Source organism: Dermacentor variabilis, chromosome 1, assembly GCF_050947875.1.
Source record: "Dermacentor variabilis isolate Ectoservices chromosome 1, ASM5094787v1, whole genome shotgun sequence".
NCBI lineage: Eukaryota > Metazoa > Arthropoda > Arachnida > Ixodida > Ixodidae > Dermacentor > Dermacentor variabilis.
The window spans coordinates 133,688,817-133,832,995 of record NC_134568.1 but is presented as its reverse complement, the minus strand read 5'-3'; the positions used below and the strand labels follow the sequence as shown (position 1 = coordinate 133,832,995).

Sequence of the window (144,179 nt, the reverse complement as noted above, 5' to 3'; positions counted from 1 at the left end):
CATGAATAGGCGGACATTACTGGCACGGCAAATCGCTATGTCTATATTAAAAATTAAATAATTAAGTTTTAATTATTCCCTTTAAGGCACATGTTGTAATTGGGAAACTAAAGCTTCATGATACTGTAGATGTGTCTGCTAATTGAAATCCTAGGACTAGCACTACTTTAGAGGTATGTATTCCCAAAATTCGTTAAAGGCGCCATTTTCCCCGCTCAAGTTAAGATAATTCCTGATTGCCAGATGTACGCGTTTGGGAAAGCGTTAATTCAGATGCCAATGTACTTCACGTCACATTTCAAGGCAGGATATCTCGAAATTTTTGCTAGTGTTTAGGATATCTGCTGTGTGCATACGAGAAAACACAACTGCTCGACAGCCGCCGGGGTTGCTTAGTGGCGATGGGGCTCGGCTGCTAACCACGAGGTCGCGGCATCGAATCCCGGTGACAGCGGCCGCATTTCGATGGGGGCGAAATGCGAAAACACACGTGCACTTAGATAAGCAATCCATATTTCAATTGTAAACCTTGAACCAGCAATTACATGCATAGGTGGTTTATATTTCTATAGCTTCAACTTTCAACCCATCCTTCCGAAAAGAAGTCCAGTAAAAGCCAATCATTAAGTGGGACGCAAGAGGACTAAAGTCACGTTTTTTGGACTTTCGTCAGTTTTTATGTGCTAACATCTTCCTAATCAGTATGATCTATAAGCCTAACAGATCAGAACCAGTCAGATTATCAGGATACGAAGCTGTCATGTCCACAACAACTGATGCATGCAGCGATGTCATCGTTTTTATTCGCCGTGAGCTCACCTATGTTCGCCAGCCGAATCCCGCCTCACGATGACAGTAAATATGTTTACCTAACAGCTAAAAAAGAGACACTCATGTTTGCGCATTTAGACGTTCATATATCGCCTTCAAGTAACTTTGATTCCAGAATATTGCTACATATTTTGACGGTGTGTACTGCTTATTGGGCCATCAACGGAAATGTTAATGCACACCATAGGGTATGGGGAAGCACAAGGACAAAAGCAAGATGACAAAGACTAGCATCCTTCGCCTGGAACCACGGCCTTTTGCTCATGAATTATAGCAACCCAAAGTTCCTACGAGGTGTGAACTATTATGGCAGTCCTCATAACTATACTTTTTCTCTTTAACCAGATGTCTTAAATGGTTTTTATGTTTAATGTGTTAAATCGATAGCCACGTGAGGGATCATATCCTCATGTAACTTATAATCACCGGGATGTCGATGTCCTTTCCACGGAACACAATTTGATTAATTGACTGGGCAATTTTTCAATCTGACATGGAAGATGCTTGCGGAGAGGGCTTATCCTCTGGATTAGAGAAAACAAGCAAGCGTACAATTCAAGACAACACGCGCACTCTCAGGGCTTAGTTTAAGCACATATATTTTGATACAGGGTTGGAGCGACTTCATCCACTCCACAACCGTGCACAACAGAGATACCGGCGTAAAATATTAATTCATGACTTTAGAACAGCGAGACGAATACGAAAGAAAACCTAGCCTCGCGTGGATACATTAGCGCCTCAACGTTGCAAAACGTTTTGCCAGTCACCACACCCCCGGAAGCCACTTTCTCACATCTGGAGCACCGTATGTGGTCTCCGTTCGCTCCCTGAACAACGCTTCCTATTCAAAGTGCTGGCACTCTTCCGTAGGCGACCACTGGAATTGTTGCTGCAGAAGGATTTTGTGCAGGAATCGCTGGCCAAGGAACTGGTGCAGGCTCTCCAACCCCAGTGACACCCGAGTTTCGAATGACTGCCACAAGAATCACCGTTTCACATTGGAGGCACTTGAGACGGCTCCTGCTATGTGCAGGCGTTCTTCATCCCCGGAGTTAGGCGGAATATCCTACCGCGCCTTGTGCAACCTGAGTGAATACACGCGGAGAGAGCTGCTAGATCTCTACAACGTATCCGGGAAAAGATGGCATGGTTTTCGAGGAATGGAAGACGAGCCGCTTGGTACCACTCCTGTAGCATGGCAAGTCTCCACTTTAACTCACCTCATATATACGATGCAATAGCGCGGGCCAGCTGTGTAGAAAAAGTAATGGATAATATGATCCTTGCCCGCGTGGAGTCGTACCTAGAACACCGCAACAGGCATCCGAATTGTGCAGCTGGCTTCCGACGAGAGGTCTCGATCAACAAAAGACAGCGCTGCTTATCTCGATACGCATGTCCATCATCAGGCGCTGTTTCATACAACCATCGCAGCCCCATGGCGGCCCAGTGTGAGGATGCCCCACAAGTGGTTCTTACATTTAGCACTCAATTTGACGGTACCGAAAAAAAACTGGTAACAGCACCTGTATTCTGTACAGTGCGCATCGCTCGCCCCTTGTGCATGCGAAAACGCACGCCTTGTTCAAGGACGCCAAAGTCGATGGCTCCCTAAGGAGGAAAGTTCAATTACTTCGCGGCGGTCACCTGCGAATATTACTGATTCCACACTCGTCTTGATGTGGTTTCAGCTGCATGGTTCTTATCGTACTAAAACTCAGGGCCAAAAGATGCTCTTGGCCTTGGAGAAGCCTAGAAAAAGTAGTAACATCTGAGTACCTCCGGCATCGAAAATAGAAAGAAATGAGCGACTAGCATTTAGCCTTGCTTTATCAAGAGGCTGCCATGGAGCAAAGCTTATCAGTGAGAGCGCGAAAGTGAAGCACGAGGGGGGCACGTGACACCGCAAGCTCGATATTTGCCGCCATTGCTTTCGTTTCCCTTTCAACGTATTTGTAGAGTGAGCCTTTAGACTCGCTGGAGTGTTCGAAGTCACCATGGGCGAGAAGACATTGTCAGAGCAATGTGCGCGCCTGCATCTATCAACGCTTTCATCGTAAATGGTGCTCCCGAGAGCTCAAGTGTTTTCCCGGAAATAATTATAATCGACGTCATCAGAATTTTTATTCTTTAGATTGTACAGCTGATACTGCCGGTCGGTAGCATAGTCAAGCGCTGAGTGCAACGTTCGCAATTTATTATTGACAATGTTATTGTAAGTTTCAATCTCTCATAGAACTGCAAGGGATTCCTTACTCGAGGTGACCAGCACTTTAATTTTTGCATTTTGATAATTCGGACAAAAGTAGATGTAAGCATAAAATGGCAACCGGCAAAGCAGATTGGTTGGAGATTATACTAGCCATATTCTTAAAACGGTTGCAGTGCATGTTCGCAACGGCGTACCCCACCACACCACACAGCATCACGCCATACTGAGCACTGGTCCATAAGGACGTTGCCCAGCTAGAAGAACGAAGCCGGCTGAAGATGGCACGACAGGCAGCGAAAGACGCCAAGGAAACAGAGCGCATTGCCCAGCTAGATAAAAGCGCCTGAATGACGCGCGACGCAGCGTGGTGCCATCTCTCGAGGCGTCGCAAAACGTGCGCGGCGGTACTCAGGGACCCCTGGCGTTCTATAGAGCCCATGTAACCCTGTCTCAGCGCCAAAAGAGGACAATGAAGTGCATGGTGGGGGCGTTTCCAGCGCTCGTTCCGCTCGGACGTGTTTTAGAGCGCAGCTCTTTGGCGTCCGTTCCTGGGTTTCGCGTCGTCGTCGGCGTTGTCGTCGGCCTCGTAACCAGCTCCGCCCCCCTTTCATCCCCCCAGCGCTAGCAGCGACCGACTGATACCGCTGGATGCCGCTGACGCCGCTAGAGAGTCAAGATAACGTGACTGCATAGAACACCGTCGCCGCCATGCAGAAAGAGGAGGAAAGGGTCCCCCCCCCTGTTCTTGTGTGGCGGATAGGGTGCTCTTCAGTTGCCGACGCGCCGGTTATTTCACGTAGGCCCCGGCACGTCGACGAATACGTGACCACCTTCCCACGGCTAGACCTGGTTCTTAGCGCTGCGGAAGCGAGGGTATCATATTGTTTGTGTCGGCATCGGCGGCGTTGTCCCTGAAACCAACTCCGCAGCTGGGGTTGACTCACTATCGGCGTCAGCGGCATCAGTCAGTCGCTGCTATCTCTTCCCTCCTCCCTTTATCGTGTTGTCCGCTTGCTGCGCGCGCTTCTGCCCCCATCGTTTGCCGCTGGGTGTACACGCCGCCCCCCTCCCCCCTCTTCCTGCGAGTCTCCGGTTGTCAAAGCGCCGGCTCGAACTTAATTCCTTTCTTCGCTCCTCCTCCAATGCAACCCCTGTGCGGTGGCAATCAGAGAGCCAGATCGGTGGCGGCGGATCTGTATATGTGCACCGCCCGAGCCGAAATTGCCGCTGCCGTTCGCCCTGTGCGGTGGCAATCAGAGAGCCAGATCGGTGGCGGCTTGACATAAAGACAAACAGCAATTTCCTAACACTTATGCGGGAGAACATCCCGTTCCTCTCGTTCGTAACGCGTCCCACGGCTGTGACAACCTCGCGAGGCACTTGTATAGATCTCGTCTTTGAGAATCAAGCATTGGTGTACCAAGTCGAACATATATCAGTCTATTTCTCCGACCACAAAGCTTCCTTCATGACTGTCAAGAACTGTTAGTGGAGTCTTTGTTAAAGGAATACGTGTGAAAAATAAAAAAAAATTCTGTGATAGCGCATACATGTGTTGCTCGATTTCTTTGCCTCAATCTATCGAAAAGGTGAAACAGCTTATTTGCTGCGCTCAAATTTCGCATTAGGAAGTAACGTAATCGTCGGTAATTTTTTTTTCCGTAGCTCCGGATTTTCGCCCCATTTGCTGGTTTTTTCCCCCGCTACTGGAACTCTGTTTTTTATGGACCGCTTTGGCGGTTCGAGTGCCGCGTCGGCGCGGAGCATCCAAGCTGCTGTCCGCTGCTTCGAAAGAGCGGAACATTACCGATGCAACTGCCATCCAAGTCAGGAGCGTGTCCTTCGTGGGGACAAGTGCAACGTGCGAAGGCGGTACCCTGAGCATGGATACCACCAACATGGAGCAGAACAGCCCTGCTGTCGGGGCGCACACCTCGGCGAAGATAACGAAGGAAGCTACTGGCCTTCCATCGGATGAAAATGTAGCTCCAGCAGCCCCGAAAAGACCTCGCTCATCACAATCCCTGCCCGCACGACCGACACACACGTCTCCGGAGTCGCCAACGACATCGTGGTACAAAGTGGTTATCAAGCCTCGTGCTAGATATGACATGTCCACTCTGCACAACCGTATTATTCAAGCGGCCCTGGACGCCTTTCTCGAGACTTCCCGATTTCAAGGTTTTGCTCTACACAAACCCACTAAGGCGGTTTCAGTATGGGTGTCTGCTATGGCACTAGTTTATAAACTCGAAGAACTGCAACAAATACAAGTCACGGAAGAATGTGTGCTTCCACTCCAGGCGTACCTCGCCAGTGGTACCGATTTAAGACGCTATGTGGTTAATGGCGTTGACCTTGACGAAGAACCGGAGAGGCTCCTGCAGGAACTATCGTGTCCCACACATAAGGTCGTGGCTGCTCGCTACCTAGGCAGCGGTTGTACGTGTCTAATCACGCTTCAAGGTCCTATTTCCCCACCTGAACGTATCCTGTATTACGGCTGCGTACTGCGCCCGCGTCCGTTCAAGCCTTCCGTTGCGTACTGCTACTCTTGCTTTAGACAGGGACACATGAAGTCATCCTGCGCCTACCCACCCAAGGACGACACCATGGAGCCTGAACCGTCAGCATCGTTTAGATGCGACCGATGCCAAACAAACGATCATGACATCACTTCCACGACGTGTCCAACGAAGTCGAAAGCCACTAAGAAGGCTCGACAACGCCATTCTCGACAGCCAGCAAGGACCCCTCGAGATCCATCAATGAAACAAGTCCCTGTGTACAACCGTTACGCCGTTCTGGCCTCGGTGTAAGAGGACGCTAGCCAGGTGACAATAGCAAGTTTAGAGACAAGTGATGCTACCACTCATACCTATAGCGCAGCTGTTAGGTCGTCCACTTCACGACCGCAACGGGCATCACAATTGATAGAAGAAACGCCGCCTCCTTTGGCAGACGAAGAGTTCGAGATCGACGCTCGCATGGCCAACTTTGAAAAGGAAATCCAACGTCTCAAGGAACGCCGTACAGTGCTCCGGCGTCGTCATGACGGAGAGCAACCGTCGCATTCGCCGTCCCATTCGCCGTCGACGTCTAGTCCTGCTCATATGGCTAACCCGGCATCTGTGTCGAAACCTCTTTCACCCCAAGAACTCCTGCGCTTCGTTGCGCAACAGCTCCAGCATGTCACCTCGGTTCTACTGGCCAATCTTAAACTATGATGGCTGCTACGTCTTCAAGCGTGACAGAAGGCATCTTGCAGTGGAACTGTCGCGGCATCGCGGGGAGCGTCGGAGAGCTGCGTCAGCGTCTCAGATATGAGAACCTGCGTGTTCGTGCTCTACTGCTTCAAAAATCCAACGGCCTGCCACCCATTCCAGGATTTGTGGCATACTCATCGCCTTCAATGTTGGATCGTAGGAGTGCTACTCCCGATGTCCCTCCAGGAAAGGCTGCAGCTTATGTAAGATGCACTCTTCATCAGACTCGCGTTGATCTTTCACGGTGGTGCACATGTACTCTATGGCAAGAAGTCGTGGCCGTATTGGTTCGTCTCCAACGCACTGTCGTTATCATCGTTTCGTACTATGCCCGCCCCTACAGCGGTCGTGCGGCTCGGTTGTGTCTCGGCTGGCTGGCGCACCTACGACAGAAACATCCTGGTTGCGCCCCATTATGGTCGCAGGAGATTTTAACGCGCCCCACATCACATGGGGATACGCTATTTCCAGTGCGCGTGGTACATGTGTGCTGGACACATTTATGGACGGCCAATTCACTATGCTTAATAATGTGTAAGTGCCTACTCGTCCGCGTGAGCACCCTCGCGCGCCGCCACACTCACCGGACTTATGTTGGTGGCTAGAAAGGACGACCGTCTCGTGGTCATGTGAACCCGACTGCTGGGGTAGCGACCATCATCAGATTCACCTTGGCTTATCTTCGGGCGGAATAGGCCGCCTCCGCCGACTATGTCGAGTGGTGGACTGGGATCGATACAGGGCGGTATCAGAAAGCAATGTATCCAACTTCATGCTGGACTCGTCCCATTGTCTTAAGGCGGCATTAGTTGAGGCGACACGTATGTCGTGGGTTGATGAATCGCGAACCGCTCCTGATTTGCAACTTCTGCGTCTCTGGGCGTCGCGCCGCCAAGCAGAACTTGCATCAGAACGTGACCCTGCATCAAATACCCTTCGCTTAGAGGCGCAACGCCTTACTGCAGTAGCTCGACGCCATGAACACCGCTTAGAACGTGGCCGGTGGATGGACTGGTGCTCTTGTCTCGGACCTTCGTCGTCCAATGCCTCCATTTGGCGCACCTTCCGAGTAGTGGAACGTGGTCCGCGCCCTCCAGAGCCCGCAGCCTGCGCCCTGTTAGCATCGGGCCAGACACCAGCAGTATTCGCAGAAACTGTCGCCCACACCTTTTTTCCGGCTTTGGACACAGCACCGCCTCCCTTCGTTGTTCAAAACTGCCTTCCCGCGGAAGCGTGCACGCCGCCTACGCTCTCCGACATCGAGGGTATACAAGCTGTCTTCACTATGGGGAAATTTTTAGCGGCAATAGACCTGTCGAAGCCATGCAAGGCACCAGGACCTGATGGCATACCATATGAACTTTATAAAAACACGGAAGGCAAGGTTCTCGAAGTGCTGTTGGGGGCCACAAACGAAGCTTGGGCTACAGGAGTCATTCCCGATTCTTGGCGGCATGCAGAAATGGTCCCTATTCCCAAACCCGGAAAACCCCAAGATAATATCGCTCATATGCGCCTAATAGCAGTAACGTCAACGTTAGGCAAGCTGATGGAGCGTATGCTCGCGACACGTATTACATGGTGGCTCGAGTGGTACTCATGGTATCATCCTGGCCAAATCGGGTTCCGTGCTCATCTAGGCGCAGAGGATGGCCTTGCATACCTATCTTCTATGGTTCTCATCGGAGGCCGCTCCCTAAGAATTCGCACGACTCTAGCAATGGATATTCGTAAAGCGTACGACCATGTTAGTCACGAAGCAATTGTCGGAATTCTCCATTGGCTTCAGTTCCCTAGCCGTGTCTGCACTTTCGTCGAAGCCTTCCTGTGCGCTCGCACCTTCTCCATTTGCCTGGCTGGCCAAGCAGCAGGTCCGTTCGTCGCACATCGTGGTGTCCCACAAGGATGTGTGCTCGCACCAGTCCTTTTCAATATTGCTCTCCTTCCACTAGCTTCGAAGCTAGCTACGATACATAATGCACAGTACATAATGTACGCAGATGACATCACTGTCTGGTCAGTTGATCCTGAAATCTGCCACCTAGAACAAGCGCTCCAAGAGGCCCTAAACATGACGCACAACTGGTGTGCTCAGATAGGCCTTGACATTTCCAAGGACAAGACGACGTACATGTCAGTAGCGAACAAGTATGGGCGCCGTCTACTGGCACTCCGGCCTCTTCAGTTAACTCTGGATCAGCAACCATTACACGATGCTTCATCTGTCCGTGTACTCAGCCTTGAAATGGATTCCTCCGGATCTGCGGCACCATGGGTCAAGAATGCAAAGCAACATGCCGCAGAAACGATACAGTTGATACGTCACATTGCGAAAAAATCTGGGGGAGCGAGCACCAACATGGCTCGCCTTCTTGTCCGTTCTGTATTGCAACGACGACTCGTCTGCAGAGCCCAGTTTCATCATCTCACGAAGGCACAATGGGCTCGCCTTGAGGCCTATAATAACGAAGCCATGCGGGCCATAACGGGACTACCACGTCTCACTCCGTTGCCAACCTTACAGGCCGAGTCTCAACTCAACACTATTGACGAACTCGTACACCAACGTCGATGCGCGCGCGCCCTAAAGCCATCATATTTCTGCTCGGCTACTTCACTGGCCTAGCACATGGGACACGAAATAGACAATCCAGCATCTACGAGACCCGATGTATCTCCGTGGAAAAGGGTACAATTAAGTGACAATAAGCCTTTTGGTCGTCTGTATGGCTCGGTTTCTCGTCAGGCGAATGCCCATATTTCCCGCCTTCATCGCGCCGATGACAATCAAGACGATGTAACTCTTGTAGCATACACTGATGCCAGTGTTAATGGCACCATGGTTCACACAGCTCTCGTGTGTCCATTGATGCCAGAGGCAGGCCAGACGTGCTCGTATGTTGCCGATCCTGCACCACCGGCCTACCTTGCCGAGCTTGCTGCCATACGAGATGGCTTGGCCGCGTTGCTACCTACTCTTCAAGATACTCGATACTCCCAACTCATCATTCGCACAGACTCTACTCAAGCCATCCACGACATACGTAGGGTATCTCGGTCCACTCTATTCTCAGATAGCATTCACCGTCTTGCTGCCACTACGAATCTCCTCATACGCGTCCAGTGGGTGCCTCGAGCAGCCCTGCCGGGTCTCCTTGAAGCAGATATGGCAACCGTGCACCCACAGATTACAGCATACCCACTTCCACATTTTCCTGAAGACGCCTGTGGACGACTGATCCGGGAAAAGGAAAACCTCCGACGTACCACACGAGCTCTCATACCTCCGTGTGGGTCACACCTCCCTGGTGGGTTAATCCGCCGAGAGGAGGTTACGTTTAGGAGGCTACGTGTCGGGGTCGCGCTCATCCCGTCTGTGACCGCTCTCTGGCCACAACAGTACCACGGTTCTTACGGCTCATCGTGCCCATTTTGCAACACCGAAATCCAAAATGTGACAGTGACACACCTATTATGCACGTGCCCAGGACTTCATCTAAGCCGTCTCCGTCACCTCCGGGCAACAGGCCTTCGGCCTGGCCGCCCACCCGACATTGAACGTTGGATTCATGGACCACATCATCGTTCACTCCTGGATTTTTTGCACGAGTCAAATCTGTTCGTGTATTTTTAACACGTTTTGCATTATGCCTAAGGGCATGCTTCCGAATTAAAAAAAAGAGTGCATGGTGCCCTGTATCAGCCTTTTGAACGTCGCTATAGGAAATGAGAAATAAAATTTCGGCGTACTAGAAATTACAGCTTGAGTGATATCGTGAACAATCATTACGAAAAACTCGGAAGCAATATTTTTGTGACTTGTTTGGACAGTACCTAGCGTATGTAATGCGGTCCTGCACGAAGGGTTGGGGGCCAGAGACCGCATTTTCGTAAGTTTTGACTGGTTGCCCGGATGATCTCGTTTTGTTCTCCCTGCTTGCCCAGATAACGGCTCTGGCTGTTGGCTCAAGGTCACTTGAAGGTCACCGACTACGGGAGCTTAAAGCATTTCATGCTTAAGATGACATAAAACGTATCACCGCTATCGCCGGGAAACATGTTAGGGGTAATTTTTACAGCGAAGCTGTTTACCTGACAGGGCTATATGAATGCGCCATATGTGTGGTCTCGTAGGGGGGTTATCTGAGCTGGCTAACGTCGATAAGGTGAACAAAAAGATAACGAACGATAGTACGGCTCAGAAGAAAGAAAAGACGCGTGAGTTCACTACGCGCCGCACCTGCGCAATGGGGGAGTGAACCCGCGCTGGCCGCCATCGCTGCCTGCTGCGTCTACTGCCGTCGGCACTGAATACGATGGCGTGGCAATTGTGGCGGAAAAGCACGGAGACTTGCGCCGTGGTAGCTGCCGCGGTGTGTAAGAGACGGATTGTACATTGCAGAGGTAGATCACAGCAACAGCTGCAGCTCCAACAAAAATGGGAAAAGTGGCAACATGACGCATTGTGCGCACGGCCGTAGAACAAGCCGAGCACAAGGAGAGGCGTTGACAGCAGAGACACGACTACAACCAGCGACAGCATGCTCGTGTGAAAACAGAGAATGCGGCCAGTGACTTTGCCTCAGAAAAACGGCAGCGAGAGAAGATGCAAGAGTCTAATCGTCGGCGTCGAGCGCAAGCTATAGATGAAGATCGCGCGCTGGAGGCCGCTCGTAAGCGTGAAGCTAGGTTGTTCGAGTCTGCGTCCAAGTGGAAGAAGCATGAGTTGGGACCTCCTTTGAGTTTCATTGGGCGAATTCCAAATTCAAACAATGTTTCTGGCAGCAGAGTTTGGCCATAGTTTCTCGGTGTGCGATCCATAGCTTCGCTGGCCAATCCGCCACCATATGAATGGTTCGGTCCGAAATTTTTAGCTAAGGGTTTAAAATACCTGCTAGGTGAGGCGCTTTATATTCATGAGTACTTTGTTTCGAGCTAAACTTGCCGATATTCTAACAGTTATGGAAATAAAAATGTTATATACCTAGATATTACATACGGGTTATCGAGTGAAATATGCTGTACAGATGAACCTCCCATTAATATTCTGTTTGAAATGTCCAGCTTACCTGCATCCCTTTGCATGAATGACACATCAGAGTGAGGATCGAACACTAGTCCATGGTTGAAGACACCGCAGTTAAACGGGGTCGAAGAAAGAGAGGCGAGAAACGCATTTTTGTCGTCTCGCTTTCTTCGTCTCCGTTTCATGCGTTCCATCCAAGAATTTAAATATTGTTGCCTAATATGCGGCTCTTCTCAAGGAACGCTCATGCTTACTGGGCAACCAACGCTAGCCTTAAAACTGACGGAAGTCATAGCAAACATAGTATAGAGGCTAATTTTCTCCGCAACAACTGAGGCGTCTTAACCATCTGTTGTGCGGTGCTCAGAAAACCTTGGTCCAAATTCACAAAGCCTTTTCGTTCGTAAGTACTATCGGCCATTAGCAGGTCGCCTTCGCGAATTATATGTCCGACAGCATGACCGGCTGGCATGTGCTGTTTCTAAATGTTGTAGCATAATATATGTTTTGTGACCCTGCATTGTGAAAAGGTGCACGCAAGTACTATACAGGGTCTTCCGACTATCATGCACATAGAATAAAAAATGTGGAAATGCCACGTAGCTGGAGAGAACCGAGGTAACTTTGTTTGCCATCGCTTGGAGATACTAGGATATTTTTGGATTCCGCGAAATTTCTTAATTAGTCCTCATTAATTAATAAAGATCTCAAATACTATAAATAGATGAACAGTGTCAATTAGAAAATTGTACAGCAACATGAAAAGCTCCTTATATAGAGTTCTGTTGCCCAGTACGTGCTACATAAGAGTGCTTTTGCAAGCGTGAAAGAAGCCAACGAATACACGCAAGATTGCCGAGTGTCTGGCCGTTCGAGGCACTTCGCCTGTATTCGCGGGCTTCTTTCACGGTTATGTAATGCCTTGCGATCTGTAATGGAGACGATATCATCAGGAATATTGTTCCAAGGTGAAATGGCATGCGGAAACTCTGATAAGTTAAACGCTTGCGTTTTACCGAAGATACACCGGATGCTAACGTGATTCTGGAGCCGTCGAGACATGCGCATAGAGCTTTCTAAAGATAGTACAGGTGGCCTGGTAATGTTAATTTATCCACGAAGCAAACACAAAGGAGAATCGAAATGGTGAGTTTGAAAAGGGTGCAGCGAGTTTAAAGTTTCGTTTTCGTAGAGCTAGACTTGCGGTCATAATTTCCAGAAATGAACGGGCAGCCTGGTTTGTACGTGTTCCAACTTAGTGATTAAGCAATCTGGTGACCATATCGATGACATGAATTCCATGTGTGGGCAAATGAACCTTAGGTATGCTAGCATGCGAATGTTAGGTGGTGATTTAGGTGGTCCCAAGATTTAGGTTAGGTGGTCCCAAGCGTTTAGGACCTAATGGACACGGCGCATTTTCTCTTAATAAGCTTCTAGTAAAGCGCTTCCGGATTCCTGAGAAGGTCGCCGGAGAGTATCAAAGCAACTAGGGGAGTGAGCCCATAACAGTAAGCACTTTAAAAAAAATCACGTGCAGAATACCTTGTGCTTTTTATAGCACAGTAGAATCAATTGTTTAGAACTCCGTGGTTTTATGAACATACGCCAGATGTGCGTATGGGCACGTGTAATCACACTGCTTCGAGTTTTGATGACTGCGTCAGGTTAACGAAATGCCTATAAAAGAACACTGAATGCGAATAAGAAATGTAGACTTCGCCCTGGCATCTGCTACCCGCCTGGTTAGCTCCGATGGTAGAGCGGCTGCTCCGCAAAGACGGTGGTCCCGGGTTCGGGTTCGAGTTCCGGTCGCAGACGAATTTTCTTCGTCTGCAAGCCTTTTTTTTCGGGGAACCCGTATGGGTTTCCTTTGTAGCAATTGCTGCAATTGGTGGGGGGATATCTCATATTCCCTTTATTAAATGACTAAGTTTGAATGAATTTTTGTGTTATCTTTTTATACCTTTTCCTTTTTTCATTGCTTTGCATTTCTACATGAAAAGCCAATGAAAAGTGCCAACATCTCCTAACAGTATAAATAGGTGGGAAAACCCCACCTATATATACTGTGGCGAGGAAAGCATATGTCGCCTTGAAGAAAAAAGTGCACCTGTCGAAACGTTGGTTACTGCTTTAACCTTGCTCTCTTTGCTCATCGTCTTGAATTTCCATCTCCGGCCTTCCCCGTGTTTTCCCTGAACATATCCTAACTATTATATATTCGAAAGATGAAGCAACTCACATTGCAGTCCGTATAATAGTGCTCAGAAAGGCTATGTATAATGAGTCCTTATGTGATGCTATAATTATGCTAACTATAAAAAAATCACTTGGCATCCCGGCCTTGCGAAAGTCAATGTCCAGCGAAGGTGTTAAAAACCACCACTACAACTGCTGAAAAGGATATGCAGTGCTTTATTGATTTAGAGTAATGGTAATAATGGTAATGTAGAGTAATGGCAGTAATGTGAGTAACTGTAATGTTGACAGCACACCGCCCCCCATAGTGGTGCAGCAACAGCATTCAAATGAGTTGCTAGGCTGGTTCTCATACACACAAAAGGCCAGGGACGTCACTCCCCATGTCGCAAGCTGCCGTCGGCGCGGTAGCATGTACAGCAATAATCTTTACAGGGGAACCTATACGGGGGGTGGTACGCGCTTCACATTGTTATCAGTAGCGCCTTTTCAGCAATTAAGCAGTTTGAATGATTGCTTCGTGCTCGTTCACATTGAAACGTGTGTTGTTCTATATGTTGTATACATGATTGCAAAGAATCTATGCACTATTCGTTTTACTTTGCTCACTGCTTGAAGCCTCTGCCATATACGGGACACTGCTCCTGGCCCTGAACTGCAACCGGGATCGGCCAACGTTTTTGCTGAAGGACGTGGACAGGGAAAATGCCGACCAACTAGAGGCTAACAGCGTCGCTGTAAAATAGTAATTTGCAAGACAAGCGTACGTATACAGAGTGTACGTACAGTTCAATTGGCTTACTTCGAGAAGGATTCAAGCACTTTTCGACTCCTTCTAGTTCTACTATGCCGATGATTTCTTTTACATGCGCTAGCAAGTTATATTTAGCGTTTGCGTTCGTTTGTGAAGTCCCTTGTCTGTAGCCTTTGGATGTCGTACGTACGTACCTCGACGATGTCTGATCCCGCAATCTATTACTCTCGTTGTGATTGGCCTGGACCTCCACCTGTCGAGTGTGGGAAACATTCCAGCGTGGTTTCCCATGTCAAGATAATATAATCTAATAATTCCTTATCAAGATGATTGCCCTCGTCCCCAAAAAAGTGTCACCCCTGTACGCCCTCCGCAGACACAAAGGGGAGAACCTAAGGAGAAGACACGAAGCGGAAGAGGTCATCGACTACAAAACCTGACAAAGGCACTGCCACTTCCACAAGTTCCCCAAGTTTCCTAAGAAAACATTGACTACCGCAATACCGCGAGGGGGTATTTAAGGCCGCCCTGGCCCTCGTGTTAGGCAGAACCACTCGAGACTCGGATAGAGTCGCAACCATGTACCAATGACGTGGATCCATTCTTTCTATTTTTTCATCGTCACGATGCCCGCCTTCGTCGCCTTCTCCTATTTCTTGCGGTGAAGACCCACCTTACTCGGTCTAGAATGTATCACTTGAAATAAAAAATTATACTTTATGTTTGCACTGCTTCGTGCGAACTTTCCTAACCGTCTTGTGAGTAAGATGTAACCATCAAAAAGAAAACAAAGGACACTCAACGGTACGGACCAAAATCTCGCAGGCAATAATTCGCCAAGTGCGTGCCAAATGTTGCCCCGAGTAGCGCGCTGCAGCAAAGACAGAGCTTTACCGAGACTCAGAATACCTGAACCTTACTAGCGCAAGTTAGTCAACATGCATCTGAAGCAACGATTGATGTGCAAGAAAACTTACATGGGTGGTATCATATGTAAGAAAGACGTCAAATTGCTTTGACAAGTGCCATCAGTTGCAGTTTTAGGCAAATAGTGTTATGATTGACCAGTCAAGTCTGAGAGACATTCAGGCGCACGTTTCCTAGACAAGATGATTTGCTTCGTCCCAGAAAAGGCTGTTACGATAAGTCTGGACCTCGACCGTTCAAGTGTGAGAAGCTTTGAAGCGGCCTTACCCGTGTCAACATAATTGCCCTATTCTCCGAAACAGCGTCACCCCATTATTCCCCGAGCTGACACAGAGGGAAGGACGAAGGGAAGAAGGTCCGAAGGGCAGGAGCTCGTCAACGGCAGAACCTGACGAAAGCACTAATACTTCCACAGACTCCCCAAGAAGACGTCGACGAACACAAAACCGCAAGGGGTAATTAAGGCCGTCTTGGCCCCCGCATGATCGACCTGTCAAGTGTGTGAAACATTCAAGTGGGCGTCCCCATGTCGCAATAATTACCGTCCTCCCCGAAAAAGCATCGCACCTTTATTCCCCGAGCTGACACAAAGGGAAGGACGAAGGGAAGAAAATACGAAGGCCAGGAGCTCGTCGATGGCAGAACCTGACGAAACCACTAATAGTTACACGGGTTCCTCAAGAAGGCGTCGACGAACCCAAGACCGCAAGGGGTAATTAAGGCCATCTTGGCCCCCGCATGATCGAACTGTCAAGTGTGAGAAACATTCAAGCGGGCGTCCCATGTCGGCATAATTACCATCATCCCCGAAAAAGCATTACACCTTTATTTCCCGAGCTGACACAAAGGGAAGGACGCAGGGAAGAAAATCCGAAGCGCAGGAGCTCGTCGACGGCAGAACTTGACGAAAGCACTAATACTTACACAGGCTCCCCATGAAGACATCGACGAACACAAGACCGCAAGGGGTAATTAAGGCCGTCTTGGCCCCCGCATGATCGACCTGTCAAGCGTGAGAAACATTCAAGCGGGCATCCCCATGTCGGCATAGTTACCCTCACCCCCCAAAAGCGTCACACCTTTACTCCCCGAGCTGACACAAAGGGAAGCACGAAAGCAAGAATATCCGAAGGCCATGAGCTCGTTGATGGCAGAACCTGACGAAAACACTAATACTTACACAGGCTCCCCATGAAGACATCGACGAACACAAGACTGCGCGGGATAATTAGGGCCGTCTTGGCCCCCGCATGATCGACCTGTCAAGTGTGAGAAACATTCAAGCAGGCGTCCCCATGTCGCAATAATTACCGTCATCCCCGAAAAAGCATCGCACCTTTATTCCCCGAGCTGACACAAAGGGAAGGACGAAGGGAAGAAAATACGAAGGCCAGGAGCTCGTCGACGGCAGAACCTGACGAAAGCACTAATAATTACACAGGCTCCCCTGGAAGACATCGACGACCACAAGACGGCAAGGGGTTATTTAAGGTCGTCCTGGCCCCTGTGCTAGTCAGAACCACTCAAGATTCGGATAAGAGTCGCAACCATCTACCGATGAAGTGGATACAATCTTTTCTATTTTTTTCATCATCACAATGTCAGGCATTGTGTGCGATATCATTGGCCTTAGTGAGTTTAGAAGAACTGGCGACGCTTATACAGTGCTGAATAACGGCGACGTCTCTTCTATAGATGACTGTCAGACAAGAAGCAATACGAGGTAGGATTCCTAATCTATAAGGACATAGCGGGCAACATTGACGAATTCTGCAGCATTATAGAGAGGGTAGCAGTAGTCGTAATAAAGCTAAATAGGAGTACAGAATAAGGGTAGTACAAGCCTAGGCTCGAGCTTCCACTCACGATGATGTAAAAAACAGAACAGTTTTATGAAGATGTTGAAATAGCGATAAGAAAACTGCAAACTCAGTATCATGAACTCAGTATCATGGACGAATTCAATAGAAAAGTGGGCAAAAAGCAGGCTGGTGAACAAGTACTTGGCAACTACGGCATCAATTCTAGGAACACTAGAGATGAGATGTTGATAGAATTTGCGGAAAGGAATTAAGTTCAGAATAATAACTACCTTCAGGAAGCGTAGAGACAGAAAGTGGACCTGGAAAAGCCCCAATGATGAAACAAGAAATGAAATTGACTTCATACTTTCTCCTGATCCCAGCATAGTGCAGGATGTATAAGTTATAGGGAGGGTAAAGTGCAGTGATCATAGGTTAGTGAGGGCTAGTATTCACCTCAATTTGAAGAGAGAAAGAGCAAAATTGGTCAAGAAAAAACAGGTCAACCTAGAGGCAGTAAGGGTAAAAGGAGACAAATTCAGGCTGGCACTTGCAAACAAATATGCATCTTTAGAACAGAGAAATGAAGATAACATACTGGTAATGAATGAAACCCTAGCTAGACTGGCTTCGAAAGTAGCAACTGAAGTGGAAGGTAAGCCACCAAGGCAACCAGTAGGTAAACTGTTCCAAGCAACTAAGGACCTAAAATAGAAACGACAATGAATGAAAGAGTCCACCTCAACAGATCAGATCAAATTCGCGGAACTGTAAAAACTGGTCAACAAGGATAGTAAAGGATATTCGAAATTATAACATGAGAAAGATTGAGGAAGCAGTAGAAAATGGACGCAGCATGAAATCTGTGAAACTTGGTATAGGACAAGCCAATATCTATACATTGAAAGATAAGCAGGGCCATATCATGAGCAATTTCAAATATATAGTGAAGACAGCGGAAAAATTCCACACCCATTTGTACAGTACCCAGAGCAGCCACGATCCTTTCATTCGTAGTAATAATGAACAGGTTAAAGAGGCTCCTTCTATAACTAGCGATGGAGTTAAAAGGACCTTGCAAGATATGAAACGAGCGAAAACGGCAGGAGATGGAATAGCAGTTGATTTAATCGAAGATAGAGAAGATATCATGCTTGAAAAGCTTGCGGCCCTTTATACGAAATGTCTCACGACTTCAAATGTTCCAGAGAACTGGAAGACTGCCAACAGTATACTAAAGCACAAAAACGGAGAAATTAAAGAACTGCAAAATTATAGGGCCATTAGCTTACTTGCAGTATTGTATAAAATATTCACCAACATCATAGGCAATAGAATAACGGCAACACTTCAGTCAACCAAGAGAACACACTTGCTTCAGGGAGGGATCCTCTGCAATGCATCACATCCATGTCATTAATAAATTAATCGAGAAATATTCGGAGTAGAATCAACCTTCCTATATCGCTTTCATAGATTATCAAAAGGCATTTGATTCAGTAGAGATACCAGCAGTCATGGAGGCATTGCGCAATCAAGGAGTACAGCAGGCTTACGTCAATATCTTCGAAAATACCTACAAAGATTCCACAGTTACCTTGATTCTCGACAAGAAAAGTGGAACGATACCTTTAAATAAAGGGGTCACGCAAGGAGACACAATCTCTACAATGCTATTCACTGCAAGCTTCGAAGAAGTATTCAAGCTATTAAATTGGAAAGGCTTAGGATTGAGCATCGACAAGGAATATCTCAACAACCTTCGGTTTGCAGATGACAGTGTTCTGCTCAGCAACACTGCGGATGAGTTACAACAAATGATTGTGGACCTTAACATAGAAAGTGTAAAACTGGGGTTGAAGATGTATATGTAGAAGGCGAAGATAATGATCAATGGACTGGCAAGGGAACAGTTCGGGATCGCCAGTAAACCTTTAGCGACTGTGAAGAAGTACGTTTACCTCGGGCAATGACTAACAAGGGACGCTGATCATGAGAAGGAAATTTACAGAAGAATAAAAATCGGTTGGAGCGCACACGGCAGACATTGTCAGATTCTGACCGGAAGCTTGCCACTATCATTGAAAAAAAAAAAGGTTTACAATCAATGCCTTGCGCCAGGACTAACATGTGGGGCAGAAACTTATAGGTTGACAAGGAAGAATGGCCCGAAGAATGTTAGGAGTAACGTTAAGAGACAGGAAGAGAGCTGTGTGGATCAGAGAACAAACGTGGATAGGCGATATTCTAGTTAACAATAAGAGAAAAAAAAAGGGGGGGGGGTGCTGGGCAGGCCATGTAATGCGTAGGTTATATAGCCGATGGACCATTAGGGTTACAAAATGGGTGCCAAGAGAAGGTAAGCGCAGTCAAGGATGGCAGAAAATTAAGTGTGGTGATGAAATTTGGGAATTCGCAGGCGCAAGTTGGAATCAGTTGGCGCAGGACAGGAGTAATTGGAGACCGCAGGGAGAGACCTTCGTCCTGCAGTGAACATAAAATAGGCTGAATAATAATAATAATAATAATAATAATAATAATAATAATAATAATAATAATAATAATAATAATAATAATAATAATAATGTAGCCTGCCATTTATTTAAAATAAGAGCTTTTTATAGAAATAACGCAGCTAAGTGGCACTTCTAACCATGCATGTGGATCGAGACGAGATCGTGTGGAGCTACAAAGCGTTTTTGAAGAAGCCCATGCTTGTGAAGGAGGAACAGTCCGTCACCAGTTTTCGCAAGGGGTGCTCTCAGTTCTACAGCGCCAGCAGTCCCACATGGCAAGATATACGCGACCAGACCCTGGAATGGTGACCCGCACGTGCCCTGAGCGCCGTTGAGAAGCACTTGGCATTGTGGCGCTCATCACCGGCGTTGAAGTTAGCTCACAGTTTAATACTGGTTATGCCATGTGAGAGGCCAGTATGTGCGTGCGTGAGGTATTGTCACCTTTCTCTCTTGGCTTGCGGTCACTTTGAGTGCGGCATCATGTCGCCGCCGCATGTTTAGGAACTCTAGAATCTGTGAGCATTGCTTTATAAAATTGCAGCAGGAGCTAACCTGAATGGCAGCGCATGCTCTATAGAAGACGTTTTATTATTAGGCACATAGGAGTGGATTTCCATAAATGACGAAAAGTAAATAAAGCTGGTAATAACGTGTGGAAAGAGATCACACATGACGAAACCAATTCAGGCAGGGTAGATTATCATACAACCGAACCTTAAAAGTATCGTACAATCTGCTCAATGCGCTGGCGGGCTAGTTGGTGCGAATCCATAATTACTTTGTTCAGCGCAATACAACGTTGCTTTGCGCTAAACAAAGTAATCATACAATCTCTAGAAGGCGGTTTTAACTGTGGAAGTGTAGATTTCAATAAATGTCAAAAACAAATTAAAAATGCACACAGTTACAGTGCTCGTGTATCGTCGCTCTTCTTTGTCCGTGTTTGTTGTGCGTGCTGTAAGTAATAATGCTGTAACAAAGCAAAAACGTTAAAGGAACACTAACACCAAATTTCACTCTCAAGATGGCTGTGTTGTTCGATTCTCCTGCGTACATAAGTACAGCTGACTGAGTGTTGTAGGCGAACACTATCTCGAACATATCCTAACATGGTTTTCAGCTCTGCGGTAGCGGCTGATCTCAAACTGCAGCACCTCGCGACATCATTATCAAAATGATGCCTTTAGTGGCCGCTTGGGCTTTCTATGCCGTTTTGCCAGATCTGCGAGTATTGTCGACGTCATAGGTGGAAACACTTGCGTGGAGCACGCCGGGATAGGCGCTGCTTCCACGCTTCCGTGCCAAAGTGGTTTTCTGCTTGCGTCTGAAGACACGGCGTCATCCGTCGTCCAATCCGGTGTCCCGACATGTCCCGACTACCACACTCGACCAATTTCCAAGGGGTTCTCGCAATGACTTGCTGTCCGCACATTTCGCTGGCAGCTACCGTTCTCTTGTACAGGTAGCAAGGGCAATGGGTTGCGGTTCCTCACCTATTGTGCCCGTTGGCCTTCGAAGGTGATGACTACGGAGACAGTGTTGTTCAGCCTTCTGGCGTGTAGGACTCGCGGTTCGTTGCGCTCTAGGCTTTTAAGGATGATTTCGGGGAGTTATCGTAGTCCGGTACGTCGTGGATGATGCCTTTGCTGGTGCCATCCGGTGCGACGGTTTGGCATTTTATCTTGAGTTGTTGCAGTACGCTGTACACGTTTGCGTTTTCTTCGAGTGAAGTGTTTATGGCAATCAGGCTATTCGAGATGTTCACGCGGGCCGTGTGATGACTTGTATCTGTTACAGTGACATTAAGCGTACCAACTACAGAGTCGGCAGTGGTTGCGGTGTTCCACGTTTACTGTAAAAATACCTGTTAATTTGAAGAGAATTTACAAAAATTGTCGATACAGCAAAAGGAATTTCCTGTAATTGCGCTATGACAGAAACGTGTTAAACAAAAAAACTAATTTTCTGTTGTTCTTAAACTCCAGCCCATAAATCGAGTCAGAACTAAAATGTAACTGTTCTAAATAATTGTAACTGCATAAGAAACTATAAAGCAACATTTTAGAGTTTTTTTTTCTTTTCTTACGCGCCATTTTTTGAGTATACCACGCACGACGCGCTGTTTGTGTTACTGCTGTGGTGCCCCGTGCCATAATCAATATGGCTGCTCTCCGAGTCAACGTATGTCGGCACTGTTCGATTTCTTTCTAAAATCATAACAGGCGAGTGGTTTTCTTTTCAAGTGCATTACAAACACTGCACGACGTATTTTTTTACCCAATATTTTCCGCATGTTCATGACACAGAACAGGACTACAATGTAGCCCGCAAAAAAATTCAGGCGGACAGTGACAAAACTTAGCAACTACGTGTTCCGACATTTCAGCGCATGTTACGCTTTGTGAGGCAACGTGGGATTTGGGTATTAAATTTAGCTTTAGTTTGTTTTTGTTATAGCATACGTAAGCGCTAGCCATTGGCCTTGACAAATGTGTTATTGTATATTCTTGCCTTTTTGAAATGTACTTGTTTTTGCTGTGGCTGCGAGAAAGAAAAAAGAAAGCGTTGGTTCTCAACGAAGCTCACTCAGCGACGTTAGCTCTTAGCTACGATCAAGTGTCTCGTTTATTTAAGTCACCGGAAAGTCCCATTTTTTTTCTCTTGTGTAATACTTCATTTGCTTCGATTCTGGCGTATAAACCCATTGCATATGAGGGCACTTGGCTTCCAGTATTGATTTTGTTTCTTCGTTAGTTGCCATTCGAGTGTTTTAGTGCGTTACAGTCGAGAAATGACTTTGCCTGACCACTGACTACATCGTTTCATATCGAGAATAGTTAGCGTGAACACTGTAGTGCGGCGTTGGTTGGAAGATTTTAAAAGCACAGCGCAGAAGGTGCTAGTATCCGAGCCGCGAAGACATGCCGTGCGTCATCAGGCTCGCGCACCACAAAGAATTGCGGCATGCTATCTGCTAGCCTCACTTGCCGACTCTGACAAAGAATGAGTAAATGTATGAACGGTGGACTGCAAAAATGAGAAACAAATAGTCATAATGGGCATAAATTGAACTGTAGCAAAACACTTAGTAAAAAAATGTAAAAAGGTAGCATGTGTCATTGTTTCACATAACTAATACTAGGCAGTTAACGTAATGTGTCCACCGCTTTAAATTATCAGGACCATTTTCTACCTTGTGCCACTCTTTTGACATTGTTACAAACATAGCTGAGGTGTGATTTGTTTGCGACGTATACGTACAGCGCACTCGAAAGGTCGTGTCAGCGTTGTATATATGTATGGTATCAGTATTGTATATAAATGTATGGTACAGAAGTAAATTCAATTTTTTTTCGTTTCTGCTGTTCATCGTCACTCTAGACGAGACGTAGAGAAAACAACCCACGGGAGTTCGAATTACAAGGCGCTCACGATGAATATAGTTGTATTTCATGCGCCGTGCTCCTGCGCGGCATTTTCAGCGCTTATAGTAGAGGCGGTACAGAAAATTCGCTGATAACACAGGCGTGCTTAGAGAAAAAAATCTTGAGGTAGACTCTGTGGGCCCCTCCATCCAAAGAGTGAAGAAGTTAGCATGTTTACGAACACTCCAACAAGTGCCTACTTTGCGGGGTCACGCGCGCCCTATCTCCGTAGCCATCTGCAGACTGCTCATTCGTTTATGCGCGCTGTATGATCGCCGAGTTTGCGTCAAACCGTTAGATCGCACGAAGATCACTTCGCTCGCAGCTGTTGCTGCGGTTTCTCACACCAGCGTTTCGACAGCGAGTGTCCGCGCTCATCGAGTGTGATATGTTCATGTTTGCTTGTGCGCGCTGACACCAGGCCTGTTAATTCAATCAGTAAACAGATGTTTCCAAGTTTATACTGCCGATAAAATTACTAGTGTTATTTCGTATAGCTACTATCGCAATCGATGATTCACCTATCGGGCGAAACTGCGACATTTTTGTTTTATTTCGAAAAATGACATAAGCGCGCGGAGCACATATCGAAATTCCGCCTATTGATATGGTTTACAGGGAGAAGTGAACTTTACTTGAAAGACAGATTGCAAAGTTCAGGTTGCTAATTAAAATGATTCGCTGAATAACTTCGTAAGCATTCTATTTGGAGCATATGTACAAATTCCGAAATTGAGGCCAAAAAGTAATCAAGTCAGTGCATCACCTCTCCACTGATCAGTTTCAATTGGGCGATTTCAACATGAGCCCAAAAGTGAATAGTAAGATTAGTTTAGAGAAGGTATAAAATAAGAAGTCATGAGAGAATTTGCATATTCGTTTTTAATATCACCTTCAAACTGGCAGCATGGTTTAATATACATTTGAACCATAATTGCAAAGACGGTATGTTAATATTTCCATGAATTGGTGATACACATAAAAACAAAAGCAAAGAAAGAACTAAGATAGGGGGAGGGTCATAATTGCACTTGTAGGTGAGCCTATGGAGCCCAACCTGGGATCTTTTTCTTTCTTTGTCTTCATTGACTGTTGTTCCTTTAAAATGAAACAATAGTCATTATAAGTGTGGCTACTTTTGTAGGCTTAACTGTAGTTAAATAAGAAAACCACATACGCCTAAATTAACCCCGGTTTCAGACATCCGCTAGCTTAGAGCATAGTGGCAACAATAAAATGAAGTTTGTGAGTGCAATGTTCAGTATAGGCTTCTACATTTTTAAAAGAAACATCGACCACCGACATGAAGTTGCGTGTGTATTGTGTGTGTAATGTGTGTGTGTGTGTTTTGTGTACGTCTTTTATGCGTGTGTGTTTTGTACTCGTGTGCGTGTGTGCTGTGTGCGGGGGGGGGGGAGGGAGGCGTGTACATTTCGTGCCATGTGGGGTGCTGTTTGTTTCAAAGTGAAAAGTGTATACGGTGCCACTGAATGGCGACGTACTAATATTTTGCAGTTAACTGAAACAAAATAGTCGTCTGGCTGGTATAAGCATTGTTCGGAAATAGCCTCCCACACGGTGCTAAGATACGCACGCACTGCAGGGTTTTGTAGGCCATTCTTCTCCAAAAAAGTATTGTGCTAAGGTACTTCACTGAGTTGTGTACAATAATGCTACTGCGATATTTATATTAAAGGACCACTGTTGTTTGTCAGGTGTTGTTGGCAGCATGACACCCTGTGAAAGGAACCAAGTTTCAGCGCCCATGCAAGCAGCATGGCCTTGCACCAAAAGTTGTCTCCATAATCAGGTGTCTTCTTGATTGAATTTTGAAGCAAAAGTTTTCAACAACCTACTGCTGAGGGCACTTTCAGTTCTTTTCTTTTTGCACCGTAATGGTTTCATATACAAGCGGGTGCTCTTTCATTGTAGTAAGACCTTCGCAGTCTCTGTTTTGTTTTCATGTGGCTTATTTAGCCATCAGTTTTTCTTGCTTTAAGAGGAAACACTTTACCACTTTTGTACGAAACAAACTGCAGCCTGGCTCTTCCTTATAGCATCATTTACCACAGTGTTAGCGCTGCCACACACACAAACACACACACACACACACACACGCACACGCACACGCACACACACACACACACACACACACACACACACACGCACACGCACGCACGCACGCATGCACGTCGGTAGAGCTCCGTAAATTGGTCATCAGTGACACAAAGATGTGCGTATTTATTTACTTGGCTTGCCTTGCTTTGAAAGGGTATGTGCTTTTTCCTGTTCTTCCTTCTTTACGTACACGTGCGATCCATGGCAAGAGGAAGCTTATCTATAGGCTGAGAAATTGAATTTTAAGCTGTTGGAAAACCTGGAGGAAAACCGATGCTGCTTGTTTTCTAAACTTAGCGCGCGTAAGCAGTTCTGTTAATATTCCTGTTTTAATATTTATATATATTTAATATATAATTTTTCTGCTACCCCCCCCCAATGTCCTAAATTACAAATTATTCCTTACAGCCACTGAAAGAAAAAGTGTTGACCATATTTAAAAGTAGCGCAAGATAACTGACTAAAGTAGAAGCGAAGACACACACGAGCGCTACGAGTGGCCTTTGTCTTCTTACGCTGCAGTTGAACATTTTCACCTTTGTCCACACAGCCTAGTTTTCGTTTTTAGACAAGCTGCATATTTACATGATATTTGTCAGTTTATAATGATTATGTGACGTGCGATAGAAAACTCAGACATGCCAGGAGTTCACATGAAAATGAAGGCTAGAAGGGATGAACAGTTGTCGATCAAGGAATATAAGCCTCATGCAGTCAAGGTTTCGACAAATTCTTTTTGTGAGGGTGGCAACTGCCCTCACGAAGAGGAATGTCCGTTAAAAGCGTTGGCTTCAAAGACAGCCCCGTTTATTCACCCCTATTATTCCTGAAGATAGAAATTTGTCTTTACACATCAAATTTCTGTACAGTGGAACACAAAAAAATGTGACAGAAAAAGTTACAGAAAAATAAAACAGAACACACAACTTTTTCTGTGCCTCAAAATGTATACTTGTTTTACACATACATTTTCTGTAAAACAAAACAGAACATATTATTAAAATAACAGGAAAATTTCAAACAGAACCATTTCTTGAATTGAATACAGATAACTGTCTTTAAGCATAACATTTCTGTCACTGTAAAATAGAAATAACTTGTTAAATAACAGAAAAAGCAAGAACTGAAAAGAGAGCTTTACAGGAATTTTCTGCCAAGGTAGCTGCCAGAAAAATTTCTGTTTGTTTAAGGTAATATTTTTTACACTGCTAAGCTACGTTGCAGCCGCCTCGCAGACGCAGCACAGCCTTGATCTCTCATAGCGGCAGCTGCTTCCGTGGCTGTTTATCGTGGAATCTGGTAGCGGTGGCCTCCGGGGAGTTGTGTGGCTGGACCGTCTTGTTCGCGGGTGTTTTGAGGTTCCGGTGTGCATCTACCAATCCCGCTGCTGTAATTTCTTCTGGGGCTACATCCGTTTCTTCTACGGAGACCTCCATGGCCGGGCTGGTGTTTAGACGCGGGTATGGTTTGGCTTAGTAGGACGGCCGCCTTGCTTGCGCTTACCGGGGCTGTTTTGAGGCCTTGGACTGCTGGTGGGGGCTGTGGGACTCTCTACGGAGGTTGCTGGCAACTTTCGACAGGCCCTCTGCCGGAGTTTTCGTGGGTTGGTCGGGTGTGATCCGTCATCCGACCCGATCCCCGACTTGTACCGTCTCCCACACTCAACTGGTTTCCAACAAGTTCCGACAGAATGCGTCGTTGGAACCGGACGCTGGACAAACAACCAATTCGCGCATATTGCAATTCTCTGTAGCGGAGCCGGCGCCAATGGTGCGCGGGTGTCGCCGGTCCCATCACCCCGCTCGAGGTGTTCGCGTCTATCGCTGTTAACGACGGCTTGAAAATCGGCTATATTTTACTTCTGATGTAAAATAGTGGCTACTAGAATAAAGTTATGCCAAAGCGCGCCTGTTCTGCAAAGCTGCTCCCAGTACACCGGCGTAATTGAGAGCCGTTTTGCGGGGGCATTTCGTCTCGCAGGGCAGCGCACACCGACTGCCCATGATAGGCGTCTCACCTGGCTTCCACGTTTTCTCTTCGCAATCGTGACATGAAGAAAACAAGTTCTATTTGTTAAAGCACGACATAATTCTATAAATGATAATATTGTTGATGAGCTGCGGCCGGATCGCAAGTGCCATCAGTTGCGGCGACCAGCGAGCCTATACTGGATCGACTGGCGGCTGTAATTGGCGCCGTTGGTGCGTGGTGCATTGTTGTGAAGGGTTCGTCTTTGCGCTGACGTGGTTTCATCGACAATGTTCGTGTAAAACAAATATGCGTCGTGCAAAGATGTTTGTTTTGTATTTCCTGGCGAGTAAACGAAGTCTTCTGCGTGTACATGCAAATAACGCCGAATCTCAGTGGAGTCTATGTGCCGCTCTCTCGCTCTCACGACTGTCCGTTGTCTCCCAGTCATCGTATGCGGAAAGTCGGTTGGACGCGCGTCGTACATTGAATGGCACGCGAAATCACGCTGTGTGTTTCCTGCATAACAGCTAAGTTCTCTAATGCGCGCTAGTGGTAGTCTGAACGCACCATCATGACGACGCATCAGTCATGTCTGCAGAATCGTCTGTTGATGGTAAAAGGTGGCATCGCCGCAACCATGTCATTTTATTTGTTTGCTAACAAGCAGCCCAGACATCAGAGGGCCAACTGCGTTTGCAACAGCGGTCTGAATGAATAGACATCGTGGAAAAACAGACGAATTTGCTCGCTTCATTTTGCAGCGACAATAATTACTACTGGCAGCGCTGTAATTTCCGGACCGTTGCTCTGCGGGGTCGAACTCACGATGACTCGCTCCATTTCTACGGCGATTCCTACTTGTACAAAGTCATCGACCTCAATTAACGATAACGACGACCTCAACTATGACGGCGACACACATTTAGGACTAACAGACCAATTTTGCGACTAGCAATTATACATGTGCACTCCTCAATGTCAGTGCTTTTTTGGGCAACATGATCACGTATCCGCTGAGTGGCGATCACCGCGGCGCGACGCTTTGGTGTGCTGCGGTTGTTGCCAGCGTTTTGAAGTGAAACCAGCGATTATAACAATTGACAATATTATCATCAATTATTCGTCACGTCGGAGCATTTACGGTATAATTCCATATGAGACACAGACCTACTCATCACATCACAAAAGTAAAAGTAAAAATTTTTCTTTTAGTGGCCCTTTAAAGGGACAGACAACTGCTCAGAACATGAATCGAGGTAACCCTACTGGTGGAACTATTCCCTATTGTAGTAGCTAAAACGAGCCATATTTTTCTAACTAAACGTGTATTTATGTATTTAACTCATCACTGATGGTCGCGAAAAATAACCTTTGGCACCCCACGCGGCAAAAACATGAAGCTGCATAAGAGGTCCACGACGTGACCTTCTACTTGTATACGCGGTTACTGGCGTCATTATTAGTATTGATATACTGTAACCTTATTATCATTATAAGTTATCCTGATATACAATGTGCAGCTAAGCCTTCGTTTGTAGTCAGCAGAAAAGTGGTGCTGCCTTAGACTTCGTATTCGATGAGTTAGCTTGGCTCATCTATCGACAAAACAACGACGACGGTGGCCAGACAGCCATGACGCAGGCCCGCACAGATGGATGGATGGAAAAACTTTATTGAGGTTCATTAGGTCGCGCTAGGTTCCAAGCCCAAAGCGGGCCGCTCCCACGATGGACCGAAAGGCCAAGCCTTTCGGCTGCTTCGCGGGCCCGTTGGAGGGCACATAGCTGTTCTTCGAATCTGAAACAGCGTAGCGATGCGTCCCACCGCTTTTCAGTGTTGCCCTTGTCGGTGCGTAAAGCGGAGCAACGCCAGAGCATATGACTAAGATCTATGATGTTGTTACATTTATGGCATGTTGTAGGTGTAGAAAACTCCGGGCAGATTTTATTGAGTAGAAGCGAGTTCGGATAGGTTCTTGTTTGCAAGAGCCTTAGCGTAATGACCTGAGCTCTATTTAGATTACTGTGCGGACGGGGGAAGACCCTGCGCCCATGTAGAAGTGCTTGCTTAGCTAATTGTACGTGAGGAGGTGGTACCTGCAATCTGGAATCTCAGCATCTCCTTGCCTTGTGGCTGCACGGTTGGCACGTCCTCGTGCAGCATTGCGGGCAGATTGGTTGACGTTCGCGGGAGCACCGATGATTTCACCCATATGAGCAGGACACCAGATGATCGTGTAGGGTTTGACGACCTTTCCGTCGACAATTACTAGGGCGTGTCTAGAGATGACTCCTTTGGCAAATGCTCGGACGGCTGCCCTAGACCCGCTCAAAAATGACTGTTGATTAACCATTAATATATTGTTGGGCAATTGTTGAAACAGCCGGCTTCAACACATTTTCAAGAGCAATTGAGTTCACTCAACCCTTGCACAACAGTATCACCGTTGAGTGTTCTCAATAAACAATTTATTTGGTAATTTGTGTTGCTTTTCTAGTTGCTTTTTTCGTTGTGTAGCAGTTGAGTCCAGTATACAACAATTAGGACTCGCATATGAAGACATCCCAAAAATTTATTGCGAAGCGTTCCAACCTTATTCCTGTCACTTTGCGGCAGGTAGGTTCTTCTTTCGCCTCGCTTTCATTAAAAGAAAAAAAATGTGTGACCGATGGGGTAGAATCGAACGTCGGCACTCTAATCAATAAGCCACGAGCGCGCGCATACGCCTCTTATTCGAAAGCCAGTAAGCTCTGAAATGCTTGGCGCGTGCGCCGCGTGCCACTTCAAATCAAATCAAATCAAATCAAATGTTTTATTTCCAACAACTTGTTGGGAGTCCTCCAGGCGAAAAGCTGCGACATACAGCTTGAATGTGCCTGAAGGCCCTCACATGGCAGCAGGACAAATGCAATATACAATGCAATGGGTTACTTCCTGGTGCTGTCGCTACAGCTGGCGCTTTGAAGCGCCTTTCGCCGGGACCGCCCCACTTTCGTAGCCGTTTTCACTACGTAAAAACTGCAACGTTAGACTAGATTCATGACCGACCAAGTTCATAACGATTTATTTCTTCACCGGTGTACAAATTCCATCATCGTTTTAACATATACTAGATGACATAGCCATTGGTACGATCCAAAATGAGCACGTTTCGGGGAGCAGAACTATGCGAAACTCACTTGCAAACACGGTGACTACGCGCATGTGGAGTTCCTCAAAAGTTGACACGGCGGCAGCGCGGCCGGCGATAAGACAGGCGCCGACACGCGACGACGCTACCTTCGAGCATCCGACGCGCTGTGGGAGCCGTAGGATGCAAGCGCGCACACGCTACAAACGTACACGTGTGAGGTCTTCGAATTTCCTGCGACGTACTCTCTGTCCGTAAAGCAAATATAGATTTTTTATCCAATGTCCGTGGTAATAGAGATCAAAAAACGAGCACTATGAGATCGCAGCGAGCAGCCGCTATAACCATTGACTTCAAAGAGCTTCGGATTCAGCAACAGCCGCAACAGTATCCCAGCTAATCGCTGTAGCTGCGGCTGCTGCCAACTCTCGCCTTGCAAGAAGCACGCGATTTATTTGAGCCTCACCGAACTGTCGTCCTCTCATCTCCCAACCCTGCAGGTCTCGTATGTTCAGTTAAATAGAACAACACCAAAGGGAAATGAAAGAAATACAGCTAACGGACTCTTATCATGCCTTACTGGTCACCTCGTCATCTGCAAAGGCGCTACAAACCATTTTAAAAGCTTTGCTTTTGTAAAGATAGCAAACATAGTAGTAATTCTTATTTCTAGGTGGCGCAACAAACGTCAAGGTAACGTTCGGGGGTGTGTGTGTGTGTGTGTGTGTGCGTGCACGCGGTTGCAACCGTTGTGGCTTCGTTTTGCGCACACTTTGCAACAGTACACATGGTTACCGCTAGTTTCGTAGCCGCATTTTTTTGTCGTAGTGTTTATGATTTACGCTACAAATTAGGTTGTTCTTAAAAATTTATGAAAGTTAGTAGATGAAAAATTATTGCTAATTAATCAGCGGTTTTTCAGTGCCGTTATTTTGTGTTTGAATGGTTTTTATAACTCAATATGATAGTGAAGCTGTGAACGGCTTTCGGACTCAGTTACTTGGTTGCAGTTGTGCGGTGGTTCGGTTCACGCCTCGTGCTTTTTGATGAAAGTATTTTTTTTCTTTTCGGACATCATGACGCATATTTTAGTGAAATGCTTTAACGCCAATAAGTGGGATGGTTATCCGTTGAAGTCGTTGGCTCACCCAGCTAGTAGTCTTCGACTGATGTGCGAGCCTGGTTGTTTTGATGAGTTGCGCGGCAGAGGTCATGATGCCTTTTGGAGAGAAGGCACCCAGAAACAGTCGCAGCCGAACTTCTGCAGATAGGTAAGTAATGTCATTTTCTTGAGCACGTAGCCTTTTTTTGTATTTTGACCTTGACAAGCGTGAGATGTTACGCAGACCGTTCACTTTCTTCAGGCAAACAGCATGCCCCGGAGCAAAAGCGCGCGATACTAACTCTCGCTGCCGCCGTCACTTCGTTTGAAACAATGGTAGGCGAAGAGGCAGCTGCGCCCCACGTGCGTAAAATTGCATTGCTTCATTTGTTCCTGTCTAATAACGCTGCCTTAATTTGTATGAGAGAACACAATTGGAACATAAGGATCGGCTTATCTGCGCAGTGATAATTTTGTACAGTGGCCACGTCATCTTTCATAGGGGCTCACGTGGGCCGTCTAAGCGCTTCTTATCGCGTTCCGATACGTGAGAGGCGCGCTGCCTTTCAAGGTATTTAGGCAGGCACTGCGAGCTTAGGAGAACCGCGACAAATAACTTTGCAGCAGGTGTGCATCTGTGCTACGCTTGTACCACACTCGTACCGGAAGGCAGTGTTGCACTTCACGCTTACGCATTTCGTAACTATGGCGGCCGCCGTGGCAATATGGGGCTCGAGTTCGGGGATACGATCCCTGCAGCGGCCGCATTCCAAAGGAGCGGAATGCAAAACGCTCGTGCATTGTGCATTGTATGCACGTAAAAATTTCCAGGAAGCCAAAATTAATACAGAGTCCCCAACTACGACCTGCCTCATAATCAGATCGTTGGTTTGGGACGTAGGACATCAGAATTATTATTTTGTTAATCCGTAGTGGCTCAGCGTATACCATACGGTTAGTGTAATCACCTTTTGTACCGTAGCGGTTAAGCGCGCCTCGATTTAGGTTGCGGCTAATGATGCAGCGCACCGCAAAGTATATTTCGCCTCATTGTGATTTGCGGAGAACGGCCAACCGATTAGTCAGCTTCCGCGCGGTGTCTGTACACGGATACACAGCGCAAATGAACAGAGGTGTGGTGACGACGTCGGCAAAGAACACAGCTGCCGACGGGCTCGCCTTATCGCCTATCACCGCCAAAACTACCGAAGTAAGCATCTTTATCGAGCGCGGCGGGTTGCCGTTGGAGGCGTACTGTACAATTTTAATAGGCGATAACCGAAACATGCCACTGTTCTCTGCTGCCTCTTTGAGTTGGACCGGACCGATCCGAATGTGCGTTGCTTGCAGAAACGGTGTAAATGTGCGTTCTTTGTTCATATGCCTCGTTCATTAATGATAATGTAAACTGACGTAGAGCCACTGTTGAATGACGGGTCATCTTTGTAATTCCTGGAATGGTTAGGCGTACTTGTGGCTGTCGTAGGCACCAGAGGGATAACAGTGATCTTGCTGCTAGAGTAAAGCCCGATGGAAAGTAGCCTTGATGTGTCACAACAAGTTCGCAAAATGTGGCTTGAGCTTTTTGGGCAGGCAAAGCAGCAAGACAGTGACTGGGCATGCGACACAGATGTCGAATGCGTGTTCTAGAGTTGTAAATCGTTATATATGCTGGAACCAAGTATAGCCTCTAGCAATCATGATATTTGCGTGCGTCGAAGCGCATCGTGGTAGTCCAAGGGCCCTGTAACGTAAGGCTATTCCAACATGTTTTTATTCGAATCTCCTGAAGTCAAACTTGCGTAACGGCCGACGCAAGCACCGGGCGGTCACCCGCAAGGTTGTCTGAACAGACCAATCAAACACTCCCCTCGTTCATAGGAGGTCGCTTTTGTTTGCTTGAAAAACGAATAACATTGCCTACACTGAGTGGCTTGTCTTATCTAATTAGCTGACAAGAGGCGAGGAGCACGCTGAAGTGGAGAGGGATTCGATGGGGCTGAGCCACTGCAGAGAAAATCGATAACCGGATGGAGAAGGTGGTGCCGCCGTCTGCGATTGGTCCGCTTTCCGTTACTTAGCTTGCGGTGGCTGGTCGAAAGTCGCGGTGGCGTCGAACGGCAGCGTGAGAATGACGCTAAAACGGATCCTCAGCAAAGAAGAGTTGGCAGAATGAGGCCGTAAACGTGCCGAAAGTGCTCGATAACGTTACACGGCCACGCAAGAAGTTTTATTAAACGCAAATAAACCCATGGCTCTCCGGCAGGTGCGAGTAGCCAGCGCCTGAGTGATCGGCGACAGCCATCTTTTATTCCTTTCGGAACGGGGCAGCCTGTGGCTATTCAGAAGAAAATTCTGTTTTGTTCGGCATATTAATGCATCTTTAATGTGTACACGTCACTTTGACGCGGTGAGTTGTTGCGGTTTTGTGACGTCGCGTGACAGGCAGGTGAAGTGGGTGCAGCCCGAAAACTTTTGACCAATAGCCGGGGGCTAATGGTGAAAAGGCGTCAATCAGAAATAACTATTTTTCTTTTATTCGGTCAAATCATGCGTAATCAGTGTGTACACTTGATATCAGATGGGGAGCTAACGCGGTTGTCATGACGTCGCGTGACAGACAGGTGAAGTGGGGGTGGTCCAAAAAAATTTTTGGCCAATCGCGGAGGACTGATTACGGAAACAGAATAGAAAACTTTGGAATAGTTTTACGTTATAGCGCCCCAAGACATGTTCGTAGAGCCTCGCCTTGGGTACTTTCGAGGATACGAATATTTGTTTTACATGTGTTCGCCAAAACCGGCAAGCTGTGCCGTAAAAAGCCCAGAAACAGTGCTCTATACAGCTGCAGCATGGACCGTACCGACGTGCCCCAGGTTATTTCCCCAGAGGAGCCTCATTATACGTAGAATCCAAATTAGACTCCGCTGCAGGTAGATGCTGTGGGGGCTCCATGAAAGGTCCCTGTCAATAATCACGCCTGAGAAGCGGTGAGGCTTCTGGCATTTGACAGCCTGGCCATTGAAACAGGGTACGGTGCCATAGGTTTGCGCGTAAACGCGATTAACATGCGTTTTTCGATGGACACACTGAGCCTTTGTTTACGGATACGAACAAGTTAGGCTGCTTGCATGCTGAATGCTTCACTGCTTCACTTGAAGACAAGTGACCACAGCAAACCAAAGACAGATATCATCAGCGTACATTGATCAGACCAACCATAGCTAGGTTAAAGAGAATAGGGCTCAATACCCCGCTCTTTGGGACGGAACCTTGTGTAAAGTAGTTATCAGTCGGGCCATCTTTGGTCAGCACAAAGAAGGACGTTCCGGTTAAATAGTCGTGAATTCACTGAAACATTCGGCCACCAATTCCAAGAGCCTTCAATGACTCGAGGATCGCTTCATGTATAAGATTATCGTACGCTCCTTTCACATCAAGAAACAGCGCCACAATGCGCTTGAGGCCTTTTTGTTGTTGTATGAATGTTGTGAGGTCAGTAGCATTGTCTACTGCTGACCTGCCTCGCCGCAAGCCTGTCATGGAGTAAGGATACACATTGTGGCGTTCAAGGTAATATTCCAGGCGTCTAAGAATCGCCGAAGCGGAGGCAAAGATGGCCCACATTATTGTCACAACAGTGTGCATCCAATTTTCACGACCAGACACTAATGCCCTGGTGTGCAGACTTCTGCGCAATACCACCGTGTATTGGGCCTCGCCAAGACATCGTCATCACCGCCTTTACGAACTCGACCCAGAGATCAATATACGGATGCCACCGAACATGAAAAGTGAAATGCGAGCTTGCTGCACAGATTACGACTAGGTGTGGCCTTCAGCCGGCGCTACCTACATCTCATCGGCCAGGCGGAAGGTCCGAATTGGGAGGAATGCGGTATTCCTGAGAAGACAAAGCACCTGTTGCGCATGTGCCCGCGATTTGATGCACAGAGAAAAGCGCTGACAGACATCTTGTCCAAATTTGTCGTTGGACCATTAACTGAAAAGATTCTGTTGGGACCTTCGCCTGATCTTAGTCATCAGCCTGATAGCCTGAAGGCTCTGAACAAATTTTTGTATGAGAGCAGACTGGACAAGACTCTTTGAAGAGTCTTGGAGCGTGCAAGATTTTCCTCACCATCTTCATCCTCATAATCAACGTCTTCTCTATTCTTTCTCTCTACACCATTTCCCCTTCCCCTAACGCCGAGTAGCAGGTCAGAACATTTATTCAGGCCGACCTCTCAGCTATTCTATCATAATAAATACCTCTCTCTCCATCTTTTCCATTGCTTTCCCTATGCAGCTTGCCAAGGCAATAGGGCGATATGACGTCAGGTCGAAAGGCGACTTTGCTCGTTTGAGTAGCGGTACGAGCCTGCTAATCTTCCATTGCTCAGGAACAATACCTTAACGCCATGAGTGGTTGTAGTAATTCAACAGCTCTTGCCTGGCCTCTTGTTCAACATGGGCAAGAGCTACATAGGTGATGCCGTCAGCCCTTGGGAAGATGAACGCCGAGAAGCAGCCAAGGAGGCCTCTAATTCTTCCATAGTAAATGGAATTTCAATTTCTGGGAAGCGAGACACAGGGAAGACACACGTCTTCGGCGTTGGGGGTGACACACACGCCAGCGATCCGCACACAAAAATCATTAGCCACCTCAAGTTGTGTCTGGCAGTGACTTAGAGGTAAGGCCATGAAAGGATGTCGCTGTTGGGGAGACGAGCGCAGTCCCCGAGCAGCCCTCCAGATGTATGACAGTGGTTGTCGAGGGTCCAGCAATTCACAAAAGGGGCTTCCAGCGTTGTTCCTGCATTTTGCCCAAACCGCACTGGATTTTCTTCTGTGTTCTCCGTGCCATTCTCAGGTCTCATACTACCTTCGTGTGCCTGTATCTTTCCAACTCGTCGTGCAAGTGTGGTTAGCCTCTCCAGTTCTACGTCAAATCGGGAACGGTTCGCTGTCAACGTTAGGAAGCATGAAACTTCTCTCACTGTCTCTGTGATGGTCTCCTCCAGGCTACGACCTTCTCTGCATGCATTTTCCATTTGTAGCTTATATTTTGTCGTGTCAATTTCTCGTACTGCATTCGGCGAGGAGGAATTGTTTAGCCCCCTGATCCGCAAATATGTACGAACGTGGTCAATTCCATGTGTTTCTATGCCTGAAAACCACTTAACTTGCGAATTGAAGCATCGTGACACCAAAGTCAAATCCCGGCAACTGCTGTGCTTAAGACGTCGAAGGTATGTAGGACTGCCATTATTGATGACACAAAGGTAGTGATCGCTGGCGAACGATACCAGTTTGCTGCATCTGGAATTGGTGGCCAAGCTACCCCACAGTAAGTGATGGGCGTTGAAATATCCCGTTATAATCCAAGGACCACTGGTCTGTGACAATAAGTCTCGAAGTCTGTCGCGTTCAAATCGTCCTGACCATGGTATGTAAACACCAATGAGGGTGAATCACACTTGCTTCTTTGTTACACGTAGGCAGACATTGATTGTTATCATGCGGTAGTACTGGATTGGAGGAATACGTAAGATCTGTGCGAATGTACACGATAACTTTGCTGCGCTCTTCGAACATTGACGAAAGAAGTGGTTCATACCCTGACAATTTGAGGGGAGTAAGTACGTTAGTTTGGCAAATAAAGATTATGGGAATCCGATTTGTTAAAATGCATTGACGGAAGGACAAGATGCGGGACCGCAATCCTCTGGCGTTCCATTGCAAAATGGAAGCTTGTATCTTGTCTGACCTCAGTGCGAAATGACAGTATTGGATGAGCTATGGTGTCTACTCAAGGTTTGGAAATAGTCGGCTTACAGCGTCCAGTACCTTAAGTATCTGGGCTGGCGGCATTTTTAGCGGCGCTTTAGGAGCACGCGAATGGCATTCATCAGTGATCGAAGCATTAGGATCAGTTGTTTGTCCTTTTCAGGTAGTCTATCGTCGGGAGGTTCAGAATTCAAGGTTGCCGATAGGCACTGTGAATTTGCAGGTGGCTGTGACTTTGACAACCTTGGCCAAGCTGCATCAGCCGCAGCCTTGTTTTTTTCACCATTCTGGTTCCTGTCAGCCGCGACCGGTCTGGGCGGCAAGGGAGGTGGAGTAGCAGTGCATGCGACGGACGCGGTAGAGGCACCGACTTTGTTTAGCGAACGTGGGCGTTGATATCGACGCTTTCTGATGGTTTGGGCAGCCTCCCGATGAGACGGACGGTCTGTCGCCATTTGTTTTAGGACAGCCAACTCCTTTTTAATGTTGGGTCAGTCCTTTGACGAAGCTTCATGGACGCATGACAATTGCAACATTTAAGAACAGTTGCCCTGGAATTATCTACAGAGTGGGTTTCAGCGCAGCACGAACACAGTGCTGTATTCTTGCATACGCTTCTCCAATGACCGAGCTTCATGCAGTTGAGGCACTGTAGTGGCTTTGGTACGATATGTCGTACAGAATGCCGAAAATGGCCCACCATTACATATGAAGGCAGAGAGTCTCCCTTGAATACTACCTTCAGACAACGTGAGTTGCCCAGGCGGGTAACACACGCGATGACAGCAGCTTCATTGGCTGGTTTTACAAGAACTTCTAAGTCGGAGCTGGGAATGACGGCCTCTACATCGTAGATGACAACGGTGACGACGCCAGTACCCAGCGGGATGTTCGAACAAACCGTCCGTCCAGGTCGGGGACATTGTGCAGGGTATTCAATGCCGCCGCGTGCGTGACATCAGTCGCCAACACGTTCTTACATGTATTCACTCTGATGCCAGTAATTTCATTAGGTGCCAATCTTTCCAGCACCACCGAAAGAGTTTGCCTGTTGAGGCGTTTCATGTTCGCGTCGGGCACAGCAGGAACGAAAAGGATGGTGCTGGTCACAGGCCTCCGTTGTGGTCTTTCATTCATTGGGCTCGAGGACGAAGAGGTACTGGTGTTACGTCTCTTCTCCTTGCAGCTCACAAGTTCGAAGTCATCGTCGGAGACTCTTCGCTGCCCAGTGAGTAGATACGGGTGTCCTGGCTGCCAGAGTCGCTATTGAGGGCCAGTCCATTTTCTTGACACGGCCATCGCTGACGTCGCCGTATCTGACAGACGCCCGAGGTAGTCCACGTCCAACACCGACGGACAAAGAAGCGATGCCTCAGAGGTACACGTATAATTTCACAGAAAAGGCAAGAGGTACTCAAGCAACGTTCTGTCAAGTAGACACTTCGTCATCGTCCACCTCAACGATAAAAAATTTAACTTTAGCCATGGTGTCGAACCGAACGCAAAACCGTAATCGAAGTGGAATTTCAGCCTGAACTGAACCAGCGCTTGAACCGGTATTAGAACTCACCTGAACCCGAACCGAACCTGAACGGAAAATTATAATAAAAGTTAGCGGTGCAACGCGAAACGGTTCAAACATATAGGATGCTCACTCAGGGTGTATTTATGGGTGGATAAGCGATTGTTCGAAAGAAAGTTCACGTGCCCCGTCGTAACGCCGTCGCGTGTTCACAATCATTCCTTCCTATAACTTTGATCCGCTGAAATAGCCTACCTGCATCATTAGTAAGTATCAGTGACCCCACTCGTTTTAAGAAGGCACCAATTAACATGAAATAATGCGTGGTAACAAACGGTGTAGTTACATACTTATTCGTCTGGCTGTTTGGTAAAGTGTACTCCTTGTGGATTTAATCAGTTCGTATTATGTAGGTGTTCTTTTCTGCCGGTTGTTATGTAAATATTACTACTTTTTTCCAGATATTCTTTCGTTCCCTGCACTGTGAATTCTTAGAACTAATCCTGTATTTTTTACTCCTGCATTGTATTCTCCCCTCTCCCCTCTGTAATATGCTACTATGTACCCCTTGAGGGTTTCACAAATAAATGAATAAACAACTCACTATCCAACGTACTTTAATAAACTGTTGGATGGTACCAGGTTTACCATTTGTACTTATATAAGGAACTGCAAACTGCATCTGTGAAGCCTTAGAGAATTCATTCATAAGCACTGCATTAAAATATGTTTGGTAACCGCAGCATGGTCTTACTTCTAAATTATACAATGTATCGAAATAGCCTTTAATATACGGCGTGATCATCCCTAACTTTCTTGGAATTTAAAAAAAACATCGCCTGTCGCAGATAACATAGTTCTACTAATTGAGCTAGATTATTCAGATAGGCGGACATTACTTGCACGAGAAGTGAAAACATATATTCAGGTAAATAAAAATGGACTAATTAACATTTTAATTACTTTACGGCACATATAGCAATTCACGACCTGTAGCCGGTGTGTTTGCAAGGCGTATCTACTTGGAATGAATTTCCAGAATGAGATCTCTTTGGAAATATGTCTGTGCGAGCGTGCGCGCGGGCGCGTGCGTGTGCGTGTGGGTGTGTGTGTGTCGCTCAGCAACACCGATACCCTCTCCACTTCTGAGTGTCTTGCCCCTTGTCAGCCAATTAAATAAAAAAGACCAGTCAAGGTAGACAATGCTATTCGCTTTGAAAGCAAATTAAAGGGACCTATACACAAGTAGACCGTTTGATTGAGCTGTTCAAACAACGCTGCGGGTACCCACCCATCGGCGGTTACGTAACGTTCACGTCAGCAGATTAGAATAAAAACAAACTGGAATAGTTTTACATTATAGCGCAACTGGAACAGCTTTTCAGCACTTTGATTGCACTTTACGAGCGCCTGATCCAGCCACTGCTAAATGCCCACACAGACGCTCCACAACACAATTCGCAGCTGCAAAAGCAGGCGCTAAATGTGAGATCATTGTTTTATCGGACATCTGCTCGTCGTGGTCATACAGCCGTCGCTGTCCCACATCTTCCTCTGCGCCGACAAGCTGTTTGAAGTCGCGTGACCTAAAAGACACTGTTTGTTAGGTTATTCAATGGCAGCTTCACGAATTTGCTCAGCAGTTCACTATCAGGGATGCTCTGAATAACGTGAGTCAGAACAATATAGCTGCTACTACTAATAGAGTGCAGCGTGAGAAGGTATGCAAACAAATTAGAGGTTTGTTTTCACTCCACTGTCTGCGTGCCAACTCTGTCTCCAGCCGTCAATATTTTCCACCTCAAGTTCATATACTGTTCTCCTAATATATTTAAAACACAAGGAAGACAACTATTTGTCTCTATATCCACAGTTTCAAATTATAGCAGATCTTGCCTAATAGTTCCTGCGCTATTTGACGACGTTGTACAGACGAATAGTCCTTATCGACAAATTATTTTCCATTATATAATAGGGCATTGACAGGATCCTGCACTTTTATATATTGGTTTAAACTGTAGTTCTCGGTGCTTTGAAATATAATAAAGCTTCTCACTTAATTCCATTCTTTACTGTTTAATGCAGCCCCATAGGTTGCTTCCCTTCCATATCCGCAGTGGTGTTTCATTTCATATCTTTCACCCCTTGGAACGCCAGGTGGCGCCGAGGAGTACAGACGTGTTCGCATCGGCTCCGTCAATAATCTTACGTACACTGTAAACAAAAAAACACCCAGATGGGCATTTTCTGCTTGTCCTCTAGCGCATGCCCTTTTGTACATCTTTTTGCTCCCATTGAAAGGGCGTACGATAAAACTCCCATTGATGGGCATTATTTGGGCACACAACGGGCGTACCGTAATACGCCCACTTCACCCCCATTTGATTGGGAGGTACAATGGGAGTTTTGCGAAGGAATTAAAGGCATTTTAGTTTAGGTGCGGCAAGCACGTAGCGAAATGCTTGGTGGCGCGGGTCGCGCGCTTACGCAGTACGAGACGGAACACCGCTGGCCGAAATGTCGAACGCTGGCGATCAAGGCTCAAGGGAACTCGGCCGTCCGTGAGCTGCCACCCGAGCAGGCGTCGCACCTGCTCGGAGCGAACGCCGGCGTCCGACACTTTGGCCTGCGGTATTCCATCTGCTGCTGCATAGGCGCGGCGTACCGCCACGAAGCATTTCGCCGCGGGCTCGCCACACGTGGTCCAATCGACGGCACAGGGCCACCGCTGAATCGACCAAGTCACACGCACACGTGGTCAATGGCGAATGAACCCGTCACCGCACGTCTTCATTTCTTTCCTTTCGCTGATCACAGAGCCCCTCTTTGCAAAGCTTTTATACAGTCGTCCTAGCTTACCGGCAGTGCCTCCGAGGCCAGCAAACGCCTTCGAGAGCAGTTGCTACTAGCTGAAAGGAAAAATGCACGAGACACACACTGACAGTGAAGAAAATTTATTAGAGATCAAATGTAAGAAACATAATATGTTTACTTCCGGGCCCTAAAGAAAGCACATTTCTGCCCCAGTAAAACAATTTCTGGATTTTAAAAAAGAACCATGTACATTGTAAGCATGCCAGTTACTAGTATTCTACATGTCCTAACACAATGAACTTTGTAAATGAAAGAAATGCTAAGCAATCTTACCTCGTTTCATACTGAACTGTAACTACAGAGCCATCTGTTTGAATTGTTACTTTGTACTGACACTCCACACTTTTGCACAGACTACATATTGAGCTTGCTTGACTAACAGTAAAACTTCATTTGAGCCTAGTTGGTACATAATTCTGAACTTAAACTTACAGCGCAAACACCTAAGACAGACCACAAAAGGCAGATACGACACACACTGGCGCTAACTGGCTTCTTTATTTCTTCATCGTCGATGCATATATAAACCCTAGGCCACACAACTGCACAGGCGCCCAGATTACATTACGGAGATCTACCAAATTATCACATATGCAAACGTAGCAAGTCAAATTCAGATGGGTGCAGGGACAAAGATATGTCATTGATGCAATTATCACCTTGACTTTTTATGTGGTAGGCTTCTAAGGCAAGCCGCACATGCTCATTCTTGCTTTTGCCAAGAATCGACATGCCATCAAGTCGTGTCTCACAACTGTTGCAAGGGTTTATATGCGCAACAAGGTGCACTCCTCTATCTACATTTTTGTTTACTTTTTGCGCATGTTCCCTGCGTGGTCCCTTAAACACATAAGGTCATCTATCAACTCAAGAAAGTTGCTTGCAGGCAGAGTGTTCCTTTGGCATTTTCTGCGCCGAACAAGCTTTTAAAGCTATGCTTCCCCATCTGCAGAGAGAGCAGAGGAGGATGCCAAATTCGGCATGTTGCTTTATACGTTTCGCGCGCTGTCGGTGTGGTTTATACCATTCCACTCTCATGCGGTAAGACATAGCTTGGCTAGAAAGGGCATTGCGTCAATGAGCGACTCGGGGAACATGCGCAAAAGTAAACAGAAATGTAGATAGAGGAGCGCACCTTGATGCGCATATAAACTCTTGCAACAATTGTGAGGCACAACTTGATGGGACGTCAATTCTTGGCAAAAGCAAGAATGAGCATGCGTGGCTTGCCTTAGAGGCCTACCACATAAAAAGGCAAGGCGATAATTGCATCAGTGAAATATCTTTGTCCCTGCACCCATCTGAATTTGACTTCCTACGTTTGCGTACGTGATAATTTGGCAGATCTCTGTAATGTAATCTGAGTGCCTGCGCGGTTGTGTGGCCTAGGGTTTATATTGCATCGACGATGAAGAAATAAAGAAGTTAGCGCCAGTGTAGGTGTTTGTGCTGTAAGCTTAAGTTGCTTGAATAAGCCATTCCAAATTAACAGTCGCTTGTATAATGAGGCCGATCAGCGGCATTTTGCATGGACTAGCACACAAATATGATAAATGTCAAAGTACTAAATTAAGAAATTGGGACTCATCACACAAACAAGCTACATAATTTAGTGTAGTTATTGGGCTGTATTTCAGAGCAAGCTAATAAAAATTATCGTATTTTACGAACCAGAACCCACCTTCTGATTATGAGACATGCCGTAGCGAGTAACCCCAGATTAATTTGGACAACCTGAGGTTCTTTAACATGCACCTAAGCCTATGTACACGGGTGCTTTTGCATTTCGCTCCCACTGAAATGCGGTTTTGTTTGCGACTAGATTTGCGAAACTTCCAAACAGGATCCCCCCTATATTTTTACAGTGGGCGCTCTTTAAATGGAGCCTCAAGGGGCCAGGGAAATTGGTTCCATTTACCAGGTGTTCTATTTCTGAGAGACATTCCAGAGAGCCAACCAACTACCAGGATGGTGTCCTGTTTAAGCGGCAGTTTCGCTTAAGCGATTTTCATTTATCGAGATTCCACTGTAGACAATAATAGTGGATGAGTTGTGTTCTGCATAGACACTTTGGCATGGCTACTATGTTTAGTTGAATATTGTGCAAGCAGCAACATTTCACTGTACCCAGTGCAATATATAAAGCCAGCAATGTAACATGTTGCAGATGCAGCCACGAACAAGTACCTTCCCTGATCATATCTAATAGCAGCATCTTTAGACGAAATTAGTCATGCTTTCTCACGTTTAAGTGCCTTGCTTTCAGAAATCAAATCCTCCTTATCACATTGGCCTCCAATTGTGTCATCCCCCGAGCTGAGGTCATTTGAGATTGCATTTAATTGCACTTCAAATAGCATATTGGTCTTATTTAAAAAGCACATGGCATCCCAGTCACCACCTAGACATAAAATTGATGCTGCAACGCAGTAGCAGACATTCTGAGGTAGAAGCGTAACTATTCTTTAAGTGGGATGCATACTCAAAACACTGCAATGCAATTTCAGACAGGGCTGATAGTGTAGCAACCAGGACGGATTTAAGGGATATAAAGGAGCAAAATTGTGTGAGCTTCGAATTATTAGTCTCCCTGAGGATCCATGCTGTCCAATTATAAAATGGGGATCAAAATAAAGTAATTGGATAGCAAACCTGCATTTCATTAAATAAATAAAATACTGTTCATGCTACTTTCCAGGGTGCACACTACCTTCTCTTTGAATGTGAATTTGTTACCTTGCCATGGGTTGCCAAATGTATAGGTGTATTGTTGGTCGAGGGTGGTGGAACGGATATAGGTCTCAGGCTAGAGGAAATATTTCGACAAGGAGACTTGCCAGGTTGAACAATGAATGTCTCAGGCTGGAGCCATTTGGTTCCCTTGCAAAGATGTTGGCTCCAGCATGAGACTTCCTTTGTTGGACAACTGTTGATGACTAATGTCGCCATTGTTTTCATTTACCCTCGCCTTATTCAACCTATTGCTCCACGCAGGTGTTGCACTTTCTTTCAAAAATAAAGATATTAATGAGCTCAAAGGCTTTGTGCATGGCTGCGTCCCCAAGTGCAAAAATTTCTTTTCAATGAATGAGAGTTGGTACCTTTTTTTGGGAATTCAATAGGAAGAACCAAAAATTAAGCTAACAGACTGGCTATGACGACAAGTAAACATGAATTGATGTGGAGTGCCACTTCTTCATTTCACACCAGGCTTGGGGCCAGCCGGACTTCTTCCTAAAATTGAGAAAATTTTTCTCATGAAATACATATTAAGAGTATTCTCTTCATAATCTGAAAATTAAAAAATGGTTATCTGGTTATTCATATTTAGTTGCGAACAGTGCGAAGGACACTGGCAAAGTAAGGGCTGATACAGTAATGACACATAGTGCTGGCAGACAACAGATTTAATTTTAGAACAGACAAACAGTTACGTACCTTAAAATGCTTCCTAAAAGCCATAAAAAAACCAAAGCAGGAAGCAGTTCTACAAAATAATTGTTATGTGCATGAAAAATACACCTGATCATTGGTTTGCAGATTTACTTGTCAGTTAGCAAAACGTGCTACACTGAAACATTTCTCTTACAATTTGGCAATTCTGTAGGCTTTGATTATTGCTCGGGTCAGTTGATTGCTGTTGTTACTGCTATTAGGGTACGGTGAAGTGTAATGTAGATGGGCAAGTGTTACTGACAACTATGAAAATTGGCAAATTTTGCTGCACCATGATAATGCACGCATTGTCCTGCTGCAGTGAAACTTTCCAGTAAACTTTTGCAGTTGTCTGTAGCACTTTACCACCTGTCTCGCCTCACACTGTTCCATCTATTGCTTCACCATACTGTAATATGCACCCCCAACTGACACAAAATTCTGCCCTTCTGAAGTACTTACTGCTACTTCGAACTCGTCACATTGAGGCCGCCAGCTGTACTGAGCCCAATGTAGTATAACTGCATGGAGTGGCAGCTCCTGTCATGGATTTATTCTGGTGTAATGGCACCACAGAAGCAAACGAAGACAAAGACATGCAGGGCACAAGCGCCTATCCTCAACTCTGGCTTTAATAACAAAACAGACATGACATACAACACGTAGTGACATGAAGTGACGTCATCATTTCAAAAACGAATTCTTCGTGCAATGTAACTGAGAATGACTGATGCATTTGTCCTATTCGTGCTAATCTTCCAAAGCTTAATTATCTTATGTACGTCTGCTCATAATTTCTGGCTACGAGTTTTGAAGAACACAGGAACGAACCAATCTATTTTGCAGTGCATCACAATGTGCGGATGAGAGTTGTTGTACACAAACTTCATTAGCCTCAATCTCAAATTATTACAATGTGTGTCTATGCAATGCAAGCATGACTGGATGGGAATGGCAGACTGTACATAACCTCCGTTGCACAGTGCACCGCCTGCAAATTGTGCTGCACGCAACAAACAAATTGATTTGTTTTCCTGGCTTCAGCCTTTTTTTCTCATCAGAGCAAATCTTTCCACATGTTTCAAACAGAAAAAAAAAATTGCCCGTAGGAACCAGCTACACAATTACCCATGAAAATTACAAATGCATATGAAACAACTGCAACCACTTTTTTACTTCATCATCTCATTCATTATATTCCATATTCATGCCTAATTTAGTTGCACAAATCATTGTTTTCTCAGGCCCTTGCTAGGAGAGTTTTGTGCTGTAACAAAAGGCAGAAGCCAAAAAAAGGAAAAGGTTGGCTGTGGCTTGAAGCACAATATGCATCTAGTGAGCTAGGCCGCAAGCGTTGTGTAGTCTGCTGCCATCATAAGGCCGTGCCTACATCGGACAGATGGGATGCTCTATTAATGCGAAATGAGGGAGTTTGAGGGAGTATGAGTCATCTGTGTGAAACAACCCTCCCTCACACAATGTTAGATACTGCAAAGAATGTGACTGCAGTCCTGTGTTCCACAAAACTTGCGTTGTAGCCAGGTATTACGACCTGACAACATGAAAGGTAATTGTGGCTTGCAACATTTAAAAAGGACAAATGTATCACTGATCCATTAGTTGCACTGCATAAAGAATTTCTTTTAACAGGTGGATAAAAATTTAATAAAAGGTTGAGACACATCATGTCTCCACCTTTTATTAAATATTGCTTGCTTCCTTATTTTAAAGCTTGAAGTGAGATCCCGTGCTTGTGTCATTTGCGTACATATCTTTCTTCGTTTACTTTTTGTGGTGTCATTACACCAGAATTTGCACAACCAATGGCCACACACTGCTTTTGTCACGTTATAGTGGTGCTTGCAAAGCCTCGCAAACAGCAGCCTATTTGGTCCAAACATGCTTTTGTACATATGCTTTTCCAAAAAGAAAGCTGCCAAGAAGGTAACAAGAATCAAGAGCATTAAGTTAGATCCACTGCAATGCTTTGCTTTTTTGCCTTTATTCCTTACACCTAAGTGGATAAGCCAGAGTGAATGTTACAGAAATGCCCCAAATAAGTTGTTGAAATTATGCGAAAATGTTAACGCAACTAAGCGTAGATTCATGTGCAATAATAGACACCAGTCTCAGTTTCTTTCCTTCTGACACAAACATAGTATATCTTATTCCTTTGGCATGAAGAAAAGCATATGTAGAGCAGACAAGTCTATATTTGAATGAGCCTTCACGATTAAGCACCACTATAATGTGACCATTAGGGTACATACACTGCAAACAGTGCAGATGACGGCCCGAATTTCACAAGTGCAACATGTTAGCGAAAGCAGTAACCATTAACCCAGAAACTAACCAAATCCCACAAAATAACAACAGCAAAAAAAGACGAACGCGTCAGTACAGCACCTGTTTTTTGAAGTTACAGGAAAGTGGCATGCTTGTTAACAAACCTACAACCATGGCACATTTGTATGTGACCACACCCTGCCTCTTTATGTGCTTTCGTGCCTTTGACAAGGCGTTACTGGATATTTATTTGCTTGTCTGTTGCAAAAACATATCAATTATCAGTCAGTGCACAGTGCACCATGCCATTTATCTATGTGGACTCACTTTGTGTCCTTAGCACTGCTCTTACCTGTTCAGAACTAAGAATCGCAAAATGACTTGTTCTGCTTAAATCTACATGCCTGAACATGTGGGTTCTGCAGTTGAAATAGGGTAATTATAAGTAAAACGAATGACATGTTCTGATGAACTTTGTTTTCATAATCTAATTGTTTATTTGGGCACATAACCAGTCAGATCATACTAAAACAAGAAAACAAATTCAACACACTGGTTTATACTGGTTGGTGCTCTATTGACTTTAGTACACACATTGAACAAACGACAGGCAGTGAGAAATGATTCCACCTTTTCGTCAAATAAGTACATTTGCAAATGAATTGTTTTCCCACGAAAAGGGCGGCAGTCAGAAAAATCAAATCTGAATGAGAAAAAAAAATTTTGAATTTGAGTCTGCGACCAAAGATATGGTTTCACGGTGTGTCAACGATACCTTCGCACGTGTAGTATGAAGCAAACCTAGCCTTGCTTTTGCATCCACTCTGTCCTCTTTGATACTGCCACGCGCAGTGGGACGAAACCATCATGAAAAGTGCTGGCAGTGGAGGCGAACGCTTTGTCTGTCTCTCACTTCAATGCATCTCCGAAACTACAGATTATGCAACCCCCAGTACTAAACACGTGGGAAGACTGTGCACATAATACCATGCCATATCAACACGTCCACCCTTTCCACACGCAGCAGTTCACCTATAGAACAGGGTGCGCAGGCTGCAGATGTGCTCAGCTGTACTCACAGCCATGTGCAGCGACGGCTGCGCTAGAAAAGAAGACACGCACGGACTGGGCTCCTCTGAGAGTCCCCTTAAATGCTTTTCGTCATTTTTGTTTCTGTAATAGGCTAGTGCAAAAAGTGAATTTGCTTCATTCCTATTAAGAAATTTTGTACACATGGTAGAAAAATTATGAAAGTAGAACATTTTATTACTTTTCACCCCTCTCAGATGGAATATCGTACAAATGCATAAGCAGCCATTTTTGCCTTGTTTCATGCAAGATGCTTTTTCATGCTGAAAGAAAGGCATTTGTTTAAAAATTAAGCTTGGTTGCAATATGTAAAGAAATTCTGTAATGTCACAAGGGCTGCTGAAATGAAAATATATTTGTGATTTCCTTGCAACTGAAACACTCAAAATGAAAACGACCTTTTAAACAGACCAAAAAAGAAGCCACTGCACATGCACCCATACTAAGCCAGGGGCTGTATCAAGCTGATATGAGAACACTTTCAAGAAAGAATCTTTCCCGGTTTGGTAAAATATTTGAAACAATGGTTAACACCTGGCCCACGCCTTAAATCTAGAAGGAATAAAGTTCTTAAGTTACTCTGTGTTCTTTCTTGAATCCAACAAATGTGCCTAGAAAAATGGGCCAAGTCTACACGTGTGGCAAGGTGGGAACAAGAAACTCGCTTTAGCTGGCTGCAGTGCTCCCTGCGATGAATATTCAGGCAGAAAATTGTTACCCCAAATATGACTGTGCCCCCAAGAAAACCAAATCTGGTAGACTACATCAATGCATATGGAAAAATCTTTAGTCCATGCTTGCTGGCACCCTGTGTCTGTATTGGCCTCTAGGAGAATTGTGGCCCCCACGTGCTGGAATCTTTCTGTGGCATAGAAAACAACATTGTGATACCAGCTGTGAAGTGTTAATCAGTTTAATCAGCAGTTTAATTACAGTTAATTCCAAGTGTTTACATGTTTTAGGCGTTGCTTGTGGGCATCTTGGCTACAAAACAACCTAGACCTTACATCCCAGTCTGGTGTGTAGCGTAACAAAGGCTTTTATTGGAACAACTTGATGCTTTTATATTGGTTATTCAGTTGGCATGATCTTTCACAAAAGAGTTATAGGCAATTTTGCTGCAATAACAGTACTGTTTTTATAGAATTCGTCATGGGGAGTGCAGCTTGCCCCTTTTGCCAGAGTTCTTGCTGAACGACGATTTATTATCGGTCTGTTATATGTGGAACTTGAACAGCTTATATTTTTGTCTCCTCAATCCACACTTCTGCTGCACTTCTGCCAGCATCTCTACACAGGGTGTTTTGACTGATGCCATACCAAGTGAGCACGCTACAAGCCTTGTGTGCATCGTTTTCATGACTCTTTCGATGACTAAATTTCATTTTGAGTGACTTTATCAACTAAGTATCCAGCGGCAGCTTGAACATGGGTAGTCATGAGAATTCGCACCAGGCTTGGTCGAATATGTCCAGCACTGCAGCACAGAGTAGTGAACCATGCTGTAAGAGTTGGCAACTAAATTGCCACCTTGTGATTGAAACTTTTCAACCTTACAATCAAGGCTTCAATTACCCAGCCAGCCAGCTGCAGCAAAGGTGTGAACTATAATTATCTGATGTCACATTCTATGTCATAGCGATAGCAGCTGATCCCTGCAGTGGTGGCCCTCAAGGCCAACAGGCATCCCTTTCTGTGCACATGCTTGTGTAGGACTAAGCAGATGGTGCCAGTTTGTTCAGCATTAACACTATGTTGACGCTGTATCGGGAACACATTTTCTTACTCAGTGCGATAGCCTTTGAACCTAGATAATTGCCACCAAGAGTCCTCATTCTGCCAACCTTTCCTTTGCCATGTCATTTACTTCTGCCTTGATGTCATGGAGCAACTTCAGCTATACGAAGCAATGATGGTGTTTGAGTATATTGAGTATCCACACAGCCTTGCAGTTTTCCAACCTGAACATTGCTTCATTAAAAGCTGACATGATTTGGTCTCAGCAGACAGATCAGAGTTAAAAATGAACCCTCATAAACGTCTTTCAAAGTCATTCTAACCTTGTCAATATTCCTGTGCCTTTTGATGTGTTATTCAACATTGTCCAAAGCAAGTTGGCTCTTAAAAATCAAGATAACTTTGCGAGGCCAGCTACTAGGCTACCACTGTCTCTTCAGCCAGCCTGAAGTGTCTCGCAGCCATCAAAGCAGGAGTGCAAAAAAACGACAATGAAAAGCGTGGCACACAAAATGTTCATGGAAATCCATATGTTTATGGACTGTTACACTGACTGAAAAAGATGGTGGCTTCCCAATACAGTCTTGAAGTACGTAGTTGTGTCAGTCACGAACAAACAGCCAGTTGCCCAGTCCTGCACAAGCACAGTGTACAGATGCTTATGGATTAAAATTTGTTGTGTGTGCATGTGGTGCAGTGTACCACATATCATTTTCCTGAGGCTGCAGCACACTGGGAAGACTGGTTGCTACTTCAATAGTAGGCCCTTAGAGTATTGCAGCCCTTTGTTCACATTTTGCTGTAGATTGTATCAAATGTGAATACAAACTGTTTTGCAGGACATGTCAGTTCAGTTCAAGCAATTAGACAGAGTAACCCAATAAATAGTTTAAGCCTCCAAAACGTCTTAATGCAGTCCCCAGTTTAGTACAGGTTTTCGCCTGATGTTTTGCCTTCCTCCATGGTATAATGCTGTTGCTTGCTAGGTACTGGTGGTTTGACGAGCACACTTTCTTGTGTTGCTATAATGACAACTTGTAACAAAGATTTTCCTTCCTAACAAACGTTTGGATACAGTGCCTGTGAGCTCATCTTTTAAGCTGTTTTTCATTCAATCTGTGCATTTACATTGAACGTAAACTACAAAATATCACTACTGAGAATAAAATACACACCTGTGTAACGATTCTGCCAAGATCGTTGGAGTGGTCAGCCACAGGATGCAACGCAGGTGGAAAGGCATCCTGAGTTAAAGCAAAATAACAATCATTGTAAGATGCAGGTAAAAAATTTTATTCTGTGAGGCTTTTGGCATGTATACTAATTACCACATTTGTATGTAAAATAGTTTTCCATAATAGCTGAGCAAGGTTAACGTCTTGCCCTGTGACTGTCAGCCAGTGCTACTCATGGCAATGGTGGCAAATATGGCATGTCCTTTCAAATGGAACTTTTGTGGGTTACATGAATTCAAAAAAACTTAGGTTCACATAATACATGACATCTGTGGTTAGAAGCATGTGTTGCATGCAGCACCAATGCCATGAGTGGCACTGCCTAACACTTCCAGGGCCAGCCTTAGTACATAAACAATGCAAATGTGCAACAAAGTGAACAGGTGGATAGCTGCTGCTATAACTCAAAGATTGCATGCATCATGCAGATGTGAATGCAGCTCCCATAAGGAGCGAGTTGCCCTTTGGTGCACTTCACTTGTCTTCCTCTTTTGTCTTCATTGCATGCTGGTGCCATATGGTAATAATGAACAAAAATTAAGCACTTCAGTTCCCATTCTTGTTTTACTACATGCTGTAAAGTCATCTAGATGCACTTAAAACTCTTAAGGATGTACTTTGGCCATTTTGTGTTAACAATATTTTTCGCTTGGCTTCACTACACCTTAATGTAGCGCAAATTCTAGACAATGCTTACAAAAAAACCTACTCCACACAATAACACCTTCAATTAAGATTACACAGTCTATGGCTTCGAGATGTGTACATACATACTTGATACATGGTTACAATGAAAATATAAGTGACTGTTCTAATACACACACTTAGCATACTGCATAACAGTCACCTGGTTCCAAAATGGTTTTTGTTATCACACATAGGACAGCCACAACTATAAATTTAATTCTGGCAGTGACTTAAGTCACGGCCAAAACTTTCACAGTGCAATCAATAAAAATTTTCGAATTTAGAGCAGTTAGACATAAACAGGGCAAATAGATTTAAAGTGTTAAATAATGAACTGTTATGGAATCTGGCGCTAGAAAGCCATGCGCCTGAAGCATAGGTACTGTTTATCATATAAGCACATTCTTATATTTTTGCTTACTTTCCTAGGGATCACATCAAACAGTTTGCTCACGTGTAAATTTTGCTAGTATTAGCCCTTATCTTTTCACATTTGGCTTACTGCAGCTTTATGCGCATGCAAATGGGCCACTACTACCTTCAGCTGAAGGCCAAACACTATGCTGTCCAACAAACATGCATTTTACAACACCGACAGTAGACTTAGAGAATGAGCAACTCTTATAAACAGTGCAGTTCTTTGGACACACATTGATATATATCTGTAAAACAATGATTTTTCCTAAAATGATAACTTAATCTAATTGGTACTGAGCATAATGCATCATGCAAGAAACTTGCATTTACCGGACACCACTATAGACGCTGCGACCTCTGCGGCTTCTCCACAATCTGGCATAATGTACTCAAGTTGCCTGTAAACCCTGGAAGGTGTCTAAGATACTTTAAGAAGCTCAGCAAACATGAGAAGGACCTAAAATGAAGGACAGAGAAGCAAAGCAAATTTTTAACCATTCCTCTCTATGTTGCTATGAATGTGAAGGTGCTAGCAAATGATGTATTTGAACTGTATCTTTAGTCGTGCAATAGTAGAGAGCATATTTTTGCAATAATTTGTCATAGAGAAGAATGACAGAAACCAATCTAATTAATATTTTTCTAAACTTGCACGAAGTTTTCGTCATTATGCTGATGCACACACCTGCATACCTCTACTGTCAAGTCTTGTTTCAGTTTCTTGTTTTATTGTTACATAGTAATTTACATCATACACTTGTCCTGAAATACATCACTTTGGGCTCCTTCAGTATTTTTTTTTCTTACTCGAACACACATGCCTATACAGGGCAAGCCCTCAAATATATGCAAAACTGCCACAGGACTGGCCACTCAAGGTCGACATGATTGTACAGCGCAAAAGACGAGGACTGAAGGAAGAACACAACACAGGCGCTGTCACACACACTCAAGGCACTTTGCGAGATTCTCAGGCTTCTTTCATGCTCCTAAAAACATTATGCAGCACATATTGAGCCACAGAAAGCTGTACTGGGAAATTTTCACGTTGCTCTACAATTTTATAATTGAAACTTTTTATCTAATTATAATATTTGATAAGTTTATTAATTGATCAAGGCTAATTAGGTAATTAGGCAAAATGCAGCAAATCCAAGTATTTCCAAGAGACAGGAAACAACATTACCTAGGTTCTCTGCACCTAGGTGGCATTTGCATATTTTTTTAAGTTTGCTAAAGTTACATGGCATAACCTGCATACGTCCCATGGAACAGGTGTCACACCAATCACTCTAAGTGATGCCACTAAACTAGCCATTGCACTTAAAACATACAGGGTAAAAAAAGTAAACTCTAGGTAAGAGCATACCAAGGCCTCTATTGCTGAAAAGGGAAACTGATGGGAGGCGTCTGATCTCCGGCTATGAAGCTGCTTCATCCTCACAGCTGGCAATGAAACGGCCGCAACCGCAGTCCTGAAATAAAAGAGAAATATTTGACACTACAATGATCACACAGAACACGAAAAAGCTGGTGGCAAGTTTATCTTGGAGAACACATTAGGTTTTGTATATTGGTCAGCTTATTGTTAAACTGAGCTTGCCAAAATTTTATATCTTAATGGCTTTGCTCTTTACAAATTAAAAGCCCTGCCCAACTCATGCACTTATGCACTACTTAAGCTATGAGATGTTTACTGATCCCTTACAATGAATGGCTTCTAAGACAAATTACTTAACACAAAAGGATGCATAACTTATGAGTGCTACTGACATTAAACACCAAGGTAGTACCTCTTTATAATAGATAATGGTGGACTTCAAGCACATTTTTCTCAAAGACACAGGTTGATCGGTCTGCCTTAATTTTTCACCCGCAGCAGAAATTTTGTTATTCATACTCGTGCAATATAGGATGACGCTGTGATGTGTGATATGATCCTGAGTTGATATGATATGATCTGATATGATCCTGATTTGGCACCTAGAATTCAAAACTGAATATCTGTACCCAATACGCAATGGCACAGCAGCAAAGTAATTAAACATTAAACAAGTCCAGGTATCCAGTGCACAGCGCCAGCTGTTGAATAACAACATTGCACAAGCATCGACTATATAGATATATCGTAGTATGGTGCACGGCAGGCGTAGTGGCGGCCTCAGCAAAGAACACAGCCATGGAGCGACGCGCCCGTATGAGCCATCGCCGGCAATTCTATCGCGTAAATTGATATATCTCGTCACGGCACAGGCATCGTTTTCTGGCCGCCGAGGTGCCGGCGCCACTGATACTCACCTGCTCCGGCCGTCGCCGTTCAAGTGACGGCGTATCCAGTAATCTGAACCCAAGCAGGACACCTGTTACCGCCAAGCAGTACGCTAACAATAAAGAGGTTCTTATACTCTGACCGGCAGCTCACGCGGCGTTGACCCGCAGTGCCGTTGGAAGCTCACCACACGCTTTTAATGCCACAAACGCGCAGCCGACATTTCACGCCCGCAGATCAAAGTCGACGGGCGCAGGCTCTACATGCTACGCGCCGCAGTCGCGCACTGCCTGCACAATCAGCGATGTGGGCGCGAAGAGACACAGACGATAGCACGGAGCGTACTGGCAAATCTGCACAATGCGCGTTTAGTAAGCGACCTACTGCACACAATCGCACGAGCTAGGGGATTGGCGCCACGTATGCGCTAGCTAGCAGATACCGCGCACGAAGAAGCGCCGCCGGTTCTCGCTCAAATGATCGCTGTACAAACACTCACACACGCGCAACGCAGTAAACCCTTAACGAGCCGCCACATTTTTCAGGCCGCGGTTAGGCGGCGAAGCTTAGCGCACCTCGCGCTGCACGTAACTATTATGGTAGTGGCTTGCGCTTCGGGGAACATGTCGAATGCTCACATCCACACAATTAAAGACGCGGCAAAGTCCGTCATCATGTAAAATACCCTTCTTAAGGTACACCCGCTTGACTCTAAGCACTCAAGTCGCCTCGATTACGACAAAACTCGAAGAAACACAGTGATCGTGCAAAATGGTTCTGGACGGCCACCTGTCGCGACATGTACTGAGACCTTCAATAAGTCATATCAGCGCGTCTCCTCACTTTGAACACATGCACACTCATATAACGTGTAATAATCGTTCAAAGTCACTTACCGTGGAGTCTTGGGGGTTCAAAGCTGTGAGAAACAACAACCACGGTAGAAGAATGCGCCGTCGCTGACAATGGCTGCTCCTTTGCGGCTTTCAACGCACGCGCGCGCACTCCGAAGGCTTGTGCTCCTCCGCGCGTAGTTCCGACGTTCCGACTTTCGGCGTGCTGTGCAGCGCCAAGGCGCGGCTACTCCGAACAGAAAAACAGCGCCGACACACATCGCGCGGGATATTTCGAATCTGACTGCAGAAATAAACCTACTCAAATTGTCGCTGCGGCTCACTGCCTTGTTGGTCACGGCTGAGTTATTCTTTTCTCTATTTGGCTCGTCTTAGATATGGGTGTATTTCAACACTCCCACTTTCCCGTACGCGACCGTTATTCCTTAAAAACCCCCATTTTACAACCGCAATGGCCCTTCAAATGGGGTCGGGGGTATAATAATGGTTCTAGCTTATTTTACTTCTTCTCGTGGGAGTACTCATTTTAGGCTAGGGGGAAAAAATGGCATATCAACTGTTAAAACGCCCATATGGGCTCATTTGTGTTTACAGTGTAGTAGCGGTCAAAATCAAGTGACCACCATGGAATTCGCAGGATTTGTGTAAGACACCAGGAACACGCTGATACCCCCTTTTTTGACAAGTGGACCCGGCTTCTTCCAAGAAGATAAGACCATCGCCCGAGCATGCCGGCGCGCCACGCTAAGCCTAACGGCGTAGCGGAGCGCGGACCCCCGGCAGTCAGCTCCCGACCGAAGCGTAGTGCCGCCACGGCCCAACTTCCAACGGACAACGACCCGGAACTAGCCCAGGACACCATGGACACGGATGACCAAGCCATCGAAAACCAAGCGGGATCTGCGGCCGACGATGAAGAGGACTTCCTCTCACTTGACGAGGTGATACAGGGGGAATCAACCAGCGACGCCGACGAGAACGAGGAGAAAGACTCAGCAAGGGAAGACGACGAAGCCAAGAACGGTCAGTGGAAACTTGCACTATCTTTGCGAGAACGAAAAGGTTTAAGAAAACAATTGCGAGCATCCTCTGATGACAGCGCAGCTCGAGGCGGCGGTGAGGGCAACAGCAGCTGCATTGCCAGGGCACCTGCGGGAGAACGAGCTAAACGCGGCGTAGCGTCTATAAGAGCCCGACGTCGAACGCGCGTGGCGCCGCTGCCCAGAAATGACATAAAAATTATCATGCGTCCCAAGCGAGGGCTAGTTGTAAAAGAACTTAAAATATTCCAAGTTGCGCGAGTGATATAACGTGCAAGCGGCGACCCGGAGACCTGCAGGAGCGATAAATTTCTGCTTCGCCTCCGCAACGGGTCAGACATAATCATTGTAAGTACCCCATACGAACAAGTGGCGGAGAAGATCGTGAAGATCAAAACGCTGGAGCTCAATGGCACTAAACATCCGATGAACACCTACATAACCACCCCTGAAGGGTACCTCAAAGGAGTGGTACACGTACTGGAACGCGAAACCCCAGAAGATGAACTTTTCAGTCATCTCCGAGTGCGCACTCAAGGAGTGACAATCGTCCAAGCCCGGATGCTCGGCAAGTCTGAAACCGCAATGGTAACGTTCGATGGACCGATAGTGTCACGCTTCGTCTACTATTACGGTGGCGAAGTGCCATGTGTGCCTTATCAGCCCACGAGACAGTACTGCAAACTATGCAAGCAAGGGACATAGAACGGACGTTTGTCCAACGCCCACGGCAAAGGCGTGCAGCAATTGTTGGCTAAGGGACCCTCCTGAGGACCACACCTGTAATCCAGAGTGTGCCCTGTGTGTGTGTGGGGGGGGGGGGCGCTCATCCCACGGCGGCATCGGAGTGCACCAAGAAACTCAAACGGGTCCCCCAAAGGGGCCGGCCACCACTGTCGCAACGTCTACGCCGACCACAAGCCAACGGAATCCTCAGGAGACGCTGGTTCAGTACGGACCGTGAGGGCTCTGCATCACCTGATGGGGCCCGTTCCAGGTCCCGATCCAGTTCCCGATCCAGGTCCAGCTCCCGAGACCGCTCCAACTCCAGGGACAGTGGCCAAGAGAGGGGCCAAACAACAAAACAACAGCAGAAGAGCAAGAAGACGCTGAACAAGGAAGGCAAAAACAAGGTGAGCTGGGCAGCAATCGCCTCCCAACCCCCACACCAAATAACACAATTCACACGCCTAGAACGCGAACCAGAGCTAATGCGAGTGTGAATAGGAGACTGAGAAAGAGATAATAGGCAATTGAAAAAGCAACAAATGCAGCAACCACAACAAGAACCTAAACCAGTCCAGACAGCACAGAAAGGACAAAAACTACCGAATTTAGAAGCCGGCACCGCAATTACCTTGTCGATATTGAAAGAAACCATAAAAGAAGTTATACCCACAGTCATAGAGCAGGTGGTGATTCAGGTAGATCGAAAACTAGAAGCTCTGGACAAGAAAATCCAGGCACAACCAATAGAATTTACGAAAGCATTGAGAAAAGATGCCACAGGCAGCAGCATAAGAGAAAAAACAGAAAGTATACAACAGACCAGGCCTGTCGGCCATGACCCAGCCGACACACAATGCCTAAACTTCAAAAGCACGCTTCCGAAGAGTGCGAAATATGGCAGTGGAACTGCCGCGGGTTCCGGCGTAAAATGGGACAACTGTCGCAGCTGGTGATGGCACAATAAAGATCACCAGCTATCATTGCATTGCAAGAAGCCGGAACAAACCCAAAATTGCAGGGATATGAAACCTTCAATACCGAAGGTGAAAACTGGAAGGTCGCAACATTGGTGGACAAGAAAGTCACAGCCATATGTCACAAATCCAAAGAAGGAACGGACATTCCGCATATAATAACAGAAATCACATGTAAGGGCACCAGAGGAAAGAGTGCCTTCATAATAAATGCCGACAGCCCGCCGAGTCAGAAAAGAGCAACGTTCGACAAACTATTTCAAGAGACAGAAAAAATGGCGAAGGGGAGACCTCTAGTGATAGTTGGGGATTTTAATGCCAGGCACTCAAGTTGGGGGTATCCAACCCAAAACAATAAAGGCAAAAATATCATGGGACAAATAGAAGGACTCGGAATGACACTTCTAACAGACCGTGCAATGCCAACAAGAACAGGGAATAGTATCTCTGCAGACACTAGTGCGGTCCTAACAATAACCAAAATTGTCCAAATGCGGAGTGGTGCAACACCCTCGAAAATCTAGGAAGTGACCGTTGCATTATAAGCACCACAATCCGCACAGCTCAAATCCCAAACAAATAGGTACAGCTAATATACTGGCGGGCGTACAGAGAATCGCTTAGAGAACAAATCACAGACATAAATGATTTAGATAATTGGTGCGAACGCATACGAAATATAAAGCAGAAACATACCAAAGCCATCACCAGGACGGACAAAACACCTGAAGTGGACCCTCACCTATTGCATCTGTGGGATGCAAGACGAAGCCTGACCAAAAGATGGAAGCGACAGAAATGCAACCGCAAACTCAAAATGAAAATCAAAGAAATAACCCAGAAGACCGAGGAATACGCTAATCAACTTACAACAGTCAACTGGGAACGCTTCTGCGGATCACTTAATGGAACCCTAGGGACGGCAAAAACGTGGAACATGTTCAGAGCAATGATTGACCCGCTCAAAACCAGACGCGAAGGACAAAAGAACTTGGAGAGATTGCTAGACTTGCACCCAGACACAAAAGAAGAACTCCTTCAGGCAGTCCATAGAAAATGCTTCGGTAACAAAGCCCCGATACCCCCATACCAAGCTGATTACACCGGACACCCAAACCCAGAAATGGATGAACTCTTCACGGTGGCAGAAGTTAGAGCAGCAATCGCCAGTACAAAACGGAACACAGCGGCAGGGGCGGACCCAATATCAAATGCCATGATTAGAAACATGAAAGATGAAGCCATAACAGCCCTTACGAACTTTATAAATGACCATAGTGTAAAAGGAACGATACCACAGCAATGGAAACACGCTGTGATAATCATGATTCCAAAACCAGGGAAGCAATTTACTTTAGACAACCTTAGGCCCATCTGTCTTACATCATGTCTAGGAAAGGTGTTCGAAAGATTAGTAAACACTAGACTCCAACGTCATCTTGAAGAAAACAACTTAATGCCTGACACCATGTTTGGCTTCAGACCACATCTGTCAACACAGGACATACTCCTGCTTTTAAAAGAGGAAGTATTGACGAACGTCCCCAAGGCAGGAGAACACATTGTCATGGCTGTCGACATAAAAGGGGCCTTCGACAACGTAAGTCACAAAGCGATACTGGATGGACTTGCAGAGACAAGCTGCGGCCAAAGGACGTACGAGTACATCCGAAGGTTCCTCAACCAGAGAACAGCAGTTATCAAAATAGGAAACGATAAATCTGAAGTCATCCATCCTCCTAACAAAAGAACGCCAGAGGGTGCGGTGATTTCGCCTACACTCTTCAACATAGCCATGATTGGACTAGCTAAAAAACTCCAAGAAATCCCCGACGTCCGTCATTCCCTATACGCGGATAATATAACGATATGGATAACCAAGGGCAACTTGGGAGAGAGAGAAGGAAGAAAAGCTCCAACGGGCAGCCAATATAATAGAAGACTATACGCAAGAAAGAGGACTGCAGTCCTCTGCGGAGATGTCAGAACTCATTCCCCTCACAAAAACCAAAAAAGAAACAACTGACCCGAGACTCAAACTCGAGATCAGGCTGGAAGGGAAAATTATTCCTGAGAGGTCAATAGTAAGAGTGTTGGGCATGTTGCTGCAATCTAATGTCAGATGTTTACACACTTTAAACACGATCTGAAAAACAACGCAACAAATTAACCGGATGATCGCCCGTGTGGCTCATAATCGGACAGGAATGGGGGAACAAGATACCCTCAGACTCTCAGACTGGGGAAAAGCCTGGTCATTAGCAGACTAATGTACTCCCTACCTTACCATACCATGAACAGGGAAGAAGAAGAAAAGGGTGATAAAATAATAAGGATGGTATATAAGACAGCCCTGAGGTTGCCACGCAACACTTCAAATGAGAAGCTTCTAGCCCTCGGCCTCCACAATACATTTCATGAACTGGCTGAAGCCCAACTCATAGCGCGGGGAGTCGATTGGCGCAAACGACAGTCGGCAGAGCTCTTCTTCGAGAAATCGGCCTTGGAGGATGCATACAAATATACCAAAGCGCCAAAGGTCTACCCTGCCAGATTAGAGCTTTGTATGGGGTATCACCAATACCACAAAACATGCACACGACATTACACGCAGGAAGGAGAAAAGCTAGAGCAGAATACATAGACAAAACAGCAGAATACTTGGACACTGCACGATTCACGGATGCTTCACCATATCGGGCCAACGCAAAGAACATGGTGTCAGTTGTCGTAAACCGTAAAGGGAAAATCACGGCCTGTGCTTCGGTTTCCCGAGCAACCATTTTAGAAGCCGAAGAGATAGCCATCGCCTTAGCTATAAGAGAAGGCATAAAGCACAATGCTCCACTAACAATAGTCACAGATTCTCAGGCCGCATGTAGGAACTATCAGAAGGGCCAAATCGGCGCCAGGGCATGCCGGGTACTTACCGAAATCAACAAAGACCTTGACATCAGGTATACCCAAACGATAACATGGGCCCCGGGACACGAGGGTGTTACTGGGAACCTCCATGCAGATGCAGGTTTCACTAATTGCCGAGCTGCCCATCGCAACATGCTGGAGGAACCGACACCCATCGATCCAAGTTATAAAGCGATCTTGCAACACTACAGGGAATTCAGAAGGCTCTACCCAGCCCCGCTTAGGAACCTTTCAGCCGTGGACTCAGCGACGTTACGCAGGCTCCAAACGGACACATATATAAACCTACATAAATTGCACATATACTACCAAACAGCATACAAGGACATATGCCCGTGGTGTGGGAGCACACCAGCGCTCTACCGCATCACATGGGAGTGCACAGCTCACACAGAAGAACAAGAAGATAACACGAGAGCGAGGTGGGAGGCATTGCTAACCAGCTCCGCCCTCGGGGATCAGCTCAGGCTCGTCCGGAGGGCAGAAAGGATGGCGAGGGCCAGCGGTGCCTTGGAATAGCTAGGGCCCGACCACACGGCATTATCCAGTTTTAGGGGCAACGAAGTTATTTCTACCAATAAATTTTGTTGTTCTTCTTTCTCTTCACCCCTTGCTCTGGCACTTCAGACGCGCCCTTGAGCGTAGTATTTGCTGATTTGTTTCGTGGCCCATTTGCACATTTTCTACACTGAAGTCAACGTTTTTCGAAAGCTGCCAACGGTTTCCCATATTTTTTAAAGCCAGCACAAGAGAATGCAAAAGCCAATATATGGTGCGGAACTCGTTTGCGAGCATACTTTCTGGATGCTTCGGCCAAGGCAACACTTTTAATAATAACAGGGATGCTGTCTTATATAGAACATCATCTGTGGATATCTGATATACCGTTTTTTGTCAGACAGGTACAACGTGGAATCAAGATGCCCGTTTATCAATACCATTATCAGAGGCGCATACTGCTTGCTTGCTTGCTCCTGATTTGTGGCACTTACCCACTATGGGGGATTGGCCAAGAAATCAGTGGTTAAAGGTTAAACGTTAAAGGGGACAGGAGAGAGAGAAACCTAAACGGAAAATTAAATCAGGGTGAAGTATAACGTTCATGTTAATTACGGAATAGATTTATGTGGCAGACATAGAAATTAAAAAAAAACATTTGTATTTAACACATAAACAGAAAATATTCTATTCTTTTTGGGTTGGTATTAGAATAATTTCGAAGGCGCAATCAGCGCTTTAATGATCTATCCCATTATTTATTTCTCAAATTAACATGGTAGCATTCTTCCTGTGATGTTCTTGTGGTTAAATCCCAATTGAGAAGCCCGAAGGAGGGGACATTTTGAGTAGCTAAAGAAATAACCAATTTTCGGAATGGAAATTCTAATTTATTCCTCTGATTTCTATATCGACGACATGCTATTAGGAAGTGATCAATGTTTTTGGGTTCCGGGCAGGCAGCCCACAGAGTGGAGGGCGCCAGACGAAACCTGTGCAGGTAAAGATTTAATGGTGGGATGCGGCATCATAATTTTGTTATGGAGATTCCTAATTTACGTGTGGGACACCAGTTATTGTCCCATGAAAAGTACAAATGATTATATTCCGACGTTTGCATTATCAGTTTTGTCGAATATTGGAAAAGATAAAATTTTGGAAACCTAGCCGCAGTGATATAAGCCGAAGTAGGCATAGCGGAAATAGCTGGTCTATCAAGAGACAACCGTGAAAGTGTGTCTGCCATTCCATTTAAAAATATGCCGCCAACCGCACCACGAACCGCACAAGGCTTAAGTTTGAGAGGATTAATGATTTAAATGTATTGGCTGGAGAGGCAAAGCCGAAGGGTGGGTCTAAAAATTAATCTGCAGAAAACTAATGTTTAACAGTCTCGGAAGAGAACAGCAGTTTACGATAGGTAGTGAGGCACTGGAAGTGATAAGGGAATACATCTACTTAGGACAGGTAGTCACTGCGGATCCGGATCATAAGTCTGAAATAATCAGAAGGATAAGAAGGGGTTGGGGTGCGACGAGATTAAGAAGTTTGCAGGGACAACATGGCCACAATTAGTACATGACCGGGGTAGTTGGAGAAGAATTGGAGAGGCCATTGCCCTGCAGTGGGCGTAACCAGGCTGCTGCTGCTGCTGCTGATGATGATGATGATGATGGCTACAGTAGTGTCTGAAGATGAAGTGAAGGATGTGCATACTGACAGTGAATCAGTGAAACCGCTGTTGAATAATTTGACGTAAGTTTTCGTAGAGCTAAGATAACGGCTGATAGTTCAGTCAGAAATATGGGTGTGAAATCCGGAAGGCGGAATGCATATGACCAGGATAGTGACTCGGAGAAAATACCCCCCCCCCCTCTTGCGCCTCACTCACTGATGCATCAGTAGCGATTCACATAATCTATTCCCAACTGCCTTAAATGATGTTGTAAAATACCATTTAAATAGGTAGGGGGCTGGAGTTTGGCATTCGATGAAAATATATCATCAGCTTCGCATGCAAAAGTTGTGGGATCGTTCGCCACCTGCTGCAAGTTGTTTTTTAATCCACTTTCATCTCCATTTATCTATCGTTTCTTTGTTTAACTTATTAAGCACAAGTAATTTCCCATATGTTGTCCTTGCTGTCAGTGTTTGTTGGCTTCTTATGATATGACTAATAAAAATCAAGCCCTTCGGTTAACCCCCTTTCTTCTCGCTCATTTCACTGAAAAATACAAATGGTGATTGTGTCAAAGAAGATTCATAAATGTTTGAATGCGACTTTACTGTTGGAATGCGGAATCGGCAGGGAAGAGTAGGCAGTCATGCTTTTTGAAATAAAACATTGTTAGCTACAAATTTTGGTAAACCAAGACAATTTCGGAGAGCCTCCCGCTCTACAATAACCAAGGAGTTAATTTTGTATGCGGGCCCAACAGAGAATGTGACGCACCCAAATTCCAGTATAGGTCGAGCGTATATGCGATAAATCATTATTAAAGTTTCTCTGCGTAACACAGAGTGATGTAGGCCAAATTTACGTATCATGACAACAGCGCGTGCTTCCCTAGATTTAACATAATCAATGTGATTTCGTCAGCTCAGTTTTGCGTCGTATATTACACCTAGATATTTGATAAAATCAACTTGCAGAATTATTTGCTGACGGTATCGGAGAGAGATATTAACCGGTACAGTCAATGGAAACGCAATCAAGGAACTTTTGTTGACATTACGCGACATTCGAATATCTGCAAACCAAGCTTCAAGCGTTCCTAAGCATGACTGCAGAGTTCATTGTAATGAGGGAATATCCCTCGTAGATGCAAAGAATGCTATGTCATCTGCATAGACATATGCTTGTACATATAATGTAATTGAGCATAATAAAATGTTCAACAAAATAAGATAAACGACTGATGACTGGGGAACTCCTCTTGATTGATTATATTTTTGTGTCAACAAGCCACGTTGGGAACAATAAAATTTTCTATCCTTTAAAAATTCATATATCCAATTACTGAATATACTGAAGAAAACTCATGCTATTTAAAGCGTTAAGGAGTATGACATGCTCTACGCTGTCGTTTTCTTTAGCTAAATCAAGGGCCCCTAAAGCTGCATAGTGCCACCCGTGTCGAGCAAGCTTAATGCATTCCTCTAAGTCCACATGTGCGCACCATATCGAGCATCCAGGTCTAAATGCAATTTGACATGAGGTTAATAATGTGCTATCATTTGAAAATTTCGTGATACGAATACGCAATACCCTTGCTATTAATGTTATAACATTCAAAGTTAGTGCATTGGCCTTATATTATCTGTATTCATTCCAGCTCATTGTTTCTTAGCCAGGGGGACTATTTTTGCGAGTTTCCAGTCAAGAGGTATCCATGATTTTGTGAGGGAGTAATTAAATACATTTAGAGGTCTTTCGGAGAGAGGTCAACAAATTCTTTCAACATGCCTCATGCAATGCCAGCTGCACCTGGAGCTGTGCCAGTGAGCAACCAAACAACGTGTTTGAGCTCTTCCAATGTTACCGCTAAGAAATTCATTCATTATTCATTATTCGTTATTCTGGTGACAGAACAATTGAGTCAATATTTATGGGCACTGAAACGGCCTTGCGACAGCAACCTTGCGAAGCAACCTAAACAGTGCTTTTCGATAAAACAGTGCTAAACAGTGCTTTTCGATAAAAAATCATACCGTTTTTCATCATAATTATCCTTCGCTAATGAAATTGTTCTTTTAAACATAGCAGCAGCAGCACACTTATAATCACTCCGATTAGTAGGGCACTGATTGAAAATCAGTTTCTTCCATGCAGCTTTTCGCCGTCTATAATCTCGTGCGCAATCACTATTCCACCATGGACAATGAGCACTCCCTTTTGTTCAAGAGACTACAAACTCAGATTTTTTAATGGTACCTTTCAATATTGCAAAAGGGCTCATCGCTTTAATATCTCTTTCCATACCTGTCATATAAGAAAAAGTTGACTGTAAAGTATTTTTAAATATTGAATAGTCCACAAAACTCTGCGCATACTTATTTAAACAAATCAGGGGTTTGTTAATATCAACGACAATCAAGCGGTGATCACTACTAGTGATCCCCGGCATCGACCAGAGCTCAAGAAGAGATGGAAACGCCTGAGGTAGCAAACGTCAAATTGAGGACAGGTCGCGACTGCGAACGCACGAAAGTGGCAACTTTATCATTTAAACATGTGAAATTGTTAACATTATTCCAATCCCATAAACGTTTTCCAGATGAGTCAGTGCGGAATCCCCGTGACACATGATGTGAGGTGAAGTCTCCCGCAAACAATATGTTGTTTTTGCAATAGGCCACTGCCACATCAAGTGAGCGTACGTCTTGCACCCCAGCAGGAAAGTAGGAGATAATATAGAGAGCGGGGCGCAATCCAGAATAGTTATTTTTATTATTATTATTATTTCACATTATGAAGATAGAGTGTGATATGAAATTTTTGCTTGATGACAGAACTTAGACGAAATGAAAAAAGCTAATCCACCACCTCGGGAAGGTATATCCAATCCAAAACCCTTGTAGTTGTTTAAATAAGTCTTGGTCAGCGGACAAACGAGTTTCTTGTAATAGTAAAACGCCTAGAGATTGTTGGAAGATTAAATATAACAAATATGTAGCTCCTGAAAATAGTGATCGGCAGTTGCACTGCAGTATTCTTAGGCACCGTATGATGATGGTAGACAAGCAGCTGCTGCTGCTTGGTCTAGTATACTGTGTTTCAGAAAGTCTGCCTTCGTAAGCGATTCATTGGAAGACTTTTTTGTTTTAGAGGTAGTAGAATTAGACACTTTGTTGTTAGGCGATCTTGTGCGTTTAACAACTCGAGTGTCCTTATCCACAAATCAATTGCCTAGAGTGTCTGAATCTGGATGATATTCATTATCAACCTGTCTGGAAGTCGAAGTCTTACTAAATCCACCCTGTTAGTGTGAATATCTATCTGACTTTGTAAATAAGGCCACCGAATTTTGTACGCTGTTTGTTATTGTCCAAGACATAGCAGATGATTGCGTGGATATTACTGTAGCCGAAGAGTCAGATATGTGTTCAGTAGAATATTTTCTAATGATTTTTCCATCACTTTTTATATCACTGTTGCGATTGCCTGGGAAATTGACGAGTCGATGTCAAGCGACTGACGGGCAGTTATACCAGCATAACCATGGGTCCTGGGGAGCTATAACATAAAACTATTCCAAACTTACCTATTTGAATTCTGCAATCAGCCCTCCGCGATTGGTAAAAACTTTTTTTGGGGGCCATCCCCACTTCACCTGCCTGTCACGCGACGTCACGAAAACCGCGAAAGCTCCCCATCTGATGCGACGTGTGCACACTGATTATTCATTATTTAACTGAACAAATGAAAAATAATTTCTCATTCAACGCCTTTTCGCCTTTAGCCCTCGGCTATTGGTCAAAAGTTTTCGGGCTGCACCCATTTCACCTGCCTGTCACGTGACGTCACAAAACCGCAAAAACTCACAGCGTCAAAGTGACGTGTACGCGTTAAGGCTGCATTAATATGCCGAACAAAACTGAATTTTCTTCTGAATAGCCGCAGGCTGCCTCGTTCCGAAAGGAATAAAAGATGGCTGCCGCCGATCAATGAGGTACTGGCTACTCGCCCCTGCCGGAGATTAGGGGTTTATTTGCGTATAATAAAACTTTTGCGTGACCATGTAACGTTTTCGAGCACTTTCGGCGCATTTGCGACAGCGTTCTGCCAATTATTCTTTGCTGAGGATCCGTTTTAGTGTCATTCTTAAGTTTCCGTAGCATGCCGCCGTGATTTTCGACCAGCCACCGCCAGCTAAGTAAGGGAAAGTGGACCAATCGCAGACGCCGGCACCATCTTCTTAATCCGGTTATCGGTATTCAGTGAAGTGGCTCGCCCGAATCGAATCCCTCTCCACTTGAGCTTGATCCTCGCTTCTTGTCAGCCAATTAGATAACACAAGCCGCTCAGTGTTGGCAATGTTATTTGTTTTTAAAGCAAACAAAAGTGACCTCCTATGAACAAGGAGAGCGTTTGGTTGGTCTATTCAGACAACCTTGCGGGTGACCACCCGATGATTGCGTCGGCGGTTAAGCAAATTTGACGTCAGGAGATTGGAATAAAAACAAGTTGGAATAGTTTTACGTTGTAGGGCCCCTGCTCTGAACTTCTGCGAGGGCTTCTCGATGAGAGCACCGCTTCCTCTCAATTATTTCGATTACTTGGATCTCTTTCGATCTTGCAGTGTAGTTGTAGTAGTTGGCCGCACGATTTGCATTGCACAAACAGCATGACTGAGTCTAAGACGTGCGATCGTTGGCAAGGTGGCCTTCCCCGCATAAGCGGCAACGAGCACTTGATCGGCAGCCGTTAGCGCTGTGTTCGTGCCGCTAGCAATTGAGACATTGTAGTGGCCGTGGAGTTAAGTGTTCTACTCTGAAGATTAATGGCCATGCCTTTATCTCTGATGGGCGAACCGTCCCTGCAAATGTTGCTATGATGGTTTCTGTAGGGACCCTCTTGTCTATAAGCCTGGTACAGCGGTACACAGAAACTACACACGCTGCAGAAAATATCTCTAGGATTTCGGGTGGACTTAAGCTTATGTCCACACCAAGGACTAGGCCTTTGCAGCAAGCTAGGTGAGGAGGGACGAATGAGGTCACCGGCTGCGTGGAAAAGTTAGTGCATTTAGTACACTAACATTGTGTACATATAATTTAGTTATACTGTAAAGTTATAGTGTAAATTTAGTTGGTGCATTTGTTAGTGCAAGTTAGTACGCAGGCCTGGTCTGCTGAACAACAGAGGATCCCCCCACGTCCAAACTGTCGGACCTCCGTTATGTGCTGGAAGTGCGACAAGATTGCGCGAAGATCTGATTTAATGTCATTGGGGTTCCTCATACGAATAGCTCCTCCATTCGTAGTTCCCAAAATCACAAGAACACTACTGGTTCCACTGCGAAAGGACGATTCCACAGGTAGGCCCTGCGGGGGAATGGAAGCAGAGAAGAGGGTAGCCCTCTGTCACGGCGATGAAGCAGACATCACCTTATCAACAATCAGCCCTTTCACTCAAAGGAATAAGAAATAAACAATAAAGTTAAGAAAAGAAAGTTAACCGCCGGCTACTTGCCAGCAAGCCCGGATGAGGTCCGGGCCAGGGCGCACCAGGAGCGTCGAACGGGCGGCCACGACCGAACAGCCAGGACCATCAACTTCAACCTACAGTTAATGTTACGCGCACTATAAGCACGTTGGTGCAATGCCACTATGTCATTGTCGTGGTGATGATGATGTAATGTCCCCTTTTGAGCGCGGCTCGTGGCGTGTGTCACCAAGTTTGTTCTTTTAACTTTATGGTGTGTCTAAGTTCTCAAATTATTTTGCTGCTAATGAGCTCTCATCTCTTTACGTCTCCTTCATCCATAGTCATCTAACATACGGAATAGTCGCCTGGGGAAACACATATCATTCTCGCACTTCATGTTTGCAGCACATTCAGAACCAGACCCTCCGCATGATTACATCCGGTACGCGCCGTACTACTGTATTATTATTATTATGTATATTGCTCCGCTAATATCGCATTTTATCTGTATGTAACTCGTTTCAGTGCAGCATTAATAGTTCATTTTTTAGGACTATAAATAATTAACTGCCCTTTCAACTTATTAGTAAATATTTGTTGCGAAATACTAATAACACTCGTTTTGCACCCAACATAAATTTATTATTGGCACGTGCGTATAACAATTATGGCACAAAAACTGCGCCATTTACGGGAATATGTCTTTGTAATCACCTACCACTGCGTATAAAGTCGATAACATCGATATTTCTATTTAAGAGAGCTGTCAAGGTATTTCTTCTTATTATCTGACCTCGATCTATCTTTTCTTCTATGGATTTTTCTGTACCTCTTCCTCTTCTACATTCACGTAATTTGCGCAGACGTATTTGTATGTAATCTTTACAAGTTTTTTATCTGATTATTTTTTCTTTCATATTGCTGCTGCCTTGTGCATGTAAATTTATCCCTGTAACCTTCCTCCTCGATCCCGTTGTAGTCCTCAGACTAGAGGACCCCATAGTCTGAAATACTTTTTTGTGTAAATTGTATGCAAGTTGCACATTTAATCAAAAAAATAAAATTTATACTTTAATATACACTTACCGCTGTTTATTGAGGCCTAGAAAAAAAGATGTATAGCTCTTCGCGTTGTTTATAAGGATCGTTGCGTCCATACAGCACGTGCAGCCTATTCAGTGCGTAATGTGCAGATGACGCACTGAAGCTTAATGTGGGACAATTAGGAAACTATAGAAACGAACGCATAGCAGTACATGGCGCTAACCCGCTTTATGGATAGAGCACAAAGCAATCAATCGTGCCGATGATAAAGCCGGCATGGGGAACATGTGATTACGCCACATATTTGCTTTGATGGAACTACAGCCGTCCCCATAGACATGCGGAATCATGATATATTAGTTTGCATAAGAACGTCGAAAAAAAGATTGTTGGTGTTAGTAAAGTAAACATGAAAGGAAGTGTGCTGGCGGGAGATCTAAAAAATGTGCAAATAAGCACCTGTACACTTGAAGCGGCCTCTACAGTGGGTCTATAAGGAGGAATTACCTAATGTACCGAAGTACCTTAAGACACAATTAGCAAGTATCGTATCGGATAGCTTCTATCTTTATATCAAATACGTATCGTCGCAGTTTCTTGTCTCTGTAGCAGGACACATTTTCAAAGTACTTTTGCCCACCTCTGGAATTGAGTCACCAGAGTCTGCCAATAATTTTCTTATTTATTTGATGCAATGCTTTCTCTTGGCATCCAAGCTCAGTCGTCGATAATTGCGAAAAACAAGTCCAATAGGACCACCGATGCTACTTTAAATTAGATTATGGGGTTTTACGTGGCAAAACCACGATCTCCTTATGAGGCACGCTGAAGTGGAGGACTCCGGAAATTTGGACCACCTGGGGTTCCCTAACGTGCACCTAAATCAAAGTACATGGGTGTTTTCGCATTTCGCCACCATCGAAATGCGACCGCAGTGGCCGGTATTCGATCCCGAGACCGCGTGCTTAGCAGCCCAACAACATAGCCTCTAAGGAACCACGGCGGGTTCGATGGGACTTTTTACAGCTTAACAAACAAGATGCAGAGCCTCCATAGCCAACCCGTTGTAGGGCTCGTCCCAATAGATAAACATGAAAAAAAAAGCCAAGACCGCATAATTATTTTTCAAGACGTGTTTGATCGTTCCTTTCATTCGTGGTATTTAAGATTTACAGTGTTGATAAGCCTGCTAAAAAAGTTTGCGCGGAGACACAAGGACAAGCCGAGAAAAAACAAGGTCGAGCGCTACTCACAGCTGAAATTTATTCCCAACACATGCACGAATAAATAGAAAAACCGAAACTAGCGCTCGTTCTTGTTCTTTTTTGTGGCTTGTCCTCGTGTCTCCGCGCAAGTTTTTTTCAGTGTGCATTTCAACAAACTTCCCCAACTTTCTGCTCTCCTATTCATAAGCCTACTTCTGCTGTTAGAAAGATAACCATTTATTAAGGGCAAGTGCAGTATAAGGTGATTATCGCTTCCAAGGTTAGGGCCGCCGAAGAAGCCGGACAGGGCGATCCCGCTCGATTTGTAACCGTCTAAAAAGAAGAAAGCAAACGAAGAGCTAACAAAGCTAAGTTTTCCTCAAAGTAACTGCGGGCGTCGATAAGGCAACAGCTGGCCTGAGCGACGCCCATATGTTTCTATATCAGGAAATCATCTCGGATCAATAGTCGATGCGTGTAGTGAAAGCCGCTTACGCGCATTCCATCCGTGACTCTTACTCACCCCACCTTCCTTTCTTCCAGCGTGGATTTAGTAGCTCTCCCAAAAAAACGTTGCCACAGTGCGCTTTTAGATGGTGCGTTCACCGCAGTACTGCGAACATCACCTACAGTATTGCTCCAAGTGCGTAGACTATATTACTGTTTACAAACACAGACACTGGAAAACATCAGGTTTTTTCCGCAGAAAGAACCTGCTGCTGTAGAGTGCGTCATAACAGAAACCAGGAATTATTCGATACTTACCTCTGCAGCTAACCACAATTTTACAAATCAGCTCCATTGTAAGTTTTATAAAGAAAAACTATGCCTACTTTCCCTTGAGGCATGCGGCACATTGCGGTATTTTTTTTAAACGTTAGAAAAGGTGTCCCGTACGTTGAAGCAATTTTATAACATGTCTTCTTTTTCTGGTGTAGTAGACTAAGACACGTGAACGGAAGTTTGTTGGGATGCAAGTTCGCTGCTACGACCACTTTCACAAAACAATAATGGCTAAGTCTTGCGGCACCAGCCCAACAAAACTGGCGCAATGCACGTGACAGAATCCTTATACCGGTCGTCACAATATGAGTTGAATTTGTTGCATGAAATAGTTTTTGAAAATCTTTCTTAGAAGTTATCCCACAGAACAGAGCAATAAATAATCAACGCTTTTTAGTGTATGCACAAGTAGGGGCTATTCCTTATCATTGTCGCCTATTCGTGTGCGTAATAGCTAAATGGTTGCCGAGCTTCAACAGAGGCACCCACCTGTACCTTGTTTTTTCCTCTCAAGAAAGTCCATCGTAGCACGGGCACTATTAGCACTGCTTGCAAACAAAGCGCTCGAACGCATGAAACAATGAAGATGTCGACAGTTGTTGACGCTTTGTGGTGGACACAGTCGCAATGTGAACACGGATACATTACATGAATATCCTTAGTAGAGACTGGTTTCAATTCGCATGTATCTTGACATGCGACGTTTTCTTATTTTCCTTAACAGCAAAATTCAGCATAAACAATGATTAATAAAACGACATATTCAGTTAGCAGCTAAGCACACTTAAAAAGGTGTGTGTAATCTCCATGTTTAGTTTTCATTAGGCGGTAAAAAGGTAAAAAAGCCTTGGTTCTCACGAGCTCAGGGCAACCCGCAGGCAGCCATTGTGGACGCCAGAAGTAACTAACTGTCGGCGCAACTTAGGCGGTGCACTTTGCATTTTCAATTGTCTACAAGAGCGCGGTGTGCACATTTAATGTTTGACTTAGGGCAATCATCATCATCATCATCATCATCATCATCATCATCATCATCATCATCATCCTATTTTATGTCTACTGCAGGATGCAGGATCCCTGCCATCTCCAATTACCCCTGTCCTGAGACAACCGATTCCAAGTAGCACCTGCGAATTTCTTAATTTCATCACCCCACCTAGTCTTCTGCCATCCTCGACGGCGCTTCCCTTCTCTTGCCGCCCATTTTGTAATACTAATGGTCAACCGGTTATCTAACCCACGCATTACAAGACATGCCCAGCTCCATTTTTTTCTCTTAATGTCAGTTGGAATATCGGCTATCCCTGTTTGCTCTCTGATCCACACCGCTCTCTTCCTGTCTCTTAATGTTACGCCTAACATTTTTCGTTCCATCGCACTTTGCGCGGTCCTTAACTTGTTTTCGAGCTTCTTTGTAAGTATGCAAATTTCTGCCCAATATGATAGCACCGGTAGAATGCATTGATTGTGCGGCTTTCTTTTCAATGATAATGGTAAGCTTCCGCTCATGATATGACAATGTCTGCCATATGCGATCCAACCTATTTTTATTCTTCTGTAAATTTCCTTATCAATATCAGGGTCCCCTGTGAGTAATTGACCTAGGTAAACGTACTCCTTCTCAGACTCTAGAGGCTGACTGTAGATCCTTAACTCTTGTTCCCATGCCAGGCTATTCATCATTATCTTTGTCTTCAGCATATTAATCTTCAACCCCCCTCTTACACTTGCTCTGTTAAGCTCATCAATCATTTGTTATATCTCCTCCCGAGTGTTGCCGAGCAGGACAACGTTATATGCAAATCGAAGGTTGCTGAGATATTAGCCGTCGATCCTCACTCATAAGCATTCCTAGTTTAATAGCTTGAATACTTCTTCCAAGCACGCAGTAAATAGCATTGGAGAAATATTGTCTCTTTGTCTGACCCCCTTCTTTATAGGTATATTCCTACTTTTTTGTGTAGAATTAAGGTAGGTATGGGAATCTCTGTAGATATTTTCCTAGATATTTACGTAAGCCTCCTGTACTTCTTCATTGCGTTATGCTTCTATGACTGCTGGTATCTGTACTGAATCGAATGTCTTTTCATAATCTATGAAAGCCATGTAGAGAGCCTGATAGTACTCTGCGGAATTCTCGATTACCTTATTGATCACATGAATGTGATACTTTGTATATTATCCCTTCCTCAAGTTAGCCTGTTCGCTTGTTTGACTGAAGTCAGGTGTTGGCCTTATTCTAATGGAGATTATCTTGGTGAATATTTCATGTAATACTGGAAGTAAGCTAATGGGCGTAAATTTTCAGTTCTTTAACGTCTCCCTTTTTGTGAATTTGTATAATGTTGGCATTCTTCCACTTTTCTGAGACCCTTGAAGTAGATAGACAGTTCGTATAAAGGGCTGCCAGTTTTACAAGCATTATGTGTCCTCCATCTTCGATTAAATATGCTCTTATTCCTTCTTCTCCTGTCGCTTTTCCCCGTTTCATGTCTCGCAACGCCCACCTAACTTCTTTGCTAGTTACAGAAGGAGCCTCTGTAACCTGTTCATTACAACTTCGAATGGAGGTATCGTGGAATCTCTGGGCACTGTACAGGTCAGTACAGAATTCATCCGCTGCTTTTACTATATCTTCGAGATTGCTGATGATATTACCCAACTTATCTTTCAGTGCATACATCTTGGTTTCTCCTAAGCCAAGTTTCTTTTTCACTGATTTCATGCTGCGTCCATATCTTACTGCTTCCTCAGTCTTTGTCACGTTATAATTTCGAATATCCCTTATTTTCGACTTGTTGATCAGTTTTGACAGTTACGTGAATTCTATCTTATCTCTTGAGTTGGACACTTTCATTCTTTGTCGCTTCTTGATTAGCTGCTTTGTTACTTGGGAGAGCTTGCCTACTGGTTGCCTCGGTACCTTATCTCTTCCTTCAATTGCTGCTTCTGAAGCCAGTCTAGGTAGGGTTTCATTCATTATCGCTATGCCATCGTCATCTCTCTGTTCTAAGGTTGCATATTTGTTTGCAAGTAGCAGCCTGGATTGGTCTCCTTTTACACTTACTGCGTCTAGGTTGGCTTGTTTCCTCTTGACCAATTTTACTCTTTCTTTTTTCAAATTGAGGTGAATCCTAGCTATCGCTAACCTGTGATCACTGCACTTTACCCTGCCTAACACTTCTACGTCCTGCACTATGCTGGGATCAGCAGAATGTATGGAATCAATTTCATTTCTTGTTTGACCATTAGTGCTTTTCCAGGTGCACTTTTTGTTCCTACACTTCCCCGAGAAGGTACTTATTATTCGCAGTTTATTCCTTTGCGCGAATTCTACCAAGATCTCTCCTCGTGCGTTCCTAGAATCGAGGCTGTAGTTGCCAAATGCTTGTTTACCAGCCTGCCTTTTCCCCACTTTTGCACTGAAGTCGCCATTACTACAGTATAATGAGTTTGCCCTTGTCTCATTGGTAATTCAAAATCTTCATAAAGCTGATCTGTTTCATCATAATCATGACTGGAGGCTGGAGCGTAAGCTTGTGCTACCTTTAATCTATACCTCTTTTAAGTTTTATAACAATTACTGCTACCCTCACATTAATGCTGCAGAATTCGTGAACGTTGCCCGCTATGTCCTTATGGATTAGGAATCTTACTCTGTGCTGCTTCTTATCTAGAAGTACTCTATAGCAGAGGACGTGGCCATTTCTCTGCACTGTATAAGCCTCACCAGTTCTAACCTCACTAAGGGCGATAAAATCCCAAGGACTGCTTGATAGTTCCTTAAAGAATCCCGCTAAGCTAGCTTACCTACAGAGAGTTCGGGTGTTAAATGTAGTCAGGGTCACTTTTCATTGGCGGTCTGTCCGGGTTCAGAAATTCTTTGCACCTTATGCTGCATTCAGGTCTGACTGCCGCGTTGGTAAGGTGCTCCGCAGCTGCTGAGGACTGAGGGCCATGGGTTAAGTGTAGGAGCCGTGAGGCAGGTAGTGACCGAATACTGGACCAAGGGCGCCAATTGCTGTTCTGGTGTGAGAGTATCTTTTGTCGAAGCTTAGTGGGTCTTCCTATATAATTTGGTTGTACTTGGATTAGTTTAGCCCCACTGGGTCTCGGCATTTTTGTCAGTATCAGACGCCACTCCAAGCCTGGAGATGTAGTATACTGGAGGAGGTGAATTTGAGCTTCCCACCTCAGAGTTAAAAAAAAAAAACGAGGATTCGAAGTTCTGACTGTGGTAACCGAGCATCCAAGCTAGCTCACTCAGGTAACACTGAAGGCTGTGAGGCCACGTTATGTCGATGAAGTCCAGCCCAGAGAATCCAAGTCTAAAAACACGTTCGCATTATCAGCAATAGACGATAGGTAACACAACATAGCATTTCTCAGTGGTGGTTCTAACGTCGTGGTTTCAGAATCTCCCGCACGAATGAGGTCATGAACGCAGCCAGGTACACATTATATTTTCGGCGAATTTGAACAGCACTTATAACGTGTGTGAAAAAAAAAACGGTTTCAGGGCTTACGGGAAATTCACGAGTCGCGCATTCCCAGAGATACACCTATCAGCTTACTGACGCGTCTGCCTGCCTCTGGCATCGGAGCAGTCGTTTCAGAACGAATCGGAGCTGCTACGCCCCTTCTTTTGCGCCACCGAATGCCGTGTCATCGGGTGTGAGAAGGGTGCACTGGCACATACATATACTGAAGTATATACCGAAACTTTCGCTCACGAGTAAATCATAAGAGTGGCGAGACGGGCCGCCAGAACAATATGGTCCTGAGCCGCGCGTAAAACAGGCGTTATGAAACATCGTTCCAGCGCACAATTTAACACGGACGAGAAGAGAAAGACAACACGAACGCCGGGAAGACGGCGAGCATCAACGCTGCTGACATTGTGTCTTTGAGTGTTTTCTTTACTGTAAAGACCCACAAGGAATCTGTTCCGTTCAGGGCTATTGTCACTGATAAGGGCTCCTGGCAGGGCATCTTGTCAAGGTATCTGCAGAAGCACCTTAGTACCATTGCGTTAGAAGACCCTTTTCTGGTAAAAAAACCGGCGTTCGTGTTGTCTTTCTCTTCTCGTCCGTGTTTAATTGTGCGCTGGAACGATGTTTCATAATGCTAATCATAACCAACTAGCTCAGCTGTGCATACTTAGCGTAAAACAGGTGACCATGAAAGCAGCCATTCCATATGCTTGGACGGCGCTTATGCGATGCCTTCTTTAAGCTACAGTAAACGCGTCTGAGATCAGTCAGAAATGGTTTGTACACTTCGTGCGGGGAAGAAATTGCCGTCTCTCTTACCGCCGCACTTGCAATACTTGCAATACAGCAGTTGCAAATACACGCTCGTGATCCACGGGAACACAAACGGAAACACGCGAAAATGAATATAAGTGCAAATGTCGAAGAAAGAAATGGACGCAAACTACGCCCGTTTTTGACGAAATGAAAATCTGTATGTGAACTTTACAACTGCCGTGAGTGAGTGAGAAAACTTTATTTCGAATGAGAACGATTCGCGTCCGGCGAGTTAGTGGGCTGGAGTACCCGCCTAGGTTACGGCCAAGAGTTTTTGCCTCCCGGCGGCTTCCATGACCCGCTAGACTACCCAGAGTGGCTCTTCTAGGCTCGAGCTGAGCAGTGCGGCTTGCGATCGCGAGCGGAGGCTGTCGGTGGAGGTATCGCTCTCACTCTCGTGTGTTAGTCCCTGGCATTCCCACCGCACGTGTACTAGCGTGGATTTGGTGCTACACACTTTGGATCTACCTATTGTGTATATGTCCGGATAAATAGCGTACATTAGTGTCGCTACGTGTTTTCCTTATTCTTTGCGTGATACTGCAGAACCTTCTCATCACTTTTATCTCTTCCTTTAGTGCGACGATTTTTGCATCGCCTAAGCAAGCACTTCTCGGCAGCGCGCTTCGGAAGTTGCTGCGGATAAATTCTTGCACCTTTATTATGTTAGAAAGTGAACAGTGCTAACATCTATTCATGTATTATGTCCCCCTTGCGAGATAGGTATAAGCAAACTCGTATGTATATAGGCCTACGAAGGGGAAATCTTTTTAAAGAACAACGCCGTCTCGGCATGTATATCTGGTGGATCGATACTACTACAGATGTAAAGAATTTGTCCACTTTATATTATTCGTGGGGGGGGGGGGGGGGAGGGGGTTCTCACTAGGAATTCAGCGCAAGGTATGTCAGCAGTGTACTCGGTTACAAAAAAAGTACATAAAAGTGTACTCATGGTTAGTAATTCATAGGGGGTCCCAAATTGAGATCATACTTATAACAGAATTATACCATTACGGGATTTCGACATATCACGATAGCATAAGCAAACACAGGTTAAAATTGAAAACGGAGTTTTGCCATAAGAGAGCACTCCCATATGGCGCCTTGAAGAAGACAAGTCCACTTGTGGAAACATTGGCTCCTACTTTCACCTTGTTCCCGGTTTGCTCATCGCCTTGTGTAGCACCCATTACAATGACCTCCATGCTCCGCTTAGCCTCTATACGCTGTCAAATTTTCTGCAGCATGTATAGTTGCTAAATGACAACGGCCATTCTTTCGTCCCCAGCGCACAGCCACGCCGCAGAGCGTTGTTGCACAGAGGCGTTCAAGGCCACGACCAGTTCGCGGGGTTACAATCGCTACGCCTTATTTCTTCGGCTGTGTAGATGTCGTTCCCAACGTATGCGGGCGTATAGAGAGGGAAATTATGGATGCTGTAGGCTATTGCCCCTTCCGTGATGTTTATTACATGTGGTGCGCACTAGAGGGGAGCTCCGGAAAAGAATAGCGATTCGAGGCGCGGACGGCGAGATTGAGCGACAATTAAACGTGCACGGTTGCTTCGTTGGACGCGCAGTAAAGTCTCCGCTATGGCTCTAACACTGACGCATAATCCCACATGCGACGAGCCCAGGAGTTTGTTTGCGGGTCGTCCGTACTATCGTGTCGTTTGCATTACCTTAGGAGGAGCCCTCGCATGGATTTTTTTCCGCCTATTATCATCGCGAGATGTTGCAAAAACGGTGAAGTACTATATTGAAGATATCTTCCGAGATTAGTTGTCAGGGTCTTTCATGGTGTACGCCTTGCGAATTATTTCCTTGTTACGTATATAATGTATCTCGGGATATGAGCAGCCTCTGTTGTAGGGAATACCACATCGACTCAGCTCCGCCGTAATGGGGATGGCAGTAGTGGTGTTGATGGGGGTGACGATGATGTTGGAACAGGCGGGATTAGCCTAGCAGTCGAGGCCGGCGATCGCTCCGCCTGTAGCGTCTCCTTCGGAGCATCGGTAGTTTTGTGGCTACACCTCTGACAGTCCACTGTGTCTCGAAGAAACACAAGCAGTAGGCACAATATTTTTCTCCGGACGAGCTAGTTCTTCTGTAAACAGTAAGCGTTTTACGCATTAGTGGGGAAATCTCTTTTCCGCAGAAGATTAAGTACTATATTTTGCTCCGCAGTGTAGCGCCAGCATGACCGTAAACATATCGGTATTCGTGACAGCCTGCACAGAGCGGAGAAGGCGCGCATCCAGTCTTTAATGGCCAACTTCGCGAGTATGACTCAAGTCGTTCTTATTCGGAAAAGTAGTGTGGCCTCCGGGCTTCAACTTACGAGCGATGGCGCTGAACGCACATTAATGCCTTATTTGTCCACGTCCGAATCGACAGCTTACGTAGTTATGATCGCGGATTTTGATGTGCGGGAGAAGCCATAGTATCAAATTCACGCAAGTTATCTTTTCCAGAACTGTTTGTCTTTCATAAGCGTGCGTGCTTACTTTTTTAAACGCCGTGTCAAGCGTCCACAATGTTTGCCGCAAAAGAACTGTTTATATCTCCCGATTGGAGATATGGGTTCGTAGTAATGTCCATTGCGATTATAAAGATTTCGCGACACGGACCTTGTTATCTCTACTCTGTCACTCATGCACCAACACTGTGAAAAAAAACAGTTAGCGTAAGTTATTCTGATGAACGGAGTGAACACCTACAATAGCTTGTATTCCTTTCTTTTGCTACACAGGTTGCAACTTCCGCATCAGCTATGTCGGAACCCACTTTATCAATGTTTATGAAGATTTGTGAACTGTTCACATGAATTCTTACTTAAATATTTCCAGGTCTGTATTCCCCTACGGCTTTAATCGTCGTTGGTTGTCTCTGCTTACACGGAAACAATAGGCCACACGTTTTCTGTCCTTCACAAGACGACTCAGGTCAACCTTGGTCAGGATTCGTAGGTACACTCTTTTGTCGACAGAACCATGCAAGTCTCACATATTCTACCCAATTCTAGCGCTTATAATTTCTAAGGAGCAAGAAATTTTGATAAACACGCTTGATGAGACTTTGACTGACGAGACTGCGACGACTAGCCTCATCACTCAATTATGCAAGCATCCATCTGGTCTAGCTGTTCGTCCATTTTATCACATTTGCAACAAATTGAAGTCGATACATCACTGCTTACTGAACGTCGTCGTTTCTGCTCCCTGAGGAAAAGGACTTTGCAAATTCCACCGCGGCAACTTGGCTAGACAATGGACTCTCCTCTCCTGTATTTCGTGGCTTTCGTGCTGAAGCACCCTCGCATCCGACAGCGATATGAGTCTCCGTAAAAACATCCTTTGCTATTCAAAAAAATTTTAGTGTTCGTTTCTACAGTCATTTGTTGCTTTTCTCCTCCTTTTCCTTAGATATTTTGAGCATTCTTTATTCACACTGACTGTTCAAGAAAAACATATACGTACTCTACTTGCTTTTCATTTATGTATATGTATATATATATATATATATATAAACTTCTCTCTGTAAAACGATTATTACCTACCACTACTTTTAACATTATCATCATCATCATCAGTTAGCAACGCTCAATGATTTCAGGTCAGTTTGTGAATTCAGAACTGCTAGTGAATATAGGACTTTCAAATTACTTTGTGAATAGAGAAAGTTCTACAGGGATAGCCATCCAGCCATATGTTGACTATAACCTACCTCAAGAGTATAGGGCAATCTTCCTGTCTACGCGGGATATTGGTACTAACCTCTCAGCCCTAAACTGTTCAGCCACCAGTTCGCCAATCTTAGTGGTGCGCTCCATCATTGTGTGTGGATGCAATCTATATCCGCACACACTGAGCTTGCTTACGTTTCCACTATTTAATTTATAAAGTGTAAAAAAGAAATTATAAAGGAACCATCGGTGATGATTGCCACTGCAAGCGCACTGTTTGTATTCATTTCTGGCCTACTTTGGCGCTTATCTGATTCTTGATGCGAGTGCCTTTACAGTGTTGTATATTCGACCAGCTTATTTTCGGTGCCGTTCCTTAAGGATCTTTTCAAAGTTTGTCATCATCATCAGCAGCAGCAGCAGCCTGGCTACGCCCACTGCAGGGCAAAGGCCTCCCCCATACTTCTCCAACTACCCTGGTCAGATGCTAATTGTGGCCATGTTGTCCCTGCAAACTTCCTAATCTCATCATCATCATCATCATCATCATCATCATCAGCCTGGTTACGCCCACTGCAGGGCAAAGGCCTCTCCCATACTTCTCCAACAACCCCGGTTATGTACTAATTGTGGCCATGCCATGCCTGCAAACTTCTCAATCTCATGTGCCCACTTAACTTTCTGCCGCCCCCTGCTACGCTTCCCTTCTCCTGGAATCCCCCCGTAACCCTTAATGACCATCGGTTATCTTGCCTCCCCATTACATGTCCTTCCCATGTCCATTTCGTTTTCCTAATTACAACTAAGAAGTCATTCACTCGAGTTTGTTCCCTCACCCCAACCGCCGTGGTTGCTCAGTGGCTATGGTTTTGGGCTGCTGAGCACGAGGTCGAGGGATCGAATCCCGGCCACGGCGGCCGCATTTCGATGGGGGCGAAATGCGAAAACACCCGTGTGCTTAGATTTAGGTGCACGTTAAAGAACCCCAGGTGGTCAAAATTTCCAGAGTCCTCCACTACGGCGTGCCTCATAATCAGAAAGTGGTTTTGGCACGTAAAACCCCAAATATTATTATTATTCCCTCACCCAATCTGCTCTTTTCTTATCCCTTAACGTTACACTCATCATTCTTTCCATAGCTCGTTGCTTCTTCCTCAATTTAAGCAGAATCCGTTTCGTAAGCCTCCAGGTTTCTCCTCCGTAGGTAAGTAGTGGTAAGACACAGCTGTTATAAACTTTTCTCTTGAGGGAGATTGGCAACATGCTGTTCATGATCTGAGAATGCCTGCCAAACACACCCCAGCCCATTCTTACTCTTCTGATTATTTCAGTCTCATGATCGTAAACTGCTGTTCTCTTCCGAGACTGTTATACATTACATTAGTTTTCTGAAGATTAATTTTTAGACCCACCTTTCTGCTTTGCCTCTCCAAGTCAGTGAGCATGCATTGCAATTGGTCCCCTGAGTTACTAAGCAAGGCAATATCATCAGCGAATATCAAGTTTCTAAGGTATTCTACATTAACTCTAATCCCTAATGCTTCCCAATCCAGGTCTCTGAATACCTCCTGTAAACATGCTGTGAATAGAATTGGAGAGATCGTATCTCCCTGCCTGACGCCTTTCCTTATTGGGATTTTGTTGCTTTCTTTATGGAGGACTACGGTGGCTGTGGAGCCGCTATAGATATCATTCAGTATTTTTACATACGGCTCGTCTACACCCTGATTCCGTAATGCCTCCATGACTGCTGAGGTTTCGACTGACTCAAACGCTTTCTCGTAATCAATGAAAGCTATATATAAGGGTTGGTTATATTCCACACATTTCTCTATCAACTGATTGATAGTGTGAATATGGTCTATTGTTGAGTAGCCTTTACGGAATCCTGCCTGGTCCTTTGGTTGATAGAAGTCTAAGGTGTTCCTGATTCTATTTGCGATTACCTTAGTAAATACTTTGTAGGCAACGGACAGTAAGCTGATCGGTCTATAATTTTTCAAGTCATTGGCGTCCCCTTTCTTGTGGATTGAAATTATGTTGGCATTCTTCCAAGATTCTGGTACGCTCGCGCTCATGGGGCATTGCGTATACAGGGTGGCTAGTTTATCCAGAACAATCTGCCCGCCCTCCTTCAACAAATCTGCTGTTACATGATCCTCCCAGCTGCCTTCCCCCTTTGCATTCCTCCCAAGGCTTTCTTTACTTCTTCCGACGTTACTTGTGATATGTCAAATTCCTCTAGACTATTCTCTCTTCCATTATCATCGTGGGCGCCACTGGTACTATATAAATCTCTATAGAACGCCTCAGCCATTTGCACTATCTCATCCACATTAATAATGATATTGCCGGCTTTGTCCCTTAACGTATACATCTCATTCTTGCGTATTCCTAGTTTCTTATTCACTGCTTTTGGGTTACCTCCGTTCCTGAGAGCATGTACAATTCTATCCACATTATACTTCCGCATCTCCGCTGTCTTACGCTTGTTGATTAAGTTGGAAAGTTCTGCCAGTTCTGTTCTGGCTGTAGGGTTAGAGGCTTTCATACATTGGTGTTTCTTAATCAGATCCTTCGCCTGCTGCGATAGCTTAGTGGTATTTTGTCTAACGAAGTTACCACCGAATTCTATTGCACACTCCTTAATGATGGCCATAAGATTGTCGTTCATTGCTTTAACACTAAGGTCATCTTCCTGAGTTAAAGCCGAATACCTGTTCTGTAGCTTGATCCGGAATTCCTCTATTTTCCCTATTACCGCTAACTCACTGATCGGCTTCTTATGTACCAGTTTCTTCCGTTCCCTCCTCAAGTCTAGGCTAATTTGAGTTCTTACCATCCTATGCTCACTGTAGCGCACCTTGTGGAGCATGTCCACATCTTGTATGATGCCAGGGTTAGCGCAGAGTATGAAGCCTATTTTATTTCTTGTCTCGCCATTCGGGCTCCTCCACATCCACTTTCGGCTATCCCGCTTGCGGAAGAAGGTATTCATTATCCGCATATTATTCCGTTCTGCAAACTCTACTAATAACTCTCCTCTGCTATTCCTAGAACCTATGCCATATTCCCCCACTGACTTGTCTCCAGCCTGCTTCTTGCCTACCCTGGCATTGAAGTCGCCCATCAGTATAGTGTGTTTTGGTTTGTTTTGACTACCCTTCGCAGATTCCACGTTTTCATAGAAGCTTTCGACTTCCTGGTCATCATGACTGGATTTAGGGGCGTAGAGCTGTACGACCTTCAATTTGTACATCTTATTAAGTTTGACAAGACCTGTCTCCCTCTTGTTAATGCTATAGAATTCCTGTATGTTACCAGCTATATCCTTATTAATCCGTAATCCAACTCCAAATTCTCGTCTCTCCGCTAAGCCCCGGTAGCACAGGACGTGCCCGTTTTTTAGCACTCTATATGCTTCTTCTGTCCTCTTAACCTCACTGAGCCCTATTATATCCGATTTACTGTCCGCTAATTCCTCCAATAGCAGTGCTAGACTCGCCTCACTAGATAACGTTCTAGCGTTAAACGTTGCCAGGTTCAGATTCCAATGGCGGCCTGTCTGACCTCCTATATGAGTCCCACAATCAAACCACGGCCATCAGCCCCCAGCAGCTGCGAAGGAACTGACCACGGTGGCCGTCTGACCTGGGACGCAGCAGAGGGTGCTAAGAATCTCTGGGTCCGGACAGGCCGCCATTGGAACGTTTTTACTGCATGTTTTTCTGTAAATTATTGCTGTGTTTTGTTGTATTTTGTACTTCTGTGTGTCATACAATCGATGTGTTTTATTTTATGCATTTCCTGCCATGAAAGCTTTGGTATATATCTCTCTCTTTTTGTTCACATGCTGCTCTTGCCTGCCTGCGCAAGCTTTTTCGCGCTCACTCCTGAACTACATCGGGCCGGAGCTCTGTCACGCTGCAATATGCAGTGTTTACTCTGTAACACCCTGTTCGACTTTGAGAAATTAAAACTTTCAACCATTCGTTCATTAGTTCATTCAAAGGGTGAACGAATGAACGAACGAGCAACAGAACCCCCCCCTCCCTTCCCTGCTGCACTCCCCTTTTCCAACCCGCCCCTATTATCAACTCGGTAGCCTGAGAGCACGCGCTGTTCACCTCGGTGCGTTTCCTTGCCTTCCCTTGCCTAAGTTCGCTACACTGACCACCGTTGTACCTACCACCAACCTACCATCGACAACTGTCGAAAGAGGCAAAAGATGCTATTCCCTTTAAAATATGTCTACATCTGGATTCCCGGGGTACGCGTTCGGAGACTTGCGCAAGGTTGCAGCGAGCGCTGGTTTGCACATCAAAGGGTTCCTACACCGTCAGGAGCTGTGAATTGTCAATAGCAAAACAAGAATTGTCAATAGCAAAGTAATAGCATGCAATTACTTTTACACCAAAGTTCATATCAAATTGCCGAACCCTTAACGACGCGGAGGCGAATCCCTACGTAACCTATAGAATACCTTCCCGTGTGTTGTTGTCGATCACGGGGTAAGCCATCGTCTTAACACGTTGCACGAGACCGATTGAGCTCGCACACGTTTTCTGTGTCATTGCAGGCCCTACATCAGGTGTACCTGTTCTTTTTTTTTCTGTAGGTTACCTGAGTTTATCTCTCCAGCTGAAACAACCTGGATTGGTAGGAAGCAGGTGCTTCGAATTTCTCTACGCACTATAATAAAATCGCCCGTTCGCAATCATACGAGCGCAGGTATTGCGCACGTGTACAGCCTAGCACGTAGCCTTGTGGTTAGCTTGAGGCAACACATGTCTTTACGATGTTTGTATATTTATCGTAAAAAACAACTGCGAGTATTCTTGCGGCTGCTTGTTCGGCATGAGCGCGTCCCTCAATCATTGATGTACAACGCCATGAGAATAAATTTTTGAAATTTATCTTTAGTAATGAGTTCGTGATACCTTCAGGTTGGGGCGCGCTTAGCTTATAGGCCACAATGATGTGGGGGATGGATGATACCTAAACCTCTCTTCCGACTACTTCTACCGAGAGTTGGTAGAGAGAGTGTTTATTGTTTATTGGCAGGGACGAAGCTGCAGTCGTAGTTATCCGGCCTCATTGGGTCGTTTAAGATATCGGCTGGGTCACAAGACAAACCCCATGTCCAAGAATTATGGACATTTAGATTAGAGCTTGGCTGCTCGACTACCACCCGGCGTCTCGCGAGCTTTAACGTGCTAAAGTCCCTCGGTGACGTAAGTAGTGACGTAGAGAATTAAGTGCAGCCAACTAACCTGAGCCGAGTAAAAGAGAAAAAAAAAAGCAATACGCACCGTAATCGGGCCAGTGAACTCATGTCCACCTTACCGGCGACTTTGATTTCCGTTTGTCGACAAAGCACTCGACCATGACGCAACCAAACACGCCGACTTACCAGAACGCTTATATCTGTCATGCTACGTTCGATAAATGACCCTGTCATGAGTACGGCAAGTGTGCAACACATTTTTGACGAGAAGAAAGGGGGTTAACCGAGGGGCCCAATTTTTTTATTACTCATATCATAAGAAGCCAACAAACACTGGCACCAAGGACAACATAGGGGAAATTACTTGAGCTTAATAAATGAAATAAAGAAACGATAAATTAATGGAAATGAAAGTGGATGAAAAAACAATTTACTGCTGGTGGGGAACGGTCCCACAACCTTCGCATAAATACCCAAGAAAGACGATGAGGAAACGTGGCCGTGGTAGCTTAATTGGTAGAGCATCGCACGCGAAATGTGAAGGTTGTGGGATCGTTCCCCACCTGCGGCAAGTTGCTTTTTCATCTACTTTCATGTCCATTAATTTCTCGTTTCTTTATTTCATTTATTAAGCACAAGTAATTTCCCCTATGTCGTCCTTGGTGACAGTGTTTGTTGGCTTCTTATACATATATGCAACAGCTTTTTGGGCGTTTGGAGACGTACTGCTAGAGCTGAAAGCGGAGTCCTTTCTGTTTATGAAACTCTAGAATATACAAGGGTATATTTTGGGCATACAGAGAGACGTGAAAAATCTTACGTTAGAAAATAACCGCTTTCAGCTTCAGTAAATAACTGCCAATTTGTTATTTCTTGATTAAATTTGAAAAAAATTGGAAGTTTGGCCGCAGGTAGGGTCGTATTTTTGAATGCCATATGTAGGGGAAACAACAAAAACAAAATAGAATATAATCATAATACAAAACACTCCAGAGTCTATAACGAAATGGCAAAGCAATCTGAGAGCAAGTCCGTGGATCACGGAGAATATAAGTACAAAAAAAGTTTGAATATAAAAAAGTTTCAGAGAAAATATCACTTTGTTTGTAAACTACTGGGATTCAAGCACTTCTCGGACAGAGGGGGGGGGGGGCACCTATGTAAAGTGTTCAGACGACTGGGAAACATCTGTCACGGGTTGTCATGTTGCAGGTGCTCTACGAGCCAGTGCTCAACAAAAGCTTCTATTGTGCTGCAGTCGTGCACTCAGATGATTGTATTTTTCTTCATACGACGCAAGAAGTAAGCGGTATAGGCTACCTGGAGGCGGATGTAGTGAGGGAGTGCGTCTAGTGTGCGGTTGATCTTGAGGTTTACAGACAAGCTCAGCACAGAGTTAGTGTTATACCATGAAGACGACTCGCCATGGTCATCAAGCTATGTCGTGCGACATAACTTGTTTCGCAGGCGGCAAAGGAGACTCTTAGCATCCCATGACGAGAAGTCAACAGGTGTGAGGGACCCTAAATCGTTGCCTCAGCTGCCAGCCTTGCCAGCTACTTTATTGCCTATTGTACCAGTATATGGCTTGGAATCTATTGTAAATCAACCTGACTACCACAAATGTTTTAGTAATTCCATAGTAGAGTGAGGATGAGTCACATCGGAAGAAAAATATATTGCTTCAGTGTATTGGGGACTGTCCGAAGACATGATAGAAAAATGACCCATTCGCTGCCGTACGCACTTTTGGCATCAAATTTGAAAGCTTGAAGAGTGCTTGGTAGTTTCGTCACTTTAGATGACGTCTTGTGTAACAACCGATCCCTGTGTCATACGCGGTAATGTAGAGAGCAATTGTCAAAATAGCATGTGCCGAAAATCCCTCTGAAAAAAAAAAAAACATGGATCGTTCTTTCAACTTGCTCATATTCAGTAGAGCCAGAAATTAAGCCTTTAGAACTTGCAACCTCACCGAAAGCGTAATCGTTTGCTTAAAACACTTCATTGAGGCACTTCTTGCTTTAAATGTAAAGGCGCACTGCGCCCGTTACTTGTCATCAAAAAATGCTGCGATGTGACCGCAAATCTGCAATTCAGCGCAAGACATTTCTTTGACGCCTAGGTCTTGCAGGCTGCAGAGTACATGAACATGGCTGACTGTATAAATAGGATACGCACTAATTGAGTAGTTAGAGCTAATTGAGTAGTTAAAAATAATTATAACATTTTTGTGAAGTCATTGCACAGGTGCACGTACATATGTACAATACATGCACGAAGGCAGTAAATGAGACAAACCCCAGATAAATCGGAGAAGTCTGGTGACCTTTCTTTGCACAATCACCGTAAATGTAAAGGCCAATTCTGACCTGTCAAAAGGAAAAGAAAGATGTGGGTTCATCCAACCCACGTGCATATCGCGTCGTATTACGTAACTCAAGACAGTTGATGCAACTTCCCCTTTGTTGCACCTCGTTGCATCTCACCTGCGCTTCCGCCAGTCTTCCGAAATGGATGGGTTCCCCTCCTCGAGACTACAGACCTACATGTCAACGAAGTGACGCCGCTTACCGCCATAGGTCAGTAGCAAACAACTCTGCTTCAAGCGACTCTGGGCTGTGTTCCGTCGGTCCAAACATATCACTAATTTTACTTGGCAATTTCCCATTTTTAAAAGAACAAATGTGACTCCTTTCCGCGCGCCGAGAAGCGTAATCATTAAAATATACAACGCGAAAAAATTGCATCATGAATACCATTCTGATATTGCAGTTGGGGTCAGAACATTGTGCCCTCCTCCCCCCCCCCCCCCAAGAAAAAAGAAGAACGAAAGAAATTGAAAGGGGGCGTGCAGTATGTTGTTTTTTATTTATTTTATTTGTACATACTGCAGCCCGATCGGGCTATTGCAGGAGTGGGGGTGAAAAGCAGAGCGATGAAAATAATAAATACAGGCAATATGAACAATATAAAGCAATACAAATCAAAACTATTCAATGGCTGCCAAGAATAAGTTAAAAGTTCAAAGTGAGATTGCGAAACTTTTTCAGGTTTATTTATAAGCAATGAGCTTCGACAGTTGTCGCCGACAGCTCGCTCTCGACTTTTTTTATTTCAGCCGAATCAAAAACTAATTGTACAGAAACAACAGACGATGATTGTCAACGTAAGTGCACATTGTGCTGTTTATTACTACCATAGTACTTCGCTTGTCTCTTTGTTCTTATTATTTTTTTCCGTCTAGTTGAAACATCGTTGTGTTGTTTGACGGCTGCACCTTTCAATCCAGCGCAGGTATGAAAGCGAGACGCGCGGCTGGGCGCGAAATTGGTCGCAAACGTGTGTCTCACTTTTTGCAGTATTGCACAACAAGCAACACCGGGCGCGTCTTTTCTGCCGCCTACATAGGCCGATCCCGAAAGCGGCGCGCCGACCCATAGCGTCTATCACGAGGGAAGGTTGAGTGAAGCTCAGCGCTTTGACTAAGTAAATTATTGCGAAGTGACGCACGTGGCAAGTGCCTCATAACACTAGCTTGCATGAAGGTTGCATGATTATTCTTCTGTTGAGCTTGTGCTCTGCATGCGCCTTTATTGGGCAGTGCATCGGGCTGCTGCGCTGGAATACCTATAGCATATTGTACCCTCAACCAGGTGAATATTCTTTTTTAGTGTGCGACAGCTTGTGTTAACACGCACTTGCTCTCTCTCATACAAGAGTTTATATGATGCGAAGGTGCACAATGCGAGGGTATGAGACCCCCCACTAAGCCGTTGAGGAGAGAAACCCAGTGGTCGACCGACCGGCCCATGCCAAACCAAATAGAGGTAGTAAAAAGAAAGCGTCGTTTGAAACGTAAAGTATGTGAGGGTATCGGGCCGACGCCAGGTGGCGTAGAGTCGCAGGCACGAGGCGGTGGGCAACTGTGTAGAGTAGCAGGCACGGGACGGTAGGCAACGGTGTGTGGCGGGGAGGGAGAACATGGAGCGCGTGTGTGCGCGGTCGGCATGCGGGGAGCGCGCGACAACGAACTGAGTGAGTGAAGTAAGCGGCGGTACGGAACGCAGACTGCGTGTGTGGGCGTGCGCCGAGGATTTCTCGAAATAAAGAACGTACTCGACAACTATGTCCCGTATAGTTAAAATCTTTCAATAAAAACATCTGGATTCTCACCAGTCGCCCTGTAACTGGTTGTGTCCATTTGAAGTAGAGAAAGGTGGCTAATAAATTTAACCAAATCGCACCCAAAAATAAAACTATTCTCGAGTTTAACGAACTTTATCTATGACTCGTGTGGCAGCTGCGAATTACAGGCATGCAGAAGTGTTTCATGCATGAAAAATACGTAGACTGTATAATTTAACGGCAAAATTGAGGGAATATTTCGCAAGTACAGCCCATTGAATTTTGTTGTAAAGAAGCCCAAAACTGATTCATACGTGTATACAGGGTATCCCACGTAATTTTAGGCAAACATTTAAAATATGGAAATTTCAAGTAGATGGACAGTACCAAAGTATTCTTGTTTGGCGTCGCTTGTAGATACCTAGATAATTTCTCGCATTCCGCTTAATCACATAATTAGCCTTCATTAATTAATCAACTTTCGGAATATTATAATTAGTGTCAGTTAGGAAATTGTAAAGAAACATAAAAACACCTGATGCATGTTTCTTTTTCTCAATACGGGCTACATAAAAGTGTTTCTCCGAACGTGAGACAAGCCCGCGAATACACGCAAAATTGGCACGTGACTGCCACTCGAGGCAATTTGTGTGTATTCGCGGGATTCTTTCCCGCTCGGAAAACCACATTAATATAGCACGTATTAAGCAACACAAAACTGTATGGGGAGTTTTTCAAGTCACTCCCCAATTTTCTCATTGGATTTTTCGTCTAATTATAATATTTGATAAGTTAAATAATTAAGACTGATTAAATAATTAGGCGGACTAAAAAAATCTGAGTATCTCCAAGCCACGTAAACCAAAATTACCTTGGTTCTGTCCACCTATGTGGCATTCGCACATTTTTAAAGTTAGGCTAAAGTTACGTGGGACACCTTATGCGTATGTATGTATGTATGTATGTATGTATGTATGTATGTATGTATGTATGTATGTATGTATGTATGTATGTATGTGTGTGTGTGTGTGTGTGTGTGTGTGTGTGTGTGTGTGTGTGTGTGTGTGTGTGTGTGTGTGTGTGTGTGTGTGTGTGTGTGTGTGTGTGTGTGTGTGTGTGTGTGTGTGTGTGTGTGTGTGTGTGTGTGTGTGTGTGTGTAAAGCCAACAAACGATGAAGTCAAGGAAAGCATCGGGGAAATTAGCTGTGGTAGAGACTGAAATGCAGAAAATAAAGAAAAAAGAAATGGAAGTGGACAGTGGAAGCCGAACCCACAATCTGCGCATTACGCATGCGTTGCCCTATCAATTGTGCTACGACGATGGCTATCAGTCCATCTACTAACTTGTGTATTCATGTTTACCAGATCTATCCCTTATTATGCTAGCCAGCGCCACTCAGAACCATGGTGGGCGGAGGTCGAACATCCTTTTTTGCCCGATGGCGTCAGGCAACTCGTCAACTCAAGAGACCATGCACTCGGCTAAAGAAACCTCGTATGCTACCTACAATGACATCAAGGCTGCCAGATTCAAGACCCTCGCTATTAATGAACGAGAAAGAAGAAAGCGAGGGGCTCAATTTTTTAAATCTTGATCATATAAAGCTAACGGGCAATGAAGCCAAAGAAAGCATCGTGGAAATTAGCTGTGGTTGAAGGCAAAATCTGGGGAAAAGAAGATATGGTTGATCCCTCTTTCATAGGGATCGTTAGTACACGAAAGTGAAACGTGTCTTCGCAGAAGCTGCGGCATGTTTGCTTCGTGAGCTGACGGTCAGCTGCAGCTAAACGCGCTCGATTTGCGGGTTGGCGACCATGTTGCAGGTTTGCTTGGCACGCGGCGTCTTGTTGGCGAGTGGCGTCCTGCTGCCGAGTCGCTTCGGCGAAGGTGCGAGTATTTTGGTCAGACTCCGTAGTGTCATGGGCCGTCAGTTGAGCTGCGACAGCTGAGCTTCAGGGATGCGAGTGGCAGAGTTCGCACCGTGCACCGCGAACGCTTGAAGGTGTACTGCTTCACGGTAGCGTGTCTCTCGCCGGACCAAAACGAGATTCGCCCAACGACATTGTTGCCTTTCCGCACCGCTCAGCCAAGCAGTTTTCTTAGTCGGTGCCTTACAAGCGAAGCAGTAGGCGGCGGGTAAGCACTGCTAATGCTTGTTGAAGCTGGAATCCGTAGGCGACGCCTCGTCACCTACGGATCAGCAGGGTTCACGTAACAGCAGGATTTACGTAACACGTGAACTCAGCAGAGCAGGCACGTGCCTAAAGAACGGTCGTATGCTACCTAATGACATCAAAGGTCTCGAATCTGGCAGTCTTAATGTCGTTAGGTAGCATACGAGGGTTTTTTAGCCACGTGCCTGCTCTCCTAAGTTCAGGTGTTATGTGACGCCATCGGATGTTCCACACCGGCCCACCGTGACTCTGAGTGGTGCTAGCTAACATTTCCAATGATAGATAGATAGTTAGATAGAAACTTTATTACAATGGAAAAGATTTGAAGTAGGGGTGGTCAGAGCCTCTCAGACCAGGGCCCCACTGGCCTCTACCATCTGCCTGACCTAGCTAATTAAGGACTTTTGTCCTGCCAGGTCGGAGCGGGCGAGCTGTGCCTCCCACTGCTCCATTGTGTTACTGGTATTTGGCCTATGAGGGTGCTTAGTGCACTCCCAGAATATATGTATTAGGGTAGGTATGCCATCGCACCAAGGACAGTTGGCCCTATAACGAGTGGGATACATGACGTTTAACAATTTTAAATGGGGGAATACCCCGGTCTGTATTTTACGCCAATCGGCGGCCTCCTCCCCCTTAAGTTGTGGGTGAGGCGGTGGGTATTTTCTGCGGACTCCGCACTGGTGAGCAAGAATGTCTTTGGCATTTAAATTGTTGGAATTTTGTGAGAGATAGTGCGGGTGGTTGGGGTTAGAAGAGGACACCGTCGCTCGGTTGGTGAAACCTCGAGCTAACGCGTTACCTTTTTCGTTCCCCTGTACCCCCGCGTGGCCCGGGCACCAGAGTAGGCGATGATGGTGGTTGAAAGATTTGGGGATTATCGCGAGGCTAGTCGCATTCACGTGGCCCTTGAGAAACATGCGACATGTCTCCTGGGAGTCCGTGACCACGACCGAGTCCCTTTGCGAACGCTCCGCGTGAGCGAATGCGATCGCCACTGCTAATAGTTCAGCCGAGGTGGGGGATCCCGCCGTGGCCGACGCGGTAATTTGCTGTTGGCTGATCGCGTTCACGACTGCCAGGGCATACCTCCTTTGGTAGCGCTGCCCGGTCGCCTCTGCATACACAGCTGCGTCCGTGTAGTACGTATTGTACCTATGGTTATTAGTGTACGCTGATTGAATGTGTTGTGCGCGTGCTTTGCGCCTTTCTTTGTTGTACTCGGGAAGCATACTCTTTGGAATTGGGGCTACTGTAATTTTGGATCTCATCCAAGGAGGGAGAGGTACGGCCTGCTCTGTGAGATAAATGGGTATGCTGGGACATTGAGTCTGGCCAATATTGTCCTACCAGTTTTTGTGAAGCTGAGGTGCTCCCTCTGTCGCATCAGGGTGGCCTGCCTCAGTTCGTGGAAAGTATTGTGCACTCCCAAAGCTAACATGCGCTCCGTTGAAGTTCATTTAGGCAGGCCCAGAGCAGCCTTGAAAGCGGTTCGGATTATTGTGTTAGCCTGCTTTTCCTCCTGCCTGTTCAGGATTTGGTACGGTAACCCATACGTGATTCGACTAACCACTAAGGCCTGTACGAGCCTTAGGGTATCGTCTTCTCGCATTCCCACTTTTCGATAAGTCACGCGACGTATCATTTGGGCTATGTTTTTCGCTGTGGATTTGAGTGTCTTGAGTGTCTGCACTGCTCTCCCGTCGCTCTGAAGCCACAAACCCAGGACTTGCATCGTGGGTACCTCTCAGACTGATTGACCCTCAACGACGATGTTAATCGATCCTCTGGATTTGTAGCCTTTCGCGTGTATCCGGATGACCTCAGATTTTTCGGGATAGATCTCGTAAACATGAATACCCAAGTTAGTGGACGAATTGACAGAAGTCGCCGTGGCATAATTGGTAGTGCAACGCACGTGTAATGCATATTTAATGCATATATATATATATATATATATATATATATATATATATATATATATATATATATATATATATATATGCTTCCTAAAAGCTATTGTCGACATTCACCAGTTCAGTAGTTGCATGAAAAACACCTTCAAAAATGCTTTCTCCCCCCACTATTGCTTAGGAAGTCCTATGCATACAGTGTAAAGGCGGAAGAAATACGCAACCCGCACGAAATCGAAAATAAGTGAGTACTGAAAATAGGTGCATAAATATACCTCTTTTTCTTTTTTTCAAGGGAATAGTCCTTACGGCTCGTGCTTTTGGAACAGCTAAATAATTTTTCTGCTAATGTAAGAGTGTCCTTGTTATTTCGTGTCACCTCTTGCCCACTGGTCATTTCGCTCTGCGTTTCGCTCCAATATAGAAGCGGCCGGGTGAACAAGACCAGACTACCGTTGTTCCTCCGGTTCCACTCGGCAACACGGTATCGCCGCTTTGTGACATTAATGTTGTTTACTTCAGAATGCGCGTTGAAAGATTCCTAAACGCAAATAGTGTATTGAAACACGCAGCTTTTGAAACAAAAAAGACGGTATATTTAATGGCTGCAAGATTACGCACGTCTTACCTCGTGCCTACATTCTTATTTTAATACGACATGGGATGCAGGCAAGTTGACGGCAATTCGACAGATGTGCCTCATGGTTGGTTGCGCTGAGATGCCTGGTGATCTCTCGGGCTATTACTTGTACACACTAGCGAGTTTGGCTGCTAGTTACCCTTTTGCATCTAAGTGGAATTGACCGAACCTTTGCTAGGCCTAGTACTTATTCCTGGATGTTTTTGCACAACGATGGAGCGCCGTTTCGCGAACATGGTGAGTGAAAATATATTAACGCCTGCACGCAACGGACTCTCGAAAGTGAAGGTCATTTGGAAGTTGTTGGTGTGAAGTCAGGAATGAGTGGAAACACAGAGTTAGGTGCTACTAAACTATGCGTAAATTTAAATGCATTTAAATAAGAAACACTTCTTGAGCGTGTCTTTATGCGCAATACAGTTTAGTAGAATAATGGTAATGGTACTAAATGCCTATGCTTTTATTCCAGCGCAGTGTCGTCAATCTTACGAAACTGTCTATCATATATTTGTGCATACACAGTGCAATCTGTCCACGAAAGTTTAAATACTGCAAGGAAATCCCTAGTGCGATAAAACAAAACTGGAAACCTTCCTACAAACTGTGCAGCAAATACTGGGACAGCTAGCACAATAAGTAGAGTTGCCATTTGGGATGCAACTTAACATCTTCCGGATAAGAGGTCTTCCCAAGATGCCAGAACAAATAGGGCGCACAACTAAGGCAAGCACAAGCATACCTTAATTATGGCGTAAAAGACGCCAAACCACATGAAGAAACGACCGGACAGAAATAGCGCCACTCGTCACTAAGTTTGTTCAGGGAATGCAGGTACAGGTGTTAGCAAGCGCAAGCGCGTGTGCTCACTCACATCAGACCAGTTAGCTACGAAAATAACATTTTCGGCAGGGCAATTGATAATCAGGAGAATAGGCCATAAGTGAAGTCGGCAGCCGAAGCAGCCGGGCGTGGGAAAAGAACTGAAGTGAACAAACTGGGACTTGAACATGCATTGAGCGAGGTTCGTTGTTTTTTTTTTCTTTTTGCCTGTTGTCCTGCTCGATATTGAGCGCGCACTGAGCGAGACGCGTTGAGCTGCAGCGAAGTGAAGAAGTCGGCGACCGAATATTCGATGAAGTCGGCTACACAGGAGTTCACAAAAGTACATTCCTGCGTATGCGTCATTTTATAAAAACATTCCCGTCATAAGCGTTTCGTTTTGCATAACATTTGCATTGCACATTCGCGCAAACATCTAAAAGAGCTTCGCTTAACACAGATTCCTACGTAAGCGTGAGATACGCGCAACCGATAACAAACAAGTAGCTTCGAATACATAATCGGATTCTAATCCAAGGCCTCTTCAGCAATGTAGATGTCGCTACAGTGCATGAATGCTAATCCCATTACCGGTGGCACTCACCGTGTGATGCGTTCTGCGAGGATTTTTTTCTGTTGTCTCTTTTTCTTTTTTTAATCGGTAGTCGCGCGCTGTTGTGGCTTGTTTTCTCCTGTTTTCGTCTAAGCGGATCTGCGAGAAGGAGGAACCACAGAGGTGCACGAGTGCCGTCTCTTTTGCTCGCTGCCGTCTGGTCCGGAGGTGCACACCAAACTTAACGCGGCGACGCTCGTTCCTCGCACTTACTCAGAGGGCGCGTGCGCTTCCCGAAGCATACCCGCGCAAGTTTAGCCCCTTGCCATGCTTTCCATGGACGTGTTCTTCTGGTCGAGCCTGCGCTTTGCGCCGCTCATTGCTTTGTTCGCCAGCCTCACCTGGGCCTTCTTGCGGCAACGTGCACGGGCGTCGGAAGATAAGAAAAGGGTAGGGCTGTCAATTTATTCTGTAGATCGCTTTTATACTTGCTGTACGTGTCCCCGTACTTAGCGAGTAGTAAAGTTCGGCCTTAACAGTGCGCGTGAAATGTTTTCGTCTTTATTCACGGGAGGGCTGTCCACATCCTCTTCGGAATAGTTGCACCCACCGGAAGTTATTTTAGGCCCAATTTGTTTTGTTTTTCTCAAATACCCCAAAGACATATATGGGCGTCACAAAAGGAGGTGTCAGTATATCCAGGCTAATTACAGTACTCGTTCAGATTACACATGCTAATAAAAAAAGAATACAACGAGAAAGCAGCAAAAAGGAAAGCGAAGTATAGGGATTTCGCAAATAGGTTATAAATTATCAAATAAAGGTAGGTGGGAGGACAGGGATGGGGAGTGAGTAGGCAGCGGCGATGTAGTTATGACATTCTTAATGACTACCGTGGCTCAAACCGCGAAGTCTAGAGAAAGACCCGACTCTTCTTTTTTATTCCCTCGGGTTGCTACGAAGCATCACTTGGGGTTGAAATTAAATGTAAGCATGAAGGCCAGTTTCCCCCATGAAGTGACAACAAAAAATACTCGACTCATGACGTGGTTCTTTGCAGTGATATTGCACTACTGTTATTCCTTGTGCATGATCTCGCTATCTATTCGCGCTATTTTAATGGTATTAGCGGTCCCGTTAGCTGCTCATGGCCTGGCCTTTTCACCGCACCGAAGAGAAGAGACATTTGCTTCGGCTTCCAACGATTGAATGCCCCTCCATGGACCCTTTTCAGTCTTTGCTTGCAATGCTGACGTACAAAAGAAATCTTTCCGAATGGCCCAGTACAATGAGGTCATCTGCCTGACCAAAAAAGGAAAGAAGTAAAATGTGTGTCCATTTTATATAAGGTACAGATCAAGCACGACTTAGCCTTCTGCAAACATTGCTTATGTGTGCCTGTAATGAAGCGATGAACCCAGCGTTATAACGCGCTATTTCTACTCTTGAACTTCTGCAACTGTTGTTGCGACCTTCTAATTTGTTGGTGCTGCTATTTCAGCTCTATTGGATAAAATATGTAGTGTAGTTTGTTTTCTATGTGTTGTCATGCTTAATGTGATGTCTCTTATAACCTTCTTTCTTATGTTTTCTAGTTGCTTATTAGCAGCATTTCATAGTTGACCAAATCCTTGCCTGACATTAAAACTGCCGTACCGTCCGCATACATTGTTGCCTCTACCTTATCAAGCTTTTGGGAAAGGTCGTTAATGTACAAGGCAAACAGTATCACTTCCAACGCTGACCTCTGCGGTACACCATATGAAATAGTTAAGAAGTTAGACGAGATGTTTTCAACGTGTTCAACCTTTCCTCAAGATAGCTCTAAGAGAAATTTAGAATGTCACTACGAACTCCATAGACTTCCAACTTCCTTGGCAAGAATCTGATGATCGACGGTGTCGAGCGCTTTTGTTTACGCCCAGAACAATTCCTCTTACTATTTCTTTGGTATTCAGAAAAGTCTTAATGTAGTTTGTCACACGAGTAACTGCGCTTCTAGTTGATTTATTTTGTCAAGATCAGTGCTGCAGTGTAGCTAAATTAATAATTTTTTTTAGAAACTTAGTAATTCGTTTGGATATAAGCTGTTCGAACCCTGTGTTAACGGTTGAGTGTATCGAAATGGATGTGCTGCTTTCTAACATGAGATTACCGTTCTTAAAAATGGGAGATACCTTAGCTCTTTTCAGCGGATTAGGATACGTACCAGTGTAAAAAGCGCAATAAAAATTTCCGCCAGATATGGGCAGAGTAAATCTTCATTACATTTCATTATACTCAATGATATCCTGTCACACCCTGTGGCTTTACAAGTTGGTGTTGAAATACTTAGGGCCATTACCTCTTCAGCGGCAAGTTAAAGACAAATGAGGGGAAAATGGATTGAAATTGTTTGCTTATTGTAGCTATGTGTGGGCGTATAAATTAATATCAGGAAGCCTCCCTACTGCAAAAACCAGCGTCTTTCAGTGCCTTCTAGTGTGAAAGCAGAACGTTTTTTGGCACTGGATCGCACTGGGTACGCTGGCGCTCGCCGGGACTCACTGGGACACCAGTGAGAACGCTGCATAAGAGTTGGGTCACACTGGAAGAGAGGCTGGTTGCACTCCCCTGGCGCTGGGGCGCACTCGTTTGTGCTGTACAGGCGCTGGTTCTCGCCGCAGTTCGCTGGTTCGCGCTGGAAACTGCGCTGGTTGGCCTTGTGCCACACTGGTTCCAATACGTAAGGGCGAGCGCCGCTGAATATTAAATGCTTCATACAATTTCATCGCTTGATACTAGTCTCTTGCCCTAAATAATGCTACATTTTGGGGTCATAAAACTCTATTTCGTGTCGCAGCTTAGAATAAAGGTGCGTGGGCTGCCCTGTTTATGTAGCACATTTCACACTGAAGGTCATTTTCGTTTTTTGCATTTGCCCTTTTGACTGGGCGGATAGCTAAATTCTTGAACCAAACCACGTAAACGCAGAGGACGCCGCGTTTTTTTAGTAGTTTGCACGCAACATGACTGGGAGTTGTGGCCGTTGTCGCAGTGTTGTGGAGTGTATACATGAACTCCACAAGCCGTTCAGACGCGCTCGAACGGACCCCGAGATCGAAGCCTACCGCTGATTGATATTATCCTGCCGATAAGAAAGCTGAGGCAAATTATGCTCTTCCACTTTCCCTATTGTACTATACACATAAATACATAAATACACATAAATACACATTTTAGCTTTCGACAGCTAACCGCGCCGAGATCGGTCCCCACCGAAGCTTAGGCCTATCGTATCCGCCGAATCTGTCTGAGCGCTATCCGCGCGTCTGGGCTCAGGAATCAACAATTCTAAGAAGGATAAATCGCTCTATATTTCAGCTTTCGCATCGGTGTTTTTAAATACAAACCATTTTTTGTGTGTCTACAGTGCTAGCACAAGAAGCGATCAGCGCCGATGTGACGAGTTATAAACACAGGTATATGCGCTGTCGCCGAAGGCTGCCAGAACTAGCCTGCGCTTCTCTGACGAAGATATACGACTAGACAGACGTGTAGATTGAAGCGCACGAGCGAACCACTGGGCACCACTGAACCACTGCGCACCAGCGAACCACCAACGCACCACTGAACTAAGAAAACGTTGCATATCATTTGCGTGAAGAATAAGAAAGGGCTAGTCGAAATCGGCAGTAACAGCCCACACGGCGTACGGGGTCGGCGGTTCATTTAGGACTTTTTTCGAAGTTAAAATACCAATCGCAAGTGAAAATCGATGTTGTGGCACTTCCAAGCATACCACTGAATACGGACAGCAAATTTTTCTTTCTGGTACAGGCGTGAGGTTTAGTTGCTGGGTGATAGCGCATCTACCACGTATGTGTGAGACGTATCTCAGCGATACTGAAACTGCTTCTCCATTTTGACATGGAAAATTATCCATGCACGTTTATCTGATGGCGTGGCGTAGTCGAGCGAGCTACGCCACGCCAGCAGATAGATGTGCATGGATAATTAGCCATGTCAAAATCGAGAAGCAGTTCTTTCGAAAAGAGACTGCTCAAGTGCGTAGTGTGGTTGCTACCTTTGATCCTGTACCTGAATGGATTTCGCGTCTGGACGCTTGTGTTTGGTTGCCTGAAATTTGAACTTTCATTGGACTGCGTACCATGTGTGCATTTGTTTCTCATGTATGTTCAAATGTAATGTAACAATATTGGTTTGACACTACTCATAATTCCATGCAATAAAGAAAGAAAAAGCTGCCGTGGCGTAGTTGTAAAGTACCGGGCATGGGATCTGTACGTCCAGCGATCGAATTTAGGTCAAAGCAGTTTTTATTTTGCGCTAAAACACTCTCTATTGCTTTCTGTATTCAAAAATATATATACGGTGGCCAGGCACCGCGATTTAACGCGCTAAAGCTGTTTTTTGCATCAGTAACCAGCGCCTCCCAGTACGCCGCGCCTGCCCAGCGCCCCAGCATCCAGCGCGCGACACTGGGCCCATAATCCGGCGTGGCACTGGATACTGGGTACTGGGCTTTGCAATAGGGGCTGGCCTGCTGAGTAATACCTTTATTAACAGAATTATTTACTTCCCACAGCTTTTTTAGTCTCATTTGACTAGCTATGATAGTACGATTACCTATAATAACATTCTCTCACAGCGTCGTAGAAGCGCTAATAGTTTGCTCCTGAATAGCTTGTGTTGATTTCTGTAGCAAACATTATCTTTTTTTTTCCTTTTGCTTTCTATGCCTATATTCCTTGATGCGGGTTAGCTCTAAGGCACTTTGCGTAATCCAAGGGTTGATCGGCTGTTTGCAGCATTTCTTCGCGTGTTCATGGGTTGTCGTTACGCTCTTTGTTATTGCATTATTTAAGATTCCACAAAATTTCGCGCATCGCAGATAAGCTTTCTCGAAGTGAAATTCTATCGGTACGTGCAGATGCTTGACAAAGCGATTTTATTGTTGACGCACTCATGAAGCAAGTAAAAACGCTATTTGGGAACCCGTATGATTCATATAATGTTTGATACGAAATGTTAGAACGATCGAGTTTAGGTTTTAGTTAAGGTCTTCACATACGAGTGCCTCCTTACTTCTGGTGCCCAGCTCATCTAACATACTTTCTAAGGCCCGAAGAAAAAAAGACACTATAGCACTTGGTGAATGGTACACCACGCCGACAGTTATCCCCCAAGAAAATTCAATAAATAGCGCCTCATATTGCAGTGATATATCTGTGGTTAAACGAGAGATAATTATAATTCATGGGGTTGGTGCTGACAAGTAGTAGAGCACCTCCACCCTTTCTTTCGCTAAGTCATAGAAAGCGAACTAAGTTGTCACCTACGTGGTTCACAGATTCCTCAGGCGTAAGCTACGTCTTAGTCTGAGCAATTATATCATACTGAAATTTGTGTTAACAAATAAATATCTGGAGGCTATTAATATGTCTATTAGTTAACGCCACAGATGTTGAGATGTAACAGTGAAAAAGTAATACATTTCGAACACCTGTTCATTTCTTCATTTGTAGCGACTTGCATGTTTTCATGGGCAGTGACGACAAAGCACAAGGTGTAAAACGAATGAAATTTAGTAAACAAACAAGAATGCCCCGTTTACCCGGTCCTTTCATCTCGTATGTCGAGCCGTGATATTTAGACGCAAAGATGTACCATTTGTGTTCCTTCATGACACTGAGAGTATGCAGCCACTTGGTGCACTTATAGACATAGAATACGTTCAGCCAACTTTAAGATTGCGAAAACACGTTTCAGTGTTTAAAGAAGGATGCACTGTAGGGATCGAACACAATCCTGGTTTCGTTTCCCCTTGGGTGTACTACTAAGGTGTACTAATTGTGCTGACAATAACACCTCTCCCTTGCTTGGACTGCAGGATGTTGGCAGCGTGTTTGTTCCAGCAAGTAAACACGCGAGCACTTGGACAAAGAAACGCAGAGGACAACGCTGATTTATTAACCTATAACTTGCTCGACCTGTGCGTTTCTTTACCTTGTGCTCGCGTCTTAACTTGCTGGAACAATCACAATGTCATCATACATACATCATACCCTACAGGATGTTGCTTACTAATAACGTAGCATTAGAGTAGGAAAATGTAAACGCATCACTTCCTTAACTAAAAATTCTGCCTGCGCTTACTAATGCGCATTGCGCAGTATTGAAGTAGCGGCTTCCTAGAACCTCATGCACAGAAACATAACCTAATTCAATAGTCTGTTGCATTCCCGCAACGGCATACGCTATTTAATACCTCTCACAAGCTCCTCAAATGGACAACAAAGATTTTCAGTATAGAAACTGGTATATCTTTGGGAAACTACCCATGCGTCACCTCTTTTTCGATGTTTAATTGGAGCCTATCAATCGTTGCTTAGTGACTGGAAACCCTCACATAAGTTTAAAGCATTACATACTTGCACATGCAGTTGATTCCTGCCCGAAGACGGTATCCTCAAGAGGATTTGCCGCCGGTGTATCCCAATGGCTGGTTTCCTATTATAGAGTCTCAAGAACTCAAGGTCAAACAAGTAAAGCGAGTCGACGTGCTTGGTAAGTTTTAGTGTCGGGGAATTGCTCTTAGACGTGTCCTAGCAAGAGAAAAAGGACAACAACCTTGAGCAAATAGGTTCGGTGATTTAAAAAAGAAACAAAACAAGGTATCGAGGTATTGTTATGTGTTTTTCAGACTCGATTTTACCAGTCTAGGCATTTGGGAGGGTAAACAGCTTGTAAGACGAGGACTAACAAAGAACGACAACATATGCGCTGACTAACGACGTTGTCTTTATTGCAACAAGGCACTGTATAGAACACGCACAACACTCCCCATGCGTCGAGCATATCGTCAAAGATATTAAATCAAAGATACAATCTTTTTTTGTGCAGAAGAAGAAGGGCGAATCATCGTTTTAAGTAAGTGGCTTTTTCCTCAAGAACGACGAAGCTCAAGGCATGCAGGGGGCTGTGCGTGTTCTACAGAGTGTCTTGTTGCAATAAAGACAACGTTGTTAGTGAGCGCATGCGGTCACGTTCTTTCTTAGTCTTCGTCCTATGCGGTGCTTTCCCTCCCAAGTGGAACGCCAACCAGCCCAACGTCGGTCGCTTATGTGTACTCTATAGAAATATCCATAATTTGGCTGGCATACTGCACGCTTTAAGGGTAAAGCCTTCATTGCTTGGGAATGGAAAGGCATAAGGGATGTCCTTTGAAAAATAAAAAAAAATTTGCAGACTTCGCGAATTCCTCGGACTGATCTCTCTTGCTGCGGTGGCAGTCGGCTGTCACGTCGACACCGCCATTGTCCTAGCTAATGTTTCAACGAACTTGCTCGCTAACCGTAGGAGGTCGCCCTTGTTCATTAGGGCATTTCCTGTAGGGACAAATGTCCGCAAACGTCGCAAATGACTTGTTGTCGCTCCATGGATAACTTACATTATAATCTCGCCTCAGTGCAGCGGGCTCTCGGATCGCTCTTGCACTCTCCAAGGAGAATGGAGGAGCGAGTATTGCTGTTTGAGAAGAACTAAGAGCCATGTAGCATTCCCGATGCAGCAAGACAATTTTAATGTGACAAAACAGTGCGTGCCCATATCCGGCCCGCAGCTGATCAGGCAGTCTGGAGCCCGATTGAGTTTTGATTGATTTAATTGATTTTCCTCTTTCTACAGGATTAGAGCTTGTCGCGTTTCGTACCGAGGACGGCATTGCACACGTGCTTGACGCCTACTGCCCCCACCTGGGCGCCCACCTGGGAGTGATGGGTCGTGTGGTGGGAGATTGCATCGAGTGCCCCTTCCACGGGTGGAGGTTCGACTCAAACAACGGCGCTTGCACCCACGTGCCTTACTCGGCCAAAGGTGCGCTGTTACCAACTTCTCGTAATAAAAAGCTGTAGCGCTGAGATTTCAGCCGCGAAACATGGGGCTACACAAGTGTCCATGCTCAAGCCAGCGCATTCTTTATTATTATTATTATTGCTTTAATAGATACAAATGAAATCTGAGCAAAACATTCTATGTATGTACGCAGCAAGAGCTAGACCTTGGTTAATAACCGAGGTGCACATGGCAATGCTCGCTGCTTTCGCCCATTTTCCTGCCGAATTTTGTTTTATGCGTAAGATACAAAAATGAAGTGGCCGAAGTACGTCGTTCTGTGCATGTTTTCTCGCAAACACATTTCATTGAGAGCCAAACGCTGTGCTCAGGTTTCTTTCCACTGGCGTTTATACCTGTAGGTGTTTCACAGAGTACGTTCGAAATTACCTAAAAATAGGGAAGATGAGATAATGAATATTTTCTGGGTTACTTTTAGGACAGATATACATTTGAATATGACTCTATGAAGTAATTACACAAGTATTTAGGCTAAGTAAATTTTCAGCCCTGTGAGTCAGACGATTGAAAGTAATGGAAGACTTGAAGCCCGTGGTCCGAACTGTTGGTAACCGTTTTCCGAAATGGGAAAAGGAGGCGCTCATAATTTTTACAGCTTATTGAATTCAGGCTAGTTTCGAACATACACACATAGAAAATAAATGAAACCGAAGTACTCATATGAGGTCTCTTGCTTGTAATTCGCCATACGGTGAGGCGTAAGCAGTAACAGCACTTATGAATGTCTACTGTAAAAGAAGGACAGTTGTGCTCTTTGGGTGTTGAGTTTCGCTTTTATGTGGACAATTCGCCATAATTCATTTCGGTAAAAGAAATAATTCATTACGGTGCGTCTACTGCTTACATTTCCGGAAACGGTTATGAGCTCCTCGGATGGCGTACTTCAAGTCATCCATTCGGCTCAATCGTACGTTGTTTGTTTTTGTTAACATAAAGTAAAAAGTCAAATTTGCATAATTATTCGTCTAATTTGCACCTCTACTCCGAATATAACATGAGCCTCTGAGATAAAAGCAACAATGAGGAAATAAATTCATTATCCCACCTTCCGGTCTCCTTAAGAACTTTCGAACGCACTTCGTGAAACAACCGTTGTACTACACCTTTATCGCCTCTCCTTTAGCTACGCTGCTTGACTTCCTACAGTGCCCGACTTCGTCAAAATAAAAACTTGGACCACGGCCGAGCTTCTGGGGAACGTGTTTCTGTGGTACCACGCCGACGGCGACGAGCCCAGCTGGCAGGTGGAAGACGTTCCCGAGGTGACAAACGGTCACTGGAAAGCGTGGAGGCGATACGAGGAAACGCTGAGCTGCCACATCCGGGACCTGTCCGAAAACGAGTCGGACGTGACGCACTTCGGCTACTTCCACGGACCCAACGTGCTGCTGCCGCCGGAGGAGTTCGCGAAAACCGCGGGCGACACCTGGTGGGGCCGCTTCTTCACGCACCTATGGACGGCCAAGTGGTACACAAAGGAGCACCGCTGCTGCGTCCGCATCGACGCCAAGATCCGCGTTCTTGGCCGGTGCCCGCGCTTCTTCGGCAACGTGACCAACATGACGCTGCAGGGACCCGGGCTGCTCGTGGTGCGCGTCGAGAGTGGCTTCGGCAGCCTAGTTACCGTGGTCGCTGTCACGCCGATGGCTCCGTTCCGTATCCGCGTGGTGCACACCATCCACTACGAGCCTCGCACAAACTTGCTGTTCCGCTGGCTGGCAAGCATCATCTACACAAAATCCGTGAGTGCATTTGATCGTTCAAACCAACGCACGAGCATCCAATATTAACTGCCCCGGCGACAGGAAGACAAAGGACAGAAACGAAGTGACCGCACAGTGATCTGTGTGTTCGCCTTGTTCCTGCCGTTTGTCGTCCCTCCGCGCTGCAGTTAATAGGGAATCGACACCTACTAACCCGGCTTTCAGTCATTATGTCGACGCAAGACGAATAATTAAAGGAATTAAGGATAGCCTTCTGGGTTTCCCGACGCAGTTGCAAAAGCAGATTTAATTGCTGCTGGGGACACCTAATATCTTGGGTTAAAAAAAAACAGCTGTCTGTTGAAAAAATTTTAAAAAATGTAAATTATGGGGTTTTAGGTGCCACAACCACGACCTGATAATAAGGCATGCCGTAGTCTGAGTCTCCGGATTACTTTTCTTTACTTGATGTTCTTTGAAGAGCAATTCAATAAAAAAGAAGCTGGTAAGCAAGAAGTGGCGCGAAAACGGCACACCTGCAGTGACGCCACCTTGAAGTTCCTGCACCAGCGCTCCATGGCGTCATAGATTTTGACGGCGACTGCTCCGATTTAGTTAAGTTTTTGTCGAGATATATTAACTGTATTGTCTTCTAAAAGAAGCTGCAAAGTTTCGATAACGTTTGTTGGAAAAAACAGCCTAAGTACGCTGACACACTTTGAAATCCGTGTCGTAACATTCAAGAGCCAGCGTTGGAGCTTCGGGGTGGAAAAGAAGTGAAGATTGGTCTTCATTTACTGTTTCAGTAATGAACCTGTCGCCTCGGAATTAATGAAAATAGAGTTTTTGAAATGTAATTGACAAGTCTAAACTCACTTGGCGTTTCTCTTAAAAAATTTGCGCCCAACGCACGGCACACGAGTTATTTTTTTTGCATTCCACGGCCATCGGAATGCGGCCGCCGCGGCTGAGATCGAACCTGCGACCTCGTGAACAGCAATGGAACGCGATATGCAGGTTGTCCCAACTATCATGCACCAAGATTTAAAAGTATGCAAATGCCATTTAGCTCGACAGAACCAAGGTAATATTCTTTGCCGTCGCTTGGAGATACTCAGATTATTTTTTGCAAACCGCCTAATTGCATAATGAGTCTTAAGTAATTAATCAACTCCTCGAATATTATAATTAGAATAAAAGTTTCAATGAGAAAACTGTAGAGCAACATGATAAACTCCCGATACAGCTTTCTATAGCTCAATACGTGCTACATAAAAGTGTTTTTCCGAGTGCGAAAGAAGCTCGCAAATACACGCAAAATTGCTGCGCGACTGGCCTCTCGAGGCACTTTGCGTGTATTCGCGAGCTACTTTCAAGCTCAGAAAAACACTTCACAGAACACGAATTGAGCCACAGAAGCCTGTATCCGGAGTTTTTCATGTTGCGATGCACTTTTCGCATTGACACTTTTAATCTAAATATAATATTTGACAGGTTGATTAACTAATTAAGACTAATTAGGTCATTAGGCGGAATGAAAGAAAATAACAATCTGAGTATCTCCAAGCGACGGAAAACAACACTGCCTTGGTTCGGTCCAGCTACGTGGCATTTGCATATTTTTAAGTCTTGGTGCATGATAATTGGGACACCCTATATAGCCACTGAGCTAGAGAGGCAGTCACGTGTATAAGATACAAGCGAAATTTTTATAATATGACCCTTTGCCAATGAACCAATTACTGGAGGCCAAATTCACAAACCTTTTTGTTCGTAAGTGCGCCATGTGATTGGCCGGTTGCCTTCACTAATATTATGTCCAGTGCCAGGATTGACTGCAATTTTCTATTACCAACAATTCTAGCCTAAGAACTATTTGCGAATACGGGCCCAGTTCTGTATGAGCTTCAAAAACAATCATAGTCTATCTGCGCAAGAGCGGCTTTTCTAGGTTCATCAGGCATACTCACCACTGTACTCTTCTGGCATATGTGGCACACTTCTTGCTATAGACAGAGAGCCATCTTTTTGTACAACAACGTCATACTGTCGTGTGGAACATTCAAAAGTAGGGCATATAAAACTGGGAAAGTTGGTATTGGTTCTTGGCTAATAACAACAGCTCACTGAAAACAAAGACGATGGAAGACGTAGACACACCAGAGGGCTTGTGTGTGCTGCGCCTGCGCCTTACTTCATCTTCGTTTTCCATACGTTGTTGTTATTAGCAATGCAAATTAGGGCGTCTTTCCACAGCGCCGCACAGCATGTCGTGCTCACCTGTGAAGATATCATGTTTAGTTTATGTTATTAGACGGTGCACACTGTCTCACGCAAAGGTAAGAACAACGGAAAACCACTAATGGTATTAGGGAAAATAAGTGGCTGCAACAAAAAAATTGTCATTAGCGCGACCGCAACAAGACTCTTCGCTGGTATGTGCTTAGGAAACTTAGATTTGGGCATGTCTTGAGCCTTTCTCAGCCATTTCTTTAGCATGTTTGTCATAATTGACCAATATCTTATCGAGCATAAAAGTGAACATGTCTTTCATTGTTTCATTGTTTTATTCCCCCGTATGACTACAGCATACGTAACAGGCTAATACCAGTGTAACGTACACGTACAAATTACGGTAGATCTAGGCTAGATTACTGCATACCAACACTATACAACCTCTTAAAAGCTCACATTAATTTCAGTGCCTCACTCGACACGTGTAAATCGGAGTTGCGTGATTGCCGGATGAAGCAATGAACTTTTCTCCTTTCTACTGGCTGCTACATTTCCTGCAGTGTTTATGCATTCTGTGATAGTGTACCATGTATGCTGTATCTGTATCAAGCAAGTTCATTTCTTGTTCATAATGTCTGTATGTATTTACAATTGTTCAAATTTGTGAAATCCACTGTCTCTTGCTCTCTGTAGGCCCCCAGGTCCTGTCAAGCTGTCTGTAACAACTTTTTGCCTGGGGGACCCCAACTAGTGTGTTGGAAACAAAGTGGAATCTGATTCTGATTCTGATTATTTCGGGCCTTATGTTCCGAATATTCTAATGTCACTTATCATTGACAGCCATTGAAAAGTTGGAAATTTGTTTTCCTGTGTCCGTCCGTATGTCTGCTCTTTCTGTTACGCCGTCGCCGATGACGGCGCCGTAGTCATCCTCATCAATTCGCCATCCCCTCGTCGTCAGGTTATCTCCTCCTCCTCAACTTCAACCGCGCAATAGGCGAAGGAAAACTAAATTTTATCAGCAGCACCACGTGACTGCTCGCGCTTAAAACCACATCATCTAGCATGCCATTTTGCCACAAAGCAGTTTCCAGGTAGCGCACCTACGTTTTGCGCAATTAAAGAATGAATTATGACATAATAGCACTAATATGTAGTCGGCACAGAGCAATCTCTAAAGCACAAAGACCTCTCGATAATAAGAGCTCGTCATTGCAACGGTTTCATTATTAATGCAGATTTGATGCCACATACGAACTTGGACGAAACGCGCGGAGGGTAACAAAATAAGCGCTTCCGCTCTAAGAACGATACTTTACTACTACACACCGACTGTGATTCGAATTCACATTCCTGCGGCAACGTAAACGTGGAAGTGAGACACGCGACCCCCTGTGCTATTACGTAACATTCGCACTTGGTGATTTGCGCAATGCTTTGCGCCCTATGCACCGACTCTCAAAGGTAATTGTGTAGAAGACGAGCATTACATTGAGTGTTTAGCAAAGAAGTTGTTCTTCACAATTTCATCTGTGAGAATCTACTATCTCATCGTATCCTCACTGCCATCATCTATGTTCGGCGTTGAATAATTATTGGTGTCTGTCAAGGCAACTGCAGGTTTGATTCTAAAGTTCGAGCTGCCGTATTTTACCGTGAAATTTCTGTATTCCGAATGTGTCAGTTCTGCTATCAACCGGACTCTATAGAGCTTCAACTTTGTCTATTTTGTGGCCCATTTTCGAGAGAAATTTATTTACAAATATATTTTCGCAAATTTGGTTTTCCCCAAGTTCGTCAGTCATTCTCTCCCTTGGGGAGACCAGCCACACAGACGCTTTATAATTTTATCTGGGACACAAAACGACTACCATGTTAAATTTCTGAGAGTGTCCATTGGTTCACTTTTAAAGAATAGTACATTCAACATTCTTTAAACGCCTTAGGATGAATCAGTGACTGCAATTTGTTTATATCTCGCTAGAAATTACCCACAACCTTACTCATAAAATGAATACCGCATGCTTCGTGGCCAGTCAGCCATACAGAGGTAAGCGTCCTAAGAACTTGTGAAATACAACTTTGGCAATATATAAGTTCAGCGCCGGAGAAATCACTCTAGTCTGCTTAATTTTCGTCCATTATTCCTTTGGTTTTTGTTTATGTGCGTGGACAAATTGTTTCATAAATGGAATATAACCTTAAGGGTTGATGTCAAGTTTAGCGTTCACAGCCGGCGGACATCGAATTGGATGAAGCAGCTTACGCATCGCTGGTATTCATAAAGCATCAATGGCACATTGAAGATGGAGCAACGGTTATCGCCAGAATTCTAGAACAGATTACAAGCATCGTAACAGGTATACCACAGGCCCATGTTCCCCGGTGGTCGAGATGCAAGAAGAACAGGAACCAATGAGCGTTTCTTCCCAGAGGGCGGAACCATACAGCATACTAATTAACGAGAAAAAGAGAAATCATGCGCCCCCTTCTTTCTTTTTTTTTAGTCACGCCCGTATGAAGCCACCAGTTATTGAAGCTAAGGAAAACCTAGGGGAAATCATTTGTTTTTAACGCGATAGCGTTAAGGAGCTCGTGTCGCAGAAAAGCCGGTGTCGTCGGCGTCGGTGTCGGCGTCCGCGGCGTTGGCCGTGAGCGATAAATCACGGCAGGCACTTCATAAATAAAAAGCAACTTCCAAGATGGGCTGGGTGGGAATCGAACCAGGGTCTCCGGAGTGTGAGACGGAGACGCTACCACTCAGCCACGAGTTCGACGCTTGAAATCGGTACAAACGCGCTTCTAGTGAACGCGGTGCTGCCTTAAAAACGTGCCGTAGAAAGTTATACTGCGGTCTATATCGGTAATTATGAGCATGTAACTTACAGAAGTCGCATTTACACGAGTAGCGAAGTAAGTTTCCGCTACATTTCTTCTGCGCTTACCGCACACGCAGAGCCATCTTGCGGCAAACACAGAAGACCCCCTCCTCTCAATGTACGGCGCTGCCCCGACAGGTGGCGCGCCATGCGCGCATTGGGGCTGTGCGCGGACCGGTGCCAGGCGCGTCGCGGCTCCGACTCCCTCTCCCCTGACGACGCTTCGCCGTGCTCCCACGCGGGTTGCAGAATCAAGCGCCGTTCCTTTCTTTAGATCACTATCTATCTATCTCTCTGCCCGTGCCGATCACGACGTTTGGCTGGCGTAGATCGTTTCCCCCTCCGAGACACCGAGTTCTTTGGTTCGTTCCGTTTGCTCAGGCGCACGTTTCGTTGCCGCGCCGAACGCTGCGTTGCTCGACGCTCTCCGTGTGATAGGTGGCCGCAAAGTCCGATTCGGGGCGCCTCGTAAGTGATCCCTACGCCGTAGCGCATTGTCTTCACCCCTTGGCGGGTCGATGGGAACGCTGTCGCGTTCCACTCTTGAAGGCGAAGCTTAAGCGTCCTCCAATTTTTAATTGAAGTGTACAGATAAGGAAAAATGGAAATTAAAGTGGAAGAAAAAACAACTTGCCTCGGGTGGAAGCCACAGCCTACGCATTACGCGCGCGTTGCCTTACCACTGCCGCTACAGCTACGGCGGCGGATGTTCCCATTTCCGCGGGGAGAAGAGCCGAGCGGAGTAGACGTGCTTCGCATGGGCTCTGTCAACTTTATTATTCTTTTAAGAAATTCACATCGGACGACCGAAGTCTTTCTCGGAAGACCTTCGTGAAGTCATCCGGAACCGCCATGAGAAGTTTGAAGACCGTGAGTGCATACTATTTTGCGCTTTTGGACTTTGAAGTTCTCCGGGTTGGCGCTGCCGCGTTAAGCCTGACGCCGCCGTACGTGGGAGCGTGGAGGTTGGCGAGGCGTTCCGCCGCCTTTGCCTCCGCTCGCTCGCTTGCTACGGTTACTCCACACTCACTATGGCTCACATTGCTGGATCCCAGCGGGCCGGTTCTACTTCTACCGGAGGGAGTGAAGGTGGAGTTGTTATTACAGCCCCACCCGTCCCCGGTGCTATTGTTCAAGCTGCCGCCGGGCCTTCGTCGCAAGCAACCACAACCATGGACTTCCAGGCACCTCGGAAGATCGCCATGACGACTCTGCCATTATGGACAAGGACCTCTCTCAAGGGACGCCATAGGAATGTCCTTATTCCAATTGGTCTTTACACCTCAAGCGAAGAACGAAGAAGAAGCTCGCCAGAGGCGAGCAAGTGCGCGTGGCAGGTGGGGGGGGGGATCTCTCCGCTATCACCCTCCTCCGCCACCGCGTTATCTTCAACATCCTACGCAGCTGCATCAAACAAGCCTTCTTAAAGAAGAGGCCATGACTCCCCCCCCCCTCCTGCCACGTAGCCACTTCAAAATCATCATTCGACCCAGGAAAGGCCTTCAGGTGTAGAGCTTCAGCAAACACCAAATCTCGAAGGCCGTCTCGGCCGCCTGCGGAGGGAAAATTGACGATTCGCATTTGCTCGTGCGCTTGAGACCCGGTTCCAACATAATCATTGTTAGTACCCCAGATCAGGAGGTCGCGTATATTACGCGCAAGATCGCGTGGATTGTGTTGGGCGGCAACCTTTACGAAGTCAACTCTTATGTTGCGGCACCGGACGGAGTGGCCCGGGGCGTCATTCATGGTATCGACCCGGATACCCCGCCCGAGGAGCTTATGACTCACCTACGGGTAAGAACCCAAGGCGTGGAAATCATGCAGGCTCGCATGCTGGGAACGACCAAGACGGCCGTGATCACGTTCAGCTCTCACGAAGTTCCATGATACGTCTACTACTACGGAGGGGAGACCGAGTGCCACCCCTATAAGTGCACAAAACAAACCTGCTACGTGTGCCAGAGCATCGGACACCGATCGGACCTTTGTCCTAACCCGAACATCAAGATATGTCTCGCTTGCGGGACGCAAGACCCGACGGACGACCACGAGTGCTCGCTCAAGTGCTTCGTCTGCGGCAAAGCCCACGCCACGGGGTCTCGAGAGTGCAAGCAAAAGCTCAAAAACAACAGCACTACCGCCAAAAAAGCACGCTGCACCCGGAAGGAGGAAGAAAGACGACGACAATGATGGAGGACGGCCAAGGCGAAGTCCCCTGCGGTGGTTCAGCTCGGAGTCATCGGCGAGCCCCTCAAGGTGCGCTGGTCCGATCCCAGTCCCAGTCCAGGTCCAGGTCCCTATTCCGCTCGGAGTGGCCAAAGCCAGGAGAGGAGCAAGAGCAGCGGCAGACTTCTACCTCGACATCCACGTTGAAGCAGAAGAACCAATCGGGCAAGAAGAACCAAGCCAACAACAAGGTGAGCCGTAATCAGTCTAGTACCTCCTCCGCTCAAAATACCAGTGACAATAGTAAGTGCTCCCCAGAATGTACGGACATCAGGGATGAAAATAAAAAAACCCAAAGCTCAGGTTAATGACCTAAATCAACGCATGCAACGCTTTGAGACGTTGCTAAGCAAAACAAACAACAACACACAAGCAGGGCCGGAAAGCGGAACGATAGGCCACTAGCCCGCCATCTCCATTCCTCCCCCCTCAAGAACCACTACGCCCTCCTCGCTCCCCGGTGCGGTCTCGGTATCGGCAGGCCAGTCAAGTGTAGTCATCCTCGAAAGCATTTATGCTACGATACAGCAGATGCTTTACCACATGGGCGAATTAAACAATAAAGTCAAGGAGAACACACTAAGCCATGAAGACATTGAAAGAAGAATACGCAAGGTTGAGTTTGGCTCGCGCAAGCGGGTCGACGACGAGAGCAGCAACCCACGCATCAAGACATACAGGCGCATAAACAACACGGGTGACGTCAGAGACGCCGACAACTGCGACGGCGATAGCATTAACGTCAGCAATGGCTAACACCGCACGCAACGCCCCCGAACACCTCGAGATCCTGCAGTGGAATTGTCGCTCTTTCAACAAGAAGGCAAGTTCACTCCAGCTCTTCATCGAAAATCACCCATAACCCCCCGACGTCATCTGCCTTCAATAAGTCGGGAACGAGCCAATCAAGCTACGGGGTTACTATGTAGTTAAGCACGCCGGATCACCGAAGGTCGCAGTTTGAGTTCACAAAACGGTGATGGCCGTGGGACAACATTATCATCATCACGACATTAATCACGTGCAAGGGGAGGTCCTCCCGCAGAAGAGGGGTAGACGTAGCACTTTCATCCTGAATTTGTACAGTCCGCCGAGTGCTCAGAAGGATGACACTTCCGCAGCATCATTCACGATAGCGCGAAAGCCGCTGGCTGCAACCAGCTGGTAGTGTTGGGAGACATGAACGCCAGGCACACGACTTGGGGATACCAACAAGACACGCAAAAGAAGAGGTCACTCCTCGATGCGGTTGACCAAACGGAGCTCAAAATGATAACCAACCTCCTCCAACCAACCCGAGTAGGCAACAGTGTAAGTCGAGACACGTTTCCGGACCTTTCATTTGTCAAAAACGTAAGGGAGTACTCATGGACGCACTTGGGCGAAACACTGGGCAGCGATCACTACATCCTCAGCACCGCGGTATCCACCCCGAAACTCAAGAGAACTATTGGCGAAATTAGGCTCACGGATTGGGAGGCGTTCAGGCAGTACCCCCGCCCTAAAACGGTATAACGGACATAGCGGAATGGATGCAGCACCTCCAGGACGCCCACATCCAAGCTACCAAAACCATCCAGCGCATGGTCGACCGGCTCTTACACCTGTGGGAAGCCCGTGAGGGCCTTCTCAAATGATGGAAGCGACAGCGGTTAAACCGGAAACTACGTCTACGAATCAAGCATATAACAGACGAAGCCAGAAATTACATGAAAGTTCGGACGCAGCAAAATTGGGTACAGTTTTGCACCTCGCTCAAGGGTACCCTGAGTACGGCGCAGACATCGGCCATCCTACGTTGCCTGATCGAGCCCGACAAGGCGAAATCAACAACCAGTCGGACGCTTCTAGAAATCGCCCACAAGTTCACCGGAAACGACCAGGATCTGACTGACACTCTAAAAGCCAGATACCTGGGTAGCGACCCCCTACGACCGTGCCTCCTAACATACGAAGGAGAACCAATACCAGACCTGGACGCTCCGATCACGGAGGAAGAAGTGTATGCCGCTGCACCAGCCTCACAGCGCAACACGGCTCCCGGGTTGACAAAATCACCAATGTCATGATTAGAATCCTGAGCCCGATGCACATCCAGGACTTGACCAAATGCCCAAATGAGGAACTCTGGAGGAAGGGCCACGTACAGAACGAGTGGAAACAAGCGGAAATCATGACCATTCCCAAACCCGGCAAGAAGCCCGCGATCGATGCCCTGTCTCCCATCTCGCTGACTTCGTGCCTCGGCAAGCTATACGAGAGGGTCATCAAAACCCGCCTCCAACATTACATACAGGACAGTGACCTCTTCCTGCCCACCATGCTTGGCTTCAGGCCGGGACTTTCTTCGCAAGGTGCTTTCCTAATTCTAAGGGAAGAAGTTCTCAAGGGCATCCCGAAGGGAGGAGAACACCTCCTGTTCGCACTCGACGTGAAAGGGGCCTCCGATAATATCTCGCACGAGGCCATTCTAAAGGGGCTGAACGACATCAGCTGCGGGGAATGCATCTTTAATTACGTGAAATCGTTCCTGACGGGCCGGACGACAACCATCGGAATAGGCCAGACTCGATCGGATGCCATCGACGTGCCGAACAAAGGAATGCCGCAAGTGGTGATAGTCTCCCCAGTTCTCTTCAACGTCGCGATGCTAACGCTTACCAAAGAGCTGCGGAAGATCCCGGACCTAGGTTACGCCCTGTACGCGGACGACATCACGCTCTGGGCCACCAACGGCTCCCTCGCGCGAAAAGAGGCAACCCTTCAGGAGGACGCGACGGCGGTGGAGAGATTTGCAGTAGCGAGCGGGATACGTTGCGCGCCCGAGAAGTTTGAGGGGATCCGGGTTCACGGAGGAGGAATCTACCTGTCCCCCGGCCCTATCGGCCTCTGTCTAGAGGGCTACAAGATCACGGAAAGCAACAAGACTAGGATTCTGGGTTTTTGGATCCAGAGCAACCTGAAAGCCTCCGACACCATCCAAACCGTAAGGTCTGCTACCAACCAGATCTCGCGTATGATCAAACGAAAAACAAGCAGCCGCAAGGGCATGCGAGAAGAGGAAACGGTTCACCTCGTCCAGGCTCTGGTGATCAGCAGAGGAACGTATAGCATGCCGTATCACTACCACTCGCTAAACAAACGCGACCAAGAACAAGTAGATGCCATCATCAGAGGCTCGTACAAAATGGCCTTGGGTCTCCCTATCGCCACCTGAAACGAGAAGTTAGTGGCCCTCGGGATCCGCAACACCCTCACTGAGCTGTCGGACGCAGTTATGGCTCCGCAAAAAGTCAGACTACAGAACACGGCGGCGGGCAGAGCCATCCTCCACCGGATCGGAACGGCAACGAAGCTACGTGCCCTCGATGGGCAACGATCACTCCCGCCCGAGGTCAGAGGCCAGATCACGGCGAACCCTATACCGAAGCACATGAGTCATGAACTCCATGAAGGACAACGCAAGGCCCGCGTCGACAGGCAGCGCCGACAATTCAAGAGTGACCCGTACGTAACGTACGTGGACGTGGCTGCTTACCCTGTAGGGGGCCTCTTCACGGTAGCCGCTGTGAATGGGAGAGACAACTCCTTGACCCTCGCGGCCACTGTCAGGGCAGAGACACCAGCTGCGGCTGAGACCATAGCCGCGGCGCTAGTAATAAAGCAACAAGACAGGGTAGGCAGGGAAGTTCATGTCGTTACCGACTCGCAACAGGCCTGCTGTAACTTTACCAACGGGCGAACACCGCTGCTGGCGGCTCAGATTCTAGGCCCGAGGCTGCAAGAATTTCATCAAATCACTTGGACGCCGGGCCATGCGGGACTGGAGAGGAACGAAAGGGCGAACGCCTTAGCTCGAGCGCTAATCAACCGAGCGCGGCGAAACCAATCGTCTCATCAATCCCCACCCTTTACCTTCGTGCCCCTGCCATCCAATTACTGCGACCGACTCGACATCCAGCGACTCAACCGCAGGATTTATCCTACCTCTCACACGAAGCTCAGCACTGAAGAGGCAGTAGCTCTGAGGCTTATTCAGACCAACACATACCCAAACCTACACAGACACAGCAAGCTGTACCCACCTACATATCGTGACCCTTGCCCCTGGTGCGACGACACACGCCATACACTCTTTCACATCTCGTGGGCGTGCGAGGGCAAACCTCAACACTAAAGGACGCCAAGCACGTCATTTGAGCGGTGGGAGGTACAGCTGACCGGCGATACGCTGGCGGGACAACAAGCTCTTGTCCAGCAAGTACGTCGAGCAGCCATGGCCAGTGGAGTCCTGGAATGAGGACACCACCCACTCAACCTCAAGAGCCACGACCTGATGGTCTAAATAAATGTTTTGTCTGTCTCTCCCATTTGCGCATTCTTGGGTGTTTATTTATGTGTACAAGATGTAACCAGGGGAGCATTAGCCAGCGCCACTCATGGGCACGGCGGTGCATGCGGAACATTCCTTTGACTGTTCGATTGCGGCACGTAACCCGTGAGCTTTCGCAGCAGGCGGCTCCTCCTAAAATAACACTGAATGAAGCTACGCTAAAAATGCACAATGAAATGAGCAATAATTAACAATCGTGGAGTTTACGAAATATTTCAAATGTAAGGGTTGGTTTTTTATATTCAATGCGTTAAGTCACATCCATGGAACTAGTTTTGTGTACCGAAAGATGCGCCGCACATCACTGGCGTATCTAAATTCACTCGTTTCACCACCCTTATGCTTTAGCACATCTTTAGTTACGTGATGTCGATTCGACGTTGCCATGACACGCATAGAACAATTCGTTGTTCTTTGTGAGATATAGTGGTATATATAGCACCAGTAGTTTAACAGTTCTGGCCATCTGATTCTTTCTGCCTCGCAGTTCGAAAGGGATCTGCTCGTGTGGAATCACAAGAAGATGCTGTTGAAGCCACCCTTCCAGAAAGGAGACAAGACGATTGTCGAATTTCGTAGGTGGTATAACCAATTCTACAGCCAAAGTAGCCCCACGTGGCAGGATATTCGGTCTCGCACGCTGGAATGGTGAACGTCATCTTCTGCTGTGTTATAAAATACATCGTGCTTCTATCAGTTATTTAGTTTGGTTATTTGTGTCTGGTCTTTTCCTACACTTACACTGTTTTGCTAGAGTGAGCTACTATAGATTATTACAGATTTCTATGCCATATTTAGGCCTTGCTATGATTTTAGAGCGCAACTCTTATAGGCGCCTGTTTCTGCGGCGAGCGTGGTCTTCGGTGGCGGCGGAGAAAGATGAAAGCGAACGCGGAGCGCAGCGGGGGATGAAAGACGCAAGGAGCAAAACGGAGAGGATGGTGGCAGTGGAACCGTGAAGGCGGAAAGCGCCGGAGAGTATGGCGAAAGCGTGAGAAGAAAAGTGCAGGTCGGCGACTATTGCTACGAAACGGCGCCAGAGTAGCGGGCGTCATCTGGAAGGTCTATCGGCGACGGCTGCTGTGAATTGCGCCCACGCGTCACCCAAGCGCTGGCGCTCGAAATCTCCAGATTAGCGAGGCAGTCACGCGGCACCTCGCGCCATTGCAACGTGCTGCACGAAACAGGTTGTCCACGCCAACCCAAATAGTGCGAAATGAAAACGCGTATGGAGCGGCGCTCAGATTTTGCAATAGGAAGTAGCGCAATCCACAGGTATATTTTTTTATTGTAAGAAACGCGGAATGAAGGAGGAGAAGGTTGCAGACAGATGATTGAATATTGGGACGGCACGTCTTCAGACATCTTTGTTGTTTTTTTTCGGTCGCCAGCAGACAATGCGGAACAGTTATTATTCGGGAGACTTCAATGCGCCCCCCCCCCCACCACCCAGCTTAGGGGTACGAAACAAACTCCAAAAAGCCGCGGGCTAGCTCACGTCATTATTCTTCATCAATTTATCTTGCTGATAGAACCTGACACATCAATCAGAATAGGTAGCAACATAAGCAGGGATACCTGCCCCGACCTAACAATGATGAAAGGGTCACTGAAATCGAAGCGGAGGCGACACGCACCCCAGAATGTGTAATCAAAATAAAACATTTGGATGCTTTCCACCACAAAATATCTAAGTCTGAACACCATGACGCGACCTCCCTGCATGAGTGGACACTAGAGCTACAAGCAGATTTTAAAGCTTCCATCAAGCAACTCAATGCAACAACGGAAAAAGCGGATGTGGACAGACATCTGCTCCACCGCTGGGAGGCGCGAAGAGATCTGACCAAACGACGCAAGAGGCAGCGGCAGAACCGCAGGAGGAAAAAGAAACCGCACGGGTCACAGCAGAAATGGAATACGCCCCCATCATAAATAAGAACTATTGGTACAACCTATGTGACCGCCTTAAGTGCAGACTTAGCACGCCCTTAAACGTGCTCCCTCGTACGAGCACTCCCTAGCCAAACGCACACAAAAACGCTCACAACTAACACCATCCGCACTATCCTCCACAAAGAACAAATGGATGATGACGCTGTGAACCATGTCTACATTACAATTTATCTTGTATTGTCAACCAGTTATGTATAGCTATAGCGGATGAAGGCATACAGGTCCCTTCACTAACATAACCATTTCACGAGCGGGTGGGTGCGGAACCTGTCTGCCAAGATGTTGCCATCAAAGCATGTCGTCGTGCTTACCCAGGTGAGTTGAACGCATTTCTTTTCGCATTTCACAGCCGCGACAAAATACCGATAACTACGTAAAGACATACCAGTCTAAATGAAATTATATATGTAAAGCTGGAACAATTTTTAATTTTGTCACAGTTGACCGCGCCGCGATCTCGCTGAGTGGGGGAAGTAGGGCACCAAATTTTGCACCTGAGTCAAAGAAACCCAACACAAAGTGAAAGTAAGAAAAATCACTCCTGCTTCAAAAGTGATGCGATGTTAGCCGATAGAAAAGTGGAACTAGTGGACGCAGTGTTTACGGAAAGCATCTCTAGTGTGTCGACTCTACCGAATTGTCGAGTTCTCATTTATCGCTGCTTTCTTCCTTACATTGCTTGCAATTAGCGGCAACAAGAGCATGACAGCTGCTAGCAAAAGTTGTGCAGAATCATTGCCAGTTTTGTGTAAGCCAACAACCAGACAAACAGCAAGTCAAGTGCTCAATCGCCACCTGAATTTCTTCACAGCTGACTTTAAATTATCCTTACCACGAGAGTAAATGATAGCGAGGCATAGGGAAAAGAAAAATGAGCTCGTGTGTTCGCTAATGAATTGAGGTAGGCCGTCACCAATCTGCTGTTCATTCTTTTTCTACACGTGAACCATTCGCAGCGTCTGCAGAGGCACCCATCAAAGACTGGCTCTTGGCAGATATGGATGGCAGTATCATAACTGCACACTGCGGTTGCATAGCTGGAGCAAGAGAGGCTTGCTCTCACGTGGGTGCGACTCTCATTGCTATAGTGACAGCAGTGCAGATCAGGGACACCGCAATTTTGTATTTATTTGGCAATACTGCCAGCTGCTTTTTGGTAGCCAAAGCAGGGGTCGTACATAGAAAAAGAGACGGGACGCTTTACTAGCAAACTTAATGTCGGAATAAAATTCGAACATAGCAAGATCTTACACAATGGAACACAGAACATATATACTTATACGCTACTGCGCAGGACAATAGCTCCGATTACTAAGGTCGCGAGTTAAATAACAATAGCGGCACTAAAGGAATGACATGCCTCGCTCACAAATGACAAAGAGCTGATGAGAAAGAGTCAACAGAGTGCTTGTTTCTTATTCCTTGAGGAAGCCTGTTCCACTCCCTTATCGTTTTGGGAAAAAATTAAAATTGATAAGCGATCGCTCTAGCCTAGGGCTCAATAAGGGATGTTCGCGTTTTCTCGGAGACTTCTAGATGTCTTAAACTGCAAATATTTCTCAAAGTTCCTTTTAGCATGGCCGTTGACTATTGTATAAAGCATCTTGAGACGGCGTAACTTACGGCGTTCCTCCAGTGTTGAGACACCAGACCTTGAACGGAGATCAGATAGCGACACTTGTCTTCAGTAGGCATTAAAAATAAGCACCTTGTAATACTGAGGCTACTGCACTGAGACACACGGACAACAGAAGTAGAAAAGGACAGGACGCGCGCAGTATTACAAGATGAACTTCCCCCAACTAGCCCAACTTGCCGCTTTACGGCTCTACTACTATTAAAAATAAACCTGTGTGTTCTTTTTTGTACTTCTTCTAACTTGTTCGTATCAGTCCTTTTGTGTGGATCCCAAACGACGTCACCAGAATCAAGTAGAGGACGCACCAGTGATCTATAACCAACTGGTTTTGCCTTACCCGTTCACTGTTTCAGACATTCCCTAAGCAACCAGAGTCTTGTTGAGGCTGACGAAACAATGTTTTTAATGTGCGCACTCCTTCTTAAATCATGAGATATTTCAATACTCAGATATTTAGACGCGTCGAAAGGCATAATATCAACGTTGTTAATTTTATATGCATGCTATAGACCATTCTTTCTTCATGTTAATGTCATTTTCGAGCACTTAGGTATATTTAGGCTCATCATCCAGGTCTTGCACCAGTGAGAATTGATGTTAAAGCATTGCTTAAGACTAATTGGGCATGCTTAGATGGAATTACATGATAAATGACGCACTCATATGCAAGAAATCGACATTGTACAGCAGTGTCAAACAAAAGATTATTCGGATGTATAAGAAGGAGTAGGGGCCTAAGGACGGACCCCTGGGGAACACCTGAAAGGACAAGAGCCATTGATGATTGAGAGTCACCTATTTGAACATATTGTTGGCGTTGCGTTTAAAAGTCAAGCCACACCGCAGGATACGCTCATTTCTGAAGAGATGCTATAGTTTTAGTATCATTTTGGAATGCGACACGAGGTCAAAGGCTCTTCCAAAGTCTAAGCAGATTATGTCGACCTGGCAATCATTACCAAGAACTGCAAACAAATCGTTAGTAATGTGAAGTAACTGGGTCACTGTTCAAAGGCCGCCCCTGAATCCACGCTGACTGGTTAAGAAAAAATTTTGCCTTCCAAGAACTGCTTAAACGTTTAAAAAGAAAATGTTCTAATATATTGCTATCTGTGCACAACAACGACACTGGGCGGTGAGTAGTTACTGTGAGCTTATCCCCGGTTTTATGTATCGGCATGATTTTACCTACTTTCCAATCAGCAGGAATTTCGCTAGAAATAATAATAAACTTTCGCTAAAAATAATATAAAGATACTTAGTACACCACTCCGCGTATCTACACAAAAAGATATATAGAATTTCGTCGGGTCTCAAAGTTTTTCTAGTGTCTAAATTCAACAGTGCCGAGAAACATATCTTCTTCAGTGTTCAGTACCTCGGAAAGTTCATACCTGGGTGCATGACTGAATTTTGTGCCGTTATCGGTACTACACAAAAAAAAAAGACGGCGAGAAGTATTCATTTTATTCTGTTGCTGTAGACATTTCCAAAGGTAACCTCAAACCAGCGACTCGGGAACCGGTACTCGTCTCCTGGCAACGAGAGTAGTAGGCCTCTGGGCTGTTGCACGAGCGAATTGATTGGTTAGGTGCTGTATAGCGTGTGCGATACGGGCGCTGTATTGTGCTTACTAACGAATTTCGGAATGTCGTTTAAGAACAGTTTTTTAACAAGGCATCACTGCACTGTTCATGGTTGTGGCAACAATCAAAAAAGAGGAATGCTGCAAGAAAACAGCTGTGTGGCACGCACAACTTGGTGCAAGAGGAGTGCGGCTGCAACATCTATTTGTTGCATAGGTTTCCCGCTGACGCAGACTTCGAGAGACAGTGTATCGCAGTAGTGAATAGAAAACATTTCGTCGATTCGTGATCGTCACACGCGTGTTCTATGCATTTTGTTGACGGTAAGCGCAGTGATCAAAACCCCGTGCCTATGCTTTGCCTCGGATACGAGAGAAAGGTACAGCCTGTTGACATGGGTGCCGAAACGTCTCTGACGGAATGATACAAAATTATTCGTTACAGGTGCTTAAAGGGTGACTACATTTAGTAAAGTACGACAGCCAACAGCCAAATAAAAAGGTATAATGAGACTTCTTACCGACCGAAACGTGAGTACTTGATGGCGCTTTTTCAGAGGACTGCCGAGAACCCACCACCGACCTCGCTAGCATGCAGTCTCCATCTCGACACGGGGATACCTATTTCCTGAAAGATGCTTACGGGGAAAAGGTTGAACTTTTTTTTTGGTCCACGAGAGCTGGTGCGATTCCTGAAAAGCAGTAATGGCCCGAGCTAACGTTTTCTTATCGCGCACTTACAGGATGACGCCTCCAGCGAAGGTCTGCTCTGTGCTGCCGCTTCTATGAAGGTATCCATCCTCGAAGTTCAAAATAACGCATTGCTCTTACGAGGGAAGGCAACTTTCGTGCTAGTGACTAGTGCAGAGCTGCTGCGAATAAACCAACGTACGGGTTAGCGTTTAAAAGAACGATCTCTTCACTACATTGCACTGCGTTCGCGCGTTTACAACTGTATTTCCTACCTCGAACGAGCTAGCTGCGACACGGAGGCGGTGATTAAAAACTGCCGCTCACCCAACCGTGCCGATGGCTGATAAGATAATTGCGTAGTTGATAGTTATCGTGCAGGTACTGCGGCGTACACTGCACTTAGGTGTATACGACGCCGCAAGCTTCGCTGGCCACGAGGTTCCACTCACAAATCACTGCCCTCACCACTGCTGTTCAGCGCTTCTATATATTATTTAGCATTATTAGGGACCTTCCCTGTCCTTTGGATGTTTGCATGTCTTACTTTTATTGCACCCATGCACATACACACACACACAGTGTGTATGTCACGTCTAAATATACTTGTTTCAGGAACAAGATCAAAACGCTGCAATCGCTGCTCCCAAGGCCATCGCACAGCTTCATTCCACAAAGATGTGCACAAATGTGCGTATTTAGCACTAAATGTGCTATATTTGTAACTGCAGCACCACGTTCAAGCGGGAGCACTGCAATTAAAAGCACTTTTTTATCTTACTGCAGAATCATGAGGCAGTTCACGCTGCTCCTTCTGGGGAGCAGAACACCGGCAGGGAGCAGCAAGACACAGACAGTAATTCTGGGGAGCAGGACACTGGCAGTGAGCAGCAAGACTTGCAGCACACAGGCGGTGAACAGCTGGAACGGAATGCAAGTCGAAAGGTTGCAGCACTGGTATGTCTATGTAATTATTTATCCAAGTTATCTCAAGCCCGCGAAGCGCTACAAAGAGTAGTGGGAGTGTGTACAACAGTAGAAAAGTAAAAAAAGCAGATAAACAGTAGAAAAGTAAAGAAGCAAGTGCACTTTATTATAAAATTTCTACAATTGCACATTTGAAGGATGCAGGGGCTGCAATGTAAGCAGGTAATTCCAGTCGATGCTGGTCCCAAAGACCAGCGCCGACAGAAATCACCTGCCATATGCAACCTTTATAGCCTTCAGCAAAATTAACACCTCTGCCTTCGTAGAACGGTCAATATACTACACATAACAGCGTCAGGAGGTCAGGCGTGAAAGCACCTGTGGTCAGAAAGCATTCAGAAAATGCACGATTATGATTACTTGTGGCAAGATTTATGTTTACATTGTGGGAATGCCAAAACTAAATCTGAAGCTCAGACATATATTCTTTCAAATGTGAGCAAGGGCCACAATAGGCTGATCAGTTAGGTGTCTTTTTATTATTATTTTTTTTGCATACCATGGACGTTTTAAAGTAGTCATTGTTCTTCCTTTGTGTGCGTAGGCCGTTGCGAAGCAAAACGATTTACACAGACTCTGAAGCTGTTTGTTGCTTCACACAATGCACATTTCAGAGTATTGTTTGGTTCGGTGATGCTAACAGCAATGTGCCCACTGGGAAGGAGCGCACAGGATGTGCTGCCTGCGTTACTCAGTCTTTGTGCGAGTTGTCTTTGCGGTGCCATCACGTGACTGTACACCGAGCTTAAGCTTGGACTCGGTGTTTCCTTTAAGAATGGTTAACCTTGTAGCTGTGTCCATTGTTATGTAGGAACACACAAGTGCGCGACCAGCAGTTTGAGAGTGCTCCAGCTCTGGTTGGGCCAAGCAGCACCTAAGTACTGCATAGGCACAAAGTACGGAGCTAGAGAAATCTGTGTCGTAAGCTGCAGGCCCACACTGCCAAGCTTGCTACGGCGGCAAATTTGATGCTGGCACAAAAATGTATTGCTTCCTCTAAACACGGGCCAAGCTGTACTTCTAGACACATGCAAACAGCAGATGCAGATTTTGCTGCACGAGGAACAAGCTTTCGCTCCTTGCCTTCTACGCCCGGTGCAAAACAAACATGCTTGCGTACAAATGTGAAGTGTCTGTAATCTGCAGATGCATAATAATGTGATATCCACTGAGAGTAATATCTGCATCATAGCAAAACCTATTCTATGGAGACAAATATCTTTGTATTTTGGAGTTGATGCTTACTTATGTGGTTCATACTAACCATGTACCAACATAATGAGCCTTCGGGTTCTGAAGCTCATGTACTTTTGCCCACAGGTGCGAATATGCGACCGGTGGACACAGTGGGAGGACAATTCACATGAGGACCACACATATGTCGAGCATCTCCCCATTGGGTTCAAAGGAAAATCATTTGCTGAATCACTATGAAGACACGACCTTTTTATTTTACACTGGTCAATTCCAGAACGTGTTTGAGAGACTTATAAGAGCAGTTTTATTATCATCATCATTATCATAATAATCATAATCACCATTATTATTATTATTATCATAATCATCAGCCTATTCATATCCACTGCAGGACGAAGGCCTCTCTTTGCGATCTCCAATTACCCCTGTCCTCCGCCAACCGATTACAAGTGACACCCGCGAATTTCCTAATTTCGTCACTCCATCTAGTCTTCTGCCGTCCTCTACTGCGCACCCCTTCTCTTGGTATCCATTCTGTTACCCTAATGGTCCAACGGTTATCTAGTCTGTGCATTACATGACCTGCCCAGCGCCATTTTTTTCTCTTAATGTCTATTATAATATCGTCTATGCCCATTTGCTCTCTGATCCAAACTGCTCTCTTTCTGTCTCTTAAAGTTATGACTAGCATTCTTCGTTCCATCGCTCTTTGCGCGGTCCTTAACTTGTTCTCAAGCTTCTTTGTGAGCCTCCAAGTCTCTGCGCCGTAGGTTAGCACCGGTAAAATGCACTGATTGTATACTTTCCTTTTCAATGATAACGGTAAGCTCCCATTCAGGAGCTCACGATTTCTGCCGTATGCGATACAACCCATTTTTATCAATTAATGAATGTTTGATGTTTAATGGCGCAAGTGCCAGGTATGGCCAAAGAGCGCCATGCTAGCGTTAATGAGTTCGTAGTGGTCTAACGAGATCTGTGAAGTTAGTGTGACGTGGCTGTAAAGGAGCCTAAAAGTCGTTGGTGCAAATGGCATAAAATTTACGCGTAATAAAATTATGGCAATGATTAATGACGGGTACTATGACCACTAAAATGCATTGGGAAAAATGATGCAATATACAAAATATGTGAGATGCTAAAATTATCTAAGAGCACTACTGCCTCGCCAGAACCCTTGCTTTACTCACAAGGGCCGAGAGGCATGTGCTATACGAAACAACTATCACAGCGCTATCCTCTGGAGAGAGGAGGCGCTACAAACGTATGGGGCTAATTACATGTAACACAACATCTTTCAGGAAACCAAGGACTGCGTTGGTGTCAAAGAGCGGTTCTGGGCCGAGTAAAATTACAGGATGAAGGGGAATATGCTGCCGGTATGCTAAGGGAAAATGTTTCTTTCTCTCAGATTCGGCTTTCCGACATTCCAGGAGGACGTGGAGGACGGTCAGCCTCTCCCCGTATCTCCCACAGGTTGGAGGCTCATTCCCAGTGAGTAAAAACTTATGGGTGCCAAATGTGTGTCCTATTCTTAGACGACAGAATAGGACATCTCTTCGGTGTGATTTTGTTGCAGAAGGCCAGAACCCTAATTGTGGCTTTATCACGTGCAGCTTACTATTTGTTTCCCTGTCCCACAAGCGTTGCCAGTAGTTTCGCAGTTTCCTGCGCAAGAAGGGCCTCAGATCTGTGACAGGGACTGCAGCGGTAGGATTAACAAAATACGATGCAATTGATGTGGCCATATGGCCCGCCAGAACCTTACCTTCGATGCCCCTATGACCCGGCACCCAGTGTATGATGACATGCTGGTTACATATATACGCTTTACATAGGACGGAATATGGTTAATTGATTACTGGATTTTTGTGCTTACAGAATGACATCAACGCCTTCACAGCACTTAGGGAGTCCGTATATATAACAGATTTTTTTTAGTTTTGTTTTCCTTATACGCTGCACAGCCGACAATAGTGCGCAGGCCACAGCCGTAAAGATGCTTGTTTCCGGATGCAGTACATCGAATTCCGAGAAGGGTGGACCGACGGCTGTATAGGACACCCCCTCGCGTGACTTTGATGTGTCTGTGTAGAACTCTGTGCAGGAGTGCTTGTACTAGAGTTCCCGGAATTCGGATTCGGATTTCGATATCTGGGGCGTGCTTTGTAACTTGTAGGAACGATATATCACATTGTATCAGCTGCCACTCCCAAGGCGGTAGAAGCTTAGCTGGAGGCATTAAACGATGTTTGAGGAGTGGAACATCCATTTCAACACTAAGCTCCCACACACGAAGTGAAAAGGGCTGTCTTACAGAGGGACGATTACGAAAGAATGTAGCATATGTCATATCATTAACGGTGTTAAAACACGGATGTTAAGGATTACAGTAAACTTTCAGAAAATATGTTTGGCTGATATATGTTCTCTGCAGATGGAGTGACCACTCATTTGATTTTACATACAAACCTTCAGTAAGACTTGTTCTGAAAGCGCCAGTGGCCAGTCGGATTCCTAGATGGTGAACCGGATCTAGCACCTTTAGCGCGTTCGGGGCGGCAGAATGATAGATCACGGCACCGTAGTCCAACCGTGATCGAATGAGGCTCTTGTAAAGATTCATTAAACATTTCCTATCGCTGCCCCATGTTGTGTTGGATAAAACTTTCAGTAAGTTCATTGTTTTTAAGCATTTGACCTTGAGATACTTTATGTGTGGAATAAAAGTTAGTTTAGAATCAAGTATGATGCCTAAGAACTTGTGTTCTTTGTTCACAGGTATTCGCTGAACATACATTTCGATACTGGGATCTGCAATGGGCCCTTTGTTTCTCGTGAAAAGCACACAAGAACTCTTGTTGGGCTTCACTTGAAATCCGTTTTCGTCTGCGCATTTGGACACTTTGTTCAGGCCGTGTTGCACTTGCCTCGCACACACTGCAAGGTTGCAGGATTTGAAACCTATTTGTATGTCGTCTACGTAAACGGAATAGAAGATGGCTGGCGGTAGTGAAGCACGAAGGGCGTTCATTTTCACAATAAAGAGCTTGCAGCTAAGCACACCTCCTTAGTGTACACCAGTTTCTTGTACAAAAGGTCGCGACAATACATTACCGATTTTCACGCGGAAGGTACGTTTGCACAGATAGCTTTCTAGTATGTTTAACATGCCCATTCGCACGGATGCCCATTTAACGGATGCCCATTCGCAATAAGTCTCACAGGATCCCGTATCGCCACGTTGTGTCATATGCCTTTTCCATATCGAGGAATATCGATAAGAAGAACTGTTTATGTACAAATGAACCACGGATATTTCCTTCAATGTGCACCAGATGATCAGTCGTAGACCGCCCTTCTATGAACCTGCATATATAGGGATCAAGCGTATTCTTAAGTTCAAGGAAGTGTATGAGTCGAGGATTAACCCTCTATTGCATGGCGTCCCATATTTGGCGCCTACCGGTTACAATATTTTACTGCGTGTGTGAGATTCCCAGTTGAGAATATGATACTGTCAGAGTAATTCTCATTGTTATCCGCACTTATTATGGGCAGTGCTGCCACCTCTTGAGCGATACGCAAAACAGAGGTGAAGTAGATTTTGGGAAGCGACGTGAAACTCGGAGGGGGCAAACACGAGCAATTGGTATTTTTTTCTCTGAAAATTTCCACCGCAGAAACGCAGAAAAATTATTTTGGCATATTTTTTGGTGTGACAAATTCAAGCCAGTTATTAGTTTTCTCAATTTCGTCTGCAACTACAGCAGAGAAACCGAAATCGGTGTGTGCTATATTTGGCACAGTATGAACTTGAAAGATAAAATATGGCAACGTGCTGCCATCTGTTCAATAGCCCGAAGCTGCAGGCCACTCTATCACAAGATGGAATTTTGTTGGTCGGTACGGTGAAGGCGAATTGTCTACCAAACAGCCGCATGAAAAGCGAAAAGGAACTGAAATGTAAATGACGTGGTGCTTCAGAGCCACTCACAAGCGCGATAGCTGACGTGGAGTTATCGTGTGTGCGGTGGTACGATAGCCGCGCCGTGACATTTCTGTCGAGCTTTGTTGGGAGAGATCCAGTCCAAAAGACTAAGCGCTGGTTTCCCTCCGCCAAGGAGTATCGCGAAATTGATTGCCCCAGCGTAGTAAAGGTCCACAACAGGCACATGGGCGGGGTCGACTTGCTGGACTCACTGCTTCGACTTTACCGCATACATATCAGGTCGAAGAAATGGCACTTTCGAATTTTTACGCATATGCTAGACTTATCGGTAGTAGCAGCATGGCTATTGTACAGGAGGGTGCAGGAGCAGCTTGGCAAGAAACATGTACTACCACTGGCTCAATTCAAAGCAGAAATTGCAGTGTGCCTTACCTCGCATAACAAGTGCCTACCCAACAAGCGACCAGGAAGGCCTTCTAGCCAAGAGATCGAATTTTAGGTTCAAGTCAAAAAAGCACCGGGACAAGTGGGCGCAATGCCATCCAAAGACGACCGATATGAACAAGTCGGCCACTGGCCAGAATTTGATGAGAAGAAACGAAGATTAAGCGGCCATCTTGCACAAACAAGGCGTCGGTAAGATAGAGGAAGTGCAACATTCATCTGTGCCTGAACTCAGCAAACAACTGTTTCATTTCATTCCACACATCGCGCTAAAAAGACCGCCGTCCGTGAAGCTTTGTTTTCCGCCCATGGCAGAAAGAACGCTCGGCCATCTTCATGATGTGCCATATTTGGCACAAAGCTGTATCTTTATTAATACAGTCGTTATAACTCTGAAACTTTTTGTATATGTGTTTGTTCATCCAATTAATAATGAAAGCTGAAAAAATAATTTTTAAAATGACTTTTTCATAATTCATGCAATAGAGGGTTAATCATTTTTTCAAATAGTTTACACAGGCAACTTGTAAGAGCTATCGGACTATAACTTGCCGCCAAGGAAGGGTCTTTACCCAGCTTCAAGACGGGAACAATAGCTTCCTTTTATGATGATGGAAGGTATCCGGCAGCCCAGATAGAGTTGAAAAGTGCCAGAAGTATCATCTGTGTGTCGCTGTGTAAGTTTCTAATCATGTCATATATGATTCTATCAGCTCCCAGTGCTGAGCTTCTACACGTGCTCAAGACAGCTTTAAGCTCGGCAATATTAAAAGGACGGTATGGAGAACGTGTATGGTTCATCCGGACGGCATTTGTGATCCAGAGCTTTAAGTTCAGCTATTTGTTTATACTTGAGGAATGATCTTGTATAATGTGTGGAGCTTGATACATGTTCGAAGTGTTTGCCCAGAGCGTGGGCCTGGTCTTCCAAGGTGGTCCCTTGGTCGTCTACTAAGGGTAGTCCTTGGTCGTCTACTAAGGTAGTCCTTGGTCGTCTGCTATTTGCTGCCCCTTTAGCTTTCGTACGCCATTCCATACCTTAGACTCTTGAGTGTAGAATGTGATGCCCGAGAGAAACCTCTCCCAGCTAGTCTTCCTTGCCTCTCTCCGGGTGCGCCTTCCCTGTGATTTTACGAGTTTAAATTCTATGAGATGTTCTGCAGTTGGGGAACGACGCAGCAAACTCCACGCTTTGTTTTTTTTTTCTTTCGCGCCAGTCTGCACTGCTCATTCCACCAGGGTACCCGTCTTTTACAAGAGAGACCCTGTGTTTGTGGAATGTACTGTTGAGCTGCGTCGAGTATAAAACAAATAAAATATGCTACTGCATCATATATGTTAAGATCACTCATAAGATCTCGAGATAAGTAAGCGGATGCGTTAAAATGATTCCATTCGGCGGAGGCTAGTTTCCATCGGGGGGCGTGTGGAGGGCATTCATGTTGATGTATTAAATTTAACGGTATAGGGAACTGGTCATTTCCATAGGGGTTTTTGGTTACCTGCCATTGCAAATCAGGGAAAATTGAGGCAGAGCCAATCGACAGGTCTATTGATGAATATGAATTACGATAAATATTAAAATACGTTGGTTCCTTCTTGTTGAAGAGGCATGCACCGGAATTCAGAAGAAAATTTTCAATAAAACGACCTCTCGCGTCACATCGCGTGTCTCCCCACATGGTGTTGTGGGCGTTAAAATCGCCTACAATTAGGTAGGGGGTCAGGGAGCTGATCAATTAGGTTATAAAAATCGCTTTTTGGGAAATCATAATTTGGGGGTATGTATATGCAACATACAGTGATTATTAAAAAGGATTGCCCGAACTGACAGTGCCTCAAGCGACGTCTGAACGGCGACATGATGGCAAGCTACTGATTTGTCAACAACTATTGCTACACCGCCAGCGGAGGCGTTCGCCTCGTTGCGGTCTTTAGGATAGAATGTGTAGTGACGGAGAAAATTTGTGTTCGTAGGTTTTAGATGTGCCTCTTGAACACACTGCAACTTGAGATTTTGTTTGTGTAGGAGTTCTTTAATGCCGTCGAGGTTATGGAGAAGTCCTCTAAGATCCCATTGTAGTATTTGTGCATCCATTATGCTATATGTGTTGGGTGCTGTGTGTTTAAGAGACGAAGATTAGCTCACGGGCCTTTTTCAGGCGCCGTGACGGGCGTTTTGTCTCTTTTGGAGCGATAGAGAGTGCCTCGCCCTCCTTAGGCTCTGATGGCGCCGTCTTGCTGGTGGTTGGGTCCATCGCCTCTTGCGAGGCTCTGGACACGCGCTCTTCCGAGCGCTTTGTTTGGCGTGAAGGCCTCGGCACATTGGACGAGGCCTTTGAGGCCACCTTCCCGGAGGTAGATGGCCCCTTCTGCTGGGTTGGCGTAGCAGCGCCAGCTGCAGCCACCGGGGGGCGGATGGCGTCAATGCCGCCTCACTGGGTGCGAGTCGGACAGCCGCCGGAGGCCGTTGTGGTGCTGCCCCTTGACGCGCCACTTCGGCAAATGTGTTCTTGGGCAGGTAGGATATCCGCCTGCGTGCCTCCTTGAAACTTATATTTTGCTTTACTTTTATGGTCACAATTTCTTTTTTCTGCCCAGGATGGGCACGACCGCAAGTATGCGGCGTGCTCCCCTTCACAGTGTACGCAATGGAGAGTGTTCTCGCAAGCTTCAGAAGTATGTTCATGGGCGCTGCACTTCGCACAGGTTTGATGGCCTCGGCAGCTCTGCGAACTGTGGCCGAAACGTTGGCATTTGAAACATCTGAGCGGATTGGGCACATATGGCCTAACACGGAGCTTGATGTACCCTGCCTCGATTGACTCGGGCAGGGCACTTGATCCGAAGGTGATTATCAAGTGCTTGGTTTGGATTTCTTTGCCATCTCGCCTCATCTTAATTCTTTTGACATTGATTACATTCTGTTCACTGAAGCCCTCCAAGAGTTCAGCCTCAGTGAGCTCCAGCAAGTTATCTTCCGACACAATGCCGCGGCTGGTGTTCATAGTATGGTGCAGGGTTACTGTTAGTTGGGTCTCCCCAAATGACACTTGTTTCGGCAATTTCTCGTATTGCTTCTTATCGCGGAGCTGCAGGAGGAGTGCACCGCTTGCCATCCTGGTCGCCTTATAACCGGCTCCAAAAACATCAGTCAAAGTCTTTGATAGAAGGAAAGGTGAAATGGTGCGCACAGGATTGTCGGGTTTTTTCGAGTAAATTACATGGAAGCGTGGGAAGTTGTGGACTTGGCGTCCGAAAAACTGAAAAACTTCATCGGTGCGCCCTCTTGTCTGAGGGCGATCAGGGAGTGGAGGAAAGGAGCTATCCATAAAGTTATGTGAGATTTCGGCAGTAACGCCAGCCACCCACCGTGGAGACCTACAATGGAACTCTGCAGGACCTGTGAAACACGGCCTGCAAACGCCAGCTGTACATTACCACTATAACCAAATATGAAATAACCTAGGCTGGCTATTCACACAAGGTAAACCCTTGCTGCCTGGAAAAATTGGAAGTAAAGGGGAAGCCAGAAGAAGACAAGAAAGGTGGAAAGTATGGGAAAGACGAAGGTGGTAGGGAGAGAGAGACAGGAAAAGGCAACTACCGTTTGCCCCCGGATGGGTCAGTCCGGGGGTGCCGTCTGCGTGAAGCAAATGCCAAAGAGGTGTGTTGCCTCCGCCGGGGGGCCTTAAAGGTCCGAGCACCCGGCATCGGCTCAACCTCCAGGATCCCCCTTTCCCCGGACACGGCTGAGTCGCGCACGGTTAGACGCGGGAGGGTCGAACCCCCATGTGCTCGGGTACGTGGTGTCGCAACACACCAAGCGCCTGCTGACGCAGACGCCCCTGCGGGGCAACCCATTTTTATTCTTCTGTTAATTTTCTTCTCATGGTCCGGGTTCCCTGTGATAAGTTGACCTACGTAAACGTACTCCTCCACACCTTCTAGAGGCTGACTTGCGATCTTGAACTCTTGTTACCTTTGTCTTCTTTGTCTTCTGCATATTAATCTTCACTCCCACTCTTCCTGTTAAGGTCCTCAATCATTTGTTGTAACTCGTCTTCATTGTTGCTCAATAGAACAATGTAATCGGCAAACCGAAGGTTGTTGAGGTATTCGCCGTCGATCTTTACTCCTAAGCCTTTCCAGTGTAATATCTTGAATACTTCTAAGCACGCAGTGAATAGCATTGGAGAGATTGTGTCTCCTTGTCTGACCCCTTTCTTCATAGGTATCTTTCTACTTGTGTAGAATTAAGGTGGCTGTGGAATCTCTGTAGATACTTTCGAGGGTATTTACGTAAGCGGTCTGTACTCCTTGAATACGCAATGCCTCTATGACTGCTAGTATCTCTACTGAATCAAATGCTTTTTCGTAATCTATGAAAGCCATAGAGAGAGGTTTATTGTACTCTGTGGATTTCTCGACAACCTGGTTAATGACATGGATGTGATCCATTGTGGAGTAACCTTTCCTGAAGCCAACCTGCTCCCTTCGTTGACTAAATTCCAGTGTTGTCCTTATTCTATTGGAGATTATTTTGGTAAATATTTTATATAATACTGGGAGTAAGCTAATGGGCCTATAACTTCTTAGTTCTTTAACGTCACCCTTTTTGTGAATTGGTATAATGTTTGAATTTTTCCAGTTATTCGGGACCCTTGCAGTCGATAGACACTTCGTATAAGGAGCCGTCAGTTTTCCTAGGACAATTTATATTCTGGCAAAGAAGGCAATTGTTCTCAAAGGTGCTGATCAGTTATTAATGTGCCTCATGAGGCTTCACCTTGGGCTGCTGTATCGACACCTTGCACGGATTTTCCAAATCTCTGTGTCGAGTGTTGGCAACCACGTCTCATACATACTCAGCCTGCTCTGCAAGATCAAGAAGAAGGTTGTCATTTGGCTGCCGAAATCCCACATTCAAAACAGCATGCCACATTCCTTCATCAAAAATAAGCATGGCGACACCACATGCATTCTTGATTGCCCAGAGGTGTTTTTGCAGCGCCCTAAGGAGCTGATGGCCAGGGCACAAACATTCAGCAGCTACAAAGCACATAACACCGTGAAGTTTCTTGTAGCGATTGCACCAAATGCGTTGATAATGTTGGTGTCCAAAGCTTATGGAGGGCGTGCCTCTGACAAATTTATAACCAACAGCAGTGGCATTAGCGACTACCTGGTACATGGCGATGTTGTCATACAGACAGGGGTTTCACCCTCCAAGATGAGATGCAACTCCAAGGTATTCGATTGAACACACCGGCATTTACGAAATGTATGGGGCTCTTATTCATCATTCTTGTTCTGTGCTGTTAATTAGAGCTCTAGCGCTTTGCTGGGTGGAATGAAGCAGTGTTAGTAAAAGTGCAAGGCATTGCAGTTTTAGGTGCGGCCTAACACAGATGGCGCAGAAAGCTAGGGGCATGTTTTCTTTGCTTCAGGGTCTTTTATCATCTGAGACTGCAAGTACTGTACCTTATAATGATAAGCTCACCTGCCATTTTTTTCAGAATGGTGACAGCTGTAATACTATACCTATACATGTGTTTACTGGAGTTGCACGAAGCAGCTGGAGCCTTAGTAACCAAGGAAACTGAAGCTTACCTATATATTATAATGTGTTTGATTTGTTTTGTACCTCTTGCATGCTATATTGTTGCGCTGTTTAAGGTTTTAGTAAAAAGTTGTCAAGAAATTTTTAGCTTTCTGTGTTGGCACAATATGTAACACCACAAAAACAGCATGTGGTATGTTGGTATCAGTACACATGCCACTAAATTGCGAGGAAATAAGTCAAAGCCTTGAATATAATATAATGCATTCCATGTGCTTAAGTAATCGCTAGAGCCTGGAGGTTCACGAAAAATTCCAATTTTTTTCCCGCCGTCTCTGCCCTGCCTACTTAACTAATATACAGATTAATGGTGTGGGACCATTTTGTTCAAACATTTAGAAGGCCTATAATGCCTCGTTCGATTTTCCCGCATATTTTAGCTTTGACACCTAAAACGTTTTTCTTGTGTTTCATCATGGCATAGTTTCGTTTAAGCTGTTGACCTGGATGCAGACAAGAACCGCTTGTTTATTTGAAGAGTAATGATGAAACATCACTTCATGAGCACAGAAAGCAGAACGTGTTTAGTTTTCTCAGTGAATTGATGCTGCATGCATATATGTGAAAGTAACGGCAGTGCGGCATCCACATTGCTGACACTAAGAAGTTGTAGCCTCTTGCCCGACAGCATTTTAAAGATGAACTCAGGGTTTTGTAGAAAGGAGTAGTGAAAGTCGACTCCGAAGCTACGCTACAAGTGCTACCTTGAAGGAAAGATGGACGGTTTACTTATTACTTTACATGACACTATGCAGAGAGAAAGAAACAGTAGCAAGTCTTGCTCATGCTTCTGAGTTTGCGGGCCCCTTTCTTCAAGTTCACTCTTGCAGAAAAACTATAGCGCATGTATCAATCTAGCATAACCTAATTATAAAAAAATTCAGAACACTGATCCTTGGGCATGCTGCATAAATGCTAAATTCTGCATTACAATTCCAGGAAAACCACAATTGAGTGACAAAGACGTGACGTGCACAAAGCGCATTGCATCTGTTCGAATTCATCTCGAGCGTGCAATCAACGGGATTGAGAATTACAGGATGTTTAAGCATGCACTTCCCATACGGTCAAAGAAAACCATTAGCAACATGGTATTTGTATGTGCAGGACTCTGCAACATAAAGTCCGAATTGATCAAGAAGCCAAGTGCTTAGGAAAATAAACAGACTCGCTTCTGTTGGTTTTATTTTATGCCTTTGCATCCTATTCTTGTACTCTGTGGTGCAGCTGAAGTGTTGAATGAGATAGAAGAGTACAGAGGAAATGGATTGCAAATCTCTATGGCTGTATCATTTGCAACATTTCCTATGCCCCATGCTCTTCTTCAAGTGCTCCACTGCAGTATTAGAAAGTACTTACACACATACTCATTTATTTGGCGTGGTTTAAATTTGACAAATTATTGAGTACTGGTTAGGTAAATCTAGATTCCCATCATTGGGCATGTGTACCACGCGTGGAAGCAGTTGATCAAAGTAGAATTTCTTTAGCCGTGGCATATTTTTGGCTATGTAGGCAGGGTTAAAAGGGACGTCAATGAGCACCTCACTTTGAGCGCTCCATACATAAAAAAGGAAAAGTGGCTTCTCAGTGCATAGCAACTGAAATTGCACCTGATTGTAATAGCCATTTGGCCCATTTTCTGCTAGGAACAATGTCCTGTCCTGGCTCAGCCTATCATACTTTCCATGCCCAATTAGCTGTGTGAAGTCAAGCACATATGGGCGCTTTATTTCAATAATGGCATTTGGGTTCTCAATCGTGCCATCAGGACTAGCCGAAAGCCACGGAAGCTTTTGCTTTACTGACGTGCCTACTTCTCTAACAAAAAAACCTGTTTTCTTTTAAGAATTGAGCACGGGTAACTGCCTCCATTTGTTTGCCATGTTTTGTGACTGTATTGCCAGAGACCACTGGGGAAAGCATTCTTGTTGCAGCTTTTTTTCCTGCAGTGGTTTCCTTTTTCGGCACTTTGGCCACATATGACGCAGTCAGGCGCAGTCTGCGAGAAAACATCCACAGCTCAGAAGACTGGTTGGCCGTCTTCAAGCTGAGAGCAGCATCAGCTGCAGTAGATAAGGCTACATACTTATCATACAATGTAGAGCACAATACACAGCCATTTGGAGCATTGTCCCCTGTGTGCTCACCATGCGTTTTGTCCACAAGAATATCCGCTGTAAGATGCTGTTTCCGTGGAGGCGCATTCAGTGTCTCGTATAGGACTGCACCTGCATGAAAACATAGTGAAAGATAACGGTATTACATAACCAACCGGCATCATCTCGTCAATACCACTACACTAACTAGTGAGTTCGGCAAATGTTAGGCAAATTAGGCAAATTACCTCCCCACTTTTTTTGCACAAAACCTTGCAGTACGTGGTGTGCCACCCAGAGCTTGCAATGGAGACACTTCCCCTTTCACATTGCTGAGCTCTAGGTCAATGCAGTGGACGAACAGTTTTCCAACCCATCCACTTTGGACATAGTTGTATGACTCCAGTGATCTGTAACCGCTTACAGCCTGCAGGTCGCATGTTTGGGATTGAATAGACAAAAAATTATAAACGGGGCTCTCACAGCAGCCCACTCTCGCATGTCGCCTAGCCATCACTTCACCAGGTCAGGATGGTCATAACTGCGGCTGTCTAAATATGAAGCCAGAACAACAAAATGAAGCTGAAAATAGGTTTGCTAGTTTTCTTAGATGGATAACAATTTGCATTCATTAATTGCACATGACAAATGGTGAAAAATGATGAGGGAAATAACTGCAACGATAGGTTACAACTGTCATAAATCATGCCATAATGCTTGCAACTCTAATGCTTTCCCACGGACACTTTGAACGGCAATTTTATTCTGTCCAGATCCACACATTCACGATCCGTCTATCGCGATTGAGCCTCTCAATCACGATTGTAGGCTCTCGTCTACCTCCCCTAATTAAGCTGTGAGCTCAACCAACGCGATCCGGATCGTTGCACCATACGGCAGCAATTCGACGCCGGCAAGAGTGAAAAATCTGACGGCAGATCTCGGTCTCATGCTGGAGCAGATCGCTGTGAGTCAAAAGCGAGCTTTCATTCATTAGCTTCAATAAACCACCGATTTTGACCGCATTCGAAAACAGACCAAGCATGACGTGATAACGGTAGACCGAACTGATCTGATGCAAAACAGCGAGCGCTCGCCTTGGAATTACGGCGCTATTGCGGTTCAAGATTTGCCAGAGCCTGTGAAAACTTTTCTGAACCACCGGCTGGCTATACAGCGTTGGAGTAGCGGGATTTCGCTATCTGTCCTGGCGCAATGTTAAATTTACAAGTAGACATCTAGAGACTGCGATCATGCCATTTCATCGAGCTCGTTTGGAGGACTGTCAATACGACGCTGTCGTGAACATCAAAGCGGTGAAATAAATCGGGGAACACAGTGAGTGAGTGGTCTTACCTCCCAAATCAACGGGTTCCTTAGACGCACCAGCGCAAGGCGTCGCCGACTCTGCGGAGGACGGCGCAATCCGGAACGAGAGCACGGACGTAGAGCGCGTACCGTACGTGAACCCACACCAGAACATGCGAAACACTGGTGATGCTAGCCTATGTGTCAGTGAGCTAGGCCCAGGAAATGCACAAATTACATAGACTGTAAACGAGAGATTGGAGACACATATTACGTTGAGTGTGCGCGGCTGGACGGAAAGCCTGGAGAGCCAACAGCCCAAAATGGCGTCGCCGTAAGGCGTCGCTAGCGGCCCAGTATGGCGGAGTCCAAGGGGGCTTCAGTGGAAAGGTGTATACAGGTTGAGTAAGTGACGTTCTTATCGCGCATTCTCAAGTGACTCCTTCTTCTGTGTCAAGTGAAGCGAAAGCTTTCTCGGATCGGTTGAAATAAAGTTGCGCATTTTGGCATTAAAGATTTATCTGGACGATTTTATTTTGAACGCAAATCTGATCATAGCATAGCCAAGATGGCGCTATCTCTCTGGGTTTTGGACGATAGTCATATTACGTGCCGCTTTAGGCTAAGTATTTCGTGCGTTATCCATGCGCTTTCACGTTTGTTTTTGTTTACCGGGGTGTACTTATTCATGCAATGATACACCGCCCACTTGAAGTGCAGCCAGAAATTATTAACACTTGTGAAGTTCATGTGACACTTTCAAAAATTATCATAGTCTTGTTCCAAAAAGTGTAATATTCTAACATGATCTGCATAGTTAAAGTATTGCCTTGGCCCGCTGCGATCAGCTTTACGCCACAGATGGTTTCTAAACAGGACAGAGGCGTGGTCCGACATACCAGGCGCGATGTCAACAGTGTAACACAGCATACTGACGTTATGGTATATGAAGACGAGATCAAGAATCGAACTTGATACGCAGTCTGGCGCGTTGGGTTATGTACTACCTGCTGTAGATCGAAGGCATATGCGATATCTAGCCACAGATCTGCGGATTGTCATCTTGAAGTAGCACACATCAAATCCCATTCTGAATTAGGCAATCTGAAGTCGCCACTCGTTATAACGCAATTATAGTGCTTTTTTATCTTACAGAAAGTCGTGTAATGCTTCCAGCATAGAGATGTCAGCATTGGTTATGTATAGACAGCTCCGACAAGTGCGTTTTGGCAGGAAAGTTTGGTAGCTATCCACACCACTTCAATCTTCTTATCGTGTGGGACCAGTGCATACTAAACGCCCTTCTTCAACAGAAGTGCCACTCCTTCCCCTCTTTAACAGCGACAGTGACGGACAATTTCATGCGTTGCAGGGGCAACATCTGCATCATCTATGCGGTCGTGAAATCAAGTATCAGTTACCACAGTGATATCAGGATCATAAGCAACAAATAACACTTCCAGATTGTCGCATTTGTTTTCAATGCTCCTAGCATTGACATTCATTAAGGACAACGTACTTCGGCTGTAATAAACTACTGACTGTGACCTGGGGTTATTTTAATTGCGCTGTTAGGTGCAGTCGCCCCAAGAGCCTGGTCATCGCATAGTAGATTGAACAAGTTCGTTCCGCGCCTCAATCATAAAGGCTTCCATTGATTTTAACTTTGTCAAAAGCAAGGATGACCATATCCCCAGTGGATATGGATATCTAGCAACAGATCCGCGTATTGTCATCTTGAAGTAGTACACATCAAATCCCAATCTGAATTAGGCAATCTGAAGTCGCCACTCATTATAACGCAATTATAGTGTTTTTTATCTTACAGAAAGTTGTGTAATGCTTCCAGCATAGAGATGACAGCATTGGTTTTGTATAGACAGCTTTGGGCAAGTACTTTGGTACTTGCCCAAAGCTTCCTACGGATAGACTGCATGATAAGTGAAAAGTCCTCCGATATACTGAATCCCGAACCTCGCAATCTACCGAAGTTTTCCAAACTTGCACAGACAACGGCAATGTGTGGCCCCTGCACACAACCTTACGACGGAGTTCCAGAAACTTAAAGGCATTGATTTTGCCTTATCCAAGACAATAAAAAAAGAATGGACATCATTCACATTAGCTCTCCCGACTCACGTGAGCCATTGCACCCAATGGCACAAATTCAAGCTTCAAGGCTAGAGGAACTTGAGCAGTGTTATGCTTCGATAGCAGCGGCTGGAGTTTCTCCTGCTTTATTTATGTTCACCCAAAATACAGTTCGAACTTGTGTTAATCCGGGCTGAGAACATTTCCCGGCCACGAGTGAAGGACAACACGGCAGTCGAGGGCACACCACTCACTGACTAGCCCAGTCTGCGTGCCTTTTTATTGACCGACGCGGTGGCGCCCTCCAGTGATCAATAACGTCACATCCCTCCCACCCTAAGTTAATAAAAAATCAAAACAATTATAAGGTGATTAAGTGTAACAATGACAGAACATGAGTTATGGGGAGTGGCGCTGTACAGGCCGACGAACCCTGGTGTCCCGTCGGAGAGGCGTGGTGACGAGTGGACTTGGGGAGAGGTGTTTGACGAGGGGACGCTGCACCTTCTGCAGCCTTTGGCTACCTTGGTTTCTTAGGTGATACAACTGGACAGGAGATTTCAAAACTCTGATCTGACAAATCAGGTGCCACAACCTGCCCTGCCAGCTTGGGTATGTCAGGACTGGGCACAGGAACGTCAGGGTCCGTGACTGTGCTGGACGGTTGGTTATGCTCAGCCTGGGGTGGCGGGTTTGCCTGCCGGAGATAATCATGATGGCGCGTTCATCGTCGTCCGTCAGGCAGTTGGAGGTCCGCGGAAAACACTCCCTGAGTTGTGACTACAGCCGGCGCCCATGCAGGCCTTGGCCGAAAGTTTCTGCCGAATACCTGATCCCCAGGCAGTCCCTGAATCCGAGGTTTCGTTCGCCGCCGGCGATCCACCCCGGCCGCTACCGAAACTCGGACTTTCTCGCGCCGATAGGGCCCTTTTGCTCCGCCTCCGCGTTGGTTATTTTAACACAGCAGAGCGGATTTCCCGCCATTCAGGCGCAATTAGTCCTGTTTGCCAGAACTGCACTGCTGGCGTGAACGAAACTCTGAGCCACATCCTTCTCGATTGCGCGGCATATACCTCCGCTCGTGAAGACCTAGTCGCCGCCTACAGACGCCTTGGTCTCCCCACAGCCCGTCCAGAGGACTTCCTGTTCCCCAGGGGTTTTGCTGGCTTACTCAAAAGAGCCTTCCCGGCTCTCATAGATTTTTTTGAGGCCTCAAACCTATACACGCGGCCATAGGCCCCGTTTTTCGCTTCTTCTTTTATTTTGTCCCCTTCGCGGACTTACGCTCGTCTTCCTCCATCTTTATTTCTTACACTCTTTTATTCCCATTACCCTTCCCCGTGCAGTACTGTTGAGGTGACCTCCTAAGCGAGAGACAGTTACGGTACTGCACTTATCTCTTCTTTTCTCATTCTAAAATCACTTACTACTACTACTTCGTTCGCTGGTCGCATCTGATCTTCTGCTTGAGCTGTTTTTGCTGTTCGGTGGCCCTTAGATCTGGTCAGAGCAGGTCCATTGCAGTCTTTATTTTTCGTGCCAGCAGTAGCTCTGCGCGACTGCATCCCGTGACTTCATGTGGTGTCGATCGATAAGTCAGCAAGAAGCGTGCAATTGTGCCCGAAGGTGCTCAGGCCCAGCCTTCTCCCACTTCCGCTTTACGGTCTGAACGGCACCTTCTGCAACGCCATTAGACGCTGGGTGGTACGGCGGTACCAGCATTCGTCTCACCCCTTTCTTCTTCAAGAATGTTGCATACACGTCACTAATAAATGCTGGACCATTGTCGGACACCACAACGTGGGGTAACCTTTGGTTCGCGAACATGACTCTCAAGAACGTAATGGTGGCTTCTGCAGATGGCGAAAAAACTGGGAACCACCTCAATCCATTTAGAAAATGCATCCACTGCAATAAAAAAATAAGTATTCCGGTATGGCCCAGCATAGTCCACATGAAGTCTTAACCAGGGTCTGTCCGGGAACTGCCAGGGCATGACGGGTATTGGCCGTGACGCTCGCTGCTGCTCCTGGCACGTTGGGCACCCCCGGACGGCAGCAACGGTATGGTCATCCATTGCAGGCCACCATACCTGGCTCCGCGCTACATCTTTCATCCTGGATATCCCTCAATGGCCCTCATCAAGCAGCCTCATGACGTCGCCGAGTGACACAGGAACCAACACACGGTTGCCCCAGAGCACTCAGTTCCCTTGCACACTCTTCTCGGGGAACCGTGTTTCATAGGGTTTCCTCTCAGGTCCCATGTCCAGCTGGCGGCCAGTACACAAGGCTTCCCTCACTTGAGAAACCACTGGATCTCGGGCAGTGGTGTCAGCAACGGCAGCTGACGACAGCATCCGTGGGCATTTTTTGCGATCTCAAAGTCCAAATCTGTCGTTTCCAGGAGCCGAGTCTGCATTGTGACATCGTTGATGCCGCTCGCGACTTCGTCCCGCAGCATCCGCTCACGAAACGATGCGAACTTGCAGTCATCGGCAAGCTTATTTAGTTATGCGATGAAGTCGCTAACTGACTCTCCGTCCCGCCGGTGTTGAGAAAAAAACTTGAAACTGGCCACAACCTCCGATACCTTTGGCGAGTAGTGCTTGTTCAGAGCATTGAAAATTGCAGCGAAGGTGGTATCGACAGGCTTCGTAGGGGCTAGCAGGCTACGCAGCAGCGAGTACGTTTCTGATCCACAGCACGTCAGAAACACAGCAGTCTTCTTCGCCTCAGCGATGTCGATCGCTGCGAAGTACAGTTCCACCCATTCACGATACTCGGTCCAATCCCACGTACACGCGTCGAACGGTTCCACCTTTCCGACAACAGACATGGTCGATACAGGGGGGCGGATATCGCAGACGTGACCGTAGTTTATTGCTCGTCGCCAGTTGTGATAATCCGGGCTGGGAACGTTTCCCGGCCACGAGTGAAGGACAACACGCCAGTCGAGGGCATACCA

General features: G+C 45.7%; 1 protein-coding gene and 1 pseudogene across 3 annotated transcripts; both read left to right on the top strand.

The window, feature by feature from the left end:
* Positions 1-87,328: 87,328 nt before the first annotated feature.
* On the top strand, positions 87,329-118,329 carry LOC142572039 (cholesterol 7-desaturase nvd-like). 3 transcript variants are annotated; one of them, XM_075680847.1, is made up of 6 exons: positions 87,429-87,452; positions 88,562-88,639; positions 102,732-102,855; positions 103,975-104,163; positions 105,349-105,944; positions 118,129-118,329. In XM_075680847.1, exons 4-6 carry the CDS (start codon positions 104,064-104,066, stop codon positions 118,291-118,293), a joined length of 861 nt encoding a protein of 286 aa, XP_075536962.1. In that variant the 5' UTR covers positions 87,429-87,452; positions 88,562-88,639; positions 102,732-102,855; positions 103,975-104,063; the 3' UTR covers positions 118,294-118,329. The 3 variants fall into 3 exon arrangements, with proteins under 3 accessions (XP_075536958.1, XP_075536962.1, XP_075536971.1); XM_075680843.1 differs by lacking the exon at positions 88,562-88,639 and having other exon boundaries at positions 87,329-87,452; XM_075680856.1 differs by lacking the exons at positions 87,429-87,452; positions 88,562-88,639; positions 102,732-102,855 and adding an exon at positions 103,771-103,884.
* Positions 118,330-119,876: 1,547 nt separating this feature from the next.
* Positions 119,877-143,562, top strand: LOC142585593 (uncharacterized; annotated as a pseudogene).
* Positions 143,563-144,179: the final 617 nt, after the last annotated feature.

Coding starts and splice junctions, on each gene's coding strand:
- LOC142572039 (XM_075680843.1), top strand. CDS start 104,064: ATGGGTCGTGTGGTGGGAGATTGCATCGAGTGCCCCTTCCACGGGTGG. Junction 104,164..105,348: donor CGTGCCTTACTCGGCCAAAG/GTGCGCTGTTAC, acceptor GACTTCCTACAG/TGCCCGACTTCGTCAAAATA. Junction 105,945..118,128: donor GCATCATCTACACAAAATCC/GTGAGTGCATTT, acceptor TCTGCCTCGCAG/TTCGAAAGGGATCTGCTCGT.